The following is a 137,839-nucleotide window of genomic DNA, read 5'->3' as shown; positions in this document are numbered from 1 at the left end:
CGCTCGGGGTGGCTCCGGGCACAGGGGCGGCACCCCCTGCCCCCCAGCCCCACCTGCCCCGGGCAGGGCTGCTCCGATCCCCCTGCCACGACCCCGCCTCGCTGCCCCGTCCTGCTCCTGCCGGCAGGACGTGCTCCATGGTTTCTATCCCTCAGAGGATGCTGCAGCCCAGCCCATGGCGGGCTCCGGCCAGGCTCTGCTGCTGCCCGTCCTGCTCTGCTGCCTGTGCCCGGGTGAGTGGCAGTGCCAGGGCCACCCGCTGCTGGCAGCCCTGCGCCTGCATCGGGGGTGGGAACGGGACCATTACAGAGCTGGGGGGTTTGAGGGGAGCATTGCGGGGTGGGGGGACCCCTGTCCTGCAGCTCCTTCTCCTTCCCTCTCCCCTCCTTGGAGCGGGGCCATTCCCAGACTCCTGGGGCCATTCCCAGACTCCCAGAACCATTCCCAGACTCCCAGGGCCATTCCCAAGCTCAGGGGCCATTCCAAATCTCCTGGGGCCATTCCCAAGCTCCCAGAACCATTCCTAAGCTCCTGGGGCCATTCCCAATCTCCTGGGGTCATTCCCAAGCTCCCAGAACCATTCCCAGGCTCTCGGGGCCATTCCCAGACTCCCAGAACCATTCCCAAGCTCCCGGTGTCATTCCCAATCTTCCGGGGCCATTCCCAAGCTCCCAGAACCATTCCAAATCTCCCGGGGCCATTCCCAAGCTCCCAGGACCATTCCCAGGCTCTCGGGGCCATTCCCGGGTGCTGCAGCCCCTGTGCCCAGCCCTGCCCCGTGCCCAGCCCAGCCCCGTGCCCAGCCCTGCCCCGTGCCCAGCTCAGCCCCGTGCCCAGCCCTGCCCCGTGCCCAGCCCTGCCCCGTGCCCAGCTCAGCCCCATGCCCAGCCCTGCCCCGTGCCCAGCCCAGCCCCCTGCCCAGCTCAGCCCCGTGCCCAGCCCTGCCCCGTGCCCAGCCCTGCCCCGTGCCCAGCTCAGCCCCATGCCCAGCTCAGCCCCGTGCCCATCTCTGCCCCGTGCCCAGCTCAGCCCCGTGCCCAGCCCTGCCCCGTGCCCAGCTCAGCCCTGCCCTTTCCAGGAAGGGCAGATGGAGCCGATAGCGCCCGAGAGCCGGGGCCGCTGCACAGCTTCATCTGATAGGGAAGGGCAGCGCCCCCGCCGCCCTAATCTTGGGGATCAGAGCTCGGAGAGCGCCGGTTATTTCCCTGCGCTCATTTAAACATCAGAACAAACCTCAAAGGGGTGAAAGAGGCGGCTCGGGCCCTTTCTGAGGGGCCGGGATGAGTCAGCGGGGCCGGGGCGCTGCTGCGGGCGGGGGGTTCACCCCAGCCCCGGCCCGGCCCGGCTCGGCCTGGGAGGGACCTCGGAGCTCACGCAGAGCGCTCCCAGCCCTCCCCAGCCCGGCTTCGGACACTTGCGAAGCGTCCAGGGGCAGCCCCAGCTCCTCTGGACACGCCGTGCCAGGGCCTGCCCACCCTCGGGGGGCACAGTTCCCCCCGGCATCACTCGTGCCCCCCGGTGTACCCGTGTCCCGCGGGGTTAGGGGTGAGCAGGGCGGGCTGCGACCCCTCGCTGCAGGATCCAGCCGTGCTGCTGCGGCATTGCAGGGAGCGGAGCAGCCCCGGGACAGCCCCGGGACAGCCCCGGGACAGCCCCGAGCGCACCCGCTGTGGCGCAGGTGCTGCGAGCGCGGAGTGCAAGGGGCGCGTGTGGATCGAGCCCGCGGCGGTGGTGCGGATGGGCTCCGACATCTCCATCGGCTGCCGCTCCTGGCTGGGCTGTCCCGGGGAGCAGCTCCTCATCCTCCTCGACTACAGCCCCGCCGAGGGCAGCCCGCTGGCCCTGCCCGGCGGCGCCGCGCTGCTCCGGCTGCGCCGCTTCCAGGCGCCCTCCGCCACCGTCACCTGCTTCTCCCGCTGCGCCCGGAGGGACCGCCTGGTGTGCGGCACGGAGCTCCGGGCGGGCTGTGAGTGCCGCCGAGCCCCCGGCCCCGCCGAGCCGGGGTGGCCGCGGCCTCACCCGGCCTCGCCCCCGCAGACCCCCCGGACCCCCCCGGCAACCTGAGCTGCGCCATCGCCGAGGGCTCGGAGCGCCTGCAGTGCGCCTGGGATGAGGGGCGGCTCACGCACCTGCCCACCCGCAACAGCCTCCACCTGCGCAGGTGAGGCCGCGGGGGACGGCGGCCCCGCTGGCAGCCCCGGTGGCAGCGCCGGTGACAGCCCCGGTGACAGCGCCGGTGGCAGCCCCGGTGATATTCCCGGTGACATGCCCAGTGACAGCCCCGGTGGCAGCCCCGGTGGCAGCCCCGGTGGCAGCGCCGGTGATATTCCCGGTGACATGCCCGGTGACAGCCCCAGTGACAGCCCCGGTGACAGCCCCAGTGGTGGCAGCCCCGGTGACATGCCCGGTGACATCCCCGGTGGCAGCCCCGGTGACATGCCCGGTGATATTCCCGGTGACAGCCCCGGTGGCAGCCCCGGTGACATGCCCGGTGATATTCCCGGTGACATCCCCGGTGACATGCCTGGTGGCGGCAGCCCCGCTGACAGCCCCGGTGGTGGCAGCCCCGGTGGCAGCCCCGGTGACATGCCCGGTGATATTCCCGGTGACATCCCCGGTGGTGGCAGCCCCGGTGACATGCCCGGTGACATCCCCGGTGACATGCCCAGTAACAGCCCCGGTGGCAGCCCCGGTGACAGCCCCGGTGACATCCCCGGTGGCAGCCCCGGTGGCGGCAGCCCCGGTGACATCCCCGGTGGCAGCCCCGGTGGTGACAGCCCCGGTGACATCCCCGGTGGCAGCCCCGGTGGTGACAGCCCCGGTGGCGGCAGCCCTGGTGACATGCCCGGTGACATGCCCGGTGACAGCCCCGGTGGTGGCAGCCCCGGTGGCAGCCCCGGTGACATGCCCGGTGACATGCCCGGTGGCAGCCCCGGTGGCAGCCCCGGTGGCAGCCCCGGTGGCGGCAGCGGGGCTGCCGTGCCCCAGTTCCACTTCCTACCGCTCACGCTCTGTCACCTCCTGCCGCAGAGCCGCAGCTCCACCGCGGGGTGCGCTCCGCAGGACGGAGCCCCGGCGGCGCCCAGCTCACGTCCCGCCCGGCCCCGCCGCAGCTCCCGGCTGCTGGGGCTCCTCCGGGACAAGGGGAGGCTGAACCTCACCCTGCCCGAACCCCAAAACCCAAAGCCCAGCTTGAAGCTGAAGCAGAGGTGGTGCCTGCTGCACGGTGTGCCACAGTCCCACCCTGGGGTGCTCAGTGCCACCAAAGTCCCCATGGCACCACCCGGCATTCCACACCCCATCCCAGATGCCACGGCTGGCCCCCGTGGCACCACCTGGCAGGTTTCAGCTCTCCTGACTCACTTTTAAGGACATTAAATCCCATCATATGGAAGCTTTGTGAAGAAAAGGGACAAAGCTCCTGCCTAAACTTGCTTGGGATCAAACGGAACCATGCAGCCAGGAAGGAAGGAAAGAATTCCCTTCCCACTGTGAAAATATAAATCCCCAGCAGCAGCCAGGGAAGGGAATGAGCTTCCAGCTTGCTTTAGAGGTGACAAACGCCAGGTTTGGGGGTGGCTGTGACACCTCAGGAGCCGGGGTGGCGGTGCCAGCAGGGGGGTGGTGCTGGGACGGGCACTGACGGGGCTGCCTTCCTCTTCCAGAGTGCTGGCCCAGGATGAGGAGGATGAGGAGGAAAAGATCTTCCCTGCAGACTCACCTGTGCTGCTGCGAGAGCTGCACAACGACAGCCACTACTCGGTGTGGGTGCAGGCCAGCAACGCGCTGGGCACTGCCCGCTCGGCCCCTCGGCACCTCAGCCTGCAGGAGATCGGTACGGCCATCCGTCCATCCGTCCATCTGTCCGTCCATCTGTCCATCTATCCATCCATCTGTCCATCCATCTATCCATCATTCCATCCATCTGTCCATCCGTCCATCCGTCCATCTATCCATCCATCTGTCCATCCATCCTTCATCCATCTGTCCATCCCTCCATCACCCATCTGTTGATCCTTCCATCCATGCCTCCATCCATCCCTTCCTCTGTGGCTGTCGAGGCAGGATGGGAATGAGGAGACTCTGATCAGAAGGCTGCTGAGAGTAAAACTCTGGTTTATTCAAAATCCACTGCTCTTTTATACAGAGCTTCGTGAGGACCAATTCCTGAGAGTAAAATTCCCATTTATTCAAAATCCACTGCTCTTTTATACAGAGCTTCGTGAGGACCAACTCCATTGGTCCTGAAGTGAGAACAACGCAAACCATTGGTGTACAGTGCTTGACGCACAGTGACAGATTTTAACTATAAACAATGTGAATAACAGGAGATAAAGAATTATTTACATTCTTCTCCAGCTCTTTCCCTGGCTAGAAACTCTCCGTTTCTTCCTTTGACTGAATCCGAGTCCCACATCCCTCCATGAGCAGCACAGCGTGCCGGGGCTGTGCGTGGCCACCCTGCCCTGCAGCGCCGCTTTAGGGACAGTCCTGAGCGCAAGGACAGCCCCCATGCCATGCCATGCCATGCCATGCCATGCCATGCCATGCCATGCCATGCCATGCCATGCCATGCCATGCCATGCCATCCCATGCCATCCCATCCCATCCCATCCCATCCCATCCCATCGATCCCAGCCCACCCGTGCTGTCCCCGCAGTGGTTCCCGTTCCGCCCGTGATCATCGGTGCCGAGACCACGGAGACGTCCCCGGCCAGCACCAGGACGCGCTGGAGGAGCCGCAGCCGGCTGAGGAACGTGCACTGCGAGGAGCGGCACAGAGCCACGGGCACCCCGGCCTGGCACGTGAGACCCCCAGACCTGCCCTTCCCTGCCCCCCGGTGAAGAGATGCCAGTCCCGTTCCCGCTGGGAATATTTGGGGTGTTCCAAACTCACCCCTCTGCTCCGCCGCTGCTGGGGAACGCCAGCCCCGGCCGCAGGCGGAGCTGATGCCGTCTGGGACAGCAGGCGGCCTCGTGGGCAGGGTTATCTCAGCTTTTCCAGCAAAAAGATGGAATTCAGAATATTTCCAAACCTTCTGCTCTGCAAGGACAAAGCGCAGAATCCTGGGGGATGCTCAGAGGAAACCACGCAGGGGCAGGGATGGAAACGCCCCTGAGTGCTGCCAGGGCTGAGCCTGGACCCCGGCTGCCACAGGAGCCCCAAAACCTCCGTGGTGGCACCACCCCGGCGTGGCTGGGGGCTCCGGCTGTGCCCCGCGGGGTGGCACTGGGGGGGACAGGGTGGGCGCTGCCCGTCCCGGGGGCGGTGGGCACCCGCTGGTCCCGCTGCCCCAGCGCCCTGCTCGCCTCGCAGGTGGAGCCGTGCGACGAGGTGGCACCGGAGGGTCCCCGCTGGCGACACGAGCTGCAGAGCGACACCGAGTTCGTGTTCCAGGCCCGGTGCCGGCTGGGCACCGCGCACAGCCCCTGGAGCGCCTGGAGCCCCCCGTTCCTGTACCGCACCCCCGAGGCAGGTGGGCTCCGCGCCGGGGACACCCGCGTGTGCCATCTGCCAGGCCTGGCACGGCTGTCCCCACCCTGGAGGGCTTTCAAAGCGCCTGCGGACGTGGCACCTGGGGACACGGGGCGCTGGGGATGGCTGGGCTGGATGTTCCCAGAGGGTTTTTCCGACCGAGCGGATTCCACGATCCCCGGGGGGAAAAATCGCATCAGCCGAGGCAAATCCCGCTCCCCCCGAGCCAGCTCCGCCCATCCGCGCCAGCTGCTGGCCTCGGCATAGCCCGGGCACGGCGGGCTCGGCCACCCCGGGCAGCGCTGCCCTCCCGGCCCGGTGCCAGCGGGGAACCGGGGCCGGTCTCACCCCAAAAAGCGGCGCCCGCCGGGGCTCCCCGACTGCGCCCTTTGCTGTGCCAGCGGCGGAGCCCCGCTCGGGAGGGGCTTCCTGGGGGTGTGTGCGAGCCCCGGTGTCCCTCCGGTGTGTCCCGGTGTCCCTCCGGTGTGCCCCGGTGTGCCTCCGGTGTGCCCCGGTGTTCCTCCGGTGTGTCCTGGTGTCCCTTTGGTGTGCCCCGGTGTCCCTCTGGTGTGCCCCGGTGTCCCTCCGGTGTGCCCCGGTGTTCCTCCGGTGTGTCCTGGTGTCCCTCTGGTGTGCCCCGGTGTCCCTCCGGTGTGTCCCGGTGTCCCTCCGGTGTGCCCCGGTGTCCCTCCGGTGTGTCCCGGTGTCCCTTTGGTGTGTCCCGGTGTCCCTCCGGTGTGTCCCGGTGTCCCCTCGGGCTACCCTCCGGTGTGTCACGATATAACCCCCGGTGTGTCCCGGTGCCACCCCCGGTGTGCCCCGGTGTCCTCTCGGGGTGCCCTCCGGTGTGCCCCGGTGTCCCTCCGGTGTGTCACGGTGCCACCCCCGGTGTCTCACGGTGTCCTCTCGGGCTGCCCTCCGGTGTACTCCGGTGTGCCCTCGAGGTGCCCTCCGGTGTCCCCTCGGGGTGCCCTCCGGTGTGTCACGATATAACCCCCGGTGTGTCCCGGTGTCCCTCCGGTGTGTCCCAGTGTGCCTCCGGTGTGCCCCGGTGTCCCTCTGGTGTGTCCCGGTGTCCCTCCGGTGTGTCCCGGTGTCCCTCTGGTGTGTCCCGGTGTCCCTTTGGTGTGTCCCGGTGTCCCTCTGGTGTGTCCCGGTGTCCCTCCGGTGTGTCCCGGTGTCCCCTCGGGCTACCCTCCGGTGTGTCACGATATAACCCCCGGTGTGTCCCGGTGCCACCCCCGGTGTGCCCCGGTGTCCTCTCGGGGTGCCCTCCGGTGTGCCCCGGTGTCCCTCCGGTGTGTCACGGTGCCACCCCCGGTGTCTCACGGTGTCCTCTCGGGCTGCCCTCCGGTGTACTCCGGTGTGCCCTCGAGGTGCCCTCCGGTGTCCCCTCGGGGTGCCCTCCGGTGTGTCACGATATAACCCCCGGTGTGTCCCGGTGCCACCCCCGGTGTCTCACGGTGTCCCCGCTCCTCCCGCAGCCCCCGCCGCCGCTCCCGCCGTGTGGCGGCGCCTGGGCCCGGCCCTGCCGAACGGCAGCCGCGAGGTGACGGTCTTGATCAAGGTACGGAGGATCCGGGCAGCCTCCGGGAGTTTCGGCTCCGCCGCTCCTCCCCGGGCGGCCGCCGGTGCCGCCCGCCCCGAGCATCCCTCGGCGCGGCGGGGACGGGGGAAAACGCCGGCCCGGAGCCGAACCTCATCCTTGCCCGACGTGTCACCGGCGGGGGGACAGCCGGCTGTCCCGGCCGGGTGCCCCGGTGTCCCACGGCTCAGAGCTGCGTTGCTGTCGCCCTGCAGCCGCTGGCAGCCCGGGATGCCCGCGGGAGGATCCTGGGCTACGCCGTGAGCGCCGAGAGCGCGGCGGGAGCGCGGCCGCTGTGCCGCACGGCGGGCACCGAGTGCACGGTGCTGGTGCCGCCGGGAGCCCGCGGCCTCCTCGTCACCGCCCGCAACTCCAGAGGGGCTTCCAGCCCCGCCAGAATCCCCCTGAGCCGGCCTGAGGCTCGGGAAGGTAGGGGGGCACCGGGGGACGGCAGCGCACCCGGACTGCAGGGAAAGGCTGGGCTGGGCACGGCTGAGTGGGCACAGACACCTCCAGACAAGTGCCCTGGAGATGCTCCCCAGCTGGATGTGGAATCGTGGAATTCTGGAGTGGTTTGGGTTGAGAGAGACCTTAAAGCCCAGCTCATTTCATTGTCCCATGGCAGGGACATCTCCCACTGTGCCAGGCTGCTCCAAACCCTCCAACCTGGCCTTGGGCAGTGCCAGGGATCCAGGGGCAGCCCCAGCTGCTCTGGGAATTCCATCCCAGGGAACAATTCCCAATTCCCAATGTCCCATCCATCCCTGCCCTCTGTCAGTGAAGCCATTCCCTGTGTCCTGTCCCTCCATCCTTGTCCCCAGCCCCTCTCCAGCTCTCCTGGAGCACCTCCAGGCTCTGGAATCTCAACCCTTCACCTCCTAAAGCAACAAACTTATTTTTAAGTTTGCCTTGCCCGTGTTGGCTGGCAAAGCAAAGGGTGCCAGGCTGCCCCTCTGCTCCAGAACTGCTCCTGCAGCCTCTGCCAACCCCCACTGGGAGCTGGGTCCTTTCAAACTGAAAAAGAAGTGGGAAAAAAAATCCTTTTAGGACAACCATAGGGTCCCTGTGCCCCGGGCTGTGGTTTTCCCCACAGCCATGCTCTGCCAGTTCTGAAAAACGTCTCTGAATGAGCAATGGGAGAGGAAAGTCCCATTCAAGCTGAGGACAAACACATGACTAAAAAGAAACTGAATAGAAACAAGGTGGAAAAACCTCTCTAAGCTCTGATGCTTATCAGAACCGTGCACGTTTCTGGTAAGCGGCGGCAGGTGACGTGGCAGAGCCGATGGTGCGGGGTTGGGGATTGGCAAGCACAGAGCTCCACATCTGGCTGGGCACGAGCACAGCTGGCCAGGAGGGCACCTGGGCTCTGCCAGCCACAGCGTGGGCACAGCCCCAGGGCAGTGCCCCGTGCTGGCAGCGCTGGGGACAGAGCTGGGGGCACCACCCAGGAAGGACAGCGAGGGGTGGGAGCGTGGGCAGGACAGGGAATGGAGCTGGGAAGGGGCTGGAGAATCCCTGAGGAGCTGGGAAGGGGCTGGAGAATCCCTGAGGAGCTGAGGGGGCTGGAGAATCCCTGAGGAGCTGAGGGGGCTGGAGAATCCCTGAGGGAGCTGGAGAATCCCTGAGGGAGCTGGGAAGGGGCTGGAGAATCCCTGAGGAGCTGAGGGGGCCCAGCCTGGAGCAGGGACAGGAGGAAAGGGAACGGCCCCAGGCTGGGCCAGGGCAGCTCAGGGTGGATATTGGGGAAAATTCCTTCCTGAAAAGGTTCTCCAGCCCTGGCAGAGCTGCACAGGGCAGGGGTGGAGACCCCATTCCAGGAGGGATTTAAAACCCCTCTGGATGTGGCACTTGGGGACATGGGGCAGTGGTGGCCTTGATCTTTAAGGTCTTTTCCAACCTAAATAATTCTATGAAATACAGGTCAATACATAAATATATATATAAATATATATATATATAGCGTGTTTATATACAAACCCACCATATTCTGTAGTCCCCTGGTCACCCTTCACTTTTCAAACCCTTCCAGAAAAGGCACGTTTGTCCTGGGCTGGGCTGGCCCTTCCCAGTCTCCAAGGACGAGCTGGGGGTGACAGCTCCCTGCCCTCTTTCTCCACAGAATTCCCAGCCCCGGAGGCCGTGGAGGTGAAGGCCGAGCAGCAGGGCAGGTTCCTGGTGCGGTGGCAGCCCCCCCGGCACCGGAGCCCCCCGCTCTGGTTCATCCTGGAGTGGGTCTCCAGCTCCCAGCAGGGCCAGCAGGAGCAGCACTGCTGGGAGAGAGTGTCCCAGTGGGAGACGCACACCTACATCCAAGGTAGGGCAGCCCAGGAGCCCCTTCTGTGGGTGGCACAGCTCAGTGGGGCCTCATCAACCCAAACCGGGACCTTATCAACCCAAATCAACCCAAACCGGGACCTTATCAACCCAAATCAACCCAAACCGGGACCTTATCAGTTCAAATCGGGACCTTATCAACCCAAACCGGGACCTTATCAACCCAAATCAACCCAAACCGGGACCTTATCAGTCCAAATCAGCACCTTATCAACCCAAACCGGGACCTTATCAACCCAAATCAACCCAAACCGGGACCTTATCAACCCAAACCGGGACCTTATCAACCCAAATCAACCCAAACCGGGACCTTATCAACCCAAACCGGGACCTTATCAACCCAAATCAACCAAAACCGGGACCTTATCAACCCAAATCAGCACCTTATCAACCCAAACCGGGACCTTATCAACCCAAACCGGGACCTTATCAACCCAAATCAACCCAAACCGGGACCTTATCAACCCAAACCGGGACCTTATCAGTTCAAATCGGGACCTTATCAACCCAAATCAACCCAAACCGGGACCTTATCAGTCCAAATCGGGACCTTATCAGTTCAAATCGGGACCTTATCAACCCAAATCAGCACCTTATCAACCCAAACCGGGACCTTATCAACCCAAATCAGCACCTTATCAACCCAAACCGGGACCTTATCAACCCAAATTAGCACATTATCAACCCAAATCGGGACCCCATCGACCTCAATTGGGACCCCATCAACCCAAATCAGCACCTTATCAACCCAAATTGGGACCTTATCAACCCAAACCGGGACCTTATCAACCCAAATCAACCCAAACTGGGACCTTATCAACCCAAATCAACCCAAATCGGGACCTTATCAACCCAAACCGGGACCTTATCAACCCAAATCAGCACCTTATCAGTCCAAATCGGGACCTTATCAACCCAAATCAACCCAAATCAACCCAAATCAACCCAAATCCCTATCAAGGCAGCTTGGTTTGAATTTGAGCCCCTGCCCGCTTGTTTCTGGGGGGCAGCGGGGCCACGAAGAGCCCTTAGGGAAGGAGGAGGAGGAGATTTGGAGATTTGGAGATTTGGAGATTTGGAGATTTGGAGATCTGAGGGCGGACAGCGGGATTTGGGTGCCTGGCTGAAGGGAAGGAGGGGATGGCGAGGGGAAGAAAATGAAGAAACGGAATTCCGAATTCGTCTGGTGGAACGCCACCAGAGCCACCAAGGCCCAGCTGCTGTCCCCAGCAGCGAGGAGCCCCTGGCCCAGCCCGGGGTGGTCCCGGCAGGCAGAACCCCGGGGCTGGAGGCAAATTTTGGGGGGCTTTTCCCAGCAGGGCCGGCGGCCGGAGCTGCCCCACATGTGTCGCTGTTCGCAGTGTACCCCGACGGGATCAGCGCGCCCAGCTCCAGCCCAGGTGAGGAAAATGAAAATCCCCTGCCCGGGAAACAATAAAAATTCTCCTGGCCAGGAAAAAATAAAAATTCCCTGCCCAGGAAAAAAAAAAAAATTCTCCTGGCCAGGAAAAAAATAAAAATTCCCTGCCCAGGAAAAAATAAAAATTCTCCTGGCTGGGGAAAAAATAAAAATTCCCTGCCCAGGAAAAAAATAAAAATTCTCCTGCCCAGGGAAAGAATAAAAATTCTCCTGGCCAGGGAAAAATAAAAATTCTCCTGGAAAAAAAAAAAAAAAAATTTTGCCACTCCTCCCCACAGCCTCAGCTCCAGGGAGTTCCTTGGGGTAGGAAAAGGGCAAAACCTGCCCGAGCAGGGCAGAAATAGAGAGGTTTAATCAATGTATTTGTGTAAAACCCAACTCAGATAGGAAAAAAAAGGGTTTAATCAATGTATCTGTGTAAAACCCAACTCAGATAGGAAAAGAGAGGGTTTAATCAATGTATCTGTGTAAAATCCATCTCGGGCAGGAAAAGAGAGTGTTTAATCAATGTATTTATGTAAAAAGGGAGGGTTAATCAATGTATTTGTGTAAAACCCATCTCAGATAGGAAACGAGAGGGTTTAATAAATATATTTGTGTAAAACCCATCTCAGGTAGTAAAAGAGAGGTTTAACCAATGAATTTGTGTAAAACCCATCTCAGGCAGGAAAAGAGAGGGTTTAATCAATATATCTGTGTAAAAAGAGAGGGTTTAATCAATGTATCTGTAAAACCTATCTGTAAAACTAATGTATATGTAAAACCCATCTCGCAGGAAAAGAGAGGGTTTAATCAATGTATTTGTGTAAAACCCAACTCAGATAGGAAATGAGAGGGTTTAATAAATATATTTGTGCAAAACCCATCTCAGGCAGGAAAAGAGAGGCTTTAATCACTGTATCTGTGTAAAAAGAGGGTTTAACCAATGTATTTGTGTAAAACCCATCTGGAGCTGGTCTTTGCTCCCCTGCACAGACCTAAAACACCCCAAAAGCTCCTTTTCCACCAGCAGATGCCCCGGTGGAGCCGTTGTCCCTTTCTGTGGCAGAAAAGCGAGGCTGCACACGCAGGGCTCCCAATAAAACGTGACAGAGAAAGCAAAACCCTCCTACCTGGAGTGGGAGTCCCAGGAGGCCCCGGGAGCGCTGGTGGGAAACCACGGAGCACCCCAGGGTGACTCCATCCTTGTCCTGGGTGCCGTGGGGAAGATGCTCCGTGGGTGGGGACAGGCGCCGATCCACGTCTCACGGAATTTTGGGGACGCTGCGGAGAGGCAGAGCAGGAGTTACTCATTGCTCCAGGGAGCTGAAGTGTTCTCCTTACGCCGCTGTTATTTTTCTAAAGAGCCAAGCCAGGTTTTGTGTCACCTCCAGACTCAGCACAGCCACTTTTTGTCCCTCTCTGTTGCAGCCCCTGCGGAGGAGCCGCTCCTGGGCAGCAGCTACAGCGAGATGTCCCAGGGTAAGGAGGCAGCTGAGCCTGCCTGAGCCAGGATTTCCCTGCCACCAGTGGGCTTCAACCCCAGCACCTCCTGCCAGGGGGAGCTGAGAGCTCCTGGACGCTCTGCAGAGCCCAGAGCCCATAAATGAGATTTTTCCCCAGGTGCTCTCAGGGGTGAGCAGCACCCGCAGAAGGCGAGCTTTGAGTTTTGCTTTCTAACGGGGTTAAAACAGCACCTCCAGCCCAAGGGAAACATCAAACCCAAACCAGGAAAATATGGAATTAACCTAGGCAAGAGGCTGATTGCATCCTACAGGTGGAACCAGGGGCTTGTTTCTGCATTTCCCACCCGTTTGGGGATGCTCTGCTCTCACATCCTCTGGTGAAGGTCACGCTCTGTTGCAGCTCTTAAACCAAAAGCAAAACCAGCCCGGGCTGAGGAATTCACATCAGCATTTCTGGCAGCTGGGCTGGGAACTGGTGAGTGGGAATCTGAGGCCACGACCTCCTCCCTCTCCATCCTCCTGCAGATGATGACATCCGAGTTTTCCTGGGACTGAGCCTCAGCATGGTGGGATTATCAGTTCTTTTTGCAGTTGTGATGTTTAAAAAATCACTCAGGAAAAGGTATTCCTTTCTGCTCCGTATCTTCTTTCCTTCTTTCTAATTCATAATTTTTTTTTACCCTTTTTGGGGGGTTTTTCTGGGTTGTTTTTTTCTTTTTTTTATGTGTTTTTTTTTTCTTTTTTTTTTTTTGGGGTATATATAAGACATATAACATTTCTTGGGGGATATTTTAAAATCAACTAGAGAGTATGTAGAAGACACATAACATTTCTTGGGGGATATTTTAAAATCAACTAGAGAGTATGTAGAAGACACATAACATTTCTTGGGAGATATTTTAAAATCAACCACAGAGTCCTTTTCACCTCAGCCTGAGGGCGATGTCACACATTTTTCCTGCTGCCATATGAAAAGACTTTTGGTGCTCTAAGCCAGAGACCAACCAAAAATAAGTCAAATAAAGCAGAAATTGGTGAAATCAAAGAATGGGGAACCCAGGCTGGGTGTTCTTCACGTGTCCTTCCTAGCCAGGCGCTTCCACGCGGCGTGAGGAATATCCGAGTAATGCACTGGAGTAAAATTTGGTTTTTTTTCCCGTCTGGTGAAGGACCAAGGCCACGCTGGTGTCCCTCTTGCCCAAGTGGCTGGTTGAAGACTTTCCCCACGTGGAGAACAGCGCCGTGGTGAAGTCGCTGCAGGTGAGGGCGCAGCGACCCCCTGGCTTTGCTCCCCCTCGGATTCAAGCTCAGCTTTGTGGAATTATCCATGTCGGAAAATCCCCCTGAGACCACCGAGCCCAAGGTCCCCCAGCGCTGCCCCGTGTCCCCGAGTGCCACTTCCACGGGGATTTTAAATCCCTGCAGGGATGGGCACTCCACCCCTGGGCCTTTCCACAAAGGAATTTTCCCTAAAAATCCAACCTGAATCTCCCCTGGCACGACCTGGGGCCACCTCCTCTGCTCAGGTTCCCCGTGAGCTGGGAGAAGGCAGCGCGCGAGGAGCAGGGATGGGAGAGGATTCCCTTCTGGACTGGGAGCGGCCCAGGAGTCATTCCCAGGAATCATTCCCAGGGATCATTCCCAGGAATCATTCCCAGGAATCATTCCCAGGAATCATTTCCCAGGGATCATTTCCAGGAATCATTCCCAGGAATCATTCCCAGGAATCATTTCCAATAATCATTTCCCAGGGATCATTCCCAATAATCATTTCCCAGGAATCATTTCCCAGGAATCATTTCCCAGGGATCATTCCCAGGGATCATTTCCCAGGAATCATTTCCAGGAATCGTTTCCCAGGGATCATTCCCAGGAATAATTTCCAATAATAATTTCCCAGGAATCACTTCCCAGGGATCATTTCCCAGGAATCATTCCCAGGGATCATTCCCAGGAATAATTTCCAATAATCATTTCCCAGGGATCATTCCCAGGGATAATTTCCCAGGAATCATTTCCAATAATCATTTCCCAGGGATCATTCCCAGGAATCATTTCCCAGGGATCATTTCCCAGGAATCATTCCCAGGGATCATTCCCAGGAATAATTTCCAATAATCATTTCCCAGGGATCATTCCCAGGGATCATTCCCAGGAATCATTTCCAATAATCATTTCCCAATAATCATTTCCAATAATCATTTCCCAGGGATCATTCCCAGGGATCATTCCCAGGGATCATTTCCAATAATCATTTCCAATAATCATTTCCCAGGGATCATTCCCAGGGATCATTCCCAGGGATCATTCCCAGGGATCATTCCCAGGGCCGGCCTGGCTGAGCAGTTTAAAGCCCCGCTCCCCATTCTCTGGGGGCAGCCCCGGGCTGGCAGCGGCCCCGCGGCTCATCCCGTGCCCTGCTGGCACCACAGCCCTGCTGGCACCACAGCCCTGCTGGCACCACAGCCCTGCTCCCTTTGCCCAGGACAAGGCTGACTTCCCCGGTGCCAGCCTCCAGGAGCCCTTCCTGGCCCCCGCTGACCCCGCCGTCACCGAGGTCCAGGAGGTGCCACCGCAGGAGCGGCCCCGGAGCCTGGGGGACACCAAATCCAGGCCGGAGGAGCCCAGGGAGGTGCCAAGGACCGTGGTGGCCCCCAGCACCCCGTGCGCAGGGCAGCTGGGTGCCTACAAACCCCAACTCTCCGACGGGAACAGCTTGGGATACGTGGCTGCCGGGATCTACCGGGCACAGGCGCCCGCGGCCGCGCCGCAGCCGGAGGTGGGGATGTGCTGCCAGGACTACAGCAGCTCCGTCCCGCGGCTCTGGGAGCAGCAGGGAGGGACCCCCGAGCTGTTCCTGCTGGAGAAGATCAACCTGGTGCTCAAGAGCAGCCTGGGGTTCCCCGGGCACGCGGGCCACGGAGCCGTGCCCGAGCAGCGCTGGGAGCCACCCGGAGATGGCCCCCAGCAGATGCTGGTCCCCAAGGAGCTGCTGTCCTGCCTCCGGGCCACCAGCGGGGAGGCTGGGGGTGCAGACCCCCACACAGCATGGCAGGGCTGTCCTGAGAGCAGCTGGAATTGGGGATAAACCCTGGAGCAGTGACCCAGCGTCAGGATCGCCCAGGGGAGAGGCAGAGCAGAACTCCCGGGTGGAATTCTGCCCTCTTACTGCACTGCGGGTTCTTGGGGCTGCCTGGGGATCTGGAGCCAGCAAATCCCAATGTGGACCTTACCTCACACTGGCAGAAGCAAAAAAACCCAAAAAGGGGTGGATTCCTGGAATGCCAAGCAGGAGATTCCTGCAGGGTGCGATAACTTCAATTACTGCTCAGCATCGTCCTCGTGTTAAAGGCTTGGAGCACTTCATTCCCAAATGTTTGGAGCACCTCATTCCTAAATGTTTGGAGCACTTCATTCCCAAATGCTTGGAGCACTTCATTCCTAAATGTTTGGAGCACTTCTTCATTCCCAAATGTTTGGAGCACTTCATTCCCAAGTGTTTGCAGCACTTCATTCCCAATGTTTGGAGCACTTCATTCCCAAGTGTTTGCAGCACTTCATTCCCAATGTTTGGAGCACTTCTTCATTCCCAAATGTTTGGAGCATTTCATTCCCAAATGTTTGGAGCACTTCATTCCCAATGTTTGGAGCACTTCATTCTCAAATGTTTGGAGCACTTCATTCCCGAATGCTTGGAGCATTTCATTCCCAATGTTTGGAGCACTTCATTCCCAATGTTTGGAGCACTTCATTCCCAAGTGTTTGCAGCACTTCATTCCCAAATGTTTGGAGCATTTCATTCCCAATGTTTGGAGCACTTCATTCCCAAGTGTTTGCAGCACTTCATTCCCGAATGCTTGGAGCATTTCATTCCCAAATGTTTGGAGCACTTCATTCCCAAGTGTTTGCAGCATTTCATTCCCAAATGTTTGGAGCACTTCTTCATTCCCGAATGCTTGGAGCACTTCATTCCCAAAGGTTTGGAGCATTTCATTCCCAAATGTTTGGAGCACTTCATTCCTGGAGCTAATTGCAGTTCAAATGGATAAAAAAATCCCTCAGACATCCTGGCAGAGAAGTGGAAAGTATTTTGGGATTGCTCCTGATGAACACCAAGGAGGATTTATGAGTCACACGGCTACCAAGAACAGGGAATCTTTTCTGCATTTCATTTTCCTCCCATTCCCAATAAAAACCCACTCAGGTAAGAACAAAGCTCCACCTTCTGCCAGGCTGATTTAAGATCCCTCTGGATTGATCACTGGCCAAATCCTTCCCTTTGGATGAGGGATTTATCATCTCACAGAGCTTTGTCACACTCAGCCTCACAGTGTGGCACAGGAAAATGGGATTTATCAGGCACATGAGCATGGATTTGGATCTTTGGGCACCCAGAAGGCGAAACACAGCAGTCTCCTTCCTTCAGCAGCCCTGAAACCATTTCCAGGTGTTCTGGGATATACAAAATATTCCCCAATTTTTTTTTTTTCCATTTTTCCTAGGCAATGTGAGCATTTCTCCATCAGCTGTTGCACAAATGGATTCATTTTGTTGTTTGTCCTCAATGCTTCCAAACCTCCCTGGTGTGTGCCGTGCTTGTTCCGTGCCCCCAGAATTTCCAGAGGAGCAGTGGGCTGGCGAGGAGGGGAGGATTCTTCTTCAGAAGCAGCAAACAAACACAGAAATGTTGAGTGTGGCGTGGCAGGGAGCCTAAAATGAAAAGAGAGAGAGCTGCCTGAGCAGGAAGGAAGTTGTACAAGACTCTGAACAGCCCAAGCGTGAGGTGGGGAAGGTTTTTTTTCTTTCAGAGTCCACATCCTGAGACTTGTGCTGCTCTTTCACCGAGCTGCCAAACCTCCAGGGGGGAGATGCTCCTCTGGTCCTGCTCTCCAGGGAGCTGCTGGGAGGATTTCCAGCCCCACGAGGGAGCCCTGAAAGCAGAGCTGCACAGCTCTCCCAGATGGATGGAGAATTCCCAGCTCCCACCATGGATGGACACCAGAGAGCCACCAGTGCCACCTCCCACTGATCCCTGGGGAAAAGGGGAATATTTCTGCTAATAAAGGGAATCTTTCTGCTAAAGGAAATGTCTCACAGGGTGCCCAGAGCAGCTGGGGCTGCCCCTGCATCCCTGGCAGTGCCCAAGGCCAGGTTGGACAGGGTTTGGAGCAGCCTGGGACACTGGGAGGTGTTCCTGCCATGGCAGGGGTGGGGTTGGATGGAATTTAAGGTCAAACCCAAACCATTCTGGGATTCTGTGATCCCAAACACCATCCCAGGCTGCTCCAAGCCCCATCCAAGCTGGCCTGGAACCCTTCCAGGGATGGGGCGTCCCATGAATCTGATCACAAAGCGACTCCCAGCTGATTTATTTTAATTCTCAGGGTTCCCTCCTTCCCTCAAATATTACAAACCCCCTCATTTCCAATACCAGGATTTTCTATCTCCTGTTTTAAGCTTGGTTTTACCGTTGGCAGTTGGATGCAGTGCCAGAGATCCTCGCTCGTTGTTTATCAGCTCAGGAATGAATCCATTATTTTCACAACCCACGGAGATGCACCGCGGTGCTGTCTCATCACTAGCAAAGTTCTGACCAAAAAAAGGCCTTTTTATATAAAGGGAGGGAGGGAAAAAAATTAAAAGAAACAAAAAATTGGGTGCAGGCGGTTCAGGGGGGTTGGAGAACAGAAGGAGCCACCCAGCCCTGCTCTGAGCTCCAGCCCATCAGAGCTGGGGGTGTTACCAGGGGGGAGCTGAAGGTGCAAGGAGCTCCCACCACCACCAGGGACCAGCCAGAGACTCCCCTGTGGGACTGGTTTGCCTCTTCAAAGTCAGCTCAGGAATTATTTAACCTGAAACGAGAGCAAAGAAACAACAAATAAATGTAATACATAATGAACATAAATGTGCATCTGCCTTGCAGTTTTAAGCCCTTCGTGCCATTGCCATGCAGGAGGACGTGGAGTTCATTCTGGGTTGAGGCTGGCAGCACAAAGAGCTGGGTTTAGGCTCAGCTTAGTCACCAACTGATGGCGTGACCTTTATTTGCTTCTTATCTGCAGAGTCGGGGTTAGTGCAGCTGGTAAAGCCCCAGGATCAAAGGCCAGAAGCACCTTAAACCCTTTGGGAAGAGCAGCAGGGCCAGGATTTGATAGAAGCCTGCTCTGAGTAACCTCGTGCTGCTGGTTTGAGCTCCCTGTTTGCACCCACCACCCCGTGCTGGAAGCCCTGCCAGGGTCTGGGTGTCAGTAAATTGTGGAGAGATTGGGTGGCAGATAAAGGCACTGCAGGGGCTAAAATTGGATTTCAGGCTGGGAGGTTTCACAGAGCTCGGTAACACCCCAGACCTTGGGGGATTTCTGAGCACACAGAGCAGAGATCAAAGCCCAGATTGTGACCAAGGCTGGTGCAAAGCTGCAGAGAAGTGCCTGGCTCAGCACAACCCTCCCAAAAACGTGGCAGAGCAAAACCAGCAGCAGCTGGGATGGCCTCACAACAAAACTGGGGGACAATCATGAAAAAGGATGGGATGTGGGGGAGCCTCTCCCACCCCCGAGCCTTTGTGGGTTTTGGGAGGGGGGTGAGGAGTCCTGCTGGGGCTGAGCTCAGTGACACAGACTGAAACCAGCCTGTTTCAGAGCAGAGGATGTGAGAGCTGAGGCTGTGGTTGGGTCTCACCAGGCTCCCCATCAGTGCCAGCCCCCAGTGCCACCTTCCCAGGGCAAATCCCAGGAGAATGGCACGGGGAAAGCCGTGGGAGCAGGGCTGGGATGAAGGAGCAGAGCTGCACACAGTGAACAGAAAATGAATTCCAGAGGTGACTGGATGAATGGGGGAGATCCTGTGATTGCTGCTGCCCAAAGCCTGCCCTCAGCAGAGAGGAGTTGATGTTGCCACAAGAACAGAGAAAAGCCCAGGGGCTGATCCTCTGGAGGACACAGACTCGATGTGATCTGTGCAGCATTGCCAGAGTAGCACTGCTGGACCCAAACTCTCCCGTGGGACCTCCCTCGGCTGGGCTCAGCCCCGGGGGGAGCAGAAAAATGGGATTTTCCAGGCCGGGGACAGCAGAGCCACAGAGTCACCGGCACACACAGGGATGGGAAAAGGGAGCCGCTGCAGAGGGGACCCGAAAGCCACCGGCAGGAGGGGTGGCCCAGGGGTGGCTCAGGGATGGATCAAGGATGGATCAGGGATGGATCAGGGATGGATCAGGGATGGTTCCAGGGATGGTTCCAGGGATGGATCAGGGATGGTTCCAGGGATGGTTCCAGGGATGGATCAGGGATGGTTCCAGGGATGGTTCCAGGGATGGATCAGGGATGGATCAGGGATGGATCAGGGGTGGATCAGGGATGGATCAGGGATGGTTCCAGGGATGGCTCATTCTGCTCCGCAGCTGGGCTCAGCTCTGCCTGGCCACACTCCCATGGTCCGGGTGCCAAGAAAGCAGAGATGGACACAAAAAGGAAATTATGGAGCTGCTGCAGGGCTGGAGCCCCTCTGGAGCCAGGCTGGGAGAGCTGGGAATGTTCCCCTGGAGAGGAGAAGGATCCAGGAGAGCTCAGAGCCCCTGGGAATGTTCCCCTGGAGAGGAGAAGGATCCAGGGAGAGCTCAGAGCCCCTGGGAATGTTCCCCTGGAGAGGAGAAGGATCCAGGGAGAGCTCAGAGCCCCTGGGAATGTTCCCCTGGAGAGGAGAAGGATCCAGGGAGAGCTCAGAGCCCCTGGGAATGTTCCCCTGGAGAGGAGAAGGATCCAGGGAGAGCTCAGAGCCCCTGGGAATGTTCCCCTGGAGAGGAGAAGGATCCAGGGAGAGCTCAGAGCCCCTGGCAGGGCCTGGAGGGGCTCCAGGAGAGCTGGAGAGGGGCTGGGGACAAGGCAGGGAGGGACAGGACACAGGGAATGGCTTCACTGCCAGAGGGCAGGGATGGGTGGGACACTGGGAACTGGGAATTGTTCCCTGGGATGGAATTCCCAGAGCAGCTGGGGCTGCCCCTGGATCCCTGGCAGTGCCCAAGGCCAGGCTGGGCACTGGGGCTGGAGCTCCTGGGGCAGTGGGAGGTGTCCCTGCGAGGGCAGGGTGGCACTGGGTGCCCCAGTGTCCCCAGCCCGGTGTCCCCGCTGTCCCTCCCTGGCTTTTCTGGAATTCTGTGGTCACCAGGAGCCAGTGAAGAAGGAATCGTCGGAACACGCAGGGTTGGGCGCTTAAAATTATGGGAGAGGGGAAAGCAGGAAAGGAAAAAGAAAGGGGGAAAGATAAAAAATAAAAAGATAAAAAAAGAAAGGGGAAAATAGAAAAATATTATAAAAATATTTTAAATATTATAAAAATTGTGATTTAAAAATGATAAAAAATATTATTAAAAAGATAAAATATTGTTTAAAAGATAAAATATTGTTTAAAAGATAAAAGATTATTAAAAAGATAAAATATTATTAAAAAGATAAAAAGGGGGAAAAGAAAAAAGGAAAAAGAAAAAGGGAAAAAGTAAAAGCGGGGGGGAAGGAAAAGAAAAAGGACAAAGAAAAAGGAGAAAAATAAAAAGAACAAAGAAAAAGTAATAGAAAAAGAAAATAAAAATGAAAATAAGACAAAGGAAAAGAAAAAATACGAAAAAAAAAGAGAATGGAGGAAAGAAAAAAGAAAAGTGGAAAACAAATATATAAAGGAAAGAAAATAAAACTTTTTTAAAAAACCTTTTTAAAGGAGAAGGAAAAGGAAATAAGAAGAAAAAAAAAAACAGAAGTAAAAAGGAAGCAAGTGGTGGACTGGTGATTTCCTCCTGCCTGTCACCAGAACACAAACCCATCACCTGGGCCATCCATCAGCATCGTCGGAGCTCCGGGACCGAACATTCCCGGGAATTGGGGACTGGAATTCCACGGAGCTCCGGTGCTGCCCGGCCTCGGAGCCGGCCGAGTCGTGCTGCGGAGCTGGAGCCGAGCTGGGAGGGCTCTGGAAACGGGGAAGTGCCGCGGGAACCGATGAAGGCAGAAGGGAAAGGAGAGGTAAAAAAGGAGATTTTGATATTCGGGATTTTGTGGGGTATCAACAGCCCCAGCTTCCACCTCCCCGCCCCCCCCAAATTAATGATAATTATTGGCAGCTCTGGAAAGGAGCCCAGATGTAGTTCCTGGTTTTGGGAGGGAGGAAAAGCAGCTGGAGGCTCAAAGGTAAAATTGGGGATTCCTGGAGGCTGCAGATGTTGTGGCCCTTCATTTCTCGAGCTGCCTCTGACATACCTGAGGTGTACGAAAAGCTGATCACAGCCAGGCAGAAAAACTGAATTTATGCCCTTGATGACCTGAAAAGAGAAGGAACAACAATAGCAAGACAATCATTCGTTTCAAACTCTGTTAAATGTGGCCGTGGGGGCGCTGAAAAAATGAGAGAAAGCGAAAAACCATCTTACAGAGAAGCTAAAATGAGAGTGGCCGTGCCTCTGACGAGCCCCTCGCTCTGGGCAAGGTGGGCTGGGCTGCATTTTATTTTAGATTTCCCTTTCCTTTCCTTTCCTTTCCTTTCCTTTCCTTTCCTTTCCTTTCCTTTCCTTTCCTTTCCTTTCCTTTCCTTTCCTTTCCTTTCCTTTCCTTTCCTTTCCTTTCCTTTCCTTTCCTTTCCTTTCCTTTCCTTTCCTTTCCTTTCCTTTCCTTTCCCTGGGATGTTCCTTATCTGGGAATTCCCTTACCCCAAGATTTTCTTTGCCCTGGGATTTTCTTTGCCCTGGGATTTTCTTTACTCTGGGATGTTCCTTTCCTGGGATTTTCATTTGCCTCAGGATTTTCTTTGCCCTGGGATGTTTCTTACCTGGGATTTTCTTTGCCCTGGGATGTTCCTTACCTTGGATTTTCTTTGCCCTGGGAATTTCTTTGCCCTGCGATGTTCCTTACCTGGGAATTCCCTTACCCCAGGATTTTCTTTGCTCTGGGATATTCCTTACCTGGCATTTCCTTTGCTCTGGGATGTTCCTTACCTGGGATTTTCCTTGCCCCAGGATTTCCTTTGCTCTGGGATGTTCCTTACCTGGGATTTTCCTTGTCCCGGGGTTTTCCTGCCCCGGGATCCATGTTTTCCCGGGAGATGCCTGCCCTGGGTCGCTGCTGCCCAGGAATTCTCACAATCCCAAAATTGCCCCGCAGGCTGGCATGGAGCAGCCCGAGCAGAGCAGTGCCCAGGGCCCATCCTGAGCAGAGCTCTGATTCAATCCCCCGCTCCTGGCACTTTTTGGGCAGAGCCCCCGGCTCGGGTGGGACAGCCCCGAGGTTTGGGGTGACCTGGGGTGCCACTGTCCTCACAGAGCTTCCCAAAAAACTCAGGAAGTGGGGATGTGTGAGACCGAGAGCACCAACAGTCGGGTTTTTTCTGCCTGAAATGACCGAGACGTTCCTCTTTCCTCTGCTGACCACTTGGCTGTTCCTGCCAGTTCTTGGAAAGCAAAAAAGAGTTTTTTTAGAGAGAATTGGTGTTGAAAGCCAGCTCTGAGTGCTTTGTAGGAATATAAAAAGGTACCAGATTTAGAAAGTGTAAAAAGGCCCTAGAAAATAGACATGAAGTTGAGAAAGGCTGGGAAATTTTAAAACTTTCTCATAAGAAAATAAGAACTAAGTGAATACATTTATATTTATCATAAGGAACAAGAAAGAGCAGGAACTTACTGATAGTTTGAGACGTGAAAAGTCCTAAATATAGGTTTTGTAAAGATAAATCCCACAGAGCTTCACAGCTGCTTTCATCTCAGAGCTGGAGGGACAGCCAGAGTCCCTGTGGCACAGCCACGGGGTGGCAGAGAGGGTGGCCTGTGGCCCTGGGGAGATTTTGGGGCTAAGAGCATGAACTGATGGTACCCCACAGACACCTCTGTGTCCTGTGGGGTATTTCGGGACCCCCCAACCAGCAATGCTGATTTCCCTCCCTGCTGTTCAACCTGGGGGGGTTTCCCATTAATTTCTCCCTATTAATTCCCCTTCATTTCTCATTAATTTCCCTTTTTCTCAGCTCTGAGCTGCAGCTGTTCTTCAGCAGTTTCTCATCCTTTATTCCCAGTTCACATCCTCTGACCAAAGGCTTTGAAGCAGGCTGGGTTTGGGGTGGGTTTGGAGCTGGGTTTGGGGCTGGTTTGGGGCTGGGTTTGGGGCTGGTTTGGGGCTGGACTTGGGGCTGAGTTTGGAGCTGGGTTTGGGGCTGTTTTTGGGGCTGTTTCTGGGGTTGGTTTGGGGCTATTTTTGGGGCTGCTTTGAGGCTGTTTTGGGGCTGGATTTGGGGCTGGGTTTGGGGTTGTTTTTGGGGCTGGTTTGGGGCCTGGGTTTGGGGCTGTTTCTGGGGCTGGGTGTTTTTGGGGCTGTTTTTGTAACTGGTTTGGGGCTGGTTTTGGGGCTGTTTTTAGGGCTGGTGTGGGGCTGGTTTTGGGGCTGTTTTTGGGGCTGGGTTTGGAGCTGTTTCTGGGGCTATTTTGGTGGCTGGTTTTGGGGCTGTTTTTGGGCTGGTTTGGGGATGTTTCTGGGGCTGGGTTTGGAGCTGTTTTGGGGCTGGTTTTGAGGCTGTTTTGGGGGTGGGTTTGGGGCTGGATTTGGGGCTGTTTTGGGGGCTGGTTTTGGGGCTGTTTTGGGGCTGTTTTGGGGCTGGTTTTGGGCTGTTTTTGGGCTGTTTCTGGGGCTGGGTTTGGGGCTGGTTTTGAGGCTGTTTTGGGGCTGGGTTTAGGGCTGTTTTGGGGCTGTTTTTGGGGCTGTTTTTGGGCTGTTTCTGGGGCTGGTTTTGGGGCGGGTTTGGGGCTGGGTTTAGGGCTGGTTTTGGGCTGTTTTCTCGGGTATTTCGGGCACTTTGCTGTCAGCAGCTGCTGTTTGCAGGCTGTTGACACAGCCCCCAGGCTTAGTGGAAGGCTGAGCATTTCCCTGAAGAAGCTGCTGAGATTGCTCATCCTGGCACTTACGAATCACCTACAGAAGGCACCACATGAAGAGGTCCCGGCTGAGCTGAGGCACTGCTGCGAGGCTGAAGGCCACAGACCCTGGATTTTAACCAAACCAGGGAATGTCCATTAGAAAGGTCTCACAAAATGAGCGAAATTTGGGATTTTTCTGAAAAAGCAGAGTAGAAAGTAGTAAAGCAGGAAAAAAAAAAAATAGAAAACCACAAAGATCTGTACATACTATCCCCACTTTTTAGGAGCTGGTAACAGGAATTCCTCTCTCTGCAGGCAGCAAAATGCCATTTCCATGGATCGTGCCCTCAGCGCTTTGGTTGGTGCTGCACCTCACAGCAGGTAAGAGAGGCTTCTTCCTACACAGCAATTATCTCTCAGATTAAGCACTCAGCCTAATTAGGGTGGGGTTTTTCCAGCTTCTACTCCGAGTGCCAGGGAACATCTCCATTTCTGGAGTTAATAAGTGATGCGGGGAGTTTGTTTGGCTTTCAGTTCAAGGTAGAGCTGTTGGTTTGGTGACAAAAGGCAGCGGGACAGGCAGAGCTCATGAACTTGGGAAAGTCACAGAATCCCAGAATTTGGGTTTGGGCTGGAAGGACCTCAAAGCCCACCCAGTGCCACCCCTGCTGTGGCAGGGACACCTCCCACTGTCCCAGCCTGCTCCAAACCCTCCAGCCTGGCCTTGGGCACTGCCAGGGATCCAGGGGCAGCCCCAGCTGCTCTGGGAATTCCATCCCAGGGAACAATTCCCAATTCCCAATGTCCCATCCATCCCTGCCCTCTGGCAGTGAAGCCATTCCCTGTGTCCTGTCCCTCCATCCTTGTCCCCAGTCCCTCTCCAGCTCTCCTGGAGCCCCTCCAGGCCCTGCCAGGGGCTCTGAGCTCTCCCTGGATCCTTCTCCTCTCCAGGGGAACATTCCCAGGGGCTCTGAGCTCTCCCTGGATCCCTCTCCTCTCCAGGGGAACATTCCCAGGGGCTCTGAGCTCTCCCTGGATCCTTCTCCTCTCCAGGGGAACATTCCCAGGGGCTCTGAGCTCTCCCTGGATCCTTCTCCTCTCCAGGGGAACATTCCCAGGGGCTCTGAGCTCTCCCTGGATCCTTCTCCTCTCCAGGGGAACATTCCCAGGGGCTCTGAGCTCTCCTGGATCCTTCTCCTCTCCAGGGGAACATTCCCAGGGGCTCTGAGCTCTCCCTGGATCCTTCTCCTCTCCAGGGGAACATTCCCAGGGGCTCTGAGCTCTCCCTGGATCCTTCTCCTCTCCAGGGGAACATTCCCAGGGGCTCTGAGCTCTCCCTGGATCCTTCTCCTCTCCAGGGAGCCCCCCCAGCTCTCCCAGCCTGGCTCCAGAGGGGCTCCAGCCCTGCAGCAGCTCCAGGTGCTTCCTGCACCTCCTGCCACAGGCACTTTTCCAACCCCCAGGGGAGTGTCCTGGCAGTTTTTACCTGGGGCTCTCTGCGTTTTTGGGGACTGGGAACCATCCTGCGGCCACTGATCCCAGACCGGTCCCACGAGAATTTCTCCACCACACCTCGGGGGAGGCTCTGGCTGCTGTCCTGGAGCAGGTGGGGGCTCCTGCCCGAGGCTGTTTTGCCCTTCCCTTGCAGGACCCTGCAGGAAGGGGGTGGTGAGCGCCAGCAGAGCCGCCCGCGGAGCCGCACAGGTCTGTGCCAAGGGGAGAGTGACCGCCAGCCCCTGCTGTGCCATCCCTGGTGGCACCAGCATCACCCTGTCCTGCCAGCTGACAGCCCCCCGGGGCTGCTGCTGGGCAGCGATCTTCCTCAACAGCTCCGAGCAAGTGCGAGCCCGGGGAGGCTCGGTGAGCAAAACCTTCCTGGTCACCACCCACGGCAGGCACAACTTCATCTGCAAGTGCATCTGTGGGGACAAGAAAAACATCGTCTGTGGAATCGATATCCACTGTGGAAGTAAGGAAATTCCCTGTTTAATCACTGCTCCAAGTTCTTCATTGCTCCTCCTGCGGGAGAGGGAAGCTAGGCACTGCCAGGGGGTGGCTTCGGCCAGGATTGCTGCTGTCTTCTTCCCACTGGGAATATTCCTGGCTGGAATTGTGCAGCTCTGTTATTCCTGAAGGGAGAGAGGCTCAATAAACCTTCCTGCCCAGAGCAAACAACACCCTCCCTGCCCAGCATCCCCTAAAATGTGCCTGACCCACACGTCTGGGGAAGAGCCACTGGGGCCAGGCTGGCCGGGCAGCCTGGCCTGGCTGGAGATGATGGACTGAAGGACCTGAAAGGTCCAACCCAAACCAGGCCGGGATGTTGGGACTGACAGGAATTTCTGTTTCAGATCCTCCAGACGAGCCCAGGAACGTGTCCTGCATCCAGAAGGGGACACGGGGACATGCCACCTGCAGCTGGCACAAAGGCAGGCTCACCTACCTCCACACTGCCTACGAGATAGAGTAAGTGTAAATACAATTAGTGCCTAATTATCCCCTGCAGCAGCTTTCTCATCCCGCCTACAGCTTCCTCAGGGTTCAGTGAAGAGGCTGTGCCAGTCCATCCCTTTGGAAAGGGAACCCTGTCCCCACAGGGCTCACCCTGTCCCCACGTCCTGGGGTGACTCCCCAGACCCCACACCCCCAGCACTGAGCCTGTCCCCAGCCCCAGGGCTCACCTTTCTTCTCAGAAAATCCAACCAAACCTTTCCTCCTGCTCCAGGCTCTCCAACGGGACCGATGCCTTTTCCTTTCCAGAAGAAACTCCCAGTGAGGATTTTGGCTCCGGGGCTCTGAGCAAGTTGGATTTTGACTCCAATTACACCGTGGTGGTTTCTGCCTCCAATCCATTGGGAAATGCCTCTTCCCAGCCACTCACCTTCATGCTGATAGACATAGGTAAAGCACCTCTCCTTGGGGACACCTGAAAATATTCAGGATCTCTTGGAAAAAAAAACATTAAACCTCTTGGATAAATCATCCACCAGCCTACAGCAATAATCCTATTTTCCACCTAACCTCTGAGCCCTGTTTGTTTCTGTTTTGGTGCCAGTGAAGCCACACCCTCCCGAATTCTCGGTGGAATTTGATGATTCCTCTGCCACCAACTGCACCATTCGGTGGCAGGATGAGGCACCAGCACAGCACTACAGGCTGAGGTTCCGTCCCCTCGGCAGGCACGGCTGGAGCACGGTAATCCCTCTGGGATTCAGGGATTCAGGGAGCTGCTGGGGAGGAAAAAGCTCTGGGGAGAGCTCAGAGCCCCTGGCAGGGCCTGGAGGGGCTCCAGGAGAGCTGGAGAGGGGCTGGGGACAAGGGATCGGGGAACAGGACACAGGGAATGGCTGGGAGCTGAAAAAAGGTAAATTTAGATGGGATATTGGGAAGGAATTCCTGGCTGGGAGGGTGGGGTGGAATTCCCAGAGCAGCTGGGGCTGCCCCTGGATCCCTGGCAGTGCCCAGGCCAGGCTGGACAGGGTTTGGAGCAGCCTGGGACAGTGGGAGGTGTCCCTGCTATGGTAGGGGTGGCACTGGGTGGGATTTAAGCTCCCTCCCAACCCAAACATTTGATATTCCATGAAGTTTTTACTGTAAGTGGCAAAAAGAACATTTTGCTGGGAGCTGAGCACATCACCCAAACAGAGATTTTGCCATGAGGGATTTTTCAGATGAAGCCCTGCGGGCCTGATGATTCCTTTGAGTTTCTGGAGCTGCCTCAGCTCAGGGTTTCTCTGCTGTTTTTAAATCTGTGTGTGAATTTGTAACTCAGCCCCTCGCTGCCTGCAGCCCTTGTTTCCTTGGGAGCGTAACACCAATTTCTTCATCCCCACTGAAGGTCGAGAGCTTCAGCAGGGAGAAATATCATCTGCAGGGGCTGGAGCCTGACACAGCCTACGAGTTCCAGCTGAGCTGCAGGATCCTGCCCGGCCGTGGGCTCTGGAGCGACTGGAGCAGCAGCCAGGGCAGCACCCCAGCAGCAGGTACAGAACTGCCTGCCCTAAAGCCAGCCCAGGGCTCTGAGCCACGGCAAACTCCAGCTCAGGAGCCCAAACTGCTGCTGGGCTGCTCTGGGCAAACTCCACATCCACACCTGGAGCCGAGAGGGAGAAGTTTCTGTAAGAAAATTGGGTTTTTTAAATGAGCAAACGGTGAAGCAAAACAGCTGCCTGAGAACAGGTGAAGGATTTGGGGGCTGGAATGAGATGATCTTTGGGGTGCCACGCAACCCTTATAATTCTGTGATTCCCTGCTCTCCTGTTGGCTTTGGCTGCTCTTTTTTGTGAATTGCTGCCAGCCCATGGGGCTGGTGCTGCTCTGACTCACCCATTTCCCCTCTGCCCCGTGACAGCAGCAGTTTCTATGAGAGGTATTGATTGATTCGGGAGGTGTGAACTCTTCCCTGCCTCCCCCACCTTCCTCTCAACAGTTTTCTCCCCTTCTCGCTGCACCCCGAGTTTGTGGCTGTCACCCCCACCCTGCCCGTGGGGTTTTTAGCTGATCTTTGTGCCCTCAGAGTGGGTCACAGCAAGGGGAGGCTGCAGACAAGCAGCTCCGGGTGCATCCTCACCGCTCTGTGTTGCAGGAGCTGAACTTCTCCACAAGTTGTCTCCCTGCAAGCCCAGAATTAAACCTTTCCAAGGAGAAATTCCTGTTCCTGCTCCTTTTTGTGCAAACTGCCAAAAACCTCGTTGACGTGGTGCACAGGCTTTCAGATCCAGGCTGGAGAGCAGCAGGTGCAATCCAATATTCAGATTTTCCTGCTCTGAGCTCGCAGTCAATGCTCTGGTTTTGTTTCTGCTGCTGCTCCTGCTTCTTGTTTCTGTTCCAGTCACTCTCTGCAGTCACTGCAGGACAAACATGCTGACCTGGAGGGGTTTGTGCCTGTGCTACAGCCCTGGCTGTTCATCAGCTGCCCCTGCTCCAGCTAGTAACAATTGGCATTAGAATGGATGAGTTTGTGCTGCTCAGGGTCCTTGAGGAGCAAAGCTCTGGCATCCTCTGTCATCTCAGCTGTCCTTACCCACTCGTCTCCGAGTCTGGGCTTTGGGAGCTCATCCACCAGCCAGATCTTCCTGTTAATGTCATTTTGGGAGGTTTCTTCAAAATACCAAGAGCTTCCAGTCAGAACTGTGGAAGGAACGGGGTTTAAGCTGCCTCAGGCAAGCTGTTAAGGGCATTTATCAGACAGGAAGATCCCACACATCCCCCACACGCCCTGATCCGAGGCTGCCTGTTGTCCTAGGATGGATGGAGCCAAGCCCAAGGACCTTCATAAGCCTCCAATTTATGCAAAGACAGGAGCTAATGCTGGGCTTTGATGTGTGGGCTCCCTTGGCAGCCACCCAGATTACTGAGGTCAGGACAAAGCCACCAGCAGATCCAAACTCCTCTGCTTGGGTTTACGGCTTGTTCTCCTCCCAAATCCCCAGCAAACCTGGGTCATCCCACCCTGCAGCATGTCAGGGGCATTTAAAAGATTAAATTTGAGTTTTCTCAGGGGTTTTTACCTCCTCAGCCATTGGCCTGCTCTGCTTTTCCTTCCCACCAGTGCCAAGAGTGACCCTGGATGTCTGGTACCGGCAGCAGGAGCTGGACTCTGGGCACCAGAACCTCTCCTTTTTCTGGAAGGTGAGTTCAGTGAAACCCCATCAAATCCTGGTCTGAACAGCCAGGTGTCTGCTGAGGAGGGCAGGAGCCTCCCCTGAAATGGAAAATGCAAACCCCTTCCCTCTGAATTGTTATAATTTTGAAATTAAGGGTCTCTCAGGCAAAGATATGGGAGCAGGAATAACAGTTCTTTGACAGGGAAATTAAAAATACAAATGCAAAAGTACAAAAAAGAAAACAAACCAGTGTCAGGGTCAGAGCAGCCCTGTCCCCTGTGGGTCAGGGAGTGGCTCAGCCCCATCCCAGGGGGGCTCAGCCCTCCTGCAGTGCCAGCTGTGCTTCTGCTGGAGCAGGATCTGCACAAGGGGGGAGTTTTCCTTGGAGCTCCAGGGCTGGGGGAGATGGGCCTGGGCTCCTCTGGGAATGCAGGGGAAGGAAGCTGCTCCTCTGGGAATGCAGGGGGAAGGAAGCTGCTCCTCTGGGAATGCAGGGGGAAGGAAGCTGCTCCTCTGGGAATGCAGGGGGAAGGAAGCTGCTCCTCTGGGAATGCAGGGGGAAGGAAGCTGCTCCTCTGGGAATGCAGGGGGAAGGAAGCTGCTCCTCTGGGAATGCAGGGGGAAGGAAGCTGCTCCTCTGGGAATGCAGGGGGCAAAGGCTGTTCTGGTGTCCCAAAATCTCAGATTATATCCAGGTAGGAATTTTTTGCTCCTCCCCTGTGCAGAACATTTCCCAGTGGGATGCTGGAATTTTCTCAGCCATGCAGAGACACCCAGTAGCCACGAACAGAAGATAATTAATAATTAATGGCCCATGAACAGAAGATAATTAATAATGAATGGCCCATGAACAGCAGAGATCTCCTGGAGGGAGGATTGGCTGTGGCAGAGATAAAGAAAACTGCCCAAATCACAGGAGATAACTGCCCCAGCTCTGACAGATGGAAATAGGATACACACTCCCAGCCACATCTTGTAACCCAGGGTAGCCCCGCAGAGGCAGCAAAACCCAGCCAGGTGAGAGGGGAAATGAAACCAGAGCCAGGTGAGAGGAGAAATGAGATTTTTAGGATGGCAGGGAAGGACTGAACCCTGGCAGAGCACAAAGCTTTCACCAGTTCCCAGGGACAGGGACACAGACCAAGGGAGGAGATCCGTCAGCATTTTCCTACCTGCAGTTTCATGGAATGCCAGAATTATTTGGATTGGGAGGGATCCCAAATGTCATCACATTCCATGGCAGGGACACCTCCCACTGTCCCTGGCTGCTCCAGCCTGGCCTTGGGCACTGCCAGGGATCCAGGGCAGCCCCAGCTGCTCTGGGAATTCCATCCCAGCCCTGTCCGCCCTGCCAGGGAACAATTCCCAATTCCCAATCTCCCATCCATCCCTGCCCTCTGGCAGTGGGAGCCACTCCCTGGGTCCTGTCCCTCCCTCCCTTTATCACAAGCCTCTCCAGGTTCCCCAGCTGACAGCAGGGAGACCCCACAGGGAGCATTCCACACAGAATTTGGTTTAAAACCCACCAGAGCTGGGTAAAAAAAAAAAAAAAAATCACTGTGTTCCCCCCATACACCAACAAGCACTATGCTGCAAGTGAAAGCAGAAATTCTCATGAGATTTTGTGACCCCAGACGTTGTGGCTTCAGCTTTCAGACCTTTATCTTGCAGCACTTTCTTTATCAGGAGCGACTTCCTGCAGCATCATTCATAAAACAGGGTAATAAACTGCCTGTAGAAGTTTCACAGCAGCTCCCAAGCCAGGCTGACACTCAGGACCACTTCCTGCCAAGGGTGTGCTCCTGTTCTCAGACAAACACCCAGAAAAAGGGTTGAACATTTAATTTCAGCAGGTTTCTAGTGCTGCCTCAGTCCTGAGCTGCTGCCAAAGCACTGCAAACGTTTTGGTTTGTGCTTTGTGCTTTGTTTCATTATGCCAAAAATCAGGCAAAACAAATGAATTAATGTCACAGAAACATCAGGAAACTGAGAGTACAACTGCAGGCACCAGGTCTGTGGTGCTCCACAGACTGTCAGAGATGTGTGTTCTGAGTGTTCAATTTAAATAATTCTTTATGGTGGCTTTAAGTAAAATCCAAGGTTTTCCTCCCAAGCAAAACCTGCTCATTTTGACAAATCCAGCTGAGCCATTGATCATCCTTTTTTTCCCTCCCTTGTGAAAAGTGTGGCTTTCAGTGAAAAAAAAAGAAGTTTGAATTCAGCCTCAGGGCAGGAAGGGTTTCAGTGTCCCCAGCTGTGCTGCTGGAGCAGTCAGCATCTCACAGCAAAACTGGAACTGGGTGGGAAAAATAAATCCTGGAATGGCTTGGGTTGGGATGAACCTTAAATCCCATCCCACCCCTGCCATGGCAGGGTCACCTCCCCCTGTCCCAGGAGCTCCCAGCCCTGTCCAGCCTGGCCTTGGGCACTGCCAGGGATCCAGGGGCAGCCCCAGCTGCTCTGGGCACCTGTGCCAGGGCTGCCCACCCTGCCAGGGAGGAATTCCTTCCCAAAATCCCATGTAACCCTGCCGTGTGTCCATGTAAAGCCATTCCCCGTGCCCTCCATCCCTCATCCCCACTCCCTCCCCAGCATTCCCAGCTGGCAGCACCTTGTCCAAAGCTGGTGATTTCCCCCGCAGGCTCCGAGCAGGTCGGAGGCAGGAGGGAGAATCCTGGGCTACACCGTGACCTTGGAAGCCCTGGGGCAGGGGAAGCTGCCGGCACAATCCCACCGGACCACCCAGACCAGCTTCTCCAGGGTCACCCCCAGGGCGGCCCACAGGGTGACGGTGACGGCCCAGAACCCGCGGGGCAGCTCGGTGCCCGCGGCCGTGCTGACCCACCTGGGCAGCCCAGGTAAGGCTCCTCGGGCTGGCATCCCCGCCAGCAGGGCTCTGCTCCGTGCCACACCCCTCAGGTGTTGTGGTCCCTCCACCTGCAGGGAGCTCCAGATCTGCTCGTCCCTGTGGTTCCTGCAGGTGAGCAGCCCCAGCTCTCCCAGCCGGAGGGGTTCCAGTCCTTGGGATGTCCCCTGGAATCTCGGCAGCAGCTCCACATCCTCGTGCTTCCATCGGGGCAGGGCGTTGGGGCGTGCCAGGGCCGAGCTGTGGGTGTCACACCCATGAGAAAAGCCAGGAATGTCACCGTTCCTGCCAGCAATCCCTCACCCTTCCCACCAGCACCTCCTCTTCAATTACAACTCACTTTTACCCTTCCCACGGTGCCAACGTGGAGGGGAGACCCAGCAAAGCCCAGGCACCAAAGGCCCCGGGTTTGACGGAGGCTGCCAGAACCTCGTGCTGACGGCGGCTTTTGTTCTCCCCTGCAAGATCTGCCCCCTCCCCAGCGGGTCTGTGCCGTGGGCCTGGGGAACAGCAGCATCCTGGTGAGCTGGAGCCCCCCGGCTGGAGCCGCCCTGCCCGTCGGGGGCTACGTGGTGGAGTGGGCAGAGCCCCGGAGGGAGCCTCGCCCGCAGCCCCAGCAGGGCTGGCTGAAGCTGCCCCCGTCCCGGCTGTCCACTGTCATAGCAGGTAAATGCCACCCCCCGCTGGCCACGGCACCTGCTTGGCTGGAAAATATTCTTGGCAACAAGTCAGGTGGGAATCTGAGCTCCAAGGCCAGGCTGGATGAGGCTGGGAGCAGTTTGGGATGGTGGGAAGTGGTCCTGCCGTGGCAGTGGATGGGATTTAAGGTCCTTCCCAGTCTGGGATTCTATATTTCTATATATTTCTATATATCCTATATATTTTCTATCTATTTCTATATTTTTTACTAAAATCACTTCCAGCTTCTCTGTGGGCCTGCCCACCCTCCCAGGGAACAATTCCATCCCAATATCCCATTTATCCCTTTCCCCTGGCAGTGGGAAGCCATCAATTTTCAGTTTAAATCCCAGTAAGGCTCTGCTAGCCAGGCTCAGTAGATCAGAGCAAATTTCTTTCCCTTCTTTATGAAAGATCTATCAATAATCAAGAGATTTATCTCAGATTTAAGCAGCTGCTGCAATATTTCTGCCCTGGCTGCAAATCCTTGAACAGGCAACTCTGCAGCTGTGATTTCTCCCTCCAGAGCACATCAGAGATAACGTCTGCTACCAGATCCACGTGTCTGCACTTTATCAGGGCAGAGCTGGGCAGGCAGCTTCAGTCAGGGGAAACTCCACGGCACAAGGTAAACCCCAGGAATGTTGTCCAGGTGTCTGAAAGGCGTTTTAAGCTCAGCTCTAACAGCAGCCCCGTGTCTTGCAGCCCCATCAGCTGGGCCCCAGATGTTCGCAACCCCCTGGGCCAGCGGCGTCCTGGTTTCCTGGGAGGAGATCCCAGCCCCCCAGCAGAGGGGCTGCATCACTGGCTACCACATCTACCTGCACAGGAGGGATGGGCAGGGCCAGCCCGAGGTCCATGGTGGGTGCCTGGGGCTGGAAACGCTTCCCCTGCTCCCCTGACATTGCTGAAGCTCTCCAGTGGCAGCACTCTAAGTCACTTCCAGTCAGAAACCATCAGATTTATCCCTGCTTCTTCTCCCTCCTCCTCTTCTTCCTCCTCTTCTTCTTCCTCTTCATATTTTTCGTCTTTATCTTCCTCATCTTCTCATCTTCTTATTTTTCTTCCTCCTCCTTCTCCTATTCCTCTTCTTATTCTTCTTTCTTCTTCTTCCTATTCCTCCTTGTATTCATCTTACTCTTTTTTCTCTTATTCTTCTTCCTTTTCCTTATTCCTCCTCCTCTTCTTCCTATTCCTCCTCTTATTTTTCTTCCTTTTTTTGCTCTTACTCATCTTCCTTTCCTTTTCCTTAATCCTCTTTCTCTTCTTTTTCCTCCTCCTTTTTCCTTATTCTTCTCCCTTTTCTTTTTCCTTATTCCTCCTCCTCTCCTTTTTTCTCTTATTCTTCCTTTTCTTTTTCTCTATTCCTCTTCTTCTTGTTCCTCCTCTTGTCTTCCTTTTTTTGCTCTCACTCATCTTCCTTTCGTATTCCTTAAATCTCTTTGTCTGCTTCTTCTTCCTCCTCCTTTTTCCTCTTATTCTTCTCCCTTTTCTCTTTCCTCATTCCTCCTCCCCCGCTTCCTACCTTTATTCGGAGCCAGTTCCAGCTGTGGGCAGTGAGATCCCGTGCCAGGCTCTCCCTTGTTCCCATTTCCCATTCCCGTTCTCCCGCAGCCGTTCCTGCCGGGATCGCTCCTCGCAGCCGCGGGCAGTGAGATCCCGTGCCAGGCTCTCCGTTGCCATTCCCGTTCTCCCACAGCCGTTCCTGCCGGGATCGCTCCTCGCAGCCGCGGGCAGTGAGATCCCGTGCCAGGCTCTCCCTTGTTCCCATTCCCATTTTCCTGCAGCCGTTCCTGCCGGGATCGCTCCTCGCAGCCGCGGGCAGTGAGCTCCCGTGCCAGGCTCTCCGTTGTTCCCATTCCCATTTTCCCACAGCCGTTCCTGCCGGGATCGCTCCTCGCAGCCGTGGGCAGTGAGCTCCCGTGCCAGGCTCTCCGTTGTTCCCATTCCCGTTCTCCCGCAGCCGTTCCTGCCGGGATCGCTCCTCGCTCGCTGCACCTCCCTCACCTGGAGCCCGGCCAGCACCACGAGCTCTGGATGACAGCGGCGACAGCGGCCGGGGAGGGGCCCCGGGGCAACAGCGACAGCGTCTGCCTGGAGAGTAAGGAGGAGGTGCCAGGGAGGTCTTTGCCCTTGGATCCCCTTCCCCACACTCTGGGAATGCTTTTCCTGCTCCTCTGCAGTCACTGGAGCTCTCCAAGCGTTCTGAAGATCTCTTGGTGCCGAAGATTTGCAGTTTCAGCCGGGTTTAGGATGTGGAATCTTTTTCTTTGCCTTTAAGCTGTGCTGGGATGTTTCCTCTTTGGTGAAGGGTGGTTTAGTCACGGAGCACAGAAAGATTGGGGTTTTTTTCATCTTTTTGATGGAGCTGAATGGTGGCTGCTCTGCATTCCAGGTGCTGGGGGCTGGGTGACTCTGGTGATCATCTGCAGCTTCTTCGTCCTCTCAGCCTGCCTTTGTTCTGTGCCTCCAGCAAGGAGATTGTGAGTGGATCCATCAGCTGTGTCCCAGCAAAACCGGGATGGTTATCAGGAGGGATTAAATCCCACAATGGTTTGGGTTGAAAGAGATCTTAAATCCCACCCAGTGCCACCCCTGCCATGGCAGGGACACCTCCTGCTGTCCCAGGAGCTCCCGGCCCCAGTGTCCAACCTGGCCTTGGGCACTGCCAGAGATCCAGCAGATCTGGGCACCCTGTGCCAGTGCATTTTAAAAATCTTCACTCCCATCTAATCTAAATCAACCCTCTTTTAGTTTAAAAATAGTTTAAAACCATTTCCCCTTGTCCTACAGGATGATCACGCCCCTTCATGAGTATGGAACATTGAGGATTGTTCAAAATGAAGTTTTCAGAGTATATGTAAAAACACGATAATAAAACAAGGCTCTAAGCTTAAAATACACTCGTAGTCCATAGATATTGTGAATTTTTAACAAGATCTTGAAACCAAACTGAAGGGGAGCAACCCCTGGGAATTATCCCCACCCAGCCAAGAGCTCTGCAGGTCCCTCTGAGGGCAGATCCACGATCACACCTGGGTTCATTCCACACCAAGGAGCACAAGGGTGCTGCAGGTACCACCATTCACGTTTTCAATTGCATTTATCCCCCCTGCAGGTTCCAGTGGCTCCTGTCCCTCCTCCTGCCAGAGTGGCAGAGCAAAGCCATTCCCGACCCTGCCAACGCCACGTGGGCCAAGAGCTTAGCAGCTACCAAGGTAAATTAGAGAGGTTTTTCCTTCTAATCCCACAACCTTCATTAAAAAGAAGCAATTGGAGCCATGCGAGCCAGTAATCTCCTAAAGCAGCAAATCCAGCAATCTCTGGCAGCGGATAATCTCCGCTGGAGGAGACTGGAGGATGTGCTGGGCGAATTAAATCCCAGAAGAATGCCGAGATCTCCCGTTCCCGGCGGGATGAGCGGCTGTGGGGAGCGAGCCCCGGCAGATCCGTGCCGGGATTCATTCCCTGTCCCCCCGCAGGCGGAGCTGAGCGCTCCCTCCAGCCCCTTCCTGCCCTGCGGCTTCGAGGAGCCCGAACCGAGCCCGGTGGAGGAAACCTCGGTGGCTCCCCCCGAGCCCCCCATACCCGGGGACAAGCTGGTGGTGGGCAGCGCTGGGCACGGAGACTGGGCACAGGAGAGCCCGGCGGAGGAGCAGCAGCTCCCGGAGCTGTACCAGAGGCTGGTGGTGGAGGCGATGGAGCCCCCCGAGCCCGAGCCCATCTCCAACCCCGGCACCCTGTGCCCGGAGCTGGACCCTACCCCCGAGCCCATCTCCAACCCCGGCACCCTGTGCCCAGAGCCGGACCCTACCCCCGAGCCCATCTCCAACCTCAGCACCCTGTGCCCAGAGCTGCACCCTATCCCCGAACCCATCTCCAACCCTGGCACCCTGTGCCCAGAGCCGGACCTTACCCCCGAGCCCATCTCCAACCCTGGCACCCTGTGCCCGGAGCCAGCCCCTGCCCCCGAACCCATCTCCAACCTCAGCACCCTGTGCCCGGAGCTGGACCCTACCCCTGAACCCATCTCCAACCTCAGCACCCTGTGCCCAGAGCTGCACCCTACCCCCGAACCCATCTCCAACCTCAGCACCCTGTGCCCGGAGCCGGCCCCTGCCCCCGAGTACATCTCCAACCCCGGCACCCTGTGCCCGGAGCCAGCCCCTGCCCCCGAGTACATCTCCAACCCCGGCACCCTGTGCCCGGCCCCTGCCCCCGAGCCCGACCCCAGCCCCTTCTCCGCCTTCCCGGCCGCGTTCCTGCCTCCTGCCCTCTGCTGCCAGGGGAATCTGACTTTGGACCGAGTGAAGCTCAGCGGCAGCTCTTTCCCGAGGTAGGCAGGGGGCGATGTGAGCCCGGCGAGAATTTTGGCACTTTACAAAGCATTTCGGTGCTTAGAGGTGAGCTCAGCCTGGATTTTGGCACTTTACAGAGTATTTCAGTGTTTCAGTGCGAGCTCAGCTCGGATTTTGGCACCTTACAGAGTGTTTTGTGTAAGCCCAGCCTGGATTTTGGCATTTGTGAAATATTTCAGTGTTTCAGCACAGCCAGTCCAGTCCCTCACATGTGACACCTCCGAGTGACAAAACCCTTCCCCAGTCACACCTCACCTTAGGACACGGCTGCTCCTCTGCCACTCTGCAATCAGAGGCACAGCTGGGGATGCCAGAGCTGGATTTTGGGGATTTTGGGAGCCCTTCCTGCAGCCCGGGCTGCCTCAAGCCCAGGATCAGAGCTGGAAATCATCATTTCCACCAGAAAGAGCAAGGAACTGTAAAAGGGAAGGATGGAGCAGCTCAGCACCTCTTGTTCCTCCCTTGGCACCAGGTCACAGAGTCCCCAGTGTCACCACGAGGGACGCAGCACCAGAGCCAGGGCCCCTTCCTTGCCTCAGTTCAGGGCAGGAAAATTCCTCCCCAGAACTAAAAGCAGCAGGCAGCATCTGTACTCAGTCAAATGGACTGTCAAGAGGAATTTCAGTGATTTATTGGAGTGTTCTAATTACAGGCTGCAAGGGTGTTACACATTTAATGACTTTGTTTACCAGATGTGTGTATATAAATAAAATGTTGGAAATCTGAACTTGGCTTCCTGTTGTTTTCTCTGGTCAAGCTCCAGCTTTACAGAGAACAATTAAATATTAAAAATAAAGCTGAAACATTGCAGTTAGTGATGGAATAGTCCAGGTGTGGACTTACCTGGAGCATCCTCTGCATCCCCAAGCAGGGGCACGAGCTGCTGCTGCCACCACTCAAGTGCAGATTTGGATATTGCCAAATACCAGCTCAGCCATTGCACTTTGGGCCTCTGAGGTCTGGTCCCACCTGTGTCAGCTGGCTGGGTGACATCAAAGGAAAACATCTCCCTCAGAACTGGGTCAGACATCCAAAAAACCAGAACTTGCTGCCTGCTCTCCACACCCTGCCTAGGGGCCACAACTCAGCCCCTCCAGTCAACCCTGCTAACCAAACTGAACCAGAAAGGCAGATTAGATGCCAAAAAAGGGTTTTCTCATAAATCACTGTTTTGCAAATCACCTTCTTCTGCATGCTGATTTTCTAGCTCAACATAAGGATAAGAGAACACTGGAATTCATTTTGTCCTCACTCCACAAATCTCTAAATCTATCAAGAAGTGGGAATTCATGTCCAGCCTTACCCCAAGAGACAAGGGCCAGACTTCTGTAACTCCAGCCTGGTACTCTCCCATCCCAAGAGGGGATTCCCCCCTCAGGACATCCTTTCCAGCAGGAATGTTCTGGGAACAGCCTGAATGTGGAACCTGGCAGAGGCAGAGCAGCCCAGAGTGCCCAAGGCAGGGAGTTTGGTCCTTGGAATGACTTTGGGAATCAGCAGGCTGGCACAGCTGGAAGAGGCTGTCAGAGCTGGGTTTATTCAACTAAATCTGTCTTTGCAAAGCCATCCCTATGGGCACAGTTACAGGTGAGGTTGGGCCCAGCTCCTCCAACTGCTGCCACCACACATTCCCAATGATTCCTGACATTCCAGGAGAATCCATGTCCTTTCCCACACAGCTAACTCACTCCCCCCTGCTCCCTCTCACCGTTCCAGCTCTGAGAAAACTCCCCTGCTCAAACCTTGCCCTTGCTCATTCCAAGGCCAATCTGCTCCATGCGTCCAACTTTCCCTGCTCTCTTTTCCAAAGGATCAGAATTTAAAAGTTGCACTCCCCTAGATTTGGTGTGACAGCAGGAGCAAGCAAGAGGAAAGAAAATGTTACTAGAAGCGAGTTCATTAATCATAAATAACCTACTTGGGAGATGCTTTTCCAAGGCAAAATCCATCCTGAGCGTGGGAATGCATGCTGGACTTCCTGGGACAGACCCTAGCTGAGCCACTATGAACCTCAGTGGTTTCATTTCCATGTGGTTTTCAGGACATTGTTTTTAAAAGAGCATGAAAATAAACCTTTATTTCAGTTAACACCCACCAATATTAACGATAAATGTTCACAGTTTTAGTTCTTGACACAAATGGACTGAAAGAGGTGAATTTACATCTGGCAGAACAGCAGAAGGACCAATTTTAAAGTTACAAGCTGTGTTGAAAATCACTCTAGGTGCCATTTGGGAACGCTCTAGAGCAGGAAAAGGGAAAAATCCAGCCAGCAAAATCACCTGGGTGGCATCTGGAAGGGCTGTGCTCCAGGGAAAGCTTTGCTCCACCTGTTTGTGTGTTGTCCAGGCTGTCCCTAAGGCTGGAAGGGCAGCACATCCCACCAGACAGTGGGAGAGGGAAAAGGAACAGCTCAGTTCCTGCAACAGCCCCACTCCGAGAGCAGACTCAGGAGAGGAGAACCAAGGGATTTTCCCACCCTCTGATGGAAAATCTGCCTCCTCCTCCTGCCTGGGGCTGGAAATCCAGGTGAGGGAACTGATCCGTGATACTCACAGTGGGTCACAAGAGGAGCTCTCGTGGAAAACAGCTCAGGAAAAGCAAAGGTAGCTGCTAACACCCCAGCTGAGCAGGCTGGTATTCCATACTCCAAGGTCTCCAACACTTCCTGCCTGTCCTGTACAGTTTTTATAAAAATAGGGTGTTACCTTTAGTTTTCTACCTACCTACAAAACTACAAATCTGTTCTAAGCTGGCCAAAGAGGAAAGCATGAAATAAAATCAGAGATTTGTTCCTACTCTCCTAACAAATGCTGAGAAAACCTATAGGAAATCCTCTTTATGAGCCATTCACTCAAGTCCTTTTGTGTATTGAAGGGATACACGGGGATGAAATTGAACCTATGGTGGGATTTTGAGGGGGGAGAAGGAATTTCTTACAATCATTCCCTGGAAAAAACATTTCTTGGTGATGTCCCAGGCAGGTCATGAGCACTGCACTGAGCCATGGCTGCATTTGGGTGGAGAGGTGAAGTGTTGAGGTTTTGGGGTGAATTTTTGGTGTCCCATGCACGGATTGCCACTGTCCCAGTGTCAAACCATGAGCCACAACTCCCTCCTGAGCCAGCCCAGCTCCTTCCTGGGAACACCTGGAGCAGTGCTGGGAATGCCTCAGGTACTGCTGCACCTGGGTGGCAACCCCACGTCCCACCTGGAATCCACCTGGGCTTCCAGAGCCACAGCTGCCACCTTCCCCCCATTCCCAGCTCCAACAATTCCCCCAGACTCACGGAATTCCAGCTCCAAGGAAAGGAATTGCCCCAATCTCACGGAATCCCACCTCCAAGGACATGAATTCCCTGTATTTCAGGGTATCCCAGCTCCAAGGACAGGAATTTCCCCCGATCTCATGAAATTCCAGCTCCAACAGCAGGAATTCCCTCTATTTCAGGGCATCCCAGCTGCAACAACAGGAATTCCCTCAGTCTCAGGGTATCCTCTCAAACAAAAAGCAAAGGTAATTAAAAAACTCTGTTTTTGCCAAAAATGCATCTTGTTCTGTTGAAGGGAAGGAAGAGGAAATGAAAGTCCAAAGGGGGAGTGCAAGGTGGGATACAGGATTTTAAAAAACCTGATTTTCAGACCAGTTACCCATTGCTGGATCCATACACAGGTATTGAATCAAAAACCAATGTGCTTTGAATCTTGATTTCAAGTATCTACTTTAAATTTTCTAGAAAGATTTTGTGTAAACAAACTACCCAACAGAGATGAAGAAATTTCTGGTTTTCCATGTTGGAAGTGAAGCATTAAAACTTAAATACTTCAGGAGTTCGTTCCATAAAGCACTAACAGTCTGCCAAATTAATATTCCACAGATTCCATGGGCTGAGAAAAATCTGCCAAAGAGGAATTAAAGAAACTGAAGTAGTGTGCAATAATTAAAACCTAATTTGGAGTTTGGGGGGAGGAATGGGGAAAGTCTAAAATCCTGACTTTAAATTAAAAAAAAAAAAAAGAACACAAATGAAGGGAAAGCTTTTAACTGGTACACACTGTTCACACCTATATTTCAAGTTTGGAAACGCATATTTTCAAGCAGCAATACAAAAAAGTATCCATGAAGAATGCATAATCTCTGAAAAAATTATGAAAACATCCCTGCTACCATTACATTTCTAAATACAAAACTTGACTACCATATTGTTGCTTCTGTGTAGCGAGAGAAGTTCATTTTCAAAACAGATAAAATTCAGTCTTTTAGGTGTGAATGGTATGAATGACAGTCTCTTTTTTTTTTGTTTCTTTTTGTTTTGTTTTTTTTTCAATTTCTTAGTTGTTTTAGGATCCTTAAGCATGCAAGCCTCGGAGAGGAAGGCCCGACCAGGGCAGGGTTGGCTTTATGACATCCAGTTTAGGACAGAGCTGGGAAAGCCTCTGGGTCATCTACGTCAGGAGCAGAAGCACTTGACTGCAAGAGAAACATCACAGAGTTATTGCCTAGAGGCAGAGGTGGCAGCACTTTGGGGCTGGAGGAATCACTACAGAAAACAACCCTTTTTTTGTTTATTCCAAGCATTACAAAGCCTTCCATACTGTTTTTGAATCCAAGCTATCTGGAGAGGAATTGGAGGCAAATTGATGTTTGCACATCCTTATTGCACAATTCTCTTTTTAAAGAGATCTCAGAATGGTCTGGGTTGGAAGGGACCTTCAAGACCACGGAATTCCAACCTCCTGCTGTGGATCAAGCCTTACTGAGGGACACAACTGAAATGTTACAGAAAAGGCCCTTTCTGGAGCACAAATTAAGTCCTTCATGTTTAATTTTTCCCACTCAGAAACCAGACGTTGATGACAGTAATTTTTGTGCCAAATTTTTAGCCCTAAAAATTCATGCATTAGCCAAGGATCTCCTCAGTAATTTTCTGAAAGGCTCTGCACCACACCTAAAAATCAGTGCAAAATTTAAGAATTTCATACTCTTCACTTGGTCCTTGGATAAGAAAGGGAGGAGCCAAGATAGTGGAACTTCCTGTCACAGCATTAATTTATCAACAATTATGTTTAAAATAAGAGTTGCATCAACACCTGTAGCTGCAGAATCTCTGCCCTGCCTAAGACTTCAAGGCCACAAACCAGGTTTGAAAAGTAACAGCAGGGCTTAAGCTACAGGCTCAGCACCTCCAGTTGCCCAGCACACAAGAGCAGTAACAGCCAAAAAAAGGAAGTTTTGGTCCCTGATCCCAAGGAATACTCATGCAGAGCTCACCCACCTGGTTGGGCGTGTGGATCACATCAAACTCCTTGACCAACTGCAAGGAAACAAAAGCAACACAAAGTCAGGTGCAGGAAAGCTTGGAATGACTTTACAGCAGCATTTTTGAAGAGTAATAGTGAAACAACTCAGACCAAACCACCACTGTTTAATTTCAATTCCTTAAAATATTCTGATACTGCTGTCAGGAGAGGCTTCCCAACTAATAAACTAAAATTTGTGAAGTCTGTGTCGGCTAGAAGGGACAAAACCAAGCAAATCCCTGTAAAGAGAACCACAGCACACACACTGAGCTCATTTTCCAACCAGTAACAATTTGATTGATGCCTTTAAGGCAAGTAAGTGATCTATAATAAATCAAATCTTCATTGTAGCTACACTGCAGTGCTTGAACTTCACATATTCTCTCCCAGACCCCATACAGTATTTTTGCAGGATATTCCCCTCAGTGCCTTAGCACCAAAGAAGGGTAAAACATTACTGGAGCTTAGAGAAAAACCAGTAAGAGCCCTGTTTTTAACTGGAAAATCTGAATTCCTCAGGTTCAAGATGTGACATGCAGCTGTACAACCAGTCCTTCACCCCCAGCAGGTCACAATGCACACAGAGTGTCCTGGCTGTGGCTGAAAATAACCAGCCCAGCACTTGTGGCTCTGCTCTGGCACCACCTCAGACAGCTCATGGTACATTCAGATCAGCCCACACTACAAAGCCATTCTTTAGGTTCAGACATAGACAGGCACTTGTCAAAAATTCACCTTCACTCTGCGTGTTTGGTGACAGCACTGCTCAAACGTTTTGTCCTAAGGAGGCGGTTTCATGTCAGCTTTGCCCAGCAGGGATTTCAGGTGGGTTTAAACCACTGCTGTCACAGCATCCCCCCGGGGACAAGGAGGATGCCAGCAGGACGGACGTGATGGCCTCAGCCGGGATGCTGCTCACCTTGTCAGTCCTGCCCCCGCGGCTGGCCCTGCCCCCGCGGCCCCGGCCCCCCCGGCCGCCTCTGCCGCCGCGCCCGGGGCGCCCCAGGTCTCCGAAGTTGATCTCCAGCTGGGACGTGATGTCGTTGGCGGGCTTGCGGAAGTGGTGATCCATCACCGAGTCCTCAGCGTGAGCCTGCAACCACCAGCAGTTCTCCATCAGCAGGGCAAGAGCACCAAAACCCCCTCCTGGCCAGCCCCACAGCCACTCCCGGCTTGCCCTCGGAATTTCTGAGGAACCAAAGTATTCGGCCTTTCCAAGAGAATTTATGAGTTCACACAATCGCTGAGGGTGGGAAAATCCTCCAGGATTGAGCCCAACCTGTGCCAAACCCCCTCCTTGTCCCCAGCCCACGTCCAGTCCTCCCCTGGACACCCCCAGGGATGGGCAATCCAAACCTCCCTGGACAGCTCCTTCCAATGCCTCAACACCCTTTCCATAGAGAAATGCTTCCCAAAATTCCATCAGAGCAACGTGTGCTTAATCCCAGACCAGACTGACTATTACCAAACCAGTAGAGAATCTCATGCTGTAGCAATTCTCATTTTGTGTCCTGGTTCCACCAATTCCTTCCATTCTTTTTCCACTCTTGGTCACACATCCTGATTTTGCTCCCTGAGGATTTACACTTTATTTGTTTTAGCCCTTGATAAATACTGAGAATCCCTCACTGCTCTGCATTCACTGTAACAGAAAATGAGGTCAAAAAGCTCAAACACAAGGAGCTGAAGGAGCTAAAACACAACCAGTCTCACCAGGGACACTGGAGAATGTGGATCTCAGCAGCTTTGCCATGATATTCCCTGACTGGTTTGCTCCCAGTGCGTTTGGTGAAACCCAAGCCTGGAGGAGCAAGGGATGCTCCCAGGAGTTACCAACACCAGCAACCTTGGAAAATTTCAGTCACACGCTGAACCCCAGCAGGTGTTTTTAAAGCAGTTATTTCTCCTGTTTTACACAAATATTTTTTCCATGTGCTAGCCAGTTTTCGGCATCCAGGATAACAAAAAGAATGTAAAAACCTGCCCATTACAGCTCAACCATGGTGTTTTGGAAACATGACAGCATCCAAACATTTTCCTTCCCTCCAAAGCCCCAACTCCTGGCACAGCACTCATCAATTTCCTGGTTTTCCCACACAAATGCCATGTGCAGTTCAAGCTTCCCAACTACAACTGACTTTTCTGCTGTAGTTACACAACATTTGGACTTTCAAAGGCAACACATTGTGCAATTAAGCCCTGTGATCTTTAATTACCATTTGTGGAACCTTCACAAGACCAGGGGATGGAGCCAGGTCTGGAGCCAAAGCTGCTGCCAGGGATTCCATGGGTCCTTCCCAATATCCCATCTATCCCTGCCATTCCCCTTTGTCCCCTCCCTCCATCCCAAATTTGGTTCAAAATACCCCTTGCATGCTGCTTTATTTCCAACACATTCCACTGGGATGTATCCCACAGAACAGCTGGTCCCTACTCCACTCCTGATTTTATTTTTCCTTCCCTTGGGAACCTCTTTGCCAAACTTAGGAAGTTTGTCTTGACAAAGTATTCCACACCTCAGCTTGACATGGCACTACTCAAACCTAACACTAAAAATTTGTAAAACATCTCTTAGAAATGATTTAAATTCCTTTCTTACTATTTAATTTTTTATCACTGCAGGGTACTGAGATTCTATTCCCAACTACTGGTAGCCAGGTGGCAAATCCCTTTTCTGAGTGGTGGGATCAGTGGATTTGCACAGTATTTCTGTGCATTTCTGTCCCTATGCTGCTTTTATTTAAAACTAAATCACTACAGTTTAACAAAAGTCATTGTATTTCCACAATTTGCTGTCGGTATAACCACTGAACCAACAAATTGCAAATTCCCTGTGTAACCTGATTATTTCTCTATCCAAAGTAATTAAAGGTCATTTAAAACTCCAACAAAAGACTTGGCACATTCTCCTCAGCCTCTTCCATCACTGGGGTGGTAAGTCAGACACACTGAACAAGTTGCTTATCCTGAAAAACCCTGGGAAACATTTGATTTCTATGTATTGGTGACTCAACAGTGCTCTGATTTAATAACTGATCACTTCTTGAAGGCAGTGCTGCACTTAAGGGTATTGGGGAAGGCTTTCAAAAATTAAGAACTACCAAGAGAGTCAAAGCAAACAGGGAGAGATGGAAAAACAGCAGCAACAAAAAATAGACTCATGATAGAAGCTCTAAGGTTTGAAATAAGCAGGATGAGGAGCAAGAGGACTAAAACCATGCTGGGTGCTGGATGGTGCACAGTGAGACAACAGGCACGGACAGAAAAGCTCCACGTTCAATAAAATTCTTTCTTTTGCTGAGTTTTTAATATCCAAACGTTCCCTGCTGAAGGGGCTGATGTTAACAGCAGGTATCACCACTGACAGATAAAGATCAGTACCTCATTTGAATCCAGCAGACTCCCCTGCATTTCTGTCATCGCCTTTGTCTGGTGACAGTTGGGTGTCCACGCCAAAGTGACAAAAGGAACAGAGGGAGAAAACAAAAGGAAGAAATGAGACTCAACTACATACAGGAACAACAGGTAATCAGGTCACAGGAGCTGCTGGGTACAGATGGCACTGGGCACATGGAGCAGCTGTGCAAGCAGCCAGAGACAGCACAGGATGGATGAGCCAAGTGTGGAGACAAGAGAGAGCTCAAATGGACACAAAAAACAGCTCAGATGGACATCAAAAAACAGCTCAGATGGACAGACAACAAAACAAAGCTCAGGTGGACACCAAGAAAAAGCTCAGATGGACAGACACCAAGAAGTTGCCCAGGAAGCCCTGACAGAGACCACACATGCAGGCTGGTCTCCTGCCTGGCCACACGTCAGGCATGGAGATGGGAAGAGCTGGGATGTTTGAACCAGTGTTCATGGAAATCTTCCTGCAGAACCTTCATTCAAGAGTCATTCCTCCCAACTTTGAGGGGATGAATCATTATTTTCCAAAATACATCTCCTCATCTCCTAGTGCAACCTCCTCTAAGGAAGGGATTGGATGAGTGAGGGGGTTTGAAGAGGCACAGCAGGGACAGAGGTATCAGTTTTTCCAGGAGACCTGGATTCCACTTTTGGGATGAATTGTAGGATCTGTCCACAATATAACTACTTCCTGTTTTTTGCAGGAACTGAAGACTCAAGCCACTAAAACAGCTGCAGAGAAAAAGAGGAACTCTGTTTTATTGCATAAGCCATAACGTGTTCTGGGAAGAGGCTCCTTGGACCAGGGCTGCTGATGGCCCTGGATGTCAGATTAAAGCAGCAAAACCTGAGACAGAACTGAGTTCATTCTATCAGTGCCTGCAGAGTAAATGGGAACTAGAGGACAGACTCAGGCAGGGCTGAGCATTTCACCCCTCAGCCAGGAGGGAAAGGAGGACAGCCCTTTCCCAAGACTGGGCAGCATCAGATTCTCATTCTCTCTTTTCCCAGACTCCTGAAGCATTCTCCAAGGAGTTGTCAAGCTACAGGAATGCAGGTGCTCATCACAACACTTGAGATTTCTGAGACATCAACTGGGGCACACAGGGCTTTTTAGCTGTAAGAGTACAGAAGATCTGGGGCTAAAATCCAAAATTTACCTATAAACCAAACCACTTCCACACATCATCTTCTTCTTACGGATAAGAATTAGAGAATTTCTTGACTCCTGAGTACATCCAAGAGGACAAAGAGAGGAAACAGCAGGTGATTGGTGGTTTTTAAACTATGTTGCCTTCTAAAGCTGCTCACAAAGGAGCTGCAGTGGAAGCTTTCCTAACGCCTGTATTATAGAGCTATTCTCCTATAATCCTGAGAGAAAATCCCCACACTGCTTCCCATGGGATCAGGGAACAATGAAGAAGGGAGATGGGGAGACACATCTGCTGGATGGACAATAAAGCAGGCTAAAAGCAGCTCAATTTGAAGGCAGATTTGTTAATACCTCACTTTCATGCTTACGCAGCAAGAGGCTGTTACCTTCTTATGTGATGGTGCTAAAAATACCCAACTTGTTTATTTGAGAAGTTCACCTCTTAAACAGAACAATCTACTAATTACATCAGGTCTTCCATGGGAGTAATTTGATTATTCACAGCTTTTGTACAGATTTTTTGTTACTGTTTTTTGCTTGGTTGTTTTGTTAGGTGGTTTTTTTAATAGGTAACTGATTCAGATTTCAAATGGAAAATAGTCTGGATCTTTCTAGCTTCTAAATTTCTCACAAGTAGCATCACATTTACAATCATATATGCTCATATGTTAAAAAAGAGTGCCCTCAGATGAGTAAATGTCAAATAAATGTGATTCAGAGAGACTGAGGGAATCTGAAGAACTACAGGCTTAGTACATCTTGGTAAAGTACATAAATAGTTCTGTTTAATACATTCTTTCAGCACACAGCAACATTAAATGTAACTCAAATTCCCTTTTCTACCCAAGCCAGAGAAAGCAGCATTTAATGAAAACGTCAGTGAGCAGCCATGCAGTCACTTCAAGAACTGAACTACCCCACACAGCAAGAAAACAGCCTGATCTGTGACCAAGTCAACCCCACTGGGAGCTCAATCAGAGCAGAAATTTAACTTTCACTGAACACTGAGCAGTGCCCCCACCCACTACCCACCCATGGATTACATCCCAGCTCCCAGGATAAAAACTGGCAAGGTGTGAAAAAGCAGGAATACATTTTAGGAGAGCAAGCAGAGTATTACACACTATCCAGTCACTTCAAAGTACTCGGCACCATCAGTATACAAAGTTGCTGCCACCAACCTCTTAAGCGAGCTACTTAACATATTACAGAGTGTTAAAAACAAAGATTAGAACTAAAGATTAGCACAGCCCTGCATTACAAAACAAGAGCTCCCAGCACTTCCCTCCCCTGTGCATCTCCCCTTGCCACTCTTGGAACAGAATAATGAACATTATGCAATGCCTGAAATGAGAAACTACGAATTTAAAACAATTCTACAGCAGCTAAGCTGAGTGTCACTGGAGCACATAAATCATCCCAACTGCCTTCCCAAGAGCTTGTCTGTGTCACAGCACTAAGTGAGGAGACACCCACACCACAAATTTCAGATGCACAGTCTGGGTTTAAGGTCTCTGAGGCATGACCAGTCTTCCTTCAAGCTGACATCACTTAGCAAGCACCATGAACCTGTGTACTGCAGAACAGATGCTAAATAACACAAGCTGCCTTTTTTAGAAAGCAAACTTGACAACATTCCCCTGAAACTCTCACCAAGAGGCAATTCTTACAAACCTAAGGGCACAGCTCAGCTCCTGAACCCAACCACAGTCAGAATGGCCACTTGTGCTACTGCAGGAGTTCAATTCTGCTAAAAGAACGTTGCTCAAATGAACAAGAATGAAGCTCAAATTTTAAAAAATGCTGTTCCCACTTTGGAAACTTCTAATTAAAGATCAGCATCTCCCAGAATGGAGCTCCCGCTCCAAAAAATGCTCATCAACAACAAAACCTTTAGGAAGTGGACGCTCTGTGTATGGAAAGGCACTTTACCTCCTCACTCTTTGACTTGTGGAGCACAAATCCTTTTTTCCACTGCCCATCAGCTCCCTCGTTTGGTTTGCGGATGTTGAACTCGACTTTTGCACGATCCTTGCTTTGAATGGCTTTCCACTCATCCAGGGTCATCTCCTTGGGGCCTTCTTCCTTAACTTCTTCAACCTCATTCTCTCTGTGGTGAATTCATGCAGATTATCATCATAACTAAGGATTTACACTCTGAATACAATCTCAAAATTGTTTGCTGGCTGGTACCGGGTTATAAATTGAACTTTGTCAAGGATTTAGCAGTTAAAAGATGAAAACATCAACACTCGCTTCCACCACAGGAAAGTTCAACTCCTTTAGAGGGAGCGCCAAAAAAATTACACCAGCCACCTCTGAGCACAGCAAAATGTTAAAATTAAAACTGACCCATGCCATCAAATCTTCACATTACTGACAATTTTATTTCCAAATCTGAAAGCCCAGCTCATGGCATGACTCACTTGGAGCTCCTTCCCCCCTTTTTGAAATACATCTCTCATACACATTCAAGTCAAGACAGTGAGAACTTGTTCTTCCCACAGTTTTCAAGCTTTTTAGTATTTTAAAAACCAAAATTTAAGCAGCTTTGGATAATTTGCTTCCTTTGTTGAACTAAAGACAATTATTCAAACAAATTTTACTTCCAGCTCCTTTGAAAAAGTAACAGCACACACCATATTGGTGAGATACAGCACATCTACCTTGTGCCAAAGGCTATTTTTAAGTAAAACACACAACCACTGTGCTCAGTAACAGATCATATTCCAGCTACTGGAAACCTCTGGTCATTGTTCAGTGCATTTATGCAACTGAATTTCTGATTTATAGGAAACCAATGCTGTGTATGTGCAGCAAAAAAGATCATAAAAGCCTCAATTTCAAAGGTTTTCATTTGGCAGCCATTAATTTTGAACAATAACACAAAGGTTTTATGTCAAAATAACTGTATTTCAGCTTTTTCTCACTGTGTAAGAGAATGATTTTTGACACGGGATGTAATCAGAATTTGTTTTGTTCAAGGCAAAGATTTTACTGCAGTAAAACATCCTACAGTTCTGCTGAAACACAGAGTAAAGATCCACATAAAACCAGACAATTAAAAAGTTACCCATGTGGAGATGCTTTTCTATAGAGAAACTTTTCAGTGAGGCAACCAGGCCATGGCAAACACACTAGGAATGACCAGGAACAAGCACTTCAAAATTCTGTTTGCCATTTTTTGAGTCCTCTACAAAGCCCACTCCTCATTAAAATACAACATTAGTCACACTAGGCTACCATAACAATTTGTATTGTATTTTTACATCAACTCAGTATCACTGAGGCTCCCTCTGCTTCTCTGGTTACTCTTTCATTCATCCAGTCCCTGGCTCCTTCTGTAACTGTGTCCAAGTCAGATGGGAAGAGATCCAGGTAACTTTGAAAACTGCCTGGAGAATGAAAGATACAACCTTTCTCCTACAGCTCAGGCACACAGTCTCCAAGATTCCTTTGGAAAATTAAGTTTTAAAAAGTTGCCTTCCACTGGCACTTCTGTCCCATTTGCTTTGTGCTCCTACCTAGTCTGAGCCCAGATGCTTTTATGTTTGGAATTTGGCGTTGCAATCCCAAGACCCAAAGTGTATTAGAAATGATCATTAATAAATAAATCTGAGAGAGCCTGCAGGACACCAAGGAATGGTTTAAAACAAACAATTTCCAGAGACTCATTCAGCAGCACTGTGGATGATCTCCTGATAATGTGAGCTTGGCCGAGGAGATGTGGGAATAAGTAGCAGAGGTTAAAGGGAATGCAAGAGCACCTCTGAAGCACCAGGAGCATGGAGAGGGGTGGTACTCACTTATTTTCAGAATCAGCAGGTGGATGCTCCTCTCCCTCCGGCGTTTCCTCAGTTACAGCTGACTGATCCAATTCACTGCAATTACATAATGTTGGGAGTTGGGGCTTTTTTACAACTTCATCCCTCTTTAAAGCTATGTAAGATCACAATCAAGATCTACGGTGGATTTACTGTTTCAGTAAGGATTGGTGCTCTCTGTGCCTTTTAAACTCTATGCTTTTCACTTAACTAATGGTTTTCCCCAACGCTTCCTACTACCTCTCCTGAAAGGCTCCCACTGTCCTTTCCAACACAAAATGGATTTGGGCATTAAAAACAGATTTCAACGGGACAGCTGAATTTTTGTAATACAAAATGAATGCTTATTAAAAATTACTAAAAATAGAACGGTTTAATTTTAAAAAAGAACTACCAATGAAGAATCACCAAACCAGCACAAGACCTCCCAAACTTCCCCAAAACTCTGGCTGAACAACGAAGCTATTCTTATGCTACAAGAAATCGCTGGGGTTTTAAACTCTGAAGAAGCGTGGCAAAAATCATGAAGATCAAAGGCAAAAAGGCAGCTAAATCTGGCTGTTCTGCAAGCCATAATTAGAGCTGATTAACATAGTGCTAATGGTTTTCTGAGCAATGACAGGTTACTAACGTTAGCTCGTCTTTGACGGTTCCCCAGTTGTGTGATCCGCTGCCACCGCGCTTGTCCTCGTGCTTTAGGCCGCTGAAATGTGAATGTGAAACAGAACTAACAAAACTGAGTTAACATTATAGTGTCCAGACACAGAAATTCAAAAGATCAACTTTAAACGGGGTGGGGCAGAGCGATAAAGGGGAGCCACGAGGGACAGGAAAAGGTAAAGACTCACGATCTATCGCTGCCGCTGTGTCTGTCAAATTCCCGTTTGCCACGAGAGTCAAACCCATCTCCTCGGCCCATCCCGCGCCCGCGGCCACGGCCCCGGCCCAGGCCTCCACGTCCACGCATGGGTCGGTCCAGGATGGGTCTGGCATGGAACAGCCACAGCTCAGGGATCCACTCCAGGAACAGACAGCATTTCATGCTCTTGTCCTCTCTCCGAGGATTTTATTTACTTGGCTTTGCTTTGATAATTACTGTTTCTAAGCTGGGTCAAGCGATTTGCCTTCAAAAATGCACAGTGTGTTTCATGGCTCTTTTCCTCTTTGAGAACTTTACTTGTTTTTCCTTTGATAATTAGTTGGTAGCTGGGTTCAGGCTCTAGTTTCAAGAAAGTCACTCCCCCATTCCTGGAAGTGTCCAAGGCCAGACTGGAAGGGCTTGGAATAACCTGGGACAGCAGAAGGTCCCTGCCCATGCTATAGGTTGGAACCAGATCACCTTTGAGGTCTCTTCCAACCCAAACCATCCTGTGGTTCCATGACTTTAGATTTTGGAAACAAATGCTCAGGATTGTTGTTTGTTTGTACCTTCTGACATTAATTCCAAAATTTAATCTTTGTATTGTGCTACACAATTAACTAATGCTCAAACTTCAATTAAACTCACTTTCATACAACTTACTTTTAAAAAGATTTAAACTTTGGCAACTAAAACTTTAATATTTGAACATTGCTCGAATTCTGGCTGCCTCACAATGCTCAAGACAGTTTATATATCATGTAGATCTAAGATGGCTTCACCACTTCCAGGTCTGAAGCTGCTGCAGCCAGGGTAAAAACATCTACATAGACAAACTTGTGCTGGCTTTAAATCAGCTGTGGAAATTGAAGCCACAGCTGTAACAGCAAACAAATCTCATCCTGCAGGAAACAGCTATGCTTGGGCTCCCTTCCTGAGCTATTTGACACAGATGTAGAGAAATGTAGTATCTTGATTTAAACCATAATTCAGTTACACCTATGGACCTGTTCATGCACATCACTCCCAGCCTAAAACCCGAGTTAAGTTTGCAAACAAAACCATGGAAAAGGGAAGTGTTATTGTGTGCACGACAGGAATTCAACCTCGATTCCATCAGCTCTTTTACCTGAGCAGCAGAAGGCAGGACTGCCCTGCCTGTCAAAGCTGGGAAAGCTGTTTATCAGCAAGACAAAACTCTTACTTATCCACAGAGAACTCTCCTCCCTCGCCCTTCTCCTCGGCGGGTTTCTCGAAGCGGCGCTCGCGGGGAGGTCGTCGCTCGGGTCTCCTGTCGATGGGTTTGCCTTCGCCCTGCTGCTGTTGCTGCTGCTGCTGATCAGGCCTCCTGCCAATCCTCCTTATCCCTGAAACATCAGGCCAGACACATCAACGGAATGTGGAGTGCTCCGGGACAGATACCAACCCCCACCCCCAGCAAACAAGCGGGAAGAGAGAAGTTTTATTGCTGCACAGCTCAGCAGCCCCACTTCCACCTGACTCCTCTCAGTCCCTTTTATACCCAGGATTTCAAGCTGGGTTTGACTGAAAACTTAAGTAATCCCTGCTGAAGCAACAGGGTCAACTTTCAGACAAAGATCAAGGTAAGCAGGATTTTATTACTATTTTTTTTCACTGAAAAGCGCTTTTTAGGTAAAACAAGTGAGTTTTATTTGAAGAACACCCAAACCAAGTGAGCATCACCTCACTGGCCCTAAGCCAGTCAATCCTGTGCTCCCTAAAAGAGTCACTCCAGTGCTGCTCTAAGAGCTGGACCTCATGATCTTGGAGGTGTTTCTCAACCTAAATGATCCTGGGATTGTGCTCTTGGAAACTCTTCTGGGCAGCAGTGCCACCACCTGTACCAGACAGGTGTCACCTGCAGTGCCACTGGTCAGTGACTAACTGGGGTCCTCCCAGTCCAACATTCCCTGACAAGGATTCTCCTTCTGGTGCACTTCTCAAAATAGATTAAGAATCCACAGTGCCACCGAGCTGCCCAGCGTTCTTCCTCCCTGCCTAGGCCTCCTAAAAGGGTTTTTATTGCAAATAAAAACCTCCTGTGGGCATTCTCTTCTTTACCAAGCCCTCTCCAAGACCTAACACAGTTTTCTTTTCCACTCATGTGAAAGGCCATGTTTACACTTCTTTAAAAGATGAGGACAAACACATTTCTTATACCATTTTATTTCCAAAACACTGGCTCCAAAATTAACAAACCAAGCTTTTAAATTCAAAGCCGATTTTTAATTATTTTTTTAAAGAGCCCAGTTCCTGCCTAGCAAGCAATGTCAAATTTGGGTGGGGCTACAGAAGTTGCAGTTGTAATGATATCCAAGCCAACACACCCAGATGAACAATGTCTCCCTCACCTTCCAAGCTGTGTTTAACATGAAGTTTGCATGGCACACATAGCTCCCGAAGCATTCCCGACTCCCTGAGGAAACAAGGGGTTAAAGCCAGCAGCCTGCACTGGGAGAAGGGCTCTCCAGTGGGGACAGGCATTCCATGTGAGCAGGAGAAGCAGGGAGAGGAGCAGGCATGCTGCAGAACTGGAATGGAACAGCCACGGCTTTTGAATTTCGAGTTCAACGCCCTGCACTCAGAAAAACCCGGTTCCTGCTGAAGCCTAACCCAAAATACGAGTTATTTCTCAGCATCACCAAGCTTTGAACTGCTAATTCAGCAGGCAAATCACTTGCAGCCTTATGGAGTACTGGAATAGCTTAAAAATACATTCACACAGGAAACAAACCCTGGCATCGAGCACCTTTATGATGCCAAAACTGCAAAAACAGCCACACACTAAAATAGACATTTTCAAACTGGAAATCGACTTTGTTTACCACACTGCTACAACAGCAGCCCCGACTTTCTCTGTTTCACTACCATAACAAACCACGAAAACAGTTATTTTTCACAGTGCTCTTGAAAAAAAGATGTGAAAATCAGAAGGTGAAGAAGAGGGGCTGCCCAAAGGCCTCCTGTGGTGCCAAAGACTCTGCCATGTCCCAGGTGTGTCTCGTGGGAGAATCCTGCACCTCACTGAGGCTTCCAGAGGACACTGGTCTGGCAGATCATTGCATCCCTCGCACAGAAAACGCTCCTAACGCTAATGAGCACGAGATCCACAGGCAATGAGTATTTCTACCGTCCTTCCTACATTTGTCTTCTCTCACAAGGTGCTTTCGAATAACATTTACCACACCCACTTTCCAAAACAAACAACACACTAAACTTATTTCTTTCTCTAACAGCATAAAGCAGTGGAGAAGCAGCATCACTCTGTAGCATAAATGCAGAAGCATTAAGATGCTCTCAGGTAGCACCGTGCTCTGTGAAAAGCTCCTTGAAACTGCAGTTAACCTGTTATCCCCTCGCTCCCACGTCATCTGCTGTCGCCACACTCTGATGGTTTTTTGTCCCAAGGATTCCTTCGAGCCCGAGCTGTGGCCCACCTGCCGAGGGCTGAAGTTGGGGCGCGGTGGAGCTGCTGCCCGCACGGGACGCCATGTGCCCACATCCCTCCCTATCCATGCGCGGCCCCGGCCTCCTAATTCCCAAAGCACGTTCTTCAGTCTGTTTGTAGCTCAGTTCCTTGTTTACAAAGTTTTTCCGTGTAGGGTGTCTTAGAAATTTAGGGGAAACTAAGAATTCGTGCAAGTTGTTATTTAAGAATATATGGAAACAAGAAGATGGCTATCAACGCTGTTCCCCTAGAAAATGACCCAAACAAATTTTGGAAAGCCCAGGAACTTCCAGATATCCTGTCAAACCCATCAAACACGAGTCAAGTTCAGGATACAAGGCCGAATGGGGCTTGGAGCAACCTGGTCTAGTGGAAGGTGTCCCTGCCCATGGCAGCAGGTGAACGAGAAGGGCCTTTCCAACCCGAACCGTTCCAGAATTCCATATGCCGGTTTAGATGGGATACTGGGGCAGGAATTGCTCCCTCTGAGGGTGGGCAGGGGCTGGAGTAGAATCCCCAGAGCAGCTGTGGCTGGATCCCTGGCAGTGCCCAAGGCCAGGCTGGACAAGCCGGGGACGGCGGAAGGTGCCCTACGGCAGGGCTGCAACGGGATGGCCTTTCAGCTCCCTCCTAACGCGACCGCCCCACGGCCGGCATTTCCCAGCTCGCGTGTCTCCCGTCCGCCCCGCACGCCCGACTCCATTTTGCGCGGGCCGAGCCCGGCACACGTGGGGCCGGCCGAGCCCCGCGCCGCCGCCGCCGGCCCCGCGGCCGCCCCGGGCGCGCTCCGCCATGCGCGGCCCCACGTGCGGCCCGACCCTGCCCCAACTCCCTCCCCGCCGGCCGCTCACCCTCCTTCCGCAGCGGCGCTCCGGGCTGGCCCCCGCCATCCTCCCGGCGCTCCCCGCCGGCGAAGGGCGGCAGCGGGTTCTTGCGCTCCTTCTGCGACTCCCTGCGCAGCTGCTTGGCCGCGCTGCCCGCGCCGCCGCCCGCCTGGCCCGCTCCGCCGGCCCCGCCCGAGGAGCCGCTCTGGGCGCCCGCCGGCCCGCGGGCCCCGCCGCCCGCTTGGCTCCCGCCGCCGCCTCCGCCGCTCTCCTTCCTCCGGCTCTCCGCCGCGCGCAGCACCTCGAAGGGATCGGACTCGTCATCGAAAAGCTGATCGAAGCGGTTGGTGACGACGCACCCGAAGCCCTCCTGCAGGTGTCCGGGCATGATGGGCCCCCGTCGGCGGGATCCTGCGCGGATGCTACCGGGCCCCCCGCGCCCTGCTGGCTGCCGCACAAGATGGCGGGCCCTGAGGAGACGCGCTTCTCTTCCGGCGCGGCCACATCCGGGCACCCCCCCACGCAACGGTGGAGAGGGCGCTGCAGCGCCGCCAGCGGCCGCGCCGCGAACTACAGGCGCGCATTGTGTGAGGCGGGCGCGGAGTTTCCCGCCGTGGGCTGTACCATCGGGGAGAACGGGGGGGAACAGGTCGACGGGGGAGGCGGGGGGGGACGCGGGGCGGGGCGGAGCCCCGCACCGCGCCCCCCCCGCCTCCCCCGTCGACCCCCGCGCTTCGCTCGCCGGTGGTACCTCCCGCGTGTGGGCTCGCCTCAGAAATAAAACCTAAATTTAAAAAAAAATAAAGTTGATTTCCAGGCTTTGATCTGAAAGTTTTTTTTCCGATTTCTTCGGCATTTCTGCTCGTCTAATTAAGTGGAGGTGGGAGATGTTTGAGGTATTAATACGTATCAGCATATTACTAACATACAGTATAGATAAATACTGAATATTTCTATCTATAATAATATGTAATGTATGATATAGTAATATCTATCATGATGTGTAATATGTAATAACAATGCATCGTGCATTCTACATAACGTGCAAAGCACACCTAATGTTAACATAAATACACACATAATGTTAACATAAATGCTGTATATTAATCATAACGTATTGATGTAATTATGCATCAACATACCGCTATTATAATATTGATATATTATATATGCACTAGTGTCAGATTATAACCAAAAGGCATTATATCAAGAGATAGATATAAAACATTATATACATATAAAAAACATAATAAACATAATAATGACACCGCCTCATTTATTTATATAAATAAAAAACATAACAGATTGACATGTCCTTCAAAACACAATTTGACTGCTCACAGTTTATATCTCTAAGTCATCAGAACATTTTGGCACCTGTTACAAAATAAACTTTGCGCTCAGCAAGGATGTTATTTCCAACATTTCCTTTGCTTGCTCCCAGAAGCTTGAAATAATTGCTTTAAAAATTAATTTAATTCCATTTCTTCAGTCCTTGAGTGCGTATCGCTCATCAATTCAAAACCGGTTTGGAAAACTACGTAGTTTAGTTTCTTCAAATAAGTGAAAAATTTTTGGGTTCATGGATTGTTCTTCGTTATATATTATATATTATATATTATATACTATACATTATTATACACTATATATTATATATTATATAGTATATATTACATATTGTGTATTATGTATTGTATATTATATGTATTGTATATTTTATATTATATAGTATATCTTATAGAGTATATAATTATATATTACATATTATATATTATATATTATATATTATATTATATGTATTTATTTCGTTATAGATTTTATATTCTATTTCCCTGCAGTCCCACAGGTCCCTGTGCTCACTTCTGGGGAGGTTTTTGAGGAAACCCCTCCTGCAGCAACTCTGAGGGGGATTGCAGCAGCTCCCCACCCTTCCTGGGATATGAATAATCACCATAAATGACACCCTCAGAACTGAACACGTCCTCTCAAAGCCTTTTAGGGATGAATCAAACGGCACCGAGCAGCACCTAATTAAAAGGACATTCCCAGGAAAATCCTGGACGCCCCGTCAGCGCTCCGAGGCGCGTTGTGCCACACACGTATTTTATGGACTGAGGTATTGATGATCCCAAGATTGTAAAAAGTCTCTGGTTTTTTTGCTTTGTTGCCAAAGCAGAAGCCATAATTGGTCTGTGCTGGTTTCCAGGTTGTTTATTCTGTTTATCTCTCACATGTTCTGCTGCCCTGCCCAGCTCTGTCCTGCAGGGCAGCGTGTGGGGCTCTGCCCTCAGTGGGATGTGACAAACATTCAATACCAGAAACTCCCTGGGCTGCATTTACAATAACGTGCCAATATCTGTCACCCACGTTGGACAGTGTGTCCCCAGCCTGAACCAACAGAAAAATGCCAACACCACAGTGAGACATGGAGGGCATGAAGAAGGAGAAAAAGGACAAGGCACACCCAATTTCCTCCATCTTGTCCCCTTTGGACCCCTCATCTAGAATCCTAAAATTTTACTTTTGCACCCTTGCCACACTTAATTATGACTTATATCAAACACTCAGAGCTTGTAATTCATCCTGTGAGATTGAAAACTCTTTTCCATGGCCAGAGATCACAGCCAGTGTCTCTGGGGGCTCTGTCCAGGGGGTTCCTGAGCCCTGCCAGGGTCCCAGGGCAGCCAGGGGGATTCCCTGGATTCCCACAATGGACGAAACACGAACCATTCCCACTTGGATCCCGCTTTTGCCAGATGGCACTGGCAGCTTTATGGGAGGGGGTTTACCCACAGAAATGGGCTCTGAGGGCTGGGATTTGCAGCTCTGAGGGAAGGCAGAGCATCTGCCTTTTGCTGCTTCCCAAGGGGCTCCGCATGTCCGGCTCCCCTGCGCTGTTTGCTCAGAATTCCACAATTTTCCAGCGACACAAGGCTTGGGGCGGCACTTTGGATTAAACACACGCCGAACACGGGACACAGGGAATGGCTTCCCACTGGCAGGTGGGATATTGGGCAGGAATTCCTGGCTGGGAGGGCAGGCAGGCCCTGGCACAGGTGCCCAGAGGAGCTGTGGCTGCCCCTGGATCCCTGGAATCTCCAAGGCTGGGTCGGAGCAGCTTGGGAGAGTGGAAGGTGTCCCTGATCCAGATGGTCCTTTCCAACCCAAACCATTGCATGCTCTGATGAAAACAGACTGGAAGTGTTTAATACACAGAGGGAGATGGATCACCACGTGAACACAATCAGCGGAGTCGTGCATTCTGGGCAGCAGGAAGCAGGAATTGCAGCCTGCAGGAAGCTCCAGCTCTGCTCTGGGATGTCACACGCTGTGCTTGCACGCTGCTGTTTGCATTAATCAGCCCCACAATCAGCCACATGGGTCAAAAGTCCAAAAGACAACGTTGTGCATGAGTATAATTCACAGTTTTCAGGCACTTCCAGCCTCAAGACAATATTATCATTCCTAACATTAAAAAAAGGGTGTTTAAAATATTTAAACTAAAAGGAAGCCTTTACACCAAGAAGATCCTAGAGCTGCACCCACACAAGACTCGTTGCTCATGTGAAGGACCAGGACAGGACAGAAGCCACCTGTGTTTAGGCCAAATTTGAAAAACAACCCATTAACTGCACATTGAAACGGATGAGTTTTCCCCAGGGGACAGGCACAGCCTTGCAGGAATCCCAGCCCACACTGGATCAGGACACAGATCTGCAGCCAGCTGAGGCGAGGATGAGTGGCAGCACTCAGACAGTGAGGGAGTGATTAAAAAACTTAAAAAACACCCCGAGATCCTCCAGGAGCTGCCACCAAAAGCTGGGCTGGGTCTTCCTGCACGACAGACGCGTGTGTTCTCCTTTCCCACCGAGCAAACCGGTGTTCCCAGTGGCCAGAAGAGCAGATTCCCAGATTCCCAGTGCTATTTCTGGCTGGGACACGCAGAGCTCCGTGGCCCATGGATATCCCACCTAAGGAGCTGCTCCCGAGCTGCTGCCCAAAAGAGGCCTGGAGAGCCTTTGGACACGCCACGCTCCTCTGCTATTCCCAAGCTTTGCCAGCAGCTGTCAGCTGCCTGCTTAATAAGCAGGAATAGGAAATGCAGCAAGTTCACAGCAGGGGGAAAAGTATTCAGCCGGGTCCTTGCTCCATCCCAAAACCACGGTTTTCCTGATTTTGTACTCTTTGGATCTGTGTTGTGGGGTTTTCAGTAATTTCGCTGTCAGCATAGGCAATGTGTGGACAAGGAGGATGTTGCTTGGAGATTTTTTTGACAGGAAGCTTCCCTTAGGTTGGACTCCGTGGTCTTGGATGTCTTTTCCAGCTTTAATGGTTCTGTGATTCCAGGCCACAGGAAATAAAGGGATTGCTTCCAAATAAAGTCGAGTATAGCCACGACTTCTGAGCATGAAATATTTCACATGCATCACAGAGAAATGTAGCAACTTCTCAGCTTGCATCCACACGTGGATCCCTTCTGAGAAGAGCTGCCAGAATTAACCAGCACTGCCCAGCTGGACAGCAGGAATGAGCAGGAGAAGGCAGAGCTCACGAGGAGATCCACGATCTGCAACGCACCTCTTTATCCTCCCACATATTCTGCTCATTTCAGCACATCACTAGTTGCTGCTTCTTCTTTTTTTTTTTTTTTTTTTTTTAATATGGCAGAAAACGCAGCAGTTTCATTATGAGGAGGGCTGTAAACATGTGAATAACAGCAGAATTTCTACCCTAAGTACGTGCAGTGAAAAATGCCCTCCCACAGCATTGCTCTGTGCTTTAAAATGTGCACAGACAAGCAAAGCAAATCATGCAGACACAGAACTTGGCTTGTAAATCAAGGCAGACTAATTGAGCTCTGCCTGAACTTTCTTCCCCTGAATCCTAAACAACCTGCCGAGCAAGTGTTCTTCCTTGGAGCAGCCAAGGTAAGAGGTATTTTTAGTTTGGAAAAGCAGCTCTGGAGCTGTACGAAGCAGAAGGTCGGGTACACCAAACACTCCTTCTGTCGCTGCTATTTCTGTGAGCTGGGCTGATTCCTCTGAGCTGTGCTCCAGCCACCCCTTCCCTGCCTCTCCAAGCTGTGGAATGGTGGTGCCAGGAGGGGCTGGGGGATGGAATCATGGAATCACAGCTTCCTGTTGTGTTGGAAAGGCCAAAAATCTCATTTCATTCCACCCCCTGCCCTGGGCAAGGACACCTTCCACGAGACCACAATGCCCCAACCTGGCCTTGAACGCTTCCAGGGATGAGCTCCCAGGAACCTCCTTGGCTGCAGTGGTCAAACACCTCCTTTGGAAACTGCCCTGGAGGAGAGAGGCTTTGCTTTCCTAATCTAAAAAGATGGAGAAGAGCAGAAAATTATGTTTCTCTTCCTAGGAAGCTCAGGAGAGCTCAGGCACACGGGGATCACAGCACTGTGGGACCAAGGGGAGCCTCCACATCCCAGCACCCATCACTGCTGGGCTCAGCTCCTGCTGGGCACCAAACCCTCCTGCCCGAGCCTCTCTGGCTGCCACCCCCAGCACCCACAGCAGCTCTTCCCAGGGTCATTACTGGGGGAAATTAGGGGGAAAAATCAGGAGGTATCTCCATGAAACAGCCAAGGGCTGAGAGCAGCAGTGCTGAGAGGGCTGGGACGTGCCCAAGTGGAACCCGCTGGGCAGGCTGGTAACTGTGTGAGCAGAAATCTGCTCCTCCGTGCCAGCTCCAGCTGCCCCTGCTGCCACGGGCATCTCCAGCAGGGCAGGCTGGTAACTGTGTGAGCAGAAATCTGCTCCTCCCTGCCCACTCCAGCTGCCCCTGCTGCCACTGCCCGGGCTCTGTGCCTGCTGCCACCTCCCACGCTGGCACTGCCACACGGCCATGCACAGCAGCTGCAGCAGGGCCTGCTCTGCCTGGCAAAAGCCTGGCAGAAGCCAAGCTGCCGTGGTTTTCCCCCCGTGCCACTTGATTTCAGGCTGGCTGTGCTGGCGTGGCAGCCCCGTGGGAAGGGGAACACGTCAAACCACGGAGCGTGGGGCAGCGCCTCGGGAGCTGTGCTTCCCCCACTCCTGCCCCACTGCCGTCCCCAGCAGCTCAGCCTCCTGCTGCCCTGACCCACAGCCACAGGCCCTGCTGCTGAGAGGGGTATGGAGGTGCCAGCAGTGATGGGGACACTCTTGGGATGTGCCTGGAGCTCCAGGACCTGCAACTGCCCACCTTGCAGCGGGCTGGCTCACTGCCCTGTCTCCTGAACAGCCAGCCAGCCAAAATCTGGGATGCCACTGTCCTTGTGCACTGAAAACCTCAGGGGCACAAGTGCCAACGTGCCACCAAGAGCGTGCAGGAGACCCTCACCCAGTCACGGTCCCCTGGGGAAGCGGTGGCGGGGATGGAGCCCTGCCAGCGCCGAGCGCAGCTCCTTCTCTGCCTGCCGAGAACCAGCCCGTCCTGTCGGGGCACCCGGCTCCAGCGGGGCGGCCCCGGGCTCTGGAGGGCGGCCAGGGAGCTGGGCTGGGCTGCTGAGCCGGCAGCTCCGCCGGATCCGCGGGAATCGCTGCGGAGCTGGAGCGGGAGAGCGCCCTGAGTCACCCCACACCAACCCTGCCCGGCGTGCCCGCTTCATCAGCCTGCCCGCTCACCCTCACCATCCTCAGCCTGCCCGGTCACCCTCACCATCCTCAGCCTGCCTGCCCGCTCACCTTCATCATCCTCAGCCTGCCCGCTCACCTTCATCATCCTCAGCCTGCCCGCCCGCTCACCTTCATCATCCTCAGCCTGCCCGCTCACCCTCACCATCCTCAGCCTGCCCGCTCACCCTCATCATCCTCAGCCTGCCCGCTCACCCTCATCATCCTCAGCCTGCCCGCTCACCCTCATCATCCTCAGCCTGCCCGCTCACCTTCATCATCCTCAGCCTGCCCGCTCACCTTCATCATCCTCAGCCTGCCCGCTCACCCTCATCATCCTCAGCTTGCCTGGTCACCTTCATCATCCTCAGCATGCCCGCTCACCCTCACCATCCTCAGCCTGCCTGCCCGCTCACCTTCATCATCCTCAGCTTGCCTGGTCACCTTCATCATCCTCAGCTTGCCTGGTCACCTTCATCATCCTCAGCCTGCCTGCCCGCTCACCCTCATCATCCTCAGCCTGCCCGCTCACCCTTTTAACTCAATAACTAATCGCTCCAAGTTCACAATGTGGACTTTTCTGTCCAGTTACAAAATACTGTTTAAACTTACAAAGAAGAAGCTGAAAAACCAAAACTTCTATCTTGCTCCACATATATTGTTATATTATAAAACTTTAAACTCTAAGTCTTCTACTTAGTGATATTGCACACTTCTAATCAAACTACACATTGGTAATCCCAGTGTTATCAATTAATTTTGGAAGCTTTTTTCACGGCTTTGGGTCAAATATAGTATTTTTTTTTTGTGGTTCTGTGCCCTTCAGCACAGAAAGTTTAAGACTTTCAGCATCTAGAATTCCAGCAACCCTGCCTGCTCACCCTCACCACGCTCAGCCTGCCCCTCCAGCGGCTGCGTGGAGCACAGACTTCATCTGCCACACCAATAAAAAAGGTCCTTTTGTTTTATGGAGCACAACGCAGGGCAGGAACGAGTGTAGGTTGATTCTGGGGCACGGCCAAGGCAGGGCTGAGTTCAGGAAGATGCACTTTCCCACCTGGCAGCTGCAGGAGAGCGAGGAGCAGGAGCTTGGCCGAGCTCTTCGCTGCACCCGGAGCCTCCTGGAGCAGGGATCAGCACCACCCATGCCAGGCCCTCTGGCACCCAAATGCTCACAGGAGAGACGTGTCCCAAACACCATCCAGCTCCAGTGCTTGGTTTTTCTTGTCCCTGCAGCTGCATTTGGCACAAACCCGACCTGAGCCAAGCCCTCCGTGCCAGCTGGGAACACCCAGGCACTGCTGTTTGCACATGGGGCAGGGCCCCCAGCCCTCCTCGTCCAGCCTGATCCTCCTGCCTGGGTGGGTTCTGGAGGAGCCAGCCCTGCAGGAGCCTGGGGAAGAGGGGAGAAACCCTTGAGGGGTGTGCAGCACACGACTGACCCCATCATCAGCTCCCCATGCTCAGCTCAGCGCCCCTTTTCCCTGCTGGGCTTGGCTGAAACGGGCTTGGCACAAACTCCGGCATCTCGGCGGGGTTCTGGGCAGAGCAGGACGCGCAGGAGCAGCAGCTCCAGTGCAGAAACTGCTATTCCCAGGTGTTATTCCCAGGCTGGTGCTTCCAGGCTGGTGCTTCCAGGCTGCTATTCCCAAATGCTATTCCCAGGTGCTATTCCCAGGCTGCTATTCCCAGGTGCTATTCCCAAACTGGTTCTCCCAGGCCGGTATTCTCAGGCTGCTATTCCCAGGTGCTATTCCCAGGTGCTATTCCCAGGCTGGTGCTTCCAGGCTGGTGCTTCCAGGCTGCTATTCCCAGGCTGCTATTCCCAAATGCTATTCCCAGGTGCTATTCCCAGTTGCTATTCCCAAGTGCTATTCCCAGGTGCTATTCCCAGGCTGCTATTCCCAGGTGCTATTCCCAGGTGCTATTCCCAGGCTGCTATTCCCAGGTGCTATTCCCAGGCTGGTTCTCCCAGGCTGGTATTCCCAGTTGCTATTCCCAATTGCTATACCCAATTGCTATTCCAAGGTGCTATTCCCAGGTGCTATTCCCAAACTGGTTCTCCCAGGCCGGTATTCTCAGGCTGCTATTCCCAGGTGCTATTCCCAGGCTGGTTCTCCCAGGCCAGTATTCCCAGTTGCTATTCCCAATTGCTATACCCAATTGCTATACCCAATTGCTATTCCAAGGTGCTATTCCCAGGCTGCTATTCCCAGGTGCTATTCCCAGGCTGGTTCTCCCAGGCCGGTATTCCCAGGCTGCTATTCCCAGGTTCTATTCCCAGGTGCTGTTCCCAGGCTGCTATTCCCAGGCCGGTATTCCCAGGCCGGTATTCCCAAGTTCTATTCCCAGGTGCTGTTCCCAGGTGCTGTTCCCAGGCTGGTTCTCCCAGGCCGGTATTCCCAGGCTGCTATTCCCAGGTTCTATTCCCAGGTGCTATTCCCAGGCTGCTATTCCCAGGCCGGTATTCCCAGGCCGGTATTCCCAGGCCGGTATTCCCAGGTTCTATTCCCAGGTGCTGTTCCCAGGTGCTGTTCCCAGGCTGGTTCTCCCAGGCCGCTGCTCCCAGGAGCTGAGCCGGGCACCGGCTGAGCCCACGTGCGGCCCCGGAGCCCTCGGACCACGCGTGCCCGGCCCGGGTGAGGAGATGCGGGAGCGGGCGGATCACAGGCGCCGAAAGGAGTCACGGAGCTCCTCCGCTGCTGCTCGCCGAGGCACCCCCTCATTAGGCTGATTAAGGCAGCCAGCTCTGCTAACGAGCGGCGTGGGCTGCACGTCCCGAGCAAGCCCCGCGGCTGCCGCGGCACGCTCGGCTCGGCTGGCAGCTTGGGAGGATCCCCACTGCTCCAGCCCTGCCCTGCCAGCGCACCCCAAATCCCGTGGGTGCAGCGCATCCTTGGGGTGCAGAGCGGGCTCGGGGCGCTCCCTCGGCTCCGGAATACTGAGGAGCAGAGAGCACCCGGAGCACCCTTTTCCTTGGATGTTGCGGGGGGATGGAGCTCGGGGCGCTCCCTCGGCTCCGGAATACTGAGGAGCAGAGAGCACCCGGAGCACCCTTTTCCTTGGATATTGAGGGGGGATGGATCTCGGGGCGCTCCCTCGGCTCCGGAATACTGAGGAGCAGAGAGCACCCGGAGCACCCTTTTCCTTGGATATTGAGGGGGGATGGAGCTCGGGGCGGCCGCTCACAGGCTGAGCATCCGGGGCTGGCTCCGCAGCACACACGGTCCCTAAGGCGCCGAAACGCCTGAGGAGGAGCTGCGAAAGCTCGGGATTGTGTCTGGGAGAGTTCCTGCCCAGCAAGCGAGCCTTGGCCTGGATCCCACCCGGATCCCCCCATCCCGCCTGGGCTGCAGGCGCAGCGGACACAGGAAAGATGCTCAGCCTGCAGGACCTGCAGCGGGACCCCCAAGCCCTCCCCACGCTGAGGATTCACCCTGAGGGCTTCGGCCTCTGCCCTGTGTGGCTCATGGAGTGTCCCAGCGCTGCTGGCCCCGCGGCTGCTCCCTCGGATAAGGACACAAAGGAGCGGGGAGCTGCCGGGCTGGCAGCTCTGATAAGGCACCGCAGGGAGGGCAGTCCCCAGGCTGGTGGCATTGCAGGCATCCCAACCTGCCCATGGCACAAGTTTGTGGTCAAGGTCATCGGATAACAGAATGGTTTGGGCTGGAAGGGACCATAAAAATCATCTTGTTCCGAACAATCTTAATTCTAATTAGAAAATTCTGCATATAGGGGGAAAAAACTTGTGTGTTTTCTCAAGAAAAATAAGTCACCCTTGTTACAGGCTCATGTTAAAGCATTGGCCTGACAGGTGCTGCTTCAGCATGTGGGGCAGCTCCTCATCCCCCCGTGGCAGGTGGAAAGCAGTGTCACAGTGCCACGGTGACACCCAGGGAGCCCCCAGCCCTGCTCTGCCCCACGGGACATTGCTGCTCCATGAGAACAGGCAGGAAGCAGCTCCCTGTGCTGCTGCATTTTTTCTGCTTGTTTGTCACCTCTAATTCCTGCTAAAGAGCTTCTGGGCCTGGGGCACAACCCCCACATGCCCCCAGGGCTCCCTCGCTCTCTGCATCACTGGACAGGTTTGGTGTGGAGATGCCATCAGGATGGGCTGTCCTGAGCTCCATCCTCTCCACGGGATGTTTTCTCAGCCTTTTCCCTCTGGTTTTGCAGCCCAAGTGGCTCCCTGGGATGTTGGTGGCTCCCAGCCTGCGGCCCCACAGCGGAGCGGGGGGTTCAGCACAGACAGAGCCCAACCCCACGTCAGGATCCCGTGGCTAGAGGCTGGGCTCACCGTTCTCTTTTTCCTCGCTGCAAAACCACGCTGAAATTCAAAACCAAACGCGTTTTTCCTGCCGGGGCTCCCGGTGCCGGCCCCGCTGCGGCCGCCAGAGAGCACCAGAGCGACGGCGGCCCGTCCTGAGCCCTTCCCTTCCCTTCCCTTCCCTTCCCTTCCCTTCCCTTCCCTTCCCTTCCCTTCCCTTCCCTTCCCTTCCCTTCCCTTCCCTTCCCTTCCCTTCCCTTCCCTTCCCTTCCCTTCCCTTCCCTTCCCTTCCCTTCCCTGTCCCTGAGCAGGGACTGAACCCAGGCAAGGCTGCTCCAAACCTCATCCTTGGGCACTGCCAGGGATCCAGGGATCCAGGGGCAGCCAAAGCTGCTCTGGGAATTCCATCCCAGGGAACAATTCCCAATTCCCAATGTCCCATCCATCCCTGCCCTCTGGCAGTGAAGCCATTCCCTGTGTCCTGTCCCTCCATCCTTGTCCCCAGCCCCTCTCCAGCTCTCCTGGAGCCCCTCCAGGCCCTGCCAGGGGCTCTGAGCTCTCCCTGGATCCTTCTCCTCTCCAGGGGAACATTCCCAGGGGCTCTGAGCTCTCCCTGGATCCTTCTCCTCTCCAAGGGAACATTCCCAGGGGCTCTGAGCTCTCCCTGGATCCTTCTCCTCTCCAGGGGAACATTCCCAGGGGCTCTGAGCTCTCCCTGGATCCTTCTCCTCTCCAGGGGAACATTCCCAGGGGCTCTGAGCTCTCCCTGGATCCTTCTCCTCTCCAGGGGAACATTCCCAGGGGCTCTGAGCTCTCCCTGGATCCTTCTCCTCTCCAGGGGAACATTCCCAGGGGCTCTGAGCTCTCCCTGGATCCTTCTCCTCTCCAGGGAGCCCCCCCAGCTCTCCCAGCCTGGCTCCAGAGGGGCTCCAGCCCTGCAGCAGCTCTGGGGGTTCCTCTGGGCTCTCTCCAGCAGCTCCAGGTCCTGCTGATGTTGGACCCCAGAGCTGGAGACAGCTCTGAAATAGGGCTTCATAGGCATTATATACATTTTATATTATTTATTTTAATTTATATATTTAAATCTGCTCCCAAATAAACGCCTCGGTTTCATTATCTCTACTGCAACAGCCACCAAACCCTGGTCTTCACTCCACGCTCCTTCCTCTTTGCTTTCCAATCACTCTTCCCACTCCATTTATAGGAGACAAAATGAATCCAGATTAATGATTTAACATCCCTGCCCCGAGCTCCCCGCTGCCCGCAGGAGCATCAGTGAAGGTCGCTGTGGCTGGAGGCTGAACCACCCCCGTTCCCGGATCCCACGGGCACGCCTGGGGGCTGGTTTGGGGAGGGTCCGGCCCTCCCAGTGCTCACACCGGAGCTCTCCTGCGGGCCCGGGGAAAGCCAAGCGCCCGGGAACAGGGAATTCCCTGCGGGAGGCAGCACCGGGCCGGGGGGTGTTGGCAGCACGGCACAGGAAAGTGTTCCCACGTGGAAGCGCCACTGGTGCGCTGCTTTATGGCCCCACGCTGCCAAGAAATGGAAAAAGTTTGTTTTCACTTCAGCGCGGCTCTCTCTGTCCCCGGGCTGGACTTCGCCCGGCGCTGCCCGGCCGGGTGGTTCCCACCCGGGCTGCCACGCGTGCCCGGCATGGCCAGGCTGGGAAAAACGCCTGATTCTGCAGGGAGAAGGGGTGGAGGGTGCATGCAGGGCAGAGGGAACGTCCCTGCCAGGAGCAGCACAGCCTTCTGCTGCCCTGAACCCACAGGCACGAGGAGCTGAGCAGGGACTTGCTGGGCTGGGGAAGGAAAAGATATTCCAGCAGGAAGTCTCCTTCAGCAGAAGGAAAAGACATTTCAGATATTTACCCAGGGTGGTGGGACATGGGTGAGCCATGAAATCACAGAATCCTGGGGTGGTTTGGGCTGAAAGGGACCTTAGACCTCCTCCAGTCCCACTCCCTTGGGGAGCAGGCAGGGACACCTTCCCCTGTCCCAGGCTGCTCCAAGCCCTGTCCAAGCTGGCTTCGAGCACTTCCAGGAACGGAGCAGCCACAGCTGCCAGGGTCTCACCACCCTCCCGGCCAAGAATTTCCTCCTGATCTCCAATCTCCATCTCCTCTCCTTCAGTTTAAAGCCACTGGAGCACTCCCAGGCTCCCACTCGTGCTCGCTGTTTGCAGAGCTCCTGCCGCAGCCAGGGAGAGCCGGCTCCCTCTCGGCGACCTTCCAGCACCACGGCGGGCTGCAGGAATGTGCTGAGTGCGGGATAAACACATCCCAGATCCCCGGCGCCCCAGCCCCCTGCCCTCCCACCTCTGCGGGAGCTGAGCCCCGCTCAGGAGCCCGCAAAGGGGCTGGGGCCAGGCAGGAGGAGAATGCCCGTGCCGGGGAGCTGCCAGCCCTGCTCCGTGCCGGGGAGCTGCCAGCCCTGCTCCGTGCTGGGGAAGTGCCAGCCCTGCTCCGTGCCGGGGAGGTGCCAGCCCTGCTCCGTGCCAGGGAGGTGCCAGCCCTGCTCCGTGCCGGGGAACTGCCAGCCCTGCTCCGTGCTGGGGAAGTGCCAGTCCTGCTCCGTGCCGGGGAAGTGCCAGTCCTGCTCCGTGCCAGGGAAGTGCCAGCCCTGCTCCGTGCCGGGGAAGTGCCAGCCCTGCTCCGTGCCGGGGAAGTGCCAGCCCTGCTCCGTGCCGGGGAGCTGCCAGCCCTGCTCCGTGCTGGGGAAGTGCCAGTCCTGCTCCGTGCCGGGGAGGTGCCAGCCCTGCTCCGTGCCACCGAGCCGGGCTCTCGGCTGCACTCCCATGACCTGGGTGGTTGAGAAAGCTGCCGGCACCGTGCCCAGCTCCAGAGCCAAGGCCAGGCGGGCCCGGGCTTCCCTTCCCGCTGTGCCGTGAGCTCCCGGGCTGCCCAAAGCCAAACCCCGAGCAGCAGCAGGGGTGGCTGCAGCTGAACCCCGCTTTGAGCTCCAGCAGGGGTGGGGGGACTCCCAGGAAAACGGGGGGAATGTCTTCTTGTCCTTGTGCTGCCGGTGCTGGAGAGGATGTGGCACTGATGGTGCCAGGGCGGGTGGATCCTGGGGCACTCCCAGGCTCCTGCCCTGCTCCACGGGGAGGCCAAGCCGAGGTTCCCTGGCTGCCAGAGCCCGGGGATCCGCTCCTGCACGGCTCCGGGGCGGGATGCCCCGCTCTGGGAAGGTGGATGTGCCTGGGCACCGCAGGTCAGCTCGGTGACACGGAACTGGTGGCACCGGGGACACGGCGGCTCCCGGAGCAGAGGCCGTCCCTGGAATGTGCAAGCTGGCGTTTGCTCTGCATCCAGCGGATCCAGAGGCACTGGGAACGCTCGGTGGCCCTGGCACAGCAGCCTGGGGTGCCCAGGGGTGTCCCAGCAAACGGGCACAGCGAGATTTCCCACAGCAGCCAAGGGGCTGGACAAAGGTCCCACCTGGGACAGGACAAAGCAGGGAAACGAGGGAGGGGGATCGGGGGCACCCCAAGGAGGGACAGCAGGAGCCAAGGGAACGGGAGCAGCATCCCGGCACTGTTCCAGGGGCTCAGGGCCGGGACCACCCCGAGGCACCCCCGGGAAGGGCCTGGCCGGCTGCCGGGGCTCCGGAGGGATGGGGCTCTGTCACCTCTCACTGCCGCTGTTTGACGGCTGGTCTCCTTCCCAAAATCTGAAATTAAACAAGCTGATGCTCTGAGGTGCGGGAAGCGCCTCTGCAGCTGGTCCAGACGTCCTCCCCCACCGGGGGCTCCAGTGGGCATCTCCCACATCCCTGGGGTTAACCCATTGCTGTCCAAGCCGCCTCCGAGCTCGGGCAGCTCAGCCCCGCAGCCCAGAGAACATTCGGGGTGAGGCTCTGCCGAGTGGGGGGAAGAGCTGAGCCCCTCGGCGGAGCCTGAGCCCCACACGGCTCCCGACCCCCGACTCTGCCACGCCGAAGGAGGGGAGGGCAGGCCCGGCCTAGAGAATGATGAAAGTCGGGATTAAAGGGCAGGGGGGGAGACAAACACCGCGGCCGCTTTTGGCAGGCGATGAAAGGAGGTTCAGCAGCAGCTGCCAGCTGGGAGCTGACGGAGGGACAACAGCTCCATCCCGGGCTGCCCGGGCCGGCGGCCACGGCACATCCCGGCACGGCCAGCGCTGTCCCCGCGCACCCCGCAGCCCGCATCCCGCATCCTCGGGAAACGGGAGAACGGGAGACGGCGGGAGAGCCGCGGGGCCAGCGCGGGTTCAGAGCGCTGCCCGCCGCCCCCGGGAGGGGAAAAGAGCCTTCAGCTGCTTCCCAGCTGCCTCCCAGACAGATTTAGCTCTGGGGCCGGCACAGATGGGGCTGCGGAGGCACAGGCGGAGCCCGCAGTTGCTAATAGAGATACAGCAAATTAAGCGCACTTAATTCGGAGGGTCACCGCACAATGCTCCCACCTGTTTTGCTGCGGTCCGGCCATCTGCCGCCCCTCCACCTGATGCAAAAAGGGCTTTTCTCCCTTTCCCCCACACCGGCTCTCACCAGGCTGCGGCAGCAGGGCAGGGTAGAGCCGGGCCGGGGGGACAGAACAAAGCCCTGGGAGGTTTTCCTCCCGGAGCCAGCACAGCCGGGGGGCGCAGAAATCACCCTCATTATTCTGCTGCAGAAACGCTTTGATATGCCCCTGAAGTGTTCCAGATTGGGCAGGACTTGGAGCAAGATGGGGGGGTGGAACAAAACCATCCCTGGGGTTCCTTCCAGCCCAAACCACTCCAGGATTCTGTGATACCTCATTTCCCAGAGGGGGATTCTGTGATATCTCATTTCCCTCAGGGGTTCTGCAGGAGCTGCATGGATCTGGCATCGCTCTGCACCTTGTGCTGTGGAAACGGCTCCTGGAGCTCAGGAGCTGCAGGAAAACACCGGCACAAGCCAAACTTTAAAGCACACGCTGCCAAATCTCCGTAAGGGACCACCAAGGGTCCTGACTGCAGCCGTGGGGCCGGTGGGAATGTGCCAGCCCACAGCCAGGTTGGGAAAGAGCTCTGGCAGCGGCTGTGGGAGGATGGAGGGGTTTGGGTGCAGCAGCTGAGAAAGCTTTGACACAGCAGCCACCAGGAGAAATCCTGCCCGGAGGTCTCGGGGCTGACACGGGACATCTGGAGCAGGAGCAGCTTCCCGGACAAGCACCAAGTTCTTGGAAAGCTGCAAAGGGAGAGATCGCAGAACCACAGGCTGGGTTGGGTTGGGAGAGATCTTAAAGATCACCCAGTGCCACCCCTGCCGTGGCAGGGACACCTCCCACTGTCCCAGGCTGCTCCAGCCTGTCCAGCCTGGCCTGGGCACTGCCAGGGATCCAGGGGCAGCAGCGTGGCTGCCTGTGGCAAACACAGAAGGAGAAGGATCCAGGGAGAGCTCAGAGCCCCTGGGAATGTTCCCCTGGAGAGGAGAAGGATCCAGGGAGAGCTCAGAGCCCCTGGGAATGTTCCCCTGGAGAGGAGAAGGATCCAGGGAGAGCTCAGAGCCCCTGGGAATGTTCCCCTGGAGAGGAGAAGGATCCAGGGAGAGCTCAGAGCCCCTGGGAATGTTCCCCTGGAGAGGAGAAGGATCCAGGGAGAGCTCAGAGCCCCTGGGAATGTTCCCCTGGAGAGGAGAAGGATCCAGGGAGAGCTCAGAGCCCCTGGGAATGTTCCCCTGGAGAGGAGAAGGATCCAGGGAGAGCTCAGATCCCGTTCCCATTCCCGATCCTGTTCCCGTTCCCATTCCCGATCCCGATCTCATTCCCATTCCCGTTCCCATTCCCGATCCCGGCCAGGCCCGGCCGGACCCGGCACGCAATGGGCGTGGTCTAATTTGCATGAACCAATGGGCGCTGGTTATGCAAACGAAGGGGCGGGGCCGGGCGCCGGGCGGGGCGGCGCGCGCGGGGCGCCTTTGTCCGGCACGGGCGGCGGGGCCGGAGCGGCCGCAGCGGCCGGAGCGCGGTGTCCGCCAGCCCCTGTCCACCCCAGCCCCTGTCCACCCCAGCCCCTGTCCACCCCAGCCCCTGGCCGCCCCAGCCCCGTGATGACCCTGGAGGAGCTGCCCGGGGAGCGCCGCGCCGCCGGGAGGTGAGGCCGGGGGGCGGCGGGGGCCGGGCGGGGAGCGGCGCGGGGTGGCCGGTGACGGCCGGTGCCGCGTGTCCCGGCGCAGGATGGAGCAGGCGGGGGACGCGCTCGAGGAGGTGCTGAGCAAGGCGCTGAGCCAGCGGAGCCTGACCCTCGGCGTCTACGAGGCGGCCAAGCTGCTCAACGTGTGAGTGCCCCCCCCGTCCCCGTCCTCCCCCCGGTGCGCCCTGCCCGGTGCGCCCGCGGTGACGGCGCTGCCCCGCAGGGACCCCGATAACGTGGTGCTGTGCCTGCTGGCGGCCGAGGAGGAGGAGGCGGGGGACGCGGCGCTGCAGATCCACTTCACGCTGCTGCGGGCCTTCTGCTGCGAGAACGACATCAACATCCTGCGCGTCAGCAACCCGGCGCGCCTGGCCGAGCTGCTGCTGCCCGCCGCGGGCCCCGACCCGCCCGCCGACCTGCACTGCGTGCTCGTCACGGTGAGCCCGGGCTGCCCCCGCGGGCTCCCCGCCGCCGCTCGGGACCCCCGAGCCGCCGCGCCCGGGGCTCGAACCCGCGGCCCCGGGGCGGCGCGGGGTCCCGCGGTGCCTCCGCCGCCCTCGCCCCCGTTCGCCGCTGTGCCCCGGCTCCTCCTTTGTTCCTCGCCTCTTTCCCCTGTTCCGTCTTTTCTTTCCTTTGCTTTCCTCCTTTCCCTCTTTATTTTTCCCTTTTTCTTTCCCTCCCTTCCCCCACTTTTATCTCTCCCTCCTGGTTTTTTCTCCCTCCCCCCTTCCCTCCTCTGCCCCAGAGTCCAAAGCTAAAGCTCCTGACGCGCTCCCAGGCCCGACTTGTTTGTTTGCCTCGCCAGCAATTTGAGATGATTCACACTCCTGCGCTTCCCCCCCAGCCCCCGCCCGCCGCTCTGGGCTTGTTTTTGCTGCCGTGCCGGAGCTTTGTTTTTTTTTTTAATTTGTTTTTTTGCCGTCCCCTTTGCAGAACCCGCAGGCGTCGCAGTGGAAGGACCCGGCGCTGAGCCAGCTGATGTGTTTCTGCCGGGAGAGCCGGTACCTGGACCAGTGGGTGCCGGTCATCAACCTCCCGGAGCGGTGACCCCGGCCCGGCCGCTGCGGCGCCGCAGAAATTCTCGCTCAGGAAGGAACTCCCTGCCCCCGGCTCCGGGAGGGAAAATAAAAACCCGACAGCAACAACGAAACGTAGATGTAAAACAATAACGCTAAAACTGATGTCACTTGCGGGGGGTTTGGCTGCGGTGGAGCGATGCCGAGTGTGGCAGATGAGGAGAACAGGATGAGCCCAGCCCCAACTCCCCTCGCTCCCTCTGTCCTTAAGTGCCACTTCAAGTTCCTGCTTTGAACGCCTTGACGAGCAAACAGGTTCATCGAGGCCTTTTGCCAGCAATGTTGTTGTACTTTTGGGATGTAATTCTCACGTTTTTATGCTAAGATATATAATAATAATAATAATAAGTTATTTTCTGATATCAATGGAAAAAAAATTATTTATACTTGGTGGTTTGAGAACCGAAATGCCCTCAAGCAGTTGGTCTGCAACCATGAATCTTCTCCCAGTTGGCTGCAAAAGCAGCGCCATTAATATAATTGTTTGAAATTCGAGTGTATTTTTGGGGTTATGGTGGTCTTGTTTTGTGTTTTCTTTTTTTTTTTTTTTGAAATAAAGTGTAAAAATCAAACCTTTGGCCCAGGCTTTTATTCCCTCACTGCACGAGGCTGAGCAGTGAGCAGCAGCTGCTTCCTCCTGGCCATGGGCAAGGTCCTGTTGTGCAGCTCCAGTGTGGGTTCATTCCCGGCCCCTCCCAAGCAATTAAAGGCTGAAGCAGCCCGTGTGCTGCAGGAAATGTTGGGAATGTTGTTTATTTATTTATTTAATTTGCTTGAATGCTGCTGCAACAGGCACTAAAAAAAAACCAAAAAAACAAACAAAAAAAATGGAAAAAAAAAAAACAAAAAAACAAAAAAGGGTTTTGCTGATGGGGTTTCCAGCTCCTCCTTGGCAGGTGGAAATCCTGATTCCCTGCTGGAGCAAAACCTGGCCCAGGGTTTCCTGGAGGCCGGGAGGGGAGGCTGGACCTGTTCTCCCACTCCTGGGATGCTCCAGCACCAGGCCACCCTGTCCCTGTCCCCAGCCCAGGTCCCACCCTGTGCCTGGGGCCACTGCAGCAGCAGCAGCAGATTTATTTCTCCAAGCTCAGATTCAATCCAAACCCCTCTGGTTTCTCCCAGTGTCACCCCCAGCCCTGTCCCCACACCACAAAGTGGGGGGTCCTGGGGGAACCTGGCCCAGCACACAAATTCTCATTTTTCTCCCCAAATCACACAAATTCTCATTTTTCTCCCCAGATCAGCCAGCTTGGCCAAGGACAAGAGGGGCAGCCCCATGGTGGGGTCTCACCACGGGTTTCTCCCACTACCTGTGGATGCAATGGTTTCGCTTATTTTTTAAAAAGCTACAAAGGCAGAGCCTGCATTTCCCCAGATTTTACAATCTCTGCTCTTTCTGGGGGTACTGATAGCAAAGAGCAAACCTAACCACTCCAGATTTCGGCGTTTCTTGTATTTTAAAATGGTGAGTTCACCAAAAATCTCGGCATTAAACGCTGCCAGATGTGGGCAGCTGTGCTGGATCACCAGGCAGGAGCCCACATCTGGATCAGCACCCTGCCACGAGCGTCTCTGAAGGGCAGACACCAAAAACGTCCCTGCAGCCCAAAAAAATATTCCAATCTCTTCCCAAATCCCTGGGAAAACAAGGACTGGCAGCACGGGGCTCCCTCCCTCCCCTCAGCCCCACAGGAGCAATTAACAGAGCTCATTAATTGTGGCCAGGTGTGTGGCAAGCAGACTCGGTGAAAAGGAACTGGTGCAGAGCCACGCTGCTGCTGGTGTCTTTTTCTACTAAAAAACACTCTGGTTACAAAAATAATTTGCACAGGGTAAGCAGCAGGTTGCTCTGCCAGGCTGATTTTTGGAGCTCTGCCAAAGAGATTTGTCAAACAAAGGTGAATTTTTTTTTTTATTCTCTATCAAAAGTGGGTCTGTAATTTCATACAGAAATGACAAATCTGCAACGTAAGGGGCTCAGAAATTCTGCAAATATCCCCCCAGAAATGCAGGGTTATGGCAGATGACTTCAGCTGCCTGCACAAAAGGACATTTGCAGCCAGCTGAAGCCAGGATTATTTGTGAACCCTTCAAAATTTGCTGTTAATATATAAGGTTTATATATCTACACACACACACACAGAGAAAGACATTTTTATTATATGTATATATAAAATATATACTAGATGGAAAGGCCCTCAATTATAAATGCATAATCACAAGCTGGAGCTAATTTGGCATTTTTCCTGTTTAAAAATTGATTTTTTTTTTTATAAAAACGAGTCAAGCTCTGACTCCCTGCTCAGAACCCGGCTGGGGCTGGGGGTGAGGGCAGCGTTCCTCCAGCTCTGCCAGGGCACCTCCAGCCTCTCTTTTTTAATTTCTTTGAGGGTGTGTTTTTCACTAATAAAGTTTTTTATTCGAGAAGAAAAGGCAGCAGAATCCAAGCTGGAAATTCTGCTTTTCCAACCCACGGAAAGCAGGGAAAGCATCTCTGATTCCCAACTTTATCCTGGAAAAGCCCTGGGATGAGAGGCCAGCAGGAGGAAGGCTGAGGCAGAGCTCCCCAGCAGCTGCTACAATCATTTTTTGCAAGGTAGATTTTGCTAGAAAATGCACTTTTCAGCGTGCCCGTGCACAAACAGGTGCTGCCAGCACGGGCACGACCCCGCCAAAAAATTAAAAAAAAAAAAAAAATTTAAGAAAAATCGTTAATTTTATAAAATGTAAACCCAGTGATTCCATCAGGTCTGTACAGCTTCGCTTCACCTGCAAAGCTCAGGCAACTTTGGTCGCGCTGGAGTTGGCGAACGGCCCCAGGAGCTCGGGGCACCCAGGGGCGCGGCAGCCGCCCGCCCTAGAGCACAACGCAGGTTTTCTTGTCCTTGAAGGGGTTCTCGGAGGCCGGGATGCCCAGCAGCAGAGGGTCCTTCCGGGCGTGCTCCTCGCAGTACAGCAGCAGCTCCGCCGCCGCCTTGGACACCTGCGCGGGAGGCGAATGGAACGGCCCGGGGGGGCACGGAATGGAACGGCCCGGGGGGGCAAGGAATGGAACGGCCCGGGGGGGGCAAGGAATGGAACGGCCCGGGGGGACAGGCAGAGAATGGAACGGCCCGGGGGGGCAAGGAATGGAACGGCCCGGGGGGACAGGCAGAGAATGGAACGGCCCGGGGGGAGGCACGGAATGGAACGGCCCGGGGGGACAGGCAGAGAATGGAACGGCCCGGGGGGACAGGCAGAGAATGGAACGGCCCGGGGGGAGGCACGGAATGGAACGGCCCGGGGGGACAGGCAGAGAATGGAACAGCCCGGGGGACAGGCAGAGAATGGAACGGCCCGGGGGGGGCAAGGAATGGAACGGCCCGGGGGGGCAAGGAATGGAACGGCCCGGGGGGACAGGCAGAGAATGGAACGGCCCGGGGGGGGCAAGGAATGGAACGGCCCGGGGGGGCAAGGAATGGAACGGCCCGGGGGGAGGCAGAGAATGGAACAGCCCGGGGGGAGGCACGGAATGGAACAGCCCAGGGGCGGGGGGGACCCTCAGCCAGTGCAGCGACCCTTAACCGAAACAGAACCAAATGGGAAATAATATAAAATATAAAATATAAAATATAAAATATAAAATGTGAAATGTGAAATGTGAAAATATAAATATAAAATATAAAATATAAAATATAAAATGTGAAAAAATAAATATAAAATACAAAATATAAAATGTGAAATGTGAAATAATATAAAATATAAAATATAAAATATAAAATGTGAAATAATATAAAATATAAAATATAAAATATAAAATATAAAATGTGAAATAATATAAAATATAAAATATAATATAAAATGTGAAATAATATAAAATATAAAATATAAAATGTAAAATGTGAAATGTAAAATGATATAAAATATAAAATATAAAATGTGAAATGTAAAATGTGAAATGTGAAGTGTAAAATGTAAAATGTAAAATATGAAATATAAAATAAATATAAAATATAAAATATAAAATATAAAATATAAAATATAAAATATAAAATATAAAATATAAAATATAAAATATAAAATATAAAATATAAAATATAATGTGAAATAATATAAAATATAAAATATAAAATGTAAAACGTAAAATGTAAAACGTAAAATGTAAAATATAAAATAATATAAAATATAAAATGTAAAATATAAAATAATATAAAATATAAAATGTAAAAAATAAAACGTAAAATGTAAAATGTAAAATATAAAACATAAAATGTAATACATAAAACATACAATATAAAATGTAAAATATAAAATATAAAGTATTAAAGAAATATAAAATATAAAATATAAAATGTAAAATATAAAACATAAAATGTAAAACCTAAAAATAAAAAAACATAAAATATAAAACCCATACCCTACTCTACAACCAAAACCCATAATTTATCCCAAGACCTTTAACAAAAAATACCTAATGAAACTCGAAACCAAGCACTGAAATTCTGAAATCAAAACGATAAAAAGTGCTGAGGGCTGTGAGGGTGGCACGGGAGAGCTGCTGGGGAAACCCCTCACCCAATATAACCCTTAACCCAATCAAACCAAAAGCAACTTCACAAAATAACCCAAAAAATCACAGAAGTTTAAATATTATATCAAAAAAATAATCACAAAGGAAAAAAAATTAATATTACACAAAAAAGTTTTAACACCTATACAAGAGTTTTTTATTCCATACGAGTAAAAAAATTTAAAATAAATAAAATATAAGCCAGTCCTATTCCTCCTCTTTCTTCTTCCTTACCTCCATATTCTTAATAATATTAACACTCATAAATTAAAAGAAAAATATTTAATATAAATAATAAACATTAAAAAACCCTATACACATTTAACACATAATATACCACATAAAAAATAACAAGCCAAAAGCAGAAAAAAGCAAAAAAAAAAACCCAAAAAAAGTATCAAAAGTGTGTGTACCTCTACCTAAGCTACTAACCAAGCCACAATAACCCCAAAAAAAAAAAATCTTTTAAATAACTTAAAATAAACTACCTTAAAAGCAAACAACAAAAAAGGGCTACATTTTTAAGAACACAAATTAAAAAAACCCCAACTTTTCCACCTTAAATGAAAAAAATAAAAAACTGCTAATGTTTTTTCTTAAAACACAAAAAAAAAAACTTTTCCACCTTAAATGCAAACAACTGCTAAGTTTTGCTTTAAGAACACAAATTAAAAAAGAAAACAAAAACTTAACTTCCTGACCTTAAATGCAAACAACAAAAAATACCTAAATTTTTCTCTAAAAACACAAATTAAAAGAAAAAAACAACTTTTCCAACTTAAATGCAAATGCCAAAAAACTGCTAATTTTTTCTTTAAAAACACAAATTTAAAAAAAAAAAAACACCAAAAACTTTTCCACCTTAAATGCAAACAACAAAAAACTGCTAATTTTTTAAAAATACCACAAATTAAAAAAAAACAAACAAAAAAACCCCAAAAACTTTTCCACCTTAAATGCAAACAACAAAAAACGGCTAAATTTTTATTTAAAAAGACAAATTTAAAAAAAATAAAGCTTTTCCACCTCAAATGAAAACAACAAAAAACTGCTAAATTAAAAAAAAAAAAAATGGAAATTTAAAAAAAAAAAAAAAAAAAAAATAAAAAAACCCAAAAACTTTTCCACCTCAAATGCAAACAACAAAAAACTGCTAAATTAAAAAAAAAAAAAGGAAATTAAAAAAAAACCCAACAAAAAATAAATAAAAAAACAACAAAAAACAAAAAAAACCAAAAACTTTTCCACCTCAAATGCAAACAACAAAAAACTGCTAAATTAAAAAAAAGGAAATTAAAAAAAAAAACAAAAAAAAAAAAACAAAAACTTTTCCACCTCAAATGCAAACAACAAAAAACGGCTACATTTTCTCTTTAAAGACACAAATTAAAAAAAAAAAAAAACAAAAAAACTTTTCCACCTTAAATGCGAATGCCAAAAAACTGCTAAATTTTTCTTTAAAAACACAAATTAAAAAAAAAAAAACAAAAAAAACCCCAAAACCTTTTCCACCTTACAAGCAAACCACAAAAAACTGCTAAATTTATATTTTGTTAAAACGCCACAAGTGCGAAGGCGCGCTCACCTTGATCCTCTCCATGGACGCCTCGGCCCGGAGCTGCTGCACCGTCCTGCGCGCCTGGGCGACGCTGCTGCCGCTGCCGCCTGCTTTTCCCGACATTTCCATGGAATTCCGGGAGCACGGAGGTCCTGCCTGGGAACACGGGCGGTTGTCAGTCCAGTAGGCAGCACGGTACCCCGATAAAGTGATTTTTAAACTGAATTATTGTCGTATTCGACCGGAGCGATCGGTTAAAAAGCAACTTTTTAATCTGTGCTGTGGGATTTTCGGAGCAGGGATGGATGGGGCAGCCGAGAGGTGTTTGTAAAAGATTTTATTCCATTCTCGGCCTCGCGAGGAGGGTGAGGCAACACGGTGCCACGCACGCCGTCCCGACCAGAACTGGATCGTATGCCGGAGAATTCCCTACAAATCCATCTCCCCACGTTGTGGAGGTTGGTGAGCTGTGGCACAGGTGCTGGATCCCCCCTCTGCAGCTTGGCCCGGGGCTCCGGGGATGCCAGGGGGGTCTGGAAAGCCACGGAGTGCCCAGGAGCTGCCCAGGGCACGGACAGGATCCGGAGTGTGGCGAGCCAGGCTGGAGCCACGGGACACCGAGGCTGCAAAATTCCATGAGCACGTCCAGCCCAACCGTGCCCAGCACTGCCAGGGCCACCAGTGCCCCGTGTCCCCAAGTGCCACAGCCCAGGGCATGAAATCCCTCCTGGCGTGGGGACTCGGCTGGGCCAGGGCTGGAGAACCTTCCTGGGGAGGAATAACATCCTGTCCTCTAGGAATCTGTGCTATTGGTGATCCCAAGATTGTAAAAAGTCTCTGGTTTTTGGCTTTGTTGCCAAAGCAGAAGCCATAATTGGTCTGTGCTGGTTTCCAGGTTGTTTATTCTGTTTATCTCTCACATGTTCTGCTGCCCTGCCCAGCTCTGTCCTGCAGGGCAGCGTGTGGGGCTCTGCCCTCAGTGGGATGTGACAAACATTAAATACCAGAAACTCCCTGGGCTGGATTTACAAGAACGTGCCAATATCTGTCACCTACGTTGGACAGTGTGTCCCCAGCCTGAACCAACAGAAAAATGCCAACACCACAGTGAGACATGGAGGGCATGAAGAAGGAGAAAAAGGACAAGGCACACCCAATTTCCTCCAGCTTGTCCCCTTTGGACCCCTCATCTAGAACCCTAAAATTTTACTTTTGCACCTGTGCCACACTTAATTATCGCTTATATCAAACACTCAGAGCTGGTAATTGATCCTGTAAGATTGAAAACTCTTTTCCATGGCCAGAGATCACAGGCAGTGTCTCTGGGGGCTCTGTCCAGGGGGTTCCTGACCCCTGCCAGGGTCCCAGGGCAGCCAGGGGGATGTCCTGGATTCCCACACTGTCCCAGGCTGGTTCTCCCAGGGCCAGGCTGGAGCCCCCTGGCACAGTGGGAGGTGTCCCTGCCATGGCAGGGGTGGCACTGGGTGGGCTTTGAGCTCTCTCCCAACCAAACCAGTCTGGGATTCCAAATGCTCCAGCTCTGGAGGAACCCCAGGAGCTCTGCCCAGCTCCAGCAGAGGAGGGGAGCTGGGTTTGTGTGTGAGCCCCTCCTGTTTGCCCTGACCTGTGGAGCAGCCCCTGCAGGGCTCAGGTTTCTGTCCCAGCCTGGCACAGCATTCCCCGGCTCCCGGCCCTGCGTGCTGGGCACATTCCTTGGAAAAGCTGTGGGCACAGCAATTCCCCAGGGGCAGGAAATGCTGGGGCAGGGACATGCACTCCTCAGATCTGGTGCCACTAAAAACTCACTTCCTGCAGTAAAGAGTAAGAGATTCCCCCTGCAGATCCATGGATTCTCCAAGCGTTGTCCCACCCAGCCTTGGGCACTGCCAGGGATCCAGGGGCAGCCCCAGCTGCTCTGGGAATTCCATCCCAGGGAACAATTCCCAGTTCCCAATGTCCCATCCATCCCTGCCTCTGTCAGTGAAGCCATTCCCTGTGTCCTGTCCCTCCCTGCCCTGTCCCCAGCCCCTCTCCAGCTCTCCTGGAGCCCCTTTAGATGAAAAAATGAATTTTCCCAGCAGGAAACTCCAACAGGCACTGCTGGAGCTGCTGTGAGCCCAAACCCCTCATCCCTGGGATAACAAGGAGCTGTGTCACCCAGACAAAAACTGAGCCCAAACTCCCTGCACTTCTCCCTCACAATATTCAAAACCTGCACCGTGAAAAGCCCAACAAAAAGCAATTTCTTTTTATCCAGTAACGAATGCAGCTCTGAGAGGACAATTCAGGAGCTGCTGATTCCTCCAATTTTAGGATTTTTTTTTGAGATTTAAAAAGGTGTAAAATTAAAAGATAAACCATTATCCTCTCATTAACCGGGGAAAGGCCACACTCAGCCTTCCCTGCCCCAGCCCCAAACCCCCTTTTGCCACTGGAGCTGTTGGATTCTCTGGATCCCTTCCCACCCTACACGGATTGACCTCCTTAGGAAAGTTCCAGTGCTTATTTTCCCAGCTGCTCAGCTTTGTTAATAAATGAGATGTTTGCAAAAAACAAACCAAAACAAACCAAGCCAAACCCTAAGATTTGAAAATTAAATTGCTGCGTTTGCCCATCTCCAAACAAACACGAGCTTTAATAGCCCTGCTAAGATTACTAAATCTCTTCTGCAGGGAGATTTACAACAACTAGGTCAGCTCCCAATAAATCTGTTTTCCTTCCCAGCTCCTGGCAAGGGCTCCAAGCTGCTGAAGCCATGGGATTTCTCCCAGGGCAGCCTGGACTTCTCAGAACTGCCCAGATTTCAATTGGAGGTGCCAGAATTCTGCAGAATGTGGGGCTTCAGAGCCCTGGGCAGGGTTTCTGGGCTAGGAGGATCTGCCAGGAGAAGAAGCTGCTCCCTGAGGAACAAGCCCTGAGAGGGAGAGGGCACGGCTCGGATTTCTAGGAAATGATCCCTGGTGGCCAGCAGGCAGCCCTGAGCCCGAGAGCCTCCCCCATCCCTGCACTTTCCCTTTGGGATCTCTCGTGTCCCAGCACTCCCAGCTCCTCCTTCTGTGCTAAAGGCACCAAAAACTCCTTTTCAACAAGTTTATCCCTTCACCACCTAAAGCAAAACGTGGCTGGTGACCCACGCCAGGCTGGACACTGGGGCTGGAGCTCCTGGGACAGTGGAGGTGTCTCTGCCATGGCTGGGGTGGCACTGGGGGGGATTTGAGGTCCTTCCAGCCCAAACATTGCAGGATTTTCTGCTGTGACCTCAGGCAGGAGGGGGCTCCCTGCAGGGACGTGTGGTGACATCCTCGGGTGTGACAAAGCTGAGTAGGACCCGGGTGGTGGGGACAGAGATGCCCAAAGCCCAGAGCAGCTGCAGGCAGGGCTGCAGCTCTCCCCTGGGTCTGACTCAGAGCCTAAAAGGAGACAAAAGGATCAGAGCCAGAGCAGCCTCCCCTGGGCACCACCCTGCCATGGCAGGGCCACCTCCCGCTGTCCCAGGGGCTCCAAACCATCCTGGCCTGGGGCACGGGGGCAGCTGGACCTGGGCACCCTGTGCCAGGCCTGCCCACCCTCCCAGGGAAGGATTTATTTCTCATTTACCCACGGGAACCTGCAGAGGAGGATTCCCACCAGCTGCGCTTTGCCAGGAAAAGAGAGACCCACAGGAAAATTCCAGTGCCTTTCCTGCAGCCACGCACACCTGCACTTTTTCCTTTCTTGAAACACCTGGTGGAGCTGCCCCTGTCTCTTTTCCACAGAAAAGCCCTGTTTTTCCAGGCTTTGCCCTATTTCTTCCCCCAGGCTTCAGGCAGCGGGGTTGCCACGCAGCAGATCCCCGGATCCGCCTGGGCTGGCTGCCAAAGGCCAGCTCCAGTGGGATAATTAAACTCTGGACTGTCTTATTTACTCTCTCAGATCCAGGAATTGTGAGGCACCTGCTGAGTGAAAGGTGATTCAATCAGCACTGCTCAAGCAGGGCTGGGGATCTGCTGGAAATCCCAGCAGCTCTGCCCAGAACCAGCTCCCAGTTTGCTCCAGTTACCCCAAGCCAGCTCATACTGGAGCAGCAAAGCCTGGCTGACAGCAGGATAAACCCTCAAAGGTGTCTTGCAACTGTTTCTTTTGAAATCAAACAGATTTTGAGGTGAATAAATCAAAACTTGGATCAAGAGAGCAGGTTGGGCAAAACACAAACCATCACCGGTGACAACGACAGCACCCACCTGTGTAATCACCCCTGGCTGGTTTTCCAGCCCCTGCTTGGTTTTTCCAGAGCTGCCAGCAGGGATTTAAGATTACAGCTACCCTAGAAATGAAGGTTGCAAAGGTCTCTCCCTTTCCAGAGCCACTGGAGCCCTGCTGGGGAGGATGGATGTGCCAAACTCCCAAGGAAAAGGCAGGAAGAGGACACGGGGTGCTCCCAACATCCCCACTGACACCCACACCCAATGTGGGTGCCCTGCACACCCATGGGGTGGGAGGGAGCCCCAGGAGTCACTGCTGCTGCAGGGGATCCGTGCTGGAGCAGCTCCAGCCTGGAAATGTTTGGGATGCTGCTGCCTGATAAACCAGAAACAATCTCTGTGGCAGGCACATTCTTCTCTCTCTCAAGATTTTTTTCATAAAAGAACAAAGAAAGAAGAAAGAGAAAACAATTTTCTATTCCTGCCCCTCGTTTTTCCCATGTGGAATGTGTTTAAAGAATTGTTTACCTGAAGTAATTACTTAATTGGATTCTAGTGAGGATTGTTTAAGCCTAATGGCAAATCCAATCCATCTGTGTCTGGACTCTCGAGAGAGTCACAAGTTGTGAGCAAGTTAGATACAGTAGTTAGAAAAAACTAGTATGTAGTTTTAATGTGTCCTTTAAATAGTATATTAATGTATCATAGTACAGTTATAATAAAAAATCATTCAGCCTTCTAAATTAAAGTCAAACATCATCATTTCTTCCCACCAAGTTCACCTGCACTTACAATAAATCTCCACCATGGGAATGATCCCAATTTTCTTAAATACACAGGAACAGGGGGAAAAGAGGGAAACAAGCAGCTGGAGAAGCTCAGAGCTGCTGCTCCCAGCTCATTCCCAGCCTTGAGCTGGAGTTGGAGGTTTCAGGAATTCCACAGGAGTGCTGCAGGTCTCCAAGTGACACCATTCCCTGCTGTGTGCTGGGAGACTTTGAGGCTGCCTCTGGTTTCTCACCACCACTGACACAGCCTTGCCTGCAAAACCATTCTGCTCCCTCCTCCTTCCCTGGCATGCTTTCATCCCACTGCCTTCAGCTGGCACCCTGCAAACTATTTGGGAATAACACCAGCAAACCCCAAACCCCAGCTCCAGCTGCCTCCTCGCCCCCCAGAGCTCACAGGAATAAAAGGAATAAAATTTTGCTCCTGCAAATGCAGGGATTTGTCGGGCAGGGAGGAGGAAGAGGGGATGCACAGAGTGGCACCAAGCTGAGGGAAATCCTCATGGAAACAGGGAAAAAGAGCCCCCACGGCCCCAGGAGGGGTGGCACGAGCAGGGGGTGATGCCAGAGCCCCACTGCAGGGGCAGGGCAGGGTGGGGTGAGGCTCCCACAGCCTCTGCAGGAGCCAGGGCTGGCTGGGATTTGAATGCTGGGGTTGGTTTTCCTACAGGGCACCCTGGGGAAGCTTTGTCATGACTTGCAGAACCTGAAAATGCTCCCAGTCCTAGCCAGGAGGCCACTGCTGGCAGGGAAGGTGGAGGCAGGAATAAACCACAGGGTTCTGAGCAGGCACCGGGGCACAGCCACAGCCACAACAATTCCACAGGAGCAGCACAAAGCCTCTGTGCAAAGCTGTGACCTTCCCCAGCTCTGAATGCTGATTTTTTAGGTCTCCAGTGGAAGATCTGTTGGAGGAACTGCAGTGTGCCTGGCTCTATTTTCAGCCAGAAGGAGAAGGGAAGGATGGGGGAAGGAGAGGGGAAGGAGAGGAAGGAACTCCAGCCCAATTCCAGCCCAATTCCAGCCCAATTCCAGCCCATCCCAGCCGGGCAGAGCTGCTCCTGCCCCAGCCATGCTGCCAGCCTGGTTTTTCCAGCAGCCCAAGGCAAAGCCCAGGGCTCTGCTGGCCCAGTGTGGGGCCGTGCTGACACCCAGTGGAAGCACCAGAGCTGGAACCTTTTCCTTCTGCCAGAGAGAATGGAAAATGAAGCTGGGCAGCAGGAAAACACAGGGCTCCTGCCCTCAGGCAGCAGACAGAGCAGGGATTGGAGTAAAGCAGGGATTTGAGGTGCTTTTGGGTCGGTTCTCTTTTGATGGTGCTTTTGTCCCATCCCTAGAAGGGTCCAAGGCCAGCATGGAGCAGCCTGGGACAGTGGGAGATGGCCTTGCCCATGGCAAGGGTGGCACTGGGTGGGCTCCGAGGTCCCTCCCAACCCCAATTCTGGAATTTCACGATCCTGATTCCCCACACAGCGAGCAGAGAGACAAGTTGTGCAATATCCCACAGATTTCTGGGAGCACCCCGAGCCACTCCTGCCCTTTGCAGACTGAACACAACATCCACAGTGCAAACTTCCCAGGAAAAATGGCAACAGGGGTCACCCATGACCTCCCACCATGGGGAAGGAGAAGGATTTTTCCACACCTACCCCAAACCAAGCTGTGAGTAGCAGCTCCCTGGTGATGAGCAGCTAAGAAGGGCTGGATTTTTAAGCAGGACTGGATTTTTAAGCAGGACTCAGGCGAGATTGCACAAATATTTTATATAAGCTAGAAAAAGTTTAGGTTTGGGGAAAGAAAGCAAGATCCTCCCCCAGGGATCACAGCCTGGAAAAGGAAAGCTGCAGGATTGCAGTGGTTTTTGGGGAGAACGGGGCTGCTCTGGGATGCTCCACAGCTCAGGCAGCTCAGATTTCAAACCCAATTTTCCAGCAGAAAAGGTCCAGCAAGGCCCAGCTCTGCTGCCATCCCCCTCCTGGAGGAGGTGCAGCAGCCAGGGCTGGATGAGAACTGGGAATTCTGGCCAGGCAGATGCCCCTGGTTTGCACAGGGTGCCTGCCAGTGCAAACACAGAATAAAAGCCCCTTAAAGCACAGAACATCCATTTGTGATGTTCCCTCCTTCAGAGAATTTACACTTGAGAGTACTGAGAGATCCTACAGCAGAGATCTTTTTTTTTAATTACAGATAATGCTGCCGGTGTTTTAATTGGGGATTAAAATCCTTAATGATGTGAAATGAAAGGAAACAGAACTCCCGAGATTTTCAATTGGACTTGGTGTTCTGGGTGTTTAATTAGGGCTGTGCTCCTCCATAACCTCCCCTTCCTAAGTCATTCCAGCACCATCCTGCTGATCAAACTGGGCTGCAGCTCCCTTTGATTTTCAAAGTCAGCCCCCACCGTGGGATTCTGTCAAACCCAATGTACATTTTGGGAGAGGAGCAGTGGAAAAACCTGCTTTGGCTTTCCTCTGCATTTCTCCCGACTTCACTTTTTATTCCTTTAGCACACACCAAAAGCGACTTTTAGATCAAGGTTACTTTGAAAAACATCTGAGCAGTGTTATTTTAAAGACACCAGCCTTGAAGCCCTACTGGAAAAGGCAACGACCTGCAGGGCAGCCTCTCCACAGAAGGTCCCTGCTCCTCCCCACAGGGAAAGAGGGGAAAACTCCACAGAGAAATCTGCAGAGAGACTTTCAGCTGCATGAAAATCAGGCTGCAAAGCAGGGGAGGGCTGTGCTGAAAGCTCCAGCCTGGCCCCAGGTGCTGTGACCTTCAGCAGATTCTTTGTCTGGCACAGACAAAGCCAGGGATGCTCTGGGGAGAGCCCCACGGGGCTCAGCTCCAGGAACTGGGAAGGTGGGAAGGATTTCACCACCTCCTTGGCTGCAGGAATTTCTCCAGGTGCCTGTTTTTAAGGATGGGGGGGGGGGGGGGGGAATATAGAATAATTTGCATTTTTTTAACGCAAAACACGTGTAGCACAGCAAAGACGGAAATGATGAAGATTTGCAGGCTGATAAAAATTTTCACCTCATCGGGGGAATAAACAAGGAAAAGATTAATTTCTGTAGGAAAAGCAGGTTTTTTCTGCCCCCTAAATTCAACCCAAAAGCAGTCAGGCAGTTAAAAGAATGAGGTGAAAAGTCTCAGCAGTCCTGCCAAGGACTTTATATTTGTTCTGCTCCAGAATAAAATTAAATTATCAGGGTTTGGGACTTGTCGTGCTGCTTTGTATTTTGCAGGAAATAAAAGAACCAGCGTGGACTGGAAACTCACCTACATAGGCAGACTTGCTCCCTGTCCAGCTTGCCTTGATTTTATCGGTGTAATGATCCTGAAACAAGAATAAAATCAAAATTACAAGGATGTCACAGGGCAAGAAAGCCAAAGCCGGGGGTGGGGTTGGTACTTTTGGATTTTGTGGTTAATCACAAAAGCATTAATTTGAGATTGGAAAATCCACCTCAAACTTGGAGCAGCCTGGCATAGTGGAAGGTGTCCCTTCCCAGGGCAGGGGGTGGGATTGGATGGGATTTAAGGTCCCTTCCAAGCCAAAGCATTCCAGGATTATTTTGTCCCTGGAGCCTCGGAGCTGTCAGCCTCCAGTGATGTGTCCTCGCAGCTGGGTGTGAATCACTGCCTGAGCCAATCTGAGAGCTCTCATTCCCTGGGGAGGCCTTGCACACCCAGAAAGGAACCTGGAATTGTACCAGCCCTCAAATCTTGGAGCCCCTTTAGGCCCTGGCAGGGCTCTGAGCTCTCCCTGCAGCCTCCTCCTCTCCAGGGGAGCCCCCCCAGCCCTGTGGGGGTGATGGGAACCATCAGGTGATGGGAATTCTGTGGGAGCAGTGAAGGAATTCCCTTCACTCTGCTGCTGTGCTGCTGCACAATCCCTGCAGCTCACACACAGGTGTGCAAACAGGCAGAGCTCAGGCTCCAACACCTCCCAGCCCAACGGGGGCTGGAATTCCCCCTCCTGGAATTCCCAGTGTGGAACTGGGATCAGAGGCACCTCCCAGTCCAACGGGGGCTGGAATTCCCCCTCCTGGAATTCCCAGTGAGGCTCCCAGTGTGGAACTGGGATCAGAGGCACCTCCCAGCCCAACGGGGGCTGGCAATTCCCCCTCCTGGAATTCCCAGTGAGGCTCCCAGTGTGGAACTGGGATCAGAGGCACTTCCTGAGCTGGCAGAGCCAGGGCACGGCCGGACCCGGGGCTGCCCCTGCCAGTTCAGCCTTTGGGATGGATCCAACCTGCTCTGCCAGGGGCTGGCACCGAGCCTGGCGCTCTCCGTGCCCGGCCAAGGAGCCACCACAGCCCTGCCCTTCCCTCAGCCCAGGGGAGAGGGAGGGAAAAACCCACCTGGAATGGCCCAGGGGTGGTCCTGAGCCAGGCAGGCAGTGATCATTTACTTGCAGGGAATTTTGGAAGGCGTTTGAGATGGGACTTCTGAATTGGTTTTGATGATGGGGTTTATTTTTCTTCCACACAGGCAGGAAGGGTGAATTTGGCTCGTATTGTTATGGTATGGTTTAGAAGGTCTCAAGACCCTTAGTTATATGACTTTTTAAGGAGTTATTGACTAATAAAACACTGTCAATGAGGGTTTTTATGTTTTTGACTCAATCTTTAAATATTTAGTCTTATGGACTCATGCTACAGTGTGAGCTTTGTCAGCCAATCAGGCTATGACACACAAACCTAGAGTGCTGCATTCTAAATTCCTTGTTTACTTCTGCAATTAATTATATTTTTTCTATACCTTGAACTCTAAACATTCTTTTATTTAGCTTAACCTGTCTCTGCTTTAAACTACAAATCCACATTCTCGCTTCTAGCACCTCAGTTTGGGAGCCTTTTCCAAGGTTTCAGGTCAAATCCTGGGTTTAATTCTAAGCTTTGGCTTCCAGGCCCAAAGCTCTGGGAGCTCCCTACATTTCAGATTCCAGCAGGCAGCAGGGGCAGTATTCCCATTATAATCCCATTCCACTTCCCCTGCTGGAAACAGGATCACACTTTCAACAAGTGCTGGTCACATCATTGTGTGGAGGAGGAAAATAAATTGTGTTAAGGACACTCTGCCTTGCCACAGTCCTTGTCCCCGTGCCAGGCTTGTCCTGTCCACATCCAGCAAGGAAACCAAAATAAATAAATGTGACACGTAACCTCCTCCACGGACGTGTGACTGCTGCACAAAATCAAAGCTGGAATGGAAAAGCTGCTGCTCTGCTTATCTGTGCAACATCCCAACCTGCTCACACCCCCTGGAAACTGTCAGGGAAAAACAAGCAGAATTTTAAAATGGACTTGTGCATGCTGAGGGGGATGAAAACACAGTCAAAACAACCAGGAATGGTTTGGGTTGGGAGAGACCTTCAGGGATCAGGCAGCCCAAGCCCATCTTTAGTTCATCTGAGCAGTAATTCCAGCTCCTGGGGCCACCCTTCAGCCTGGAGCCACGCTGATATTCCTGCCTAATCAAAGCTCCTATCAAACCACTCAGAAAAACCCACAAACCCAGCACTGCTGGCATACTTTGAGGCTGGAGGAATGCACCCCCTGCAAAAGGCCCTGCTTGGGAAGGGATAAATCAGGGAAGGGCACTGGGCTGAGGAAATGCCACAGCTGGATGGGTCCCTGCCCCCTGGGCAAGGCTGGCAGCACCAGCCAGCTGCTCCTGCACTGCAGGAGCTCCAGTTCCAGCTGTGGGCTGAGGAATGCAGGCTGGGAATGCAGGTTGGGAATTCAGGTTGGGAATTCAGGCTGGGAATGCATCTGGGAATTCAGGCTGGGAATTCAGGCTGGGAATGCAGGCTGGGAATGCAGGCTGGGAATGCAGGCTGGGAATGCAGGCTGGGAATGCAGCTGGGAATGCAGGTTGGGAATGCAGGCTGGGAATTCAGGCTGGCAATGCAGGCTGGGAATGCAGGCTGGGAATGCAGCTGGGAATGCAGGCTGGGAATGCAGGCTGGGAATGCAGGCTGGGAATGCAGGCTGGGAATGCAGGCTGGGAATGCAGGCTGGGAATGCAGGCTGGGAATGCAGGCTGCTCCCTTCCCAGCAGGACTGAGGTGGGTTTTTCCAGCTGCAAACACCCCGAGAGCCAGGCTGGAGAACAGCCCCTGCACAGAGCAGGGCTGGGGGCTGGCACTGCCCGTCAGAGCGGGGCAGGAGGGTTTGGATCACACATCCCACAGCACAGCGTGCCAAAAACTCCCCTGTCCCTGCACAGCAGCCTTGGGAAGGCACGGGAGAAGGGAAGGGAAAGGGGGAAAACAAACACTGAGCTGAGCCCAGTGTTTGAACCGGGAGCTGATCCCAGCGGCCTCAGCTGCTGCAGCACAAATAATCCTCACAACACACTTCCATCCCCTTCCCTCCTCCCTCTGGAACTCCAGCACATGCCAAGACGCTGATACGGACACAGGAAGCTGAATATAAACACATTGCCTGTTTTACCAAATATTCCAAGGAACACAACTAAAAATACTCCAGGAACATCCCAAAGCTGTGATCCAGCCACGCTGCCTGGGGCTCCCAGGGAGCTGGGATTTGGGATTTGGGGCACACTGAACCCCAGGCCTCAGTTTTCATAGAATCCCAACTGGTTTGAGTGGGAAGAGACCTTAATGATTTTGTTCTGTTCCCCTGCCATGGCAAGGACACCTCCCACTGTCCCAGGAGCTCCAGCCCCAGTGTCCAACCTGGCCCTGGGCACTGCCAGGATCCAGGGGCAGCCCCAGCTGCTCTGGGAATTCCATCCCAGGGAACAATTCCCAATTCCCAATGTCCCATCCACCCCTGCCCTCTGTCAGTGAAGCCATTCCCTGTGTGCTGTCCCTCCATCCCTGTCCAAAGTCTCTCTCCATCTTTCCTGCAGCTCCTTCAGGCCCTGCAAGGCCCCACCGAGCTCACCCCAAAGCTTCTCCTCTGCAGGTGAACAATCCCAGCTCTCCCAGCAGAGCTGCTCCATCCTGGTGCCTCCTCTGGATTCCCTCCAACAGCTCCTGGTCCTTCCTCTCCTGAGCGTCCCAGAGCTGGTGGCATCTTCTTGTGACACCCCAGAAGATCCCGGGGTGGATCCTCTCCTCCCTGGTGACACCTGGCTGGAAGGGGCTCAGCAGCTCCACAGTAAGGAATGCTACATCCCCTGGGAATGCTGGATGTACCCCCACCACACTCCCACCCCCCATGGTACCCCCACTGCTCCCCTCACCTCCCTGCAGCTACCTCCCTCCCTAAAATTCTGTGGAGAATCCCACCACACCCCTGAGGAATTCTGTCACGGCCTTGGCTCTTTCTCATCAATCCTTGCAAAGCATGGAATGGAAGCCTTCTGCTTTTTTTTTTATCAATTATTTTTCTTTTTTTTCCGTGTCATCAGTGCTGTCTCACCCTTCCAAACTCCCCCCAGGTGACTCCTGAGAGCAGAAATGATGTGGGACCAACTCTGAGTGCAGTGGGGAACACTGAGGTTTGGAAAAACAAACCCCAGCCTATTTTAGAATTATTTCTGCCTAATTAACAAACCCCAGCTGTGTAACAGTGCAAAATTCACCAAATAGCTGCACAATTCCAGCAGTGCAGGAATCCCTGGAGCCACCACACATCTGCAGCTCCCCTTTCCCAGGAAAAAGCGAGTGCATGGCAATTTGCACCAACTGGGGGTGCTCCATGCCAATCCGTGGATTCCCATGGATTATTAATTATTCCATAATTCACTCCAACTCTGCTCAGGGCTATCAGGAGCCAGCAGCCTCACCCTGCTCCCAGGGGTTGTGCAAGCACAGATGGAGCTGCAGCAGCTCAGTCCTGCCCAAAATGCAGCTCCGTGGCTCGGCCAGGGCTGTGCTGGTGCTTCCCTGGATAAGTGCAAACCTTTGGAAGCGATTCCCTCGGCCCCCCCTGCGGAGATCTGGGCTCTGGCAAAGGGGACAAAGGGAAAGGGCGGAGGGGGAGCGTTTCTGGGGCCGCAGCAGGGATTTCTGCAGCAATTTGGGTCTGCTTTCACAAGAGGGCTCGGTCACGCAGGGACACGGCGGACCTGTGTCCTGGGAAGGAGTGCCCTGTGGTAAGGACATTTCCTTTTTATGATGTTTTTCATAGAGGTGCACAGAGAAAAATGAAAGAGAAAACAATTTCTATTTCTGCTCCTTGTTTTTCCTATGTAGAATGTGTTTGGAGAATTATTTCCCTGGGGTGATGCTTGGTTGGATTCTGGTGAGGATTGTTTGAGTCTGGTGGCCAATCCAACCCACCTGGGGACTCTCAGAGAGGGTCACCAGTTGTGTTAGAGTCAGAGAAAGTAATATGGAGTTTTAGTATCCTCCTTTTATATAATATATTAATATATTTTAACATAGTTATAATAAAGAAATCATTCAGCCTTCTGAATTGAGTCAGACATCCTCATTTCTCCCCACTGAGTTCACCTGCATTTACCATGGTGCCCTGCTCAGCATCTCCCACTCAGCATTCCAGCAGGGATCTGGAGCCACAGAAAAAGGAGGGAGAAGGATTTTTTAAACAGGCAGGGAGGGACAGGACACAGGGAATGGCTTCCCAGTGCCAGAGGGCAGGGATGGGTGGGATATTGGGAATTGGGAATTGTTCCCTGGCAGGGTGGGCAGCCCTGGAATAGAATTCCCAGAGCAGCTGTGGCTGCCCCTGGATCCCTGGAATTGTCCAAGACCACTTGGACAGGGCTTGGAGCAGCCTGGGACAGTGGGAGGTGTCCCTGCCATGGAAGTGGAACAGAAAAAGATCTTTAAGGTCCCTTCCAACCCCAACCATTTGGGATTCCATAATTCTACAATTCTACTGTGTCACTGCAGGCCCTACTACAGAGACCTCCACGTGAAACTGGAGTCCAGACTCAAATATTCCGAGTCTTTTTAGCAACGGAAACTAAAACCTTAAGAACTTTCAGTGCTTAAAAAGTCATCACATTACGTTTGAAATAAAAAAATATCTAAAACCCTACAGCACAACTCGATAATTTGATTTAACACCAGCAAGACATGAGAGATCAGTTGTTCTGCTGCCTGGGAGCCCAAGAAGCTCCTTCAGGGCAAGAGGAGAATTTAATCTTTCAAGAAAAATTCCCCATTAGCTGGGTGATTATGGAATGAGCTCGCCCTCAGCATGAGAGCATCACTGCTCCTCTCTGGAATTGATTGCTCCTTGATAAGAGATATCCAAATGCTGTGGAAATACGGGATTGAGGAGTCATTAACTCCACACTAATCCCTCAAGCTCATTTAGTGGCACTGAGCAGCACAAAATCCTGTCCACTACTCACCCTTTACTCCCACAGCTGTGCCAATTCAGAATTTCTGAACCAATTTACACCCCAGACAAACACACACAAGTAATGTGTCCCTGGCCGTGTTAAAACCCCAGAAAATCACCTGGCAAACTGCTGGGAATTCCATTTTGCCCCTTTCCAATTGCCACACTAATTAAATAACAGAATCACAGAATGCCCTGGGCTGGAAGGGACCCACAAGGATCATTAGGTGCAGCTCCTGGCCCCGCACAGGACAACCCCAAAAACTCACCCTGAAAGATCTGAAAGCATTCCCTGGGGATCTGTTCCGTGCCCACCACCCCCTGCAAGAAGAACCTTTCCCAAAATCCAACCTAAACCCCTCCTGACAGCTCCAGCTCCTTCATAAAAACACCAGGCTAAAATCACAACGTACACTCTAATCCCTCATCCCCCCCCCTCCCAAAAAAGCAAAGAATTTAAGCTCGCAATAGATAATTGCAATTGTAAAGTTATTAAAGGAAATAAAAACTTCCAGAAGTTGGGCTTGATGATCCGTGTGGGTCCCTTCCAGCTCGGGATGTTCTGCAATTCCATGATTCCAAGCAAACCTATTACTGCAACAGGGCGTGTAATCTCAGTATCAAAACGAAACCTCCTGGAATAATGACGCTTCCCACTAATTAACCTCCTTCCCACACTCGGCCCACAGCTCCCCGCACGTGGGAAACTTCCTCCGCCGAGCAGAGCTCGCTGATTCCAAGGAAAAACCCGTGGCCTGGCGGCCGGGAATGCGAAAACAGGGAAAATGTAAAGGATTTTACATTTTAAATGTAAAGGTGAAAGCTGGGGGCGGCCCCCGTGGAGTTGGAGCCGCCAGCTCCGGGTGTCCATCGGTGCCGTGGGGAAGGTCTGGAGGGAAGGAGAAGGGAAGGAAGAAAAAACTGCCTATTTTAGAATTATTTCTGCCTAATTAAGCAGATCATTTTTTACACAATGAAGCAGATTTTTTTTCCCTCATTCCACTTGTTGAACCACGTCGCACACCCGCGCGCTGCCTCCCGCCGGGAACCCTCCTCAGCACAACCAAAAAATGGGTAAAAAACATAAAAAACTCCGAAAGGCGCCCCAAAAGCCGGCAGGCAGCGCTCGGGCCCGGCCCGGCGGCAGAAGGGGCCGGGCTGGGCTCCTGGCCCGGGACCCCGGGATCCCGGGACTCACCGAGCGCTGCTCCCGGGGACCCCGGGACCCCGGGACCCACCGAGCGCCGCTCCGGGGAACCTGGGATCCCGGGACCCACCGAGCGCCGCTCCCGGGGAACTCGGGATCCCGGTACTCACCGAGCGCCGCTCCCGGGAAACCCGGGATCCCGGGACCCACCGAGCGCCGCTCCCGGGGAACCCCCCTGTTCCGGGACCCCGGGACCCACCGAGCGCCGCTCCCGGGGAACCCAGGATCCCGGTACTCACCGAGCGCCGCTCCCGGGGAACCCCCCTGTTCCGGGACCCCGGGACCCACCGAGCGCCGCTCCCGGGGACCCCGGGATCCCGGTACTCACCGAGCGCCGCTCCCGGGGAACCCCCTGTTCCGGGACCCCGGGATCCCGGGACTCACCGAGCGCCGCTCCCGGGGAACCCCCTGTTCCCGGACCCCGGGATCCCGGGACTCACCGAGCGCCGCTCCTGGGGACCCCGGGATCCCGGGACCCACCGAGCGCCGCTCCCGGGGAACCCCCTGTTCCCGGACCCCGGGATCCCGGGACCCACCGAGCGCCGCTCCCGGGGAACTCGGGATCCCGGTACTCACCGAGCGCCGCTCCCGGGGAACCCCCCTGTTCCGGGACCCCGGGACCCACCGAGCGCCGCTCCCGGGGAACCCCCTGTTCCGGGACCCCGGGATCCCGGTACTCACCGAGCGCCGCTCCCGGGGAACCCCCTGTTCCCGGAACCCGGGATCCCGGGACTCACCGAGCGCCGCTCCCGGGGAACCCCCCTGTTCCCGGACCCCGGGATCCCGGGACCCACCGAGCGCCGCTCCCGGGGAACCCCCTGTTCCCGGACCCCGGGATCCCGGGACTCACCGAGCGCCGCTCCCGGGGTCTCCACGGGCGACGGCAGCGGCAGCGGGGCCACGCCCACCGAACGGGGCCACGCCCACCGAGCGGGGCCACGCCCACCGAGCGAGCCATGTCCACGGGATTGAGCCACGCCCACTGAGCGGAGCCACGCCCCGTTCCCGCCTGGCCACGCCCCTCTCTGGAGGGGCGTGATGTGTGGTGGGCGTGGCCAAGCCATTGTGGGCGTGGCCACGCGGTTCTCCCAAATCCATGCGGAATTCCACGGCCAAACCCGCTTCGTCCCGTTCCGGTGTGTGGATTCAGGCCGCTGGTGTTTGGGAAGGGGTTGGGTGGATAAAGCTGCGCCCGCGGCGTCGGAGCACACGCGGGGGTTCTGGGGGTGGTGGAGAATCCGGCGGGATTGGGGCATGGATAGCCTGGGGATTTTGGGATTAGGGGTTGCGGCGGGCGCCAGGGAGGGGCGGATGGGGTATTTGCAAAGGCTTGCCTGCCGCCCGAGCAGCCCGGCGTGCCTGTGCTTGCGGGGCTGTGATGCTGGGATCACCCGGGAATACATTTGTCTGCAGAGGCACGGAGGGTGTGGATGGAAATTTAAACGCGGGCTCCTGCCTGGAGCTGCAGGAGGGGAAGGGCTGGGAAATGAGGGAAGCTCTGGCACAGATTGTGCGGGGAACGTGTGGTTGCCCCTGGATCCCTGGAAGTGTCCAAGGCCAGGCTGGACAGGGCTTGGAGCAGCCTGGGAAGGTCCCTGCACACGGCAAGGCGTGGAATGGGATGGGATTTAAGATTCCTCTCAACTCCAGCCAGTGTGGGATTCTACAGAATTCCAGGAAAACAAAACTGGAGCAGAAGCTGGGCTCATGCCCGTCACCACCTCTGCCCAGAGCTCGTCCCCGCGGAGCATCCCTGTCCTGAGAGCAGCAGGGAAACCTCTCCTCGCCCTTTTCCGTGGTTTTGCCCGATGCCAGCACAGGCAGGCTGCCGCTGTCCCGGGCACTGCCAGGCTGCCCCGGCTCCAGCCTGTCTCCAGAGCAGCTTTTATGGGAGAGGAGATGGGCTCAGCAGTCTGCCCGGCTCCTCTTGATTGCCATTCCACCTGGGAACGCAGGGATGCACAGGAGAACCTTGTCCTGAATTATGCCCCAGTGAAAAAAAACCCAAACAAAACCTTTAAACTGTTCAAAGGGAAGGAATTCCTCGTTGGATTCCTAATTAAAAGCACAGTTTTTCCCAAGTGTGGCCACCAGCCAGGCGGGAAGCGTTGCCCTCTCGTGGGCTGAAGCAGCTTCCCACCATTCTGTACTAACCGAGAGCTTAATTAACGTTAATTAACTATCTGGGAGTGCAGCACACCCAGGGGAGCAGCCCACGAGTCGAGCAGGAGCTCGTCGGGGTTCCCTGGAGCTTGGCAGGGATTCCCAGGAGCTTTGCTGGGGCTCCTGTCCCGCTCTGGCCAGTTTGCCACGGGGCACACACTGGGAGGGCACCCTGGGCACGAACTGGGCACACCCTGCTTGCACTGGGGCCTGTGCTGTGCGTACTGGGAGCACTGGGACAGGCGCTGGGCAACACTGGGAGGGCTCACTGGGCACCCTGGGCATGAACTGGGCACACCCTGCTTGCACTGGGGCTTGTGCTGTGCGTACTGGGAGCACTGGGACAGGCGCTGGACAACACTGGGAGGGCTCACTGGTTTGAACTTTGTATTTTCTCTTTTAAACATTTCTTTTCCTTTCCACCAGGAGCGGGAGAAAGGCTCAGCCAGAGGGGATCTCTTGTTTTTCCTTCCTTTTGCTCCCTCCCAGACATTCACCCAGTGGATGTCTCACCTTTGTCTGAAGGCAGGACTGAGTTCTTCAGATCCTGGTGATGCAAGCACGGGTTTCCCTTTCTCCTGCAAGCACAACTATAAGTGTAAATGTTTATTATTGTTATTAGTGTGTAGTAGTAGCCTAGATCAGGGCACTCACTCTTAGATTTTGGGAAGGAATTGTTCCCTATGAGGCCCTGGCACAGGATTCCCAGAGCAGCTTTTGCTACTCCTGGAATGTCCAAGGCCAGGCTGGACAGGGTTTGGAGCAGCCTGGGACAGTGGGAGGTGTCCCTGCCATGGCAGGGGTGGCACTGGGTGGGCTTTGAGATCCCTCCCAACCCAACCCAGTCTGAGGTGGGATACTGGGAAGGCCTTGGAGCAACATCCAGGGTGGAATCCTGTCCCCCACACCATTTATCTCTGTGAGCTCTCGTTATTCCCTGCACAAGGAGGTTCAGAGTTCAGCCAAGGGCTGCCTGCAGACCTCAGCCTGGTCTGTTTGCAGCAGCTCTGCTCTCAGGGTGCACTTTGGTCAGAGGAAGCAAAGCCAGATTTCTTCTGCCTGTTTGACAGAGCTGCTCCTTCCCACCTTGGATGCTCCATGAGGGATTCACTGAATGAACTCAAGGGGCTTTCCCAGAGGGATCATGGAAATCTCTGATGCTGGAGGAAATGAGCCACACTGCTCCTGGCCCCAGCAATCCTGGCAGAGCAGAAAATCTTAATTCTTGGACAAAATCATCAAGATTATACCATGTTCCCCCTCAAAATCAGTGATTTTTTTTTGCAAACACCAGCCACCCTTCAGCATCCTCTTTCTTGGATGTAAAGACTTATTTTTTCCACTAAAAATTAATCAAATGAATCAACGTCTGGAATTTTGCCTGTGGGAATGAGTAATTTCTTACAGTTCATACAAATATTTCCCATTTTTGAGCCATATTCTGGCTCATCTTTCCAGATAATCACAAAACCAGCCGCTCTCCCCTGGTTCCAGCTTGGCCAGCTGGTAAAGCATCTGACAGCAGAAATGGCTAAAACAACCTAAGCATGAACATTCCCTTCTTTATTGATTTTCTTCCCTATTTTTGGGCTTCCTGTTGTTGAAATGACACGTCAGAAGCACCCAGGGACAGACCTGTGTGCTGCAGCTCAGGTGTGCTCTTCCTCAGGGGCACACGGAGTGCATCCCGTTGTTCCCTCGGCTCCATATCAACCCCACCAGGTCCCCACGGGGCTGGACGTGGGTGCAGGCTGGGATCTGCTCCATCCCTGCTCCAGGGATGCTCCAAGCAGCCAGGAGGATGTGGGCAGCAGGATGTGGGCAGCCAGCGCTGGCAGAAGAAGCCTTTTCCTCACTCCCATCCCAGATGAGACCTTGGTCTTGATCCAAGGACTCCATGTGATGGATGGGTTTTTCCCTCCAAGGAGGGATCTTCACTGCCTGGGTGTGAGCTGCTCATCCTTCACCCACGGGCAGCCTGAGGCAAATAATGGCAGGCAGGGGTTGGAGGAAAACATGTGGGAACAAAGGAACACCGTAACGTAGGAGAGAAGAGTTTCCATAGCTCCATCCTTAGATATTTTTAGTCTGAAAGGCACAAATGCATCACTGAGCTGTGAAAGGAAAGCTCCCTGCTGCTCTCCATGTCAGAGGCTTCGGAGCAGCTCTGCCTGCTTTGAAGGAGGTGCCCGTGGGCACCTATATCCAGGTGTGGGAAAACCACGTGCCTTTAGCTGGAGTAGACATCACTGGCAGGGACACCTTCCCCTATCCCAGGCTGCTCCAAGCCCCATCCAGCCTGGTCTTGAACACTGCCAGGATCCAGGGGCAGCCACAGCTTCTCTGGGCACCCTGTGCCAGGGTCTCGCCACCCTCAGAGGGAAGAATTTCCTTCCCAAAATCTCATCTAAACCTGCTCTTCTTCAGTTTAAGTGCAATCCCCCTCGTGAAAAGCCCCTCTCACTGCAAATCAGCTGCATTTGCCCTCTGCTCAAGGGTTGGAGTAAGGTCTCAGCACAGGCTGCCAAGCAGAGGTGGGCTCTGGTGGGACCCCACACCCCCTTCCCACCCAGACAGGAGCTGAGGGCAATGGGAGGAGCAGTTGGGGTTGGAAGACTCTGGTTCTGTGCTAATCCAGGAAAACACAATCATCCCTTTCCCTCTAATTTTTAGACTTGCTGGAAGTGTGAAGGAGACAAAGATGAGGATGGAGGCAGTCCCCCGAGGCAGACCCTGTTCCAGTGCCCAGCTGTGCCAGCGAGGTTCGGCTCTGCCACCATGGGACTGTGAGCAAACCCAGCCGGGCCACGGCAATGCTGGGCTCCCCTCCTTCCTCTGCTCCTCCAATCCTTTTTGCATCATTCAATGTACTCCTGTCTAACAGGACTTTATGTCATCGTTTTTCCCCAAAGTGGGAAAAAAGGAAATAATTAGGGGTGGCAGGTCTAGCCTGGCACGCAGCAAGACCATTAAGCAGGAGGCTGCTACGCTGGGTTGGTCTGGAGCCTCTTTAACATTTTCATTAGCTCTCCAAAGCTTTTGATGTCCCTTATTTACAACACAGACACTGCAGAGGAGGCAGGCAACGATTAAGACAAGCTTTTACTCTTCTGGAGTTCACTGGGTACCTCGTGGCTACGGACCCTGCATATAAAGCAACATTGCTTATTATTCCATGCTGTTTGTTCCATTAATCATGAGCCTGCTTTGCTCTGGGAAGAGGAATTGGAATACAGCAATATTCTGTCTGCTTGTTTTTAAAATACACGTGTGGGTGGACACTCCAGCTACTGCTCACATTTTTCTCTCACAAGAAGAGCTGTTCGTGATTCTCCTCCCCAGTGTTTTCTTCTGACACTGATTTTGTTCGTCGAACTCGGGAAGGGAACTGCCTCAAGCCTGTCAACAAGAGTTGTATGGAAATAAGGAGTACTAACTGAGAAATGCTTGAAATTCAGCATCCCAGAGAGGAAAAGGATTTCTTTTCCGTCATGGAAAGGCGGGTCAGGCTGGACATTGGAATGGGCTGCCCAGGGAGGTGGTGGAGTCCCCATCCAGGGAAGGTGACACTCAGTGCTCTGGGCTGGGTGACAGGAGGGGGATTGGGCACAGATTGGATTTCATGGTCTTGGAGGGTTTTTCCAACCTCAGTGATTCCACGATTCTGTGGTTCAGTTCAAAGTCACTCACTGCCCTCACAGTCTCAGCCTTCAGCAGCCACCCAGGCAACAGCAGGTCTGGGGATTCCTTCAGGATATCCCAGAAGGAATTTTCAGAGTGTTCAACTCATCCCGAGAAGACACTATGGAGGCGTTAAAAGCAACTCAACAAGTTGTGTCAGCATCTTTTATGACCTTGTCTCACCACATGTAGCCTCATGAAGAACGTTCCAGAAAACCAGAGAGTTCTGGGGTGGAACAAAATGAAGAAGAGAATAAAACAACCAACTTGAGAATTATTAGTGAGTTCCCATGCAGCTCTCCAGGCACGGACAATGTGCCAGGGCATGTCTCCAAGGTGAAAGGTTTACAGGATGCATAAACAGCTCCATAAAAAACATGTCACCAGCTCCTGGAAAAGCACTGCTGGAAACAGGAGGTAAGGCCAGAGCAGCTCCATCAGACAGCAGAGCTGCCTCTTCATTGCTGACAGATGGCTTCACCTGAATGTCCTTCATCAAAAAAAAAAAAACAACTGAAAAGCTACAGGTCTGTTACTTTTCTAACCTGCACTTACTCAATCCTTCCAATCCTTCCAGTATATACCCTCACTCCAAAACACAGCAACCACTCCAATGAAATGGATTTCCCTTCCTATAAGAACGATAGAAAAGCCAGGTTATTTCAGTTCATACGGAAACAGCCAATTATGTAATTTATTTATTAATACAGTTTTGATTTACAGTACAATTGAGATGCACACTCGAGACATGGATTATTTACAGAGCATGAAAAGCAGCCACAGCAGGTGCCCCTTGTTCCCCAGCTGGTTTGGATTTCTAAATTGGGGCACCCCCAAGAGCACCCCAGCATCTCCATTGCCACACAGTCTTGGTCTCATGGCAACCAAAGAAGCTTTGAATCATGGAATTGTTTAGGTTGAAAAAGTCCACTTAGACGATCCACTTGAATCATTCCCCCAACACTGCCAAGGCCACCCCTGCCCCATGTCCCCAAGTGCCACATCCACAGGGATTTTAAATCCCTCCAGGGATGGGGACTCCACCCCTGCCCCGGACAGCCCCTTCCAATGTCTAACCACGTTTTCCATGGGGAAATTCCTGCTGATATCCACCCTGAACCTGCCCTGGCCCAGCCTGGGGCCGTTCCCTCTCCTCCTGTCCCTGTTCCTGGAGCAGAGCCCGACCCCCCGGCTGTCCCCTCCTGGCAGGAGCTGTGAGAGCCACAAGAGCCCTGAGCCTCCTTTGCTCCAGGCTGAGCCCCCTCAGCTCCTCAGGGATTCTCCAGCCCCTTCCCGGCTCCCTCAGGGATTCTCCAGCCCCCTCAGCTCCTCAGGGATTCTCCAGACCCTTCAGCTCCTCAGGGATTCTCCAGACCCTTCCCAGCTCCCTCAGGGATTCTCCAGCCCCTTCCCAGCTCCTCAGGGATTCTCCGGCCCCTTCCCAGCTCCCTCAGGGATTCTCCAGCCCCTTCCCAGCTCCTCAGGGATTCTCCAGCCCCTTCAGCCCCCTCAGGGATTCTCCAGACCCTTCAGCTCCTCAGGGATTCTCCAGACCCTTCCCAGCTCCCTCAGGGATTCTCCAGCCCCTTCCCAGCTCCTCAGGGATTCTCCGGCCCCTTCCCAGCTCCCTCAGGGATTCTCCAGCCCCTTCCCAGCTCCTCAGGGATTCTCCAGCCCCTTCAGCCCCCTCAGGGATTCTCCAGACCCTTCAGCTCCTCAGGGATTCTCCAGACCCTTCCCAGCTCCCTCAGGGATTCTCCAGCCCCTTCTCAGCTCCCTCAGGGATTCTCCAGCCCCTTCCCAGCTCCTCAGGGATTCTCCAGCCCCTTCAGCCCCCTCAGGGATTCTCCGGGGTGCAGGAATGCCTGTGCCTGTTTTGTTCCAATGGGTTGTTGCTCTGACAGGTCCCAGCCCTCGGAGACCTCCACACCCCGCACAGGGAACACACAGCAGTGCTAATGACACATTCCAGAACATCCTGGCTGTGTGAGTAATTGCAGATCCTTTGCACAGGCATCTCCATGAAGGCAGTGGGAGTTGTAGAGACATTATTAGGTCTCCTGACATTTTAAAAAGGCTTAGACAGAAAAACGTCTTTGAGGGGTTTCAAAGGCTGCAATGGAACTGAAATAGTTTTTGTAATAATACCAAACAACCCACGAGGAGCTTTGTGTAACTGCTTGGACATGAGAGAGCAGAGACAGAAAATCCATGCACAAAGGCAGAGAGGAGAAAGGAAGAGTTATGTCCAAGCAAAGCTATCAGGGCTGCTCCCACGGCCCCCTGGCCACCCCAGGAGAGGTCACACACAGGGGACAACACCAGCCAGCACCACAGGTCCACCACTGGGAGCCTGGGGGGGGGTCCCTTCTCCACTAGGGAAAATCAGGAGCAGATCCTCTGGGCTGATTTTGGCAAGTGAGAATTACCTTTTGGGCAGCTCCAAACACTCCTGCAGAAGTTGGGTTTGTTTCTGAAATCATAAGTGATACGTTTGTCTGCTGAATCAAATGGTGTGAGGGCTCCAGATGAAACTGGGGCAAACTCCCCTGGCTCCATCTGACCCCATGAGTGTGTAGGGACAGCCTCAGGAGACTGGAAAAACAGCTCAGGGACAGCACAGGAGACAGGGGAGCACCAGGTAATTCAAATGTCATGTATTCACACGGGTGCAAATCTCATGGGTTAGCCTATTAGCCTGCAACATGAACAAAGAGGTCTGGGAGAAAAGGCCCTTCTACAGCACCTTCCATTGAGAGCCAGACTGGTTTGGGTTGGGAAGGACCTTAAAGCCCATCCAGTGCCACCCCTGCCATGGGCAGGGACACCTTCTACTACCCCAGCTGCTCCAAGCCCTGTCCAGCCTGGCCTTGGACACTTCCAGGGACCCAGGGGCAGCCACAGCTTCTGTGGGAATTCCTGTGCCAGGGCCTGCCCACCCTCAGAGGGAGGAATTTCTTCCCAAAATCCCATCCATTCCTGCCCTCTGGCAGTGGGAAGAAATTCCCCCTTGTTGTGGCTCTCCAGGCCCCCATATTTCTCACAGGCTCCCCTCAGGTCATTCTCCACACAAATACATCCACAGAAAGAGCCTGAAAGCCTCCAGCACCTCCTGTTCTATATCGTGTTCACCTTCAGCAATGAAATCACTTCACCAGAAAAGTGCTATAAAAAGTAGCAATTCCTCTCCTCCCATGTCTCATGTGTCAAGACCACGTTGCTGTGTAAAAATCAAACCTACGGTGGAACACTGAAGTCTTGCAGTCTTCTGCTTGGTCTAAAACACACCCAAAATAGGAGACAGAATCATGGAATTATTTAGCTTTGAAAAGCCCTCTAAGACCACGGAGTTCAACTGCTCCCCAGCACTGACCCACATCCCCAAGTGCCACATCCACATAGCTTTTAAATCCCTCCCTTCATGCACATGAAGTGTCTGCCAAAAGTTCTCATCAGGGAGGGGTTTGCTTCCAGGTGTAGCTGCTTCTTCCCCGGGCAGTGTTACCTGAACTGACTCATCCCAGGTCTCAGCTGGTGACTTGGATGGATGGGGGGGAAAAATAGACGTATGACAGAATTCCAGGAAGGCTGGGAAAAGGAGCTTCAGACAGCAAAACCAGGGTGATGGCTGGGCAAGGAGAAGATAACCAGCTTCTACATCAGTGGGCACTCAGAATCTCCCAGTTACCTTCATCAGGAGGCAGGTCCTGCTCAAGGACACCAAGGATCACTCCCGGCCTGGGAGTGAGGGCACGTGGGAGATCCTGCCTCAGTGAACAAAGTCGGGAATGAAAAAGTAAAGCAGGAATGAAAGTCTGATTTTATGCAGCTGTAATCACTCCCAGAACTGCACAAGTCTCGGGAGCTGCACAGCACACAGGAAAACTCCACTTCTGTCATGCAAAAACTGCAGCTTTGGTGGGCAAGCCAGTCTGTAAATCAAAAATTTAGGCAAGCAGAGCCACACACATGTTCATTTTTAGAGCAAATGCCTCACTTTGTTAGAGATTTGCTCTGGTCAATAGATTCCTGAAAACAATTTAACTCTACACATTATAGATGATTTCCTCTGAGTTAACAGGCTGGAGATATTTAAAAACTGGCATGTACTGACAAGATTAGAGAGGTTTGTTTTGACAGACATTTTTTCCTTCTGGAAGACTTATTGCATTAAAAACTTCTAGTCACAGGTAATTGCTAACATGGAACATTTATTGGCTTAAAAAAATAAACATGCAGAAGCCATCCTCCTTAAAAACAACACATACAATTACCCAGTGGGGATTTTAGAGGAAAGCAACCACCCTGCAAGGCGTGGATTCCTCCAAAATCTCCAGCAGAAATGTATTTTCTGTGGGAGTCCACACTCCAGCTGTGCCGTGCAGCAAGTCCAGCCAAAGGCAATCACATAACAGAGCATTTGCCTTGCAGTTTATCTTTCTTTTTCTGCTGTTTGGATTTCTTTCCATCCACCTGGAGACTGATAGTTCTCCTCTGCTCCAGATTCAAGAGCTCCTGGAAGAGCTCCTGCACGTTGTAGTTCATTTTGGCTGAGGTCTCCATGAAGGCACACTTCCACTTGCTGGCCAGCGCTTGCCCCTCGCTGGCATCCAGCTCCCTTTGCGTGTCGTCACTTTTGTTCCCCACCAACATAATCGGGATTTTCTGGATGTCGCCTTTGATCTGACAAATCTCATCGAAGATGGGGTGAAGATCCTCCATGGATTGCCTGCTGGTGACGGAGTACACCAAGATGAAGGCATGCCCTTTGGAGATGGAGAGCCGCTGCATGGCAGGGAACTGATGGCTGCCCGTGGTGTCCGTGATCTGCAGGGTGCAGATGCTCTTGTCACAGCTGATCACCTGCCGGTACGTATCCTCGATGGTGGGGATGTAGGTTTCCCTGAAAGTGCCCCTTACAAAGCGCAGGACCAGGGAGCTTTTGCCGACCCCCGCTGCTCCGAACACCACCACCCTGTAATCATTGCTCTGCTCAGGCATGTTGGCTGCGCCGAGACGCGAGAAGAGCTTTTCACACAAAAACCTCGAGTTCCACCAAGTTTACACACCCCTATGCAGAGGTGGGCTGTGGAGAGGGAGGGGGAAAGGGATGCGTTATTGAAATCAGCAATGAATACACCGCTCCCATCCTTTTCCCCTTGAAATAAACCACTATTCCTCCCTGCCCCGCCCATGCAGGTTTAACGCTACGAGAATAAGAATTCACCTGCAGCCATCAGCTCCAGCGAGCAGCGAAACGGGGCTGGGATCTCCTGGCAGCCGCGGGGAAGGAGAGGCGCTCCGGCTGCAGGGAAGGCGCGCTGCAGCCCCGGGGAAGCCGCGCTCAGCCCCCGGGAAGGCGTGCTCCAGCCCCCGGGAAGCGGTACCACCCCGGAGCCGCCGGAGGGGAGGGGAGGCAGGCTCCGTGCCTTCGTAAATCCAGCCTTCCACTCAACCGCCCCGTGAAAATAAATAAATACCCAGCACAGCCGCCTGAATTGCAGCCGCTGCTGCAGCCCAGCTCTGCTGCTCCATCCCTCGCTCCGTGCACAAAGGCGAGTCTCGCCCTCCCTCAGCCCCCTCGCACCGCAGACCCTCAGGAACTGCCGGGCTCTGCCGTCTTTCATCCACCCTGCGCATCTCCCAGCTTAAATTCAGGGGTGATTTAATTTAAAAACTTCAAATCCGGGTCAGGTTTTCGCCCCCACTGACATCATGCGGGGCAGAGATGCCCTGAGCCGCTTCTCAGCCCTCCCCGGGTAAGCCGCCGAGCCCTGGGGCCATGGCTAGCAAGGTCCACTCAGGACCTTATCCGTGTAACCCCTTCCAGCTGGGGATATTCGCTGATTCCACTGTTTGGTTTGCCTCCCTCACACCGCCGGATGAAATAAGAGTAGTTGTGTGTCACAATCACAAGCAGTGTTTCTCCTCGTTTATTAGGAATTTCCCCCAACGCCCTCACGCGGGGACACCGGAGCTCGCATCACCCGGCGCCTGACAGGGGCAGGCGGCCGTGTGTCCCCGCTGCTCCACCTCCGGCACGGTCGGGGAGGAGAGCTGCGCCCGGCTGCTCATCGCCGCGCTCCGTCCCGGGTGGGCTCTGCCCTCAGGGCCCCTTCCCGACCCGGGCTGGGCTCTGCTCTCACGGCTCCTTCCCGCCCTGGGTTCGGCTCTGCCCTCATGGCCCCTTCTCGACCCGGGTTCGGCTCTGCCCTCACGGCTCCTTCCCGCCCATGGGTTTCCATCCCGGGCTGGGCTCTGCCCTCACGGCTCCTTCCCGCCCCGTGCCCGGCTCTGCCCTCATGGCCCCTTCCCGCCCGGGCTGGGCTCTGCCCTCACGGCTCCTTCCCACTCCGGGCTGGGCTCTGCCCTCACGGCTCCTTCTCGACCCCGGTTCGGCTCTGCCCTCACGGTCCCTTCTCGACCCCTGTTCGGTTCTGCCCTCATGGCCCCTTCCCGCCCATGGGTTCCCATCCCGGGCTGGGCTCTGCCCTCACGGCCCCTTCCCGCCCGGGCTGGGCTCTGCTCTGCCCTCACGGTCCCTTCCCGCCCATGGGTTCCCATCCCGGGCTGGGCTCTGCCCTCACGGTCCCTTCCCGCCCATGGGTTCCCATCCCGTGCCCCGCTCTGCCCTCACGGCCCCTTCCCGCCCCTTCCCGCCCGCGCGTTCCCGCCCAGGCACCGCCCGCCCTCACGCCCCAAAATGGCCGTCGGCCTCTGGGGGGTTCGGTCCGAAATCAATGCATTTTATAAAGTATTTCTGTCTGTGGGTCATCTACGTTGCAAAATGTGGGATATGTAAAATTTCCTTAAGAAAGGATGTTTTCTGATGTTTGAACTTTGCATACGTCCAAGCCTAATCAACAAAGAGTGAGATTGAATGTGTGAAACAGCAGCTGCCCTCACGCTCTAAGAAGCTGAAAGTGATACCTCCGTATTAAAAAAAAACAAATGAATTGTTAAGGTCAGGGCTGGGCATGTTTCTCTGCTCTCAGACCTGGGGGAGTTGAACAAAGCTTGGGAAAAAGGATAAACCATTGATAGTGGGAACAGGGAATGCAGGATTTATGGACCACAAGGACTTCTGGCAGAACTCCCAAGATGAGGAAGAAATTCATAAAAACAACTCGGTAACTGTGCTGAAATCAGCACTTGTGGAGGAAAACTTCCCAGTCCTTCCCCAGGCTCATTCTTCCAAAACCATTTGTGGTTTTCCGGGTTATCATTTCTTTTTTCTCTGATCCTTGTTGCATTTCTAATGCTGTGGTATTCTCCTATTTTAAATCCGCTTCTATCAGACTTATAATGCTTCTAATCCCAGACCAACAAAAAGTTTCTCTTTAGATCTATTTAATACTGCTGTGGGGTTTTTTTGTATAACACAAAAAAAAAAAAAAATCCCAAAACCAAACACAAACAAACAAACAAAAGAAAACAAAACAAATAAAAAACCAACAACTCGGAGGAGTTTCAATCTGGATATGAGGCCAAAATACCTGGGGCAGAACTTGGACTGTCCTCGTGCAAGGAGAACTAAACCTGAGACCTTAAAAAAGCCTCTTTAAAACCAGGTGCCCATTTGTACTGAGATGCTTTGAAAGTTCCTGTCTGAATTAAAAGTCCACTAATCAACATTAGTGGGGTTAATATGGGGGTAGGGATCACCCCTCATCTTCCTTTTGCTGGAAAGAAGTCCTGTTGATCTTGCATCTGCTTTTACGGTTCCTGTCTCTCCAGGCAGGGTGACTTGCCTGTGGCAAGGCTCGTAACCTGGAAGCCATTCACTTTGCCTGAATCCCATCATTATTGGGGATTTTCAGAGCAGATTTACAAACCGTCATTTCTGGTGTTTATGGGGTATTTCTAAACCATCATTCCTGGTGTTTATGAGGTATTTATTAGCCACAATGAAATGCTGGCTAGGAATGAGTAGGTAATTCGTTCTCTGTGCTAGCCACTTTTGCTCCGTTATCCCATTTTCAGATGTTTTCCAAGCTTTCCAATGGTTCTTTCTAAGAGGTGTTTTATTTAAACCTTCAGATCTAAAGCCTGAAGCTGGGATTGATTTCCCATAATAGGCTCTGACAAGGGAAGAACTCTAAGAGCTCTTGCACAGCGTGGTGTCAGGTGCTAAGTGGGAAGCAGACCCGTGACACGTCCATGTGCCCACCACAGATCAAAACCTTCCAAAAATAAATCTGTTGCTGCTCATTGCTTATTTTACCCCAAAAAGTGCTCTGATGCTGTCCCATCATCGAGAGCAGGTGACTGTCATTAGAACCAGAGCTGCAGCTCCCTCTCCTGCCATTCTGTCCCCAGCAATGCACGCAGCCCTTCCCTGGCATCCTAACAAAATCCCAGAAAACAGCTTCGGGCTGCAGGATTTGGGCTGGGAGAGGGGACGTCCTTCAGTGTCGCACTACATAGGAATTGTCTGGGGGCTGCTGGAAGTGGGTTTAAACCCCGGCAGCTCCCTCTGCCCAGCCAGTGCTGTCAGTCTCATGTGGCTTTTCCCATCCCGCTGTTCTCATCGTGTCCCTGCGCAGCGACACGGACACACCGAGCTCCAGGGACAGCCCTGACCCCGAGCAGCGCCTTGCAGGCAATGGTGGCTCCCTGACATCCCCGAATTCCCAATTTCACTGCCGGGGGATCGCGGGTGCGGCTCAGTCCGGCCCGGAGCCGGGCTCTGGGGGCAGCAGGTGGCAGCAGAGCCCTGCCAGGGCAGGGTGCGCTCGGGCAAGGAGCGTGTGCGAGGGGCGGCCGTTCTACCGGCACTGAAATCTCATTTATTCCCTTTTGACACTCCTCAGGTCCCCAAGGGCTGCGCTGCCCGTGGCCTGGCTGCAGCCAGCACAGCACGGAGCCGCGGGCTCTGCCTAAAGCTCACACCCAGGCCCTCTCTCAGGTGCTGCTTTACCAGGGCAGCCCCTCCTGCAAGGGAACTTCAGGCTCTTGATGCTGAACTTTGTTTTCATCAAACTTCCCACTACTCCCCGAGTGCAAGTTGAAGAATTATTTAGGTTGAAAAAGTCCTCTCAGAGCACTGAGGCCACCACCGCCCTGTGTCCCCAAGTGCCACATCCGCACGCCTTTCAAATCTCTGTAGGGATGGGAACTCCACCCCTGCCCTGGGCAGCTGTGCTAGGGCTGGGCAACTCTTTCCATGAAAAAATTTTCCCAAATATTCAGTCTAAACCTCCCCTGTTTCCTGTTGTCCTGTCGCTTGCTCCCTGGCAGAAGACACCAATACTTTTTTGAAATTTACTTTCCCTGGATTATAGACAGCAAGACAACATGGGGAGGGCAGGCTCCAAGCAGCGGGCAGCAGCAGCATGAAATATGGCAGCAGATGGAGGGCGATGCCCAAATCAACGCTGCAGTGGGGTGATGGCCAACACACTAAGGTCACAGCACAGCTGTGACAGCTCCAGGGCTGGCAGGCAGGGACAGAAGGAAAACCCTGCAGGGCTGCTCAGAAGAGAAGGCTGCAGGGAGACCTTAAGAGCCCCTTCCCATAATTGAAGGGACTCCAGGAGAGCTGGAGAGGGACTTCTGATGAGGGTCCAGAAGGACGGGACAAAGGGGAATGGCTCCCTCTGCCAGAGGAGATAGGAGATGAGGAGAAATTCCAATGACAAATCCACAATATTGTATATTTTATTTAAATTAACAAACCTACATGTTTTCCAGGTTGCTTAAAGCATTCTGTAAAAACTGAACTCAACCTAAACAAAAAAACCAAAAGGATATATTTTAATAAGACCCAGGGACTATTTCCAAGACATATGAGTTGGGCTGAGGAATGAAGAAATAAAAAAAAACCCCACACACGTGCCCCGTAAACAAATTGTTAGTGTTTGACACAAAATTTGGTTTGAAAGCTGCAGCTCCCCACTTGTGGGGAACCTTTACAAAACACAATGCTATAGTCTAAGCTGGAAAAGAACCCATGGACACAGCTATGGGAACAACATAAATATCACGTAAGAACCCAAGGGAAAAGGGATGGTAAAGTTGCAAAGTCGAGTGCTCAGCTGGGAACGTTCTGGGGTTACAGGGATGTGCGTTGATTTAATTCATTCCCAATGGAGTAGCTACTACAAGTAGGAACACTGCTCGGACCTGCTTTGCCTCCAGGGGCAGGGGAAGCTGGGGATCCTGGGGAGGGCAAACACAACAAACGGAATTGCTTTAAGAAAATCCAGTAGGAGCTGCAATTAATACAGAGGGAGCAGGTCTTTGGCAGAGGGGTCTGTCCTGACTGGAGGAGCCCCATGTGATGGTGCCCAGCAATCAAACCCATGCAAGGTGATCTTGTGGTGCCACCCTCTCTTTTTTCATAGTATTGAGCTTTAATAAATGGATGAGGGTAAATTAATAAATTCTGGGGTGGAAATTGTTATAGTACCTGGGATCGTGATGGTACCTGGGCTGACAGGAATGAGTTTCCCCTCTCTGCCTCCCCTAGAATGCTTCAGCAACACACAGCAGCAGCAGATTGTTATCTTGTAGGGCCAGAACTGGAGGGTGTTACGTGTCACCAGCAGGTAACACAGACGTTTACTCCTGGATGCTCCAGGCCATGGAAGGTGTGCCTGGCAGCGCAGACCCTTCCCCACCATTCGCTTCTCTGAACCGGGCCCAGCAGGGCCCAGCTCAACCTCAGCCCGGATCAGTTCCCACTGCCCTCTCTTTGCCCAAGGCCTCCCAGCACGGGGCTGAGTGAGCCCAGTGCCCACGTCTGCTCTGGGAAAGCAAAGATCCACATTAGTGTGTGACCAGCGGATCCTTTCAAGTCCGATAATCCCTGGAAGAATCCAGCTCTGCTCCAGCCTGGCAGCGCACAGAGCGAGACTGCCCAGCTCCCAGGGATGCACTGTAACAAAAGGGAAGGGGAGGAAGCCACAAAAGCACGCAAGCCAAAGGGACTGAGAACAGGGAGGAGCTGGCTGTGCTATCAGCCAGCTGGGAACTCGGGCCAGGAGTGCTCTGTTCTCCTGCAGCTCAGCTCAGCATCCAGGCTGGCCATTCCCTGTATCCAGCACACAGCTGTAAAACCTGCTGAGAAAGCAGTTGCTGCTTCTACTAAAGCCTTACTAACAGCCTACTCCTCTCCCAGCTGTGCTTCATCCAGCGACAGAGGGTGGCTGCAGGGCTGCCCAAACACTCAGACAAGGGTCAGTACAGCTACACAGTGGTGGAATTAAATGCTTTTACAACAAGGTTTCCCCCCAACAACCAGCACCTTGCGTAAGTTACACGCAGGAGCAAACCCAGAGTACTGAGCGTGTGCTCCTGCCTGAGCTCCCTGCAGCACCTGTATGCACCAGCACACCCAGCAAAATCCAACCAGCCCCATGGCAGCTCTGTCCCGGCCCCACGTCCAGACCTGCGACTTTGCAACCTCAGTGCCCTTCCAGCAGGGTTTTACGTGCCCGAGTGTAACACAAAATACACAGCCCTCCCCCCAGGAATAACTACACCATAGTAAAGAGTTACAAATGTTCTGCTCGCTGTCGCTGCTCTGTGAATGCACCAGGGACGGGGTGCTCGAGGAGCGGATGCGGCCGGAGGGGTCTCCAGCCAGAGGGACTCGTGTGTCCTCTGCTCCCACCCCAGGCCAGTCCCTGCTGAGGCACCTCCGTGTCACTCCTGAGCCTCCTTCCGAGCCAGCTTGTACACCTCCGTGGGCCCGTCCACGTGGGTGATGGTGGTGGTGAGCTGCAGCTCCTCCCCGCTGTTCACCCCCAGGTCACCTGAGAAACAAAGGAGTTCCATCAGTGTGGTCTCACAATGAAAAGGGACTATTCCAAAGGGAAAGATCCAGTTTATTCCCTCCAGCCGCTAGCTGCCTAAGCCACAGACCAGCGACTTTCCTGTAAATTATTTTATTTACAGCTATTTAAACAGAAGCACAAGAAACACATTGAGGGGCTATAGCATGGCCAGAGAATGGAATGGAGCTGGGGAAGGGGCTGGAGCCCCAGAAGAGGCTGAGGGAGCTGGGAAGGGGCTCAGCCTGGAGAAAAGGAGGCTCAGGCAGAGCCATCTGACTCTGCACAACTCCTGACAGGCGGGTCTATTTTCTCCACTCCTCATCCCTCCATCTGAGCTACGCAGTTCCATCTGGGCAATGCTAAAAGGCACAAAAACCACCCCGAAGGTTCCAGCCAGCCCTGGCTAAAAGTCAAACCTGTCTAACCCAGCTATTAATTCAAATGCCTGCTTGGAAACTCAAACCATCATTTGCAAAACTTTTCAAGGCACTGAGTGGGCCAAAAAAAAAGGCACAGAAGGCACCCCCTATTTTGTACCTCTCTGTCCCCATGAGAGCCCTCAGGTCATGTGGGGACATTTACCATTGGACATGTGGGGACATTTACCATTGGACTGGTCTTCGCCGTAGTTCTTGTGGGATGGCGCGTACAGGAACATGAGGGCAAACACGTAGAGATTCCACATCCCGTAGATGCCCGTGAAGAAGGCGCTGTTCACTTGGATTGTCATGTCCCCCCACTTCCAGTGGCCTTCTGTCACCTGTCCAGGGAAAACAGACACGGCCAGGCCATCAGGAAGAGCAAATTCCGTAAAGACGCAGCCTTGGAGTAAATCCGTGAGAACAGCATCAACTCAACAGGACGGAGGAAATGGAGTGTAGCAGGTTCAGTGAGGCAGAAGTCAGGCTGGGATTCTCCTCTTTGGACTCAAAGGAGAAGATGCTCCTGACAGAGTGATTCCCTCAGGACTTCTTCAGCTCTGATGTCTCATTTACTGTGACTGAACCGCTGCGCTCTGCGATACCCTGCCACAAGCGTGTGCTCAGCAGAGATTGGCACACAAAGGGCACTACCTGGGGACACCACTGACATCCCAGAACATCCACCACCTAAAAATAGACCTTTTATAGCAGGAAAACCAGCGTGAATAATGGGGGAATTGATGTGCTGAGCACGGCTGCCTGAGGAGGGGCCAGGCTGACAGCACCAACCTGCCACACGCTGAGGGCTGTCAACATCCATGAAAATATCATCAATATTAATATTCCTTGAAGATACACAGACTGCTCAGGCTACTATGTTGCTTTCTGTTAAAGAACAACATAAAGGCCAAGAAGAAAACTACAGTAGCTTAAAAAAGGAGCCAAGGAGATGATCTGAGGGCTGAAACCCATTTGCCATGGAGCCAGGCTGGGAGAGCTGGAGGTGCTCACCTGGAAAAGAAAAAGATCCAGGGAGAGCTCAGAGCCCTCCCAGGGCCTAAAGGGGCTCCAGGAGAGCTGGAGAGGGGACAAGGCAGGGATGGATGAGACATTGGACAGGAATTGTTCCTGTGAGGGTGGGCAGACCCTGGCACAGGTGCCCAGAGCAGCTGTGGCTGCCCCTGGATCCCTGGCAGTGCCCAAGGCTGCGTTGGGCATTGGGACTCAGAGCAGCCTGGGACAGTGGGAGGTGTCCCTGCCCATGAGCTGAGTTTTAAGGTCCCTTCCAGCCCATGCCAGTCTGTGACTCCACGATTCAAGCAGCGATAAAAGCACAGAGGTGACATCGGAGCTCAGGACAAACAGGTACAGCTGCTGCTGGGCACGGCAGGGCTGCAGTCAGCCCAGGGAGGGTTGGATGCTGTCACGTCTCCGTGGGCACACAAAGCCACCCGAGTGTTTCAGTGTGAACAGAACATTTTCCTCTGCTGAGTTCTCAGAAATGACTAAAGCCTGTTGGCCCATTTCCGCGCGGCGCGGCCCCAACTCCCTGGGAGCCAGGGGCCTTTGTGCCGGCTCCAGCCTCAGCAACTGCATGGCAGAGCTTCAAATAAACCAAAACAACTTCTTCAAAAGCAGCTTGTTATCAAACATGCTCAGAACAGGCCAGTCCGGTCTGACCAGCGATAAGCAGCGCCGGGAGCGGCTTGGGAGCCCAGAGCCACCCCTCACCTGGCTCACGATGAAGAAGATGACGGTCATGGCTGCACAGGCCAGGGTGATGAGCATCAGGAACTTGAACCTAAAAATCAGCCCCTGTTTAGAGAGAAATGTCACTGGTCACATTAACAGAATCCACAAAACCCATTTTTGGTTTTAGGATAGGCAAGACACGAGGATAAAAAATAAAAAATAAAACAAGGGTCCAACCCACGAAACCCCAAAGCAAAACAACCTCCACCCACTCCTGTGCCGTGCTCAGCACAGCCCATATCCTCTGCTCCCCACACGTCTGCGCTCCTGCCGGAAGCTCCGTGCGGGGTGGGCACGTCTGGACAGCGCTGCCTTTCCATGACATTTGCCCGGTGACTGATTGAGCAGCAGTTAATTAAGTGGAAGAGGTGGCACGGCGGGCTGCAGGGGGCAAGGCTCTTGTAAAATAAACATGTGGTGGGGTCGGTGCCCCAGCGTGGCCTCGAGGTCTCACCACACCAATCCTCACCCCCAGCCCGGCTGCAGCGATTCCAAGGTCTGCAAAACCCGGCTGCCTAGCACAGAACGGAGGTTCTGAGACAAACCCCTTGGCTGGCAGTCCCACTGCCCACCGCCCCTGCTTCCACTGGTTCTGCATTTTTACTTACAAATTCTTTTGGTTTTGGGTGAGTGCGTGGGTTTTTTTAACCTGGTTCTGGAATTTAGGTGGAAATGTCAGAGTCTGCGTAATTACCCTGCCACACCACGACAACAAAGGACTATTAATTTAACTCTTCCACACCAGATCTGTGCTCCCCAGATGTCTGGGTGTGGAGTGTGACAGCAGCAGCTCTGCACCACAAACTGAACCCCCGTGCCTCCTGCTAGAGGGAAAAACACTCAGTATCTGCTTCAAATTCTTTCAAGTCCAATTTTCTAATTTTTTATGTGCATTCCTGATGGGTGATAATGACTTGTTTAAAGAAGAAGGGACCATAATTTAGCAAAGACTTTGGGGATAAATATTCGTACCCATGTAGAAGCAGGTTAAGCACTGAGAGTGAGATCCTCGGGTTTGGCAGCAGGCAAATCAGGAAATCAGGCAGGACAGAAGAACATACAAAATCATGGGCTAGAAATGGGAATAATGGGGGGAATGTGTTGTGCTTTGACCCTCCAGCAACTTTGTAAGGAAGCAACGGCCCCAAAAATCCAAATTTATACCATGAAAAACTAGATGGTCTTAGCAAGACCTCCCACTAAACACAAAAATTAATATTAGAGGAGGAGAAATGGAAGTATGAGGAGATTATGGACAAAGGGGATCTCAGAACAGACTCTGAGGCCCAAAATGTCTTTTAAAACCAAGGAAGACCCTTACCTCATAGTGAAGGCGGCGAGCCTTGCTCATGGCAGGGAGGCTCGACTGCTTCCCACTGATGTTTCTGAACACTTGGAAGACCATAAAACACAGGAAGAGAAAATAGAGGCACAGGCAGATCCCTGCGACTATAATAAAGGCCATCTGTGCAGATGAAGTTAAGGGAACATGCTACAAACTAACAGGAAATCCTAGAAAACATTATCCAGGTGATTCCCATATTCAGCTCCCCGATGATCTCCTGCAGTGCCTGAGCCAGCCCCTGCCCCCCAAAAGTAGGGAGTTGGCCCACACCTCCCAGGGACCTTCCCACAAACCAGGGAAGGATACAGCCAGCTCCGTGCCCACCTCGGTGGTCCAGATGCTGTAGAAGGGGTTCTTGAGCTGCACTCCCCTGCAGAGAGAAAACACCGACTGTCAGAGGGCTCAGAGGGCCCCCTGACCACTCTGCAGCCTGGAAATCACAGAATCAGGAAATATCCCGACCTGGAAGGACCCACAGGAATCACTGATCCAGTTCCTGCCCTGCACAGACACCCCAACAATCCCACCCCGTGGCTAAGAGTGTTGTCCCAATCTTCCTGGAGGCTCCAGCAGCCTTGGGGCCGTGCCCATTCCCTGGAGATCTGTTCAGTGCCCAGCACCCTCTGGGGGAAGAACCTTTCCCCAAGGTTCTGCAGGGAAAAGCCAGCTGTGCTGCTTTCCTGTGTGGGTCAGGACAAGGTGAGGTGGGAAGTGTTTCCACAGCCAGCACACTTGGGAGCATCCACAGGAGCCTCTCCCGGCTCTGGGAGATGGGCTGTGCACCCAGCCGTGGGGCTGAACTGGTCCCTGTGCAGGAGGGGGCAGGAACCTCTGCTCTGGGATGCCCAGCTGGGCAGTGCAGCTGCACCCACCTCTCACACATGTCGAAGACAAAGAGGCAGAAGGAGCCCACAGCGATGGGTCCAACCTGCTTCCAGTAGCCCGAGAGCCGATTCCGCTCGTTCTGGTCCTGCTCACCAGGTGGGGAGGAGGAGAAAAAGGAAAAGTTAGCCTGAAATCCCCTCAGCTGGTGCAAGTCCCCCCAGCATCATTTCCAAGCATCAGCTGCCAGGTTTTCCTGGAAGTGGGGCTGGAAAGCACCTTCCCGTGGGTGTGGTACCCACCATCATGTGCTCCCCGCAGAAGATGATCCAAAATGAGAGCAGCATGGCATAGAAGATGCCCTGTCGAATGTCTCCAAAGAGCAGCATCCAAGTCCAGTCAAATCCGATGGAAAACCACTCCACGGGGATGTTAATGAACGTCATGGAAATTCCCAGAGCAAAGATGACCCTGGAGAGGCACAAACACCATCTCTGCACATCCCAGTGTGCGAGGGAAGGACAGAGTCCCAAAAGCCAAAGCTGTGTGTGGAGAGCAACAGAAGGAAACCCAGCACTTTTTGGGAGGTGTTACCTCCTGCCACCAAACCCCCTAGGACTGAGCTCCTCAGAGCAGCTCGTTTTTCTCCAGGGGTTTAACAGGAAAGAAGAGAGAAGCTGTGGAGGTCTCCAGCTTCCAGTGTGCCTGGGTAGAGGGTGGGGATGGAGAAGAGGCAATTCCTGTCTCCCAGCCATGGGCCCTGCCTGGGAGCAGTGACCACCTCAGTGGCTCCCCTGGGCCACCACGGGCCCCTACTCACTTCTCCAGCAGGACGGGGGCGCGCGTCATCAGCGTGATCCTCCTCCAGTACCACACCATGATGATCAGAATGCTGGGCGTCAGGAAGGTCTTCATGGCAAACCACACCTTGGTGAAGCCTCCGTTTTGATGGATGCCCTGAGGAAAACCAGGGTACAGGGTTTGACACCATCATCCTGTGCTTCTCCTCATGGAGTGTCAGGAGAGGCACACACGTGGAAGTGTATCCCAATGATGGTTTGACAGAGAATGGGTGCCACCTGGGCAGGTTCCGAGAACAAATGCCAGCAGACACAGCTTCCATGGCAAGGGAGAGAGGGAATTCTGACACAGCATGGAAAAAGCTGGCAGAACTACTCCCAGACAAGTAACAAGATCCTCATGGAGCCAAGTCACCCCTGGTGGGAAGAGCATTGGCTCATTAACGTGTTTCTCCAGCCACGCGTCCTCCCACCGCTGTCTGCAGCCACCACAGCCGTGGTGGGAGGGCTCCAGCTGGGAAAAGCATCCCTGCTCACCCAGCCAAGGGTGGGCAGAGAAAGGATCACTACAGCCTTCCCACACATGGCCACAGCCAACTCCAGGACAGACCAGGCCCCCTCTGAACCCTCCTGTTCCTCCTTAGCTCCCGTCCTTCAGCAGGACTGTGTGGTGGGAAGCAGAGGACACAGAGAGCTCGGAGCCTTGGGAAGAGGCCAGCTCTGGAGGCCTAGAGAGGGCTCTGAGAAGAGCCTGGCGTTTCCAGGGAGGAGGACAGTGCCCCGGAGGCAGAGGAGCAGGGGCAGGAGCCGCAGCAGCCGGGGCAGAGATGCCGGCTGGCAGAGGAGGGGCGGGACGCTCACCACAAGGCGGATGTCCTTGATCTCGCCGATGCCCACGTTGATGCCCTTCCTGTCGTTGACGGGCAGGCGGATGTTGATGAGGTAGTACTTGTGTGCCACGCTGCCGATCTCCATGAAGGGCAGGAAGTCGCAGTCGTAGTGACGGCCCTCGGACTCCACGGTCTGCAAAGGGCAGGAGCAGAACCACAGGCCTCAGCCCCCGGGACCAGCACACACACAGCCCTGCAGCTGGGAGCACCCAGAGCCTGCGTGTGTGACAGTGGCTGAGGGACACTTCTCCTCATGGCTTTGTTTAGGATCGCTGAGTAGATAAGGTTTGACCTCAAACAGGGTCACGTTTCAGGCCTTAATGGGAGCCTTCCAAGATGAACCCTCCACAGCTCCCTAACAGGAGGTGGGAGCCAGGTGGGGATTGGCCTTGTCTCCCAGATAAAAAGTTACAGGACAAGAGAAAACAGTCTCAGGTCATGCCAGGGGAGGTTTAGCTTGGATATTGGGGAAAATATTTTCATGGAAAGGGCGATCCCGTAGTTCTGTGATTGGAAGAAGACAACTCCCACTCATCCCCACCACCAGTGTCATTCAGATTCCTTACTTTTGGAGAGCCAAAGGTGCACTTCAGCTTCCTGATCTCTATGGCATGTGCTATTTCCTCCCAGTCGTCAAACATGTCATCACGATAGGCCAGCGACACATCCAGGGTGATCTCTGCATTTTCCTCTGCAACAGCAAGGAGACAGGAGGTTCAGAAGGTTCCCAGAGTGATTAAAAAACACAACACAAAGTTCCTTTATGAAGATAATTAACAAACTGAAGTTGAGCTATGCTGGCCTAGCTGGGAAAAAACTCAGAATCAACCATACACAACAGCATTGATGTTTTCTACACATCTTGTTTAGCTTCAGTTGTTCTACAGAAGGGTTTTGGAGCTCTCCCTTCCTCACCTACAGAACTTTTTAGAGCCCTCCCCTGCTCCTCCACACCTGCCCTGACTTGTTCCTACCTCTGCAGATGGCCCAGCTGGCACGCCAGTGACACACACGGAGCTCGTGGCCTGGCAAGGTCACACATCCCTGTGGGACCAGCAGCTCGTCCCCTCCTGGCCTTGTGCACAGTGACAGTTTGGGATACAGCTGCTGGGAAAGGTGCCAGGAGGTGCCAGGACACTGCCAGGAGGGAATGAGGCTGGATCAGGCTCATTCAGGCTGGAACAGGCTCACTGAGGAGCCATAACTGAGCGAGTTCATGCACTGGAGCTGCAGCTGAGGCTGCCAAGGAGCATCAACACGTTTAAAAACCTCAGGCAAGTCTGTACCAGCTCCACCAGCTGGAGAATCCTCCTGTTTACCAGGCACAGATCCCAGGGAAGGCTCTGAACGAGGAACACGCTCCAAGATGAGCACGTGCATGTTGCAGCCCAGCCTCCTTTTGTAGGGCACCAAACTCTTAACAGCCACAGCTGCTGGAAGAGCTCCAGACCCATCTACTGTGGAGAAGCACTGGGAGATGGCTCCAGACCCATCCACCCTGGACAAGTGTTAAGAGATGGCTCCAGAACCATCCAGAACCATCCACTGTGGAGAAGTGTGGGGGGATGGCTCCAGAACCCATCTTTTCAGCTATATTTTTGTTGGGAATACGTGGTGGCACACTCATCCCACCGGATGGGAAGGGGCGTGGATGGGATCTGTGGTTGGCAGTTCTATTTTTACACCCTTTGGAGGTGGCTGGGTTGTGCATCTGATGTGGACACTGCAGGATTTTTCTGAGCATTTTCTGGCTCACATGATCTGTACCCTCCAGATCCATATGCAGTCCCTTTCCAGAGCTGCCAGGAGTTGGGTTTCCATGAAACACGAATTTGCCATCTCAGATCCGCTGTTTAGGAGACCAGCAAAACAGATAAATGGGAACATAAGGTTGAACTTGGCCCGGCTAAAAAGAACCATGAACTCCATTTCAGAAGCCATAAAACCAACTGGAATGCTTGGGATTAAATCCAAGAAAAACAGCTTTCAGTATTTCATTTTTGCAGTCCAAATGCTGCTGCTGCCATGGAGTATGAAAACCAGAAGGCAGAAGATGAACTGCTGCGTGCCTTTCCAGGCCAATGGATTAGAGGCTCCCTCTGGAATTCCATCAGTCTCTCTGCTGGGGTGACACCTCCCCTTGAAAATGAATTTTGTGGAAAGACCCTTCAGGGCTGTCAACATAAAATACAGTTATATCCATATATCCATATATTTCAGCACAGCAGACAGAGCTCTGCTAGTGGTTGGACTCCATCTTAAAGGTCTTTTCCAACCAAAATGATTCCATGATTACCCTATGCCAGCCTTCCATCAGCAACTCCCATTGTCCCTGAGGAACAAATAAGGACCCTGACAGAGAACCAAATCTTAAAAAGATTCGTGCCTTATTCCCATTAATCAGATGTTGAACAGACAATTTTCCGGGAAGGGGAGGGTGCCCTTTTCCTGCACAGCATTAAACTGAGAGGGAGCAGAATCAGATTTATCAGGGATAAATCCTTCCCTGAGGGCGCGCAGGCCCTGGCACAGATGCCCAGAGCAGCTGGGGCTGCCCCTGGATCCCTGGCAGTGCCCAAGGCCAGGCTGGAGCAGCCTGGCACAGTGTCTCTGCCATGGCAGGGGTGGCACTGGGTGGGCTTTGAGGTCCTTCCAACCCAAATGAGGACAAGACACGCTCCTGGAGGCTTCCCAGCCTGAGCTCTGTGACCCCCCCACTGAGGGACTCCCTGCTCATGCTCCAAGCACCACCACTGTCATTTTTCCCTCTGGCATTTTACTGCCCAGGAGCTTTTCCATGAATCACTTTATAGGACAATACTTGCCCAGGATATCTTCACTTACATTACAATGGCCTAAAAATAGTGGAGTTGTTTCAGGAGGGGGCTCTGTGCCAGCTGCACACTAACACAGCTGGCTGGGGAGAAGCCTATGGCAGGCAAACAGAAATGCTGGAATTATTTCCATTACACTTCCATGCTTCACTAGCTCCCTAAAATTACAAAACCTACCAAAAAGCCCGAGGCTGGATGAATTAGAAAAGGAGGCTGCAGCACTCTGCCCTCTCACTGTACACAGTTGCTTTCCAGCTGCAAGGAAACTCCATCTCCTTCCTCTGGACCCCTCCTTTCCCAGTTCTGGGAAGGGGTTTTAATAATTGAGTGCAAATGCATCAAGAAAGGAAAGGGACAGCCCAGAAATAGCCTCTTCCTCAGAGGAACAGCCTGAGTCTCTCCCAGCTTTCTGGGAAGGATAAACTCAGCTTCTAAACATCTGCATTCCAAAAAATCTGTGTTTCAAAACCACTGCAAGTCCAGAGGGAGGTCCCAAGGTGAAGGTGATTAGGGCTGGTTGCTCCTCTGAAAGGTGAGATCCCACTGGGTATTCCAGAAGGCTCAGCCCCTGCCAGGCTCTCTCAGGGCATCCTACCAGGGCTGTCCTTTCCCTCTGTCCCACAGCAACCTTTTCTGGCTGGAAGAGAGCTGACAGGTCCTGAAAGAGGAGAGCTGACACAGGTTCTGGATGGGGAGAGCTGACACAGGACTGACTGCAGCTCTCTGTGGATGAGGAGTCAGCCATGAGTCACCAACATTTCCCAACAGGCACAGCCCAGCTGCCCCTGCCCCAGGGGCACCCAGCACCCTGAAAAAACAGAATGCAGGTTTACTCTGTGCATTGGCCTTGCTTACGAATTGCAGGGGAAGAGGACAAGCAAGAGCATTGGAGGAAAAAAGCAGGAGACAGTTTGATGTGGCTCAGAAAACTCTCTGGTGAAAGCCAAGGTGAACTGGCAGAGCCCAGGACCCTGCACAGCACCATCAGACCCTGCAGTGGAGCTACAGGAGCCAGGAGAGCAGGATGTGCCCCAGGCAGCAGCTTCTTCAGGAGGATAAATCCTGTGCAGTTCCCAGCAGTGCTGCTCTCCTGGATGATCTGAGGCAGCTCCAAGATGGTTTTCAGGACAGTGACCAGAGGCTTCAGCAGCTGTGGTACCTTCCAGGAGTGGCTCTGGTTTGGCACCAGCCCCTGCTGGCATCGGCCACAGCAGCAGAAGCCCTGGAGGGCTCAGAGCCCCAGAGAGAAGAAACTTGAATTGTTGCTTTAAAAGAAGAACTGAGGTTATTTCACATCCTTATCACAGTCCCTTTTGAGGAGCTGATCAAAATCACCTGATCAATAAGGGCCTTTCATTTAACAGCAGGGGACAGACACACAAGTGCAATTAATTCAGCTTAACAAGCCTGCTGTTTATTTCTTCAAGAGCTGTTATAACACGATCTAGCAAACAAGAAATGTGTTACTAGGTCCTGAGATTCTGCACTTAATTTACACCTGCCTTCAGCTTGGTACAAAGGGTTGGACAATCCCCAAATCTCCCTTTTAGTACCCAGGGGTGGCCCTAGATGAGCTGTTCTGCTTTGAGATCTCAAACAAACCTCCCACCTTTGCAGGACTCAGTCACTGAAGGGCACAAAGCCGAAGCAAAGGCTTTGCTCTTACAGCAGAAATGCTGCCAGAGGCTGGGTTAGCATTCCAGCAGCCTGCTCCAAGGGCTCGGCCAGCTCCTGACTCCAGCACGGTTGAAAATCCTTGGGATAAAGAGCTGTTTCCCTAATGCAATCATCTGTCCAAGTGGAAGGAGGTGAGGCCTTAATAAAGGCACAAAGCTGCTCTCTCTGTATTTCAGAGATAATTACAGGGATAAAAACACAGGTGAAAGCTTTCTACAATCTCATTTCTAACTTATCTTAATGATAATGCATTAAATCATCCCTGCTCCATCTCTGCAAGTGTTGAAGGTTAGACAGGGCTTGGAGCAACCTGGGATAGTGGAAGGTGTCCCTGCCCATGGCAGGGGGTAGAAATGGAGCTCTGAGATCCTTCCCAACCGAAACCAGTCTGGGATTTTAGGATAAATAGCTGGAGGAACAGTTCCACACTGAGCAGGAAGGGGCCAAGGACACAAAGATGGCTAAAGAAGCTCCTAACTCCAACTAACTCCCTGAACTGATTCCACCCCGTGGATCCCTGAGCATGGAACCAGCCCCACAGCCAGGCTGGAGCCAGGGCAGGAGCTGCACACACCCAGCTCAACCAGTCTGGAAAGCAAATTGTTTATTCACTGTAGCTTACAGTTAGAGAGGGATTTTCCCCAAGCACTTTAAAACATGCAAACATATGGACAACTTCCCTTCCAGGGAGGGCCAGAGCAGTTCTGCCCTTTTGCTCTCAACATAATTTTGCAGGTTTTAGTGCAGGATTATTTCTGAGTTTGGGGGGGAGTTGTGTGTTTTGTGTGTGGGGTGGGGAAGGTGTTATATATTTCTTTAGTATTTATATAATAGCTTCAACCAGAGAGAAGGGAAATTAAAGTTAGATATTGGGCAGGAATTCCTGGCTGGGAGGGTGGGCAGACCCTGGCACAGGTGCCCAGAGCAGCTGTGGCTGCCCCTGGATCCCTGCAGTGTCCAAGGCCAGGTTGGAGCAGCCTGGGACAGTGGAAGGTGTCCCTGGCATGGCCAGGATGGCACTGGGTGGGCTTTGAGGTCCCTCCCAACCCAAACCACTCCAGGATCAACACTTCCCAGATTCAGGAGGTGCTCCAGCAGCACCTCACTGCGTGGCACCAACACAACTCATGGCACGAGGTAAAAACCCCTTTAGGGGAGGCACACTGGGAAGGAAATGAGAGCCAGGCAGCAGCTCCCTCTGCCAGTCACTTACTGAGGTCGTTGTCCATCTTGAAGGCGATGTCCAGCTGCATGATGAAGAGCATGAACTGGAACCAGGGGCTCATCTCCTTGCTGGGCAGCGGGATGTGCACGGCGAACACGATGTCGTTGGCCTCGATCTGCCGGCTCACGGCCTCGTCAAAGTCCTTCAGCTTCTTGCAGTGGTTGGGTCCCCAGGGCATCAGCCACTTGGTTTTGTGGTGGTTCTTCCTCACGTCAATGCACTTCACTGACATGTAGGGAACAGCTGTCGTGGGGCTGGGAGCTGGCAATGCAAGAGAACCACACTTGTAGCATCTGCAGCCATCTGATACAGAGGTTTCCCCAGCAAAACTCGCAGCTCCCCGCTCCACTCTTTGAAGGCAATTTAAAACAAATGCACCCAGTGCTGCTCTTTCACAGCTCTTTGATCTCACAGTCAAGTAATTAAGTTTATTACATCCACAGATGTATGACTGACTTTGTAGTGGGATCAAATTAGGATTAATTGAAGAGCTGGGATCTGCTGCTTCAGTCTCAGATACCTCGGTCACACAAAATCAGCCTGATTTACTGAAATCTTTTCCTTTCCCTGTGCTCAATCAAGCAAATCCACACATAAAGCATGTGCCCAGAGAAACCTGGATGGATGAACTAATCCCAAACCTCGTGGTCCTGCAGGGCAAGATTTACCATGGGGATCTGCACCATGCAATGCCACACATCTCCTCGGGCAGGAAGATTTTCCTCCAGGGTCGTGAGTGGCATGGGAAGTGAGACTCTGCAGAAGGTAATTTTCATGTTGTCACTATCCTCATTCTGATCATCCACAACTTCCCTTACAGATCACAGACCCCCAAAAACTCCAGCAGCAATAACACCACCCTACAAACTCCCAATATTCCGAGGAGGAAAACAACCCCAGAGTGAGCTTCACCCTTCCAGCCAGGGCTCCTGGCTGCCCCCAGCCCTGCACTGCTACACCCAGATGATTCAACCCTGGCTCCTTTGTAATTTGGGCACAGCAGGATCATCCCAGCAGCTCTGGAGCCGTTTGGGATGGCAGCCAGGAGCCCTGTGGAGCACCTTGCCCAGCGTGCCACCTCGTCACAGGGTGACATCCACACGGCTTCCCACGGGCAGGGAGCGGTGACTCAACGCCAGGCAGGAGGAAGTTACTCAAAAGCCAAATGTTTATCAACTGCATTTTTTCCATTTTTTCACAGCACTGAGTTTCTCCCAGCTCCAAAGGCACAGGGATGCCGGGATAAGGGTAGACTCCAGGGGACTGCCATGAGCAGGTGGGTTAATGGTTGGACTCGCTGACCTTGGAGGGTTTTTCCCACTGAAAGGAGTCAGGAGCACTCCCAGACTGATCCCAGCTCTCTGGGATGCATTGTTGCACTGCTGCATCCCAAACCCTTGCTGCACGCAGGAATCACACAACACTCAGACATTAAAGCAACCCCAAAACTGAACAAGTTCTTGATACTAGAACTGGGACATATCCGAGTTGTAAGGGACTCACAAGGATTATTGATCCAACCCCCGGCCCTGCACAGACACCCCAAAATCCCACCCTGCGCATCCCTGGCAGCATCCAAACTCTCCTGGAGCTCTGGCAGCCTCAGGGCCGTGCCCATTCCCTGGGGATCTGGGCAGTGCCTGCACCCTCTGGGGAAAGAACCTTGCCCAATATCCACCCTAAATACTGCATCAAGAAACACCAAAGTAGAATGAAATAAAGCATTCAACAAACAAACACAAATGAAGCTGCAAGTCCAGGTTACAGGACACTCATGACATGCCCACAGTGCATAAAATATTGTAATAAATGTTGATTCCTCCACCATGCCTCGATGCAGAACCCAGTAACCACAGCTAAAACTGCAGCTGGAAGGGAATATCAGGAATATTGCTGTGAAGTAAGCCAGGCATTTCAGCCGAGCTCTCTGAGCTCTTTAACTCTGACACATTCTGGGTGATTTCGAAGGCATTTCTGAATTAAGAGACAGCGTTCCCTCTACAGAGAAGCCGAACGTTTCTTGCTTTGATGCAACTCATTATAGCCATAAATACATGTTTTCATCACTGCCTGATTATGATTTTAAACACTTGGCACGCTCCCTGCAGCCTCCCCTCTGCCAAAGTTACAGCTTTGAGGAGCATGAGACAATTACTATACATATTCCTCGTCGGGAATCACGCACCAAACAAACGTCGGCACTTGGCTTCCATTACTGATTTGGCTCCTGGCCCAAAAAATCCAAGTGAGCGTTGAACCAAGTGGAAAAAAAAATGCTTCGTGGAGCTGCAGCCAACTCAGCCAAGAGCATTACAAAGTGCTATGCAAAACAAAGCTCACACCCAGGGATTTGGGCTGGGCTGCGGTGCCAAGGGCTGCCCCAGCCCCTCTGCCCCCAGCCCGGGGGGTGCAGCAGCCCCACAGATCCCAGGATCTCGGTCAGCCTGTAAATAATTGAATAATTGAACAGCTCTGTGTGCACAGCACAGTGCATCAGCCCCGTGCTGCTCGCTGCCGTGAGCAGCAGGAATGCAGGTACCACTTGGAGTAAAAGGGGAGCAGAGCTTCCAGGGAAGGTTTGGCAGGAGCCAGCTCAGCCAGGAGCCCCCAGGAGGGAGTCCTGGCCCCAGGGGCTGGCAGCAGCCATGGGGCAGAGACCCCTTGTGCCAGGGGGCTGGACACCAGCAGTGCCAAGTGCCAAAAGCCATGGGCAGGAGGTGCTGGAGCTGCCAGCACTGCCACAGGATCACAGACTGAAAGAGACCTTAGAGTTTGTGTCATTCCAGACTCCTGCCATGGCAGGGACACCTCCCACTGCTCCAGGCTGCTCCAGCCCCAGTGTCCAGCCTGGCCTTGGGCACTGCCAGGGATCCAGGGGCAGCCACAGCTGCTCAGGGCACCTGTGCCAGAGCCTCACCTCCCTCACAGGAACAATTTCTTCCCAATATCTATTTATCTAAATTTCCCCTAAATTTCTGCCTCTCCATCTCCTCCAGCTGGGCCCTTAAAGTGCCCAGCTCACTGCAGGAATCCCAAGCATATCCCAAATTACAGGGGCAAAGCAGATCCTGCTGCTCCCTGCAATGGTTTTAGGCAGCAGATACTTGGGAAGCTGCACACCTTCACCAGTGTGGCCACCACTGCCCAGGGAGGGCTTCCCATGGACTGCCAGGGCCACCTCAGCTGTGCCTCGCTGACTCAAACAACTCCTGTGCAGAATTTCATCCTTTCCATTCAGCCAGGAGGTCAGGGCAGGGTGCTCAGGGCCTGATCCCACCAGGACAGCAGAAGACAAGGTCCAAGGGGCTTCCCTCAGGAGCTAATCCTCAAAGACAAACCCCACACTGCTTCTGTGGTTTTAGACTTAAATCTTTAGGGGAAAAAAATTACTGAGACAAGTGAGCTCAATTTTTTAGCATTTTTGGGGGGGATATTACATACACCTAGGTTTGGGCAAGAGCCACCATCACTCAGTATTTTAATTTCAATAAATTAAGCAGATCTTCAAACAGCTGCCGTGATGAAGCCTTAAACACCTCCTTCCTCCTGCCCTCAAGTTCCAGGATTTCCACCCGTCTCAGCTCCCCAGCAGCCCTCACCTTGGGAATCACATCCTGCACCTTCTCATCCCAGCACCTCCAGCACTCCCATTAACCACCGACCCTTGCTCCAGCACCATAAACAAGCCCTTTGGAAACTCTCAATTGCATTGTGTCCACACTGATTAAAGCCTGAATCCCCCTGACCTCGGGGGGATTTAACTTCTCCCGGCACCGGGAGCATTCTGCTTTTCTACTCAATTACCCCCTTCGGAGCCAGCCAGCACTTCCCAGCGAGCACACACAAAGGGCTTCTGCTTCATTACCCTAAGCGACTGCAGGGTAGGAATAAACAAGCTAATTTATCATGGGCAGACCCAGCTTTTCCAACTGGAACAGCCAGAACCTGGATAACACCATCTATGCGCTCGGGATTATAAATATGTATTTATTGCAGCATGATTTTTTTCTGCCTCCCTCTTTCCTGACCTCGATGGCACCAGTTTTATAAATCTGAGTGACACAGACACTTTTAATTACTATTTCTTTGATAGTTCTTATTTCATAAAGCTTTCTGGAACATTGCAACAGCTTTTAGATGCAGAATAATTGTATATTTAAATAATCCCACTGCCCTCTGGAAGCCCACTCCCCTTGGGAAAGGTTTTTCTTTCTTATATATGACTTCAAACTATCCAGACCAAAATCCTCTAAAGCCCTGGGGCACCAATTCCATCCTGATTTACAGTGGGAGTTTCCAGATATCCTGTTGCAGTTGAACATCCGTATTTCTGTTGTTTCAGAGAGATTTTTTCAGTGCTACAGGTTTCCCTTTTTTTTTTTTTTTTTTTTTTTTTCCCTTCAGGCCATAACAATGAATCTGTCCAAACCATCAAACCCAAGTTTTCTTGATTAGAACAGAAACTCTGTGACTGTCCCTGGATCCCTGGGACAGGGACAGGCTTGGAGCAGCCTGGGACAGTGGAAGTGTCCCTGCCATGGCAGGGGTGGGATAAAATGGGATTTAAGATCCATCCAACCCAAACCACCCTGGGATTCTTGACTCTTCAATCCAGTCACATATTGCCAGGTACTCTCATGTCCCAGGAGCTGTTTTTCCTCAAGGTTTGTTCTCCGGTGCTGGTTTTGCAGCTTTGCTACCAGCAAAGCCTCTTCAGAGCAGCACAAACGGAAGGTTTTTCCCAATAAATCAGTTTCCAAGGAGCTGCAGGAGCAGCCATGCCCAGAGCCCTTGGAATTGAGGGACCAGGAGATTCCCAACTCCCTGATAAGCAGCCAAAGGGCTCCTGGGGAACAGAGATAAGGAATTATTCCCTCAGCCCCAGGCAAGTCACAAAGCAGGGAAATCTTATGAGGCACAACTTGCTGGGAGAACTGAATGAATGATCTCCATAATTCACATCCATATTCAACAGCTACAACGAATACAAATGAGGTGAGCATGAGTAGAGCTCCCTAAATGCAGAAATTGATATTCAAACATATTTAAAAGAAGAAAGAGGAAAAAAAATAAAAGAGGTAAGACTGATTTACTAATTGCCACACAGAACCTGATCTTCCAAGTCAGTTTTCCAGTGGAATGAGCTGCATTTCCTGCAACTCCCAGCCAAGGTATGAAATCCTGCACACAGATCCCAAGGAGCAGGAAGAGCTGTTGTTATCCAGCAGCTTTTCTCCTAGCCTGACACTCTCCAGGATAAGATACCTTGGAAACTGCCCGTGCTCAGATATGTGAGGAATTTCATCTCCATGTGAATGGGCTGGTCCAGGCCCTTCCCCGCTGGACACCTCCAGCCTTCAAAGGCTTTCCCAGGCTAACAGGGACTTCAAAGGCCACAAATGTTATTTACCAAGGAAAAGGCTTCCTGTGTAGGGGTTTTCCTCTCAAAGGGAGGGAGGCAGCGGGAGAAGTGCTTGGGAAGTGCTTGGGTCACATTTAAATCAACACAGGGGGTACAGCAGGAGGACTGACCTCCTCACCTGAGCTCTCCCAGGTTTGGGTTTGGAAGTGATGCAGCTGTGAAAAGAGAAAAACCCAGCACCTCCGAGGATTTCCAACTCCTCAGGCCCCAGCACTGCCATTCCTGCCTGGGAACTCTCCATTTCTGGCACTTTTGCCCATTCAGCTACAGTTACAGCTCTTCAAAAGAAGAATTGAGCAGACCTAAACTAAACAGACATGACCTTTGGTGCCTGCTTTCTCCTGGGCTCCCAGCGCCTCTGCCAAGGCTGCAGCCCTGCAGGAATGTGCCTATACACAGGATCCATTGGCATTCATGGCCACGGAGCACCGAGCAGCTCCTGGAGAGGCCCTGCATGAAAGGAAGTCAGGCACACAAAAATGTTCTTTATCCCCAGCCTGAAACACTCTTTCCTATCCGTACCTTGGAAATCCGAGTGCTTTCCCTGTCAAAAGATCAGCTCAGCCCGAGGAAGGTAATGAAATCCCAGGAAAGTAAATGAAATCCTGGAAACTCGGGGCTCAGGAGCCAAATCAGACATTTAGATAATGAGCTGGGATTGTGGAGAGCCGCTCAGCCATGGCCACACATGACTCATTATCTCTCCAGGCCAGACACACAAGGAAGTTTGAGCTCCTCCAGTCACAACAATTCTGTTTTTTCCAGCCTCAGCCAGGGAAGGGAGCAGTGAACCTGCACCTCCTTAATCCATCTCCTCAGCCCAGAGGACTCATGTGCTAAATAAATCCCTCCACTTTTCCAATCAGTTAAATTTGTACAGTGTATGGGTGGGCACTGGACTAACAGCACTTCCCTGGGTGTGAGCCTGCTCTGGGTTTGCCCAGACCGCAGAGAGTTCTCCTGCACTCCCTGTGCTTGCTTGGAACAAGGATCTGTGATTTGGGATAAAGCATCCTTGGAATCATGGAAGTTCGAGTTGAAAGGGACTTTTAAAGTAATGCATATAAAATAAATCATTGAAAATTCCCTTTCAAAAAGTTTTTGAAGCTGGGATGTTGCTGCACAGACATGTGTTTTGTTTTTTTTTTCCCCTTTTTTAATATATATAAGCTAAATCCATATATGTAAAAATTCCAGGATGAAAAGGCAAATAGAAAGGGACACCAACAGCTTCCCACAGAGAAAGAATTTGTAATTAAAAGCTTTGCTTTCAAAACAACCAAGAGGCATCAAACCCACATAAATCCAGTCAGATTGTGCACACACAACTTCCACCCCGGCAGCTGGCAGGAGGACACCGGTGTGTCCCAGCTCAGCTTTGGCCTGGAGCAGTTGTGGTGACCTCCACTGGAACATCCCAGCCAAAATTTCCGGCAGCAGGCACAGACAAGTGGATGCTGCAGCTGGTTCAGCTGTGGAATCATGGAATTGTTTAGGTTGGAAAAGCCCTTTTAGGCCAGGAATTGAACTGTTCCCAGCACTGCCCAGGCCACCCCTGACCGTGTCCCCAGGTGCCACATCCACAGGGATTTTAAATCCCTCCAGGGATGGGGACTCCACCCCTGCCCTGGGCAGCTGTGCCAGGGCTGGAGAACCTTTCCACGAAGGAATTTCCCCAAATATCAACCCTGAGCTGCCCTGGCCCAGCCTGGGGCCGTTCCCTCTCCTCCTGTCCCTGTTCCTGGAGCAGAGCCCGACCCCCCAGCTGTCCCCTCCTGGCAGGAGCTGTGAGAGCCACAAGGGCCCTGAGCCTCCTTTGCTCCAGGCTGAGCCCCCTCAGCTCCTCAGGGATTCTCCAGCCCCTTCCCAGCTCCTCAGGGATTCTCCAGCCCCCTCAGCTCCCTCAGGGATTCTCCAGCCCCTTCCCAGCTCTCCCAGCCTCTCCTGGGATTCCAGACCCTTTCCCAGCTCTGTTCCCTGCCCTGGACTCATCCCAGCCCCTCAGGGGCTTGTCCTGAGAGACCCAACACTGTCCCAGCCCTGGAGGTGCAAGGTTTGTCCTCGTGGCTTGTCCAGGGCTGTCACAAGGCTGGTGGCATCCCAGGACAGCCACACTGGATCCAGGCAAGGCAGAGCAGGCAGGGGCTCCCAGGAACGCCGGCGTGCCTGTAAATTATCATCAGCCCCATTCCTCACAAACGATAACAGAAACCATTCCTGGTGATCCCAGTCTCCTGTAATCCACACGTGCCATCATTTACAGCAGGGTAGTGGAGACAAGGCTGCATTAGGATTAATTTTGTGCATCGTGTTCTATCTCCCACTGCTGCATCCCAACTGAACACATCACACACAGCCCAGAAGCGTGACCTTTAAACAAGATGTTTTCCACGAAGGGAGCAGACACCAGGAATCCTGTGGGGTTTCAAGTAGTGACAGCCCCACTTTCTGGAGCCAAGAGCTCATTACCAAAGCACGACAAAGAAACAGCCCAGTAAAATTCTCTTTTTTGCGTTTGCTCCCTTTTGAGCTTTGCAAAGCTCCCTCCATGCATGGAGACTCCACCACTGCCCTGGAGAGCCTGCAGCAGGGCTGGACAACCTTTTCCATTAAAAGAATTTTTCCAAATTTCCAACCTACAGCTCCCCTGGCACAGCTTGAGGCCGTTTCCCCTCATCCTGTCCCTTGTTCCCCGGGAGCAGAGCCTGACCCCACCTGGCTGCATGCTCCTGTCAGGGAGTTGTTGGCATAGGATCTTCCTCCTGCCACAGGAATTTCTCCCATCCGTGTGCATCTCGTGCTTTGCCAAGAGACAGCTCTGAGCAAATCCCACCTGAGAGATAACATTCCTGCTGCTAAATAAAAGAGCTGTTGGAAATGTGGAAGCTGCATTAAAACTCTGGCATCACACACTTGACTGCCCAAAACCGAGCCGGGATCCAGCAGTGGCACAAACCCCCCGATGTGAGGAAAACCAGCTTTGTGGTGGTTGTATCAGGTACCAACGTGCTGCATTTGGGTATTTTGGACTGGCACGAGGGATCTGTTAAAATAGAGCACTTAGTCATTGTTTTGAAACATGACCTAAGTGCCTGCGAGGGGAAAGGCTGGCTGGGCTGTGCAGCCGTGTCCCACTCGTGTACGTATTTTGGGTTGTCTAGACCTGGGCACACCAAAATAACCGGATTTTGGTGTCTGTTGGGTGCGCTGGATCAAACCAGAGCAGGGCCACTGTGTCAGTGCCACCTCTGCTGCCAGCCCACCTGGGAGCAGCTGTGGGGTGGCACTGGCAGCTCTCCTAGCACGGCTCCGATCCCTTCGGAACGCCAGCCACCGACCCGCTGCTCACCACGAGGAATCTCCTTAGGAATCACTAACAGGGTCGGTCCCAAGCCCCTGGATCAGAGTTTCCAGGGATACAGGGAGCCCAGATGAAGGCAGGCTCCTGGGGAGAGCTGCTCAGCCTCCCAGGCCGTGTGTCACCCTGCCAGATGTTGGGGACCACACCTCGGTTACACAGGGAACGTAGTGTTTCACAAGCACCAGATATCCCTGGATTTCCAGCTCCCCGGAGGGCTGGCTGGGAGCTGCTGGCTCAGGGATGAGCCTCTAAACTCTTAAATGCATCAGAAGGGGTAAATGCTGCAGAGGAAAGAGCAGTTTGGATGATTGATTAGAGCACTTTAAGTGGGGATTTCCAGGAATTAAAGAATTTTGGGGCAGCACCTCCTAGGACTTGACCACAGATAGAAGATGCATTTACTCCAGCAGGATGCAGAGACTGAGCCTGTGCAGGAATTCCAGCAGGATGCAGAGACTGAGGTCCTGCAGTGAACTCAACCCCAAATCTCTGTCCCTGCTGGCCCCAGCACATCCAACCTGTCCCTGCAGCTTTCCAGCCCCACCTGGGAGACCCATTCAGGATGAGAGGGCCTGATGTGGATGCCCAGCCAATAAAGCAGGGCATAAACCAGCTGGAAAACGGAACTAACATAATTTAAATTCTTAAGTCTTCGAATCCCTTCAAAACTGAACAGAAACATTTGTCTTTTCCCTGTAAAGCCAACCATAAACATCTGATTGTCACATCTGTCCCCAGATGCCAGCACAAACAAGGCTTTCAGAGCCACACCAACCTTTGGAAAACGCAACTATTTCAATTTAGCAGCAAGAAACTGCTAGAAAACCCTTTTAAGATGAAGCTTGGCTTGTCTGCACAGCACAGGCCAAGACATTTTATCTCAGGAATCATCAGTGGCTTCAGTAACCTGTTCAAGTCTTGAACAAAATCTCAAAGAGAAAAAAAAAAAAAAGGAAGGAAAAAAGCTAATTCTGATAAACTTTGTGTGGTTTCAGGCCTGCAAGAGCAGGAAAAATGAGTTTTAGTCAATATGTGCCAGCAACTCCTTTGTGACGGAGGTGAGGAAGTAAGAGAATGAGGGAAGCTGAAGCTTTCCACAGTTATGTTTAGTTATTAGAGGCTGATAATTCAAGGCCACGAAGGCAAAGCACTGATGGGCACCAGGAGCACAGAGCCTGCTTCCTGAGGAGTGGCCGGAGCTATGCCCTCGATCCCTCTCAAACGGAGAGAACAGCCCGACTTTACTCTCCCAACGAAGTGCAACAAAGTTTCAGAGTGAATTTGACCCCGATTCTTCCCAAAACCCTCAGAGCTCCGCAGGGATCCTGCCCGGGAGGAAGGGCTGGTTTGGGACCGGGGGAGCCGGCCTGCCCCAGGCAGTGGGGGATGCCCCGCAGGGCTGGACGGTCCTTCCCGGGATAGAAAAGCAACATTCCCACCCTGGAAATGGCCAAAGCAGCCACATCCACGCGCCCATCATTCCAGGGAGCCGGCGCAGAACTCAGCTGCTTTCTAGTAAAAAAAAAAAAAAAAAAAAAAAAAAAAAAAAAAAAAAAAAAAAAAAAAAAAAAAAAAAAAAAAAAAATCCCAGGACTCGCCCCAAACTCGCTCTCCTCCATCTTCCTCTTTCCCTCCCCCAGGGAAAACTCTCCTGGCCGCAGGGCTGCGTCCCAGTTCCCATCGCCCTGCCTTTGGGAATGCTCGGGGATAAACAAACACAATCTGGGCTTTAGAGTGCCCGGTGCGGAGCTGGGGCCCAGAGCCGAGGGGAGCGGGGACGGGGATGAAATCCCTCCCTGGGCGGCCACGAGGGTTGCGCACGGGCAGGAACAAACCCAGGCCGAGCCCACGCGGGTTTGAGCTCCTCCTGGAAGGGCATCGGGAGTGGGGGAAGCTCCTGCAGCGGGAGGCGGAACGGAGGGGACCCGTCCGGACAGAGGTGGGGAGATGGGAGGGAGGAGAGGGGACCCCTCCTGCAACGGGATCGGGAGGGAGCGGGGGGATCCCCCGCAGAAACGAGCCCGGACAAAGCGAGTCCCAAAAAACCCCAGAGCCGGGACTCCCCCTCCCTCCAGTCATTTCCCTTTTTCTTTCCTTTTTTTTTTTTTTCTTTAGATTTTTTTATTAATGTTTTTTCTCATTCTGGAAGGAGGGGGGAAGGTTTCCTCCTGCGGCTGATTCGGAGGCCGAGGCACGGGGAGGTGCAGCGCCAAGAAAGGAGGAAAAAATCCTTTTCAAAAAAATAAATTATTATTATTTTCTAAGCCAACTTTGAAACGCGAAGCTCCCTGCGCGTTCCGTCGCCATACTGAAGCTTTCCCACTTCCCTCTTTCTTTAAGTCCAGGCTGAAACCAGGCCAAAGAAAAAAAAAAAAAAAAAATAGAAGCAACACAAAAACTTTTCCTTGGCCGGCTCCCCCCGCAGCAGCCGCGGGACGGGCACAAAGGGCCCGGAGCCGGGATCGCTCGGCTACAAAAGCGGATAATGAGATCATGGGAGCGAGTCAGCGATACTGTAACCAGCACTAAACAAGCGGGCAGCGGCGGGAGGAGGAGGAGGAGGAGGAGGAGGAGGAGGAAGGCAGCGGCCCCCGGCACTCACCGATGAGCCCTCCCACCAGGAAGGCGATGACTTGGAGCACGAGCAGGATGCCCCCGACGATGCAGAGCTTGCGGGTGCTCATGTTCTCGATGATGGCCCCGGCCATGCTGGCGGGGCTGTGCGGGCCGGGGCGCTGCGGACGGAGCGGGGGCCGCGGGCAGCGGGCGGGCCCCGCTCGCCGCCCCAGCCGTGATTGTGCCGCTCCCGCCGCCCGCGGCCGCTTTAACCGGGCGGCCGCACGTGACCGCCGCCCCTCCCTCCCCGCGCCCCGCCCGGGCCGCCACAGCGCCGGCACCGGCAACGGGAGCGGCGCTGGGATCGGCACCGGCAACGGGAGCGGCGCTGGGATCGGCACCGGCAACCGGAGCGGCCCCGCCGTGCGCTCACCGCAGCCCGCCGCCGGCCCGGGGACCAGCCCGAGGACCAGCCCAGCACCGGCCCGGGGACCAGCCCGGGGACCAGCCCGAGGATCAGCCCAGCACCGGCCCGGGGTTCAGCCCGGGGACCAGCCCAGCACCGGCCCGGGGATCAACCCGGCACCGGCCCGGGGATCAGCCCAGCACCGGCCCGGGGACCGTCCCGGCAGCGCCCGGGGATCAGCCCGGCACCGGCCCGGGGATCAGCCCGGCACCGGCCCGGGGATCAGCCCGGCGACCGGCCCGGGGATCAACCCGGCACCGGCCCGAGGATCAGCCCAGCACTGGCCCGGGAGTCAACCCGGCACCGGCCCGGGAGTCAACCCGGCACCGGCCCGGGGATCAGCCCGGCACCGGCCCGGGGATCAGCCCGGCACCGGCCCGGGGATCAGCCCGGCTCACCCCGGCCATGGCAGGGACACCTTCCACTGTCCCAGGCTGCTCCAACCTGGCCCTGGGCACTGCAGGGATTCAGGGGCAGCCGCAGCTGCTCTGGGAATTCCATC

At 53.2% G+C, this 137,839-nt stretch overlaps 7 protein-coding genes across 12 annotated transcripts; 3 read left to right on the top strand and 4 right to left on the bottom strand.

Moving 5' to 3' along the window:
* Positions 1 to 175: 175 nt before the first annotated feature.
* LOC144246779 (uncharacterized) lies at positions 176 to 15,351 on the top strand. Its single transcript, XM_077785534.1, has 15 exons — positions 176 to 233; positions 1,679 to 1,966; positions 2,038 to 2,161; positions 2,274 to 3,209; positions 3,594 to 3,835; positions 4,661 to 4,806; positions 5,318 to 5,477; positions 6,961 to 7,043; positions 7,277 to 7,490; positions 9,184 to 9,378; positions 10,718 to 10,798; positions 12,229 to 12,279; positions 12,789 to 12,885; positions 13,433 to 13,523; positions 14,749 to 15,351. Exons 1-15 carry the CDS (start codon positions 176 to 178, stop codon positions 15,349 to 15,351), a joined length of 3,369 nt encoding a protein of 1,122 aa, XP_077641660.1.
* A 5,899-nt stretch (positions 15,352 to 21,250) lies between these two features.
* LOC110473252 (interleukin-12 receptor subunit beta-2) lies at positions 21,251 to 36,521 on the top strand. The gene is made up of 13 exons (XM_077785533.1): positions 21,251 to 21,311; positions 25,793 to 26,113; positions 26,496 to 26,610; positions 26,870 to 27,045; positions 27,200 to 27,339; positions 27,983 to 28,127; positions 29,696 to 29,775; positions 32,392 to 32,608; positions 33,082 to 33,282; positions 33,821 to 33,922; positions 34,000 to 34,155; positions 35,690 to 35,777; positions 36,413 to 36,521. Exons 1-13 carry the CDS (start codon positions 21,251 to 21,253, stop codon positions 36,519 to 36,521), a joined length of 1,911 nt encoding a protein of 636 aa, XP_077641659.1.
* A 1,746-nt stretch (positions 36,522 to 38,267) lies between these two features.
* SERBP1 (SERPINE1 mRNA binding protein 1) lies at positions 38,268 to 56,987 on the bottom strand. Of its 4 annotated transcripts, none has more exons than XM_021535588.3 (10): positions 56,521 to 56,987; positions 53,405 to 53,567; positions 52,190 to 52,327; positions 51,973 to 52,068; positions 51,324 to 51,398; positions 49,450 to 49,627; positions 46,335 to 46,382; positions 43,873 to 44,046; positions 42,929 to 42,967; positions 38,268 to 42,123 (listed from the first exon to the last, which is right to left on the bottom strand). In XM_021535588.3, the coding sequence occupies exons 1-10, from the start codon at positions 56,879 to 56,881 to the stop codon at positions 42,067 to 42,069; spliced, it is 1,329 nt and encodes a 442-aa protein (XP_021391263.1). In that variant the 5' UTR covers positions 56,882 to 56,987; the 3' UTR covers positions 38,268 to 42,066. The 4 variants fall into 4 exon arrangements, with proteins under 4 accessions (XP_021391263.1, XP_021391264.1, XP_021391265.1 ...); XM_021535589.3 differs by having other exon boundaries at positions 51,973 to 52,044; XM_021535590.3 differs by lacking the exon at positions 46,335 to 46,382.
* A 16,363-nt stretch (positions 56,988 to 73,350) lies between these two features.
* GADD45A (growth arrest and DNA damage inducible alpha) lies at positions 73,351 to 74,924 on the top strand. Its single transcript, XM_021535611.3, has 4 exons — positions 73,351 to 73,447; positions 73,530 to 73,631; positions 73,710 to 73,923; positions 74,420 to 74,924. The coding sequence occupies exons 1-4, from the start codon at positions 73,404 to 73,406 to the stop codon at positions 74,531 to 74,533; spliced, it is 474 nt and encodes a 157-aa protein (XP_021391286.2). The 5' UTR covers positions 73,351 to 73,403; the 3' UTR covers positions 74,534 to 74,924.
* Positions 74,925 to 76,700: 1,776 nt separating this feature from the next.
* Positions 76,701 to 97,056, bottom strand: GNG12 (G protein subunit gamma 12). Of its 3 annotated transcripts, XM_077785303.1 has the most exons (5): positions 96,252 to 96,269; positions 90,810 to 90,914; positions 88,921 to 88,978; positions 80,697 to 80,825; positions 76,701 to 77,545 (listed from the first exon to the last, which is right to left on the bottom strand). In XM_077785303.1, exons 4-5 carry the CDS (start codon positions 80,796 to 80,798, stop codon positions 77,420 to 77,422), a joined length of 228 nt encoding a protein of 75 aa, XP_077641429.1. In that variant the 5' UTR covers positions 80,799 to 80,825; positions 88,921 to 88,978; positions 90,810 to 90,914; positions 96,252 to 96,269; the 3' UTR covers positions 76,701 to 77,419. The 3 variants fall into 3 exon arrangements, with proteins under 3 accessions (XP_077641429.1, XP_021391287.1, XP_077641428.1); XM_021535612.2 differs by lacking the exons at positions 90,810 to 90,914; positions 96,252 to 96,269 and adding an exon at positions 96,992 to 97,056; XM_077785302.1 differs by lacking the exons at positions 90,810 to 90,914; positions 96,252 to 96,269 and adding an exon at positions 96,212 to 96,229.
* A 9,123-nt stretch (positions 97,057 to 106,179) lies between these two features.
* Positions 106,180 to 107,326, bottom strand: DIRAS3 (DIRAS family GTPase 3). The gene is made up of 2 exons (XM_021535614.3): positions 107,213 to 107,326; positions 106,180 to 107,071 (listed from the first exon to the last, which is right to left on the bottom strand). The coding sequence occupies exon 2, from the start codon at positions 106,984 to 106,986 to the stop codon at positions 106,390 to 106,392; it is 597 nt and encodes a 198-aa protein (XP_021391289.1). The 5' UTR covers positions 106,987 to 107,071; positions 107,213 to 107,326; the 3' UTR covers positions 106,180 to 106,389.
* Positions 107,327 to 111,629: 4,303 nt separating this feature from the next.
* On the bottom strand, positions 111,630 to 137,093 carry WLS (Wnt ligand secretion mediator). Its single transcript, XM_021535592.2, has 12 exons — positions 136,918 to 137,093; positions 125,521 to 125,793; positions 120,363 to 120,487; positions 119,768 to 119,929; positions 118,927 to 119,063; positions 118,409 to 118,577; positions 118,157 to 118,254; positions 117,591 to 117,654; positions 117,261 to 117,404; positions 115,919 to 116,002; positions 114,372 to 114,525; positions 111,630 to 113,744 (listed from the first exon to the last, which is right to left on the bottom strand). Exons 1-12 carry the CDS (start codon positions 137,021 to 137,023, stop codon positions 113,635 to 113,637), a joined length of 1,626 nt encoding a protein of 541 aa, XP_021391267.1. The 5' UTR covers positions 137,024 to 137,093; the 3' UTR covers positions 111,630 to 113,634.
* Positions 137,094 to 137,839: the final 746 nt, after the last annotated feature.

This window comes from Lonchura striata, chromosome 9, assembly GCF_046129695.1.
Source record: "Lonchura striata isolate bLonStr1 chromosome 9, bLonStr1.mat, whole genome shotgun sequence".
NCBI classification, from domain to species: Eukaryota; Metazoa; Chordata; class Aves; order Passeriformes; family Estrildidae; genus Lonchura; species Lonchura striata.
The sequence above is the reverse complement of the archived record's forward strand: the minus strand, read 5'-3'. Positions and strand labels throughout refer to the sequence as shown.

Excerpts from the sequence above, each read along its gene's own strand:
- GNG12 (XM_021535612.2), bottom strand. The coding sequence starts at position 80,798 with ATGGAAATGTCGGGAAAAGCAGGCGGCAGCGGCAGCAGCGTCGCCCAG. Across the intron at positions 77,546-80,696 it reads CGTCCATGGAGAGGATCAAG|GTGTCCAAGGCGGCGGCGGA; the intron begins GTGAGCGCGCCT and ends CCTCCCGCGCAG.
- GADD45A (XM_021535611.3), top strand. The coding sequence starts at position 73,404 with ATGACCCTGGAGGAGCTGCCCGGGGAGCGCCGCGCCGCCGGGAG. Across the intron at positions 73,448-73,529 it reads GAGCGCCGCGCCGCCGGGAG|GATGGAGCAGGCGGGGGACG; the intron begins GTGAGGCCGGGG and ends GTCCCGGCGCAG. Across the intron at positions 73,632-73,709 it reads GCGGCCAAGCTGCTCAACGT|GGACCCCGATAACGTGGTGC; the intron begins GTGAGTGCCCCC and ends GCTGCCCCGCAG.
- LOC144246779 (XM_077785534.1), top strand. The coding sequence starts at position 176 with ATGGCGGGCTCCGGCCAGGCTCTGCTGCTGCCCGTCCTGCTCTGCTGC. Across the intron at positions 2,162-2,273 it reads AACAGCCTCCACCTGCGCAG|TGACAGCCCCGGTGGCAGCC; the intron begins GTGAGGCCGCGG and ends TGACATGCCCAG. Across the intron at positions 12,886-13,432 it reads AAAAAATCACTCAGGAAAAG|GACCAAGGCCACGCTGGTGT; the intron begins GTATTCCTTTCT and ends CGTCTGGTGAAG.
- WLS (XM_021535592.2), bottom strand. The coding sequence starts at position 137,023 with ATGGCCGGGGCCATCATCGAGAACATGAGCACCCGCAAGCTCTGCATC. Across the intron at positions 118,578-118,926 it reads GCCCCCGTCCTGCTGGAGAA|GGTCATCTTTGCTCTGGGAA; the intron begins GTGAGTAGGGGC and ends GTGCCTCTCCAG. Across the intron at positions 118,255-118,408 it reads TCTGCGGGGAGCACATGATG|GACCAGAACGAGCGGAATCG; the intron begins GTGGGTACCACA and ends CCTGGTGAGCAG.
- SERBP1 (XM_021535588.3), bottom strand. The coding sequence starts at position 56,881 with ATGCCCGGACACCTGCAGGAGGGCTTCGGGTGCGTCGTCACCAACCGC. Across the intron at positions 51,399-51,972 it reads ACCGTCAAAGACGAGCTAAC|TGAATTGGATCAGTCAGCTG; the intron begins GTTAGTAACCTG and ends ATGTAATTGCAG. Across the intron at positions 44,047-46,334 it reads GTCTGCTGGATTCAAATGAG|GCTCACGCTGAGGACTCGGT; the intron begins GTACTGATCTTT and ends TGGTGGTTGCAG.
- LOC110473252 (XM_077785533.1), top strand. The coding sequence starts at position 21,251 with ATGAAGGCAGAAGGGAAAGGAGAGGTAAAAAAGGAGATTTTGATATTC. Across the intron at positions 27,046-27,199 it reads CTTCATGCTGATAGACATAG|TGAAGCCACACCCTCCCGAA; the intron begins GTAAAGCACCTC and ends TTTTGGTGCCAG. Across the intron at positions 29,776-32,391 it reads ACCTCTCCTTTTTCTGGAAG|GCTCCGAGCAGGTCGGAGGC; the intron begins GTGAGTTCAGTG and ends TTTCCCCCGCAG.
- DIRAS3 (XM_021535614.3), bottom strand. The coding sequence starts at position 106,986 with ATGCCTGAGCAGAGCAATGATTACAGGGTGGTGGTGTTCGGAGCAGCG.